Source organism: Bombus pascuorum, chromosome 2 (genome assembly GCF_905332965.1).
Source record: "Bombus pascuorum chromosome 2, iyBomPasc1.1, whole genome shotgun sequence".
Lineage (NCBI taxonomy): Eukaryota > Metazoa > Arthropoda > Insecta > Hymenoptera > Apidae > Bombus > Bombus pascuorum.
The window spans coordinates 6420174-6564352 of record NC_083489.1 but is presented as its reverse complement, the minus strand read 5'-3'; the positions used below and the strand labels follow the sequence as shown (position 1 = coordinate 6564352).

Here is a 144179-nt window from a genome sequence, read left to right as displayed (position 1 = left end):
AACAAATCTCGTAGATACGAACAAATTTTGTAAAATTTAAAATATCATATTACTTCAATTTGGCTTGATTTAATTACATTTCATGTAGAAACGTGTACATCGCTTCAATGAATCTAATATGCCTACATATTACATAATCACTGTTTTCTTTTCTCATCTTCGGCAGCTCAGTTGATAGAGCGGTGCGCTATAGCTGTTAACAAGCTGGCTTGTTAAGGTTACTATCTTCTCCTTAATTTTCTCTGTAATACATTCATAGCGAAAAATCTTTCATGGAAGATATATATAAAATAATTAACGATGTTAATTTCTGCAGAACTTCTTAATATGAATTTAATTAATTTTGTAATTATGTTCTGAAGTATGCCTATATATGTAACTAATTTTTATTAATTACAAGAAATGTATAATATATAATTATAAAATATTCCCATTTCTCTAGGAAATTTAATCATTTTGTGATCTCTAAATTAGTTTCTCTTTTTAATGTATTTAATATCACTTACCTATAATCATTGTTATTTTTCCTCATCTATAAATCTTCATCATTAGCTCGTAAAATATATTTTCGAAACGTGCGACTGAGTGACGTTCTTATATCATCATATGTTGTTAATGCGGGAATAGCGAGATTTTTTATTAACTTACGAAATCAGGATATCAAATCGTTGATTCTATTAAAATGTAACGCGAAATATTGACATTCTCATCAAATAGCAATTTTCTATGAAACTGAGGTTTTAAAATAAAAGGTAAATTATCATCGCGAAACATAATTTAAAATTAAGAACGTTTTAGAAAACATTTACATGATATTATCGTGCATTAGAAAATTAATTATCAGAAGATTATTAAATAACAAGAGCTAAAAGAACATTTTTAACGACGGTACATAGATACACGAGATTAATATAGAATTTCTATTTGTAGAGTTTTAATCTTAATATATCGAATTGATAGACATTTGTAACATGCAAATCATAAAAATCCAATGAATAAAAGCTCCAACACAAAAAATGACAATTCATGTTCGCTACATAAAAATTCAAGAACTGTGTTATCCATTAATTTCTTGAATTTATCTATGTATGTTAAATGACATGAATATTAATACTCCCTTTGCCCAAAGGACACTGTACGCCAATTCCTAAATTAATTGCTGTTAGGGTAATTACAAATGTCAGTCAGAGTATTTTCGGAGAATTCGAATTACGCGCTAGTCTTCCATAATTAGGAATTTAATTTGTCCTAGTGGAAATTATGTAACATCGATATCCAGCTACTAAATTGATGTTAAAATATATCGCGATAGAGGTAGTAGTAGATCATATAAAAGTGGCAACTAGATTGAATATAAATTTTCAAAATTTGAAACTTTCTAATAACTTGAAATTTTCTCTCATGAATCCAGAGATTTTTAGTCCTGGAAACAAAATTTCCATTTACGCAATTAGTTTTATATAATATAGTTTTGCATATTGTAATTAGTTTTAGCACTATTATTTATTATTATTTATTATCTACTAATAATTTTGTTAATATAACAGGCTAGAAATGGAAAAAACCTATCGGATCTATAGATACAGTCAAGACAAACGATAATTTAACGTTGTGATAAGCAATATTTTTAAAACTACAAATAGGACAAAAAATCTCTATATACAATGTGTCGATAAAATTAGAAACATAGATAAACATCTAATTGCAAGTCAAAGTCGTAAATGAATTAATTCATTTTTCAAATAAATATGAAGCCATTCAAGCAAGATAATACAACACACGTTAACACACCGCGTTTGTATGATGTTCGAAGATATAGAAACTGCAATTGAACGTCGTGTCAGTATCGAAATTATTTCAAAGCAGTGGACGGCAACTACAAGCGGAATCTCTGTCATTAACTCGATACATCGCCGTCGCACGAATGTTGTCTGATTTTCGCGTTCCTCTATTACACCAATCCTGCGAGTTCCATGTTCCAGTCGTGTAACCAGGAGCTGGTCTGCGGCTCTGCCGCTTCTCTGCGACTGATTCCAAAACGTCGATCACCGTTGATCGAATCAAATGTATTTTTGCGGCTTTATAGCCGCGCTTCGCCGGCTCGTTCGCGCGTGCCGTTCAGACCAACCATCGATTTTCCCTCCCGTTTTCAATTTGCCTGCTTCGCTGGAAACAGGACTTCATCTCGTTCCCAAACCGCAGGCCAACTTAATATCGTGTCAACCAAGTTTTCAGAACCTGATATTGGCCAGCTTGCGAAGTTAAGAAATACGCGTTTCAATCCAGAGTTGAAACGAGGAAAGATCAATGGATACATAGTTTGAAATTTCCAACTTTGATATTTTGAAATAGTTTGAAATTACGTTGGATTTCGATCGTGCTTGGATTTTTTGATAATAATAGAAGCTGAGTGGACTTAAAATATGGCGTGAAAGAATACGGTGGAGTGTTGATTATTCAAACTAATCGTGGCGCGTACTTGGATAATTTTTCCGATGATTGTATATAATTTTGTTTCTTATGAAATATTTATTACTCACTTTTTTCTAACTATTTTATTAATATTAATATTGAACGGAAATATAAATTGTTTAATAAAAGAGTGACAGTCTGTTTCAGTCTCTATTCTTGTTTCTTAATCTTCCTTAGAATAGATTATTTACAAATTTCCTTGAAAGAAATAATTTGTATCGTTAATAGATCTGTGATAATTGAAGTTTTAATATATTAGGTTAAACAACGAACTCTCTCGCCAGATTTTGTTTTTACAGTTACAACATTATGTGGGGTTCCACAAATTGCGGTTTATTAATATACACGAATATTCAAACCGATGGAACACGGATGATAAAGAAACAACGTAATATTGCTGGAAAATTATTTGTTATGGAAAATTTTATCTATAAATTATTCTATAATAAAGTATATCATAGACGGTAAATTTTGTACGAGTTACAGATAACAAAAATTTACGACGAAGGTAGCTTTCACAGCCTTTTATAAATATGTAGGTTGATAGATTATTTAGATCTTTATAAAGTTTTTTGATAGAAGAAATATTAAATATTGTGATTTCAGAAATGTAATTATAGAAGGCTTGGAAGAATATTTTAATAACAAAAACGAAAGATTCAATAGCGACGAAGTGAACGAATATAATCGTCAAATGGATACAAGAGAAAAACGAATATTGTATCGAGGACTAATTAATAGAAATTTTAATTAAAATGATTTTTTGCGGTGAGACTATTCCTATTTTCTCTTTTAGATTATAATTGCGTAGTTAATTCAGAATGGTTTAAATTGGTCAAGTACATTTCCAAATATTTGCTCAATCTCTAAAAATTGAAGGATAAAAAATAGTAAAAATATGTGTGGAAGGTTATTCAAATTGTACGTGGATCAATTCCCACGTATTGTCTTTATGGCTGGCATTCGTCTGACACTTTCACAAAACCTCTATTTCCATGCCGAAACAAACAAAGTGCGCAGCACAAATAAGCTATCCAATGCAGCCAGTAACTAACAATGTGAAAATAAAATAACTACTCGTTTCACGATATTCACAATATGCGTATTTACAGAACGCGATTAAAGTCATTACTAGCACTCGCTAAAATATCGGATTGTTCGAAAAGGTAATATACTTTTATAGAATTTTATAAAATAACATACGCACCGCTTTTTTTTTTTAGTAACGTAGTACCGTTTATTAAGTGACTTCATAGCCACGTTTGAAGTTGTTTCTGTAGATTTCTTGAATATTTGTTTCTTTCTTGCTGTAAAAAAAAGTTTAATAAAGATCAGGAAATAAATGATAGAGATCAATCAAAGAACTGTATATATTTAGGGAATAGGATGAATTAGACTACAACTATTCTAATTTTATAGCACCGCTCCTGGTTATGTGAAAGCTATTATTTAATTTTCTTCTCACTGACAAAACGTGAACAAGGAAAAATTGTCTACTTTATGAATAAAAACTTGCAAATTTTAATCTTTTCTTTTTCGATCTAGAATTTTTGATTTTAACGTACTTGCTGTTCAACTAGCAACGTTTACTCAAATTCAACATTTGACAAAAATTGTTAATAAATAATTCTCTTCTACATCCATCAAATGCACAAAACTGAATATCGACATATTGAAACCTTACACTGTCCAAACAACTCGATAAATCAAACTCGCTAAGGCAAATCGAACTATAATAAATTAAACTCAGTAAACAGTAATACAATGTTATATAACTCACTGTTAGTAATTACAGGTTTCTTCTGTTCACGAATCATCGACGACTAGTTCTACGCATCAACAGCGACGACGAACTAAAAGATATTCCATGACTGTGCACTCGCTGTAACAACAACGCGACCATTTCAATCGATGGAAGAAGCAAGACAAATTTTCCACTTTCTCCCCACCCAGCCAATCAATCGACCGATCAAATCCCGCCAAAAATTCTCGGCGTATCCATGCACGAGACGAACACAGCTTCTGTATCAGTGTCACATTTGTTGGCCCATTTCGATTCGCAAATGAACCGATCGTTCAACCGCAACCCACCAGCCGCCCGTAAAAGCGAAGCCCAGCAAAGTTCCCGACCAATCTGATTCCGAGTCGAATTTCGATTTCGCCACAGACTGACCGTCCCATTCGATTGTACGCTTTGCCACTGCTCTCTTATGGCAAACACTGGAACACATCGTCCTTCTGACAACCGGGTAAATCGGAAACCAACGTGTCTGCAGGTCTCTGTCGACATCGAGTCGGAAGCTTTGCTGACGCTTTTAATCGTTCCTTCCAAAGGAACTCGTTATGAATGCTAATGAGTCCAAGACTGTTCCTTCAAAATTACCTCCTCTCTTCTCAAATTTCTTTTTCCTCTTTTTTTATATGTGTGCGTGGAGCATGAGGATTTGGAAAGGTTCTGAATCCAGCAGCGACTCGATTGTTAAATTTTAGCAAGGTCATATGGCAATTTCATGAATGTGAAATTTGATAGACTATAGAAATTCACAATTTTACCTAACATTATAAGATAATTCAGAAAGTAATAGAATTGAGATAGTATAAAATCATAGTATTATTGTAAGTACTACGTTTGTTATAATATTCATCTTTTGATCGAACTAAAAAGGACGTTCAGCCAATTTCTTTAATGAAAATGTGAAAATTTACGGATTCGTATAATATGGCATATAAGGATTGTACGATATTTGGCACAAAAGAGGACGAGACTAGACAAACTCACTCCATATCCATTAAATATTAACACACAATTAGATTGATATATAAAATACAAATTATAAACTTTCCATATCATTATCCTACATATTATTTCTCTTTCGTCTTCATTTACACTCCTACTGTTTTCTCTCCGTACGCTTCACATCTTCTATACATCCTCCTTTCCCACTTTAAACAGTTTTAAACCTACTACAATCTTTGAATCTTTTTCACAATCGTTCCCTCCTCACAAGCATAAGGAACATAACTTACAATGATCGACATCCGTAATAAGTAACGTAAATGATTAATAGAATGTCAATATTTATATGCAAATTTGCACGTTTACGAATAAGACACAAGAAATCGAATCTAAATAAGGATTTCTTTCAGCCCTTAAAGCTTACAAACGACACTTTAATTCGTACTTTAATGATACTTTAATAAGTAAAGAATTTTGAGTAGAAAATCTGGTGTTTCTCAAGAAATCACACGAAGGGATTCTTATTAATTTATCAAAGTTCTGTACCTGAAATTCAAAGTTCTTATAAATGGAGAATGCGATCTGACAGGGAAAAAATCCAAAGATCTCGCCAGTTACACGTAACTGGAACTCGCCACCTTCGCTTTATTAACACTTTGTCATTAGTGACCGGAGCGCTTGAACTTCATTTTGAATATAACCGATAAACAGAAGATACTTTGAAATAAAAAGCGCCCCATTGAAGAATTAAACATTTTTATTAGAACATCAATAAAAAAAAATCTAACAGTGCACTCTGTTTTCATCCATATCTTTGAGGGGTAATCTACGAATATTATTATAAACACACCTTAGAAAATAATCGTAAATGCTGCTTTATAATCATATAACTGAAGTTAGAAGTGCGAACATACCTTACTATTACATATAGAATGAGCAAATACTGTTTACTAATATCTTCTACACGTTTCAACAATATATTCTGCATGTTTTGCTTACGACGAAATAACAAATGCGAATGGTTAGTCGAAATAAACGAAGCCTTGTTATAATATGTCGTTGTCAATTGTTACCAAGGCGCCACGGTGGTCACCCGTGACCACTAATAAGATAAATGGTCCATTGGGGAAGAATGTTGTCTTACATCATCAATTTATTATTATTTTGCCATTATATGCTTTGAATAATAAAAATACTCTCGTGGCGAAATACTCTCCTGAGCGAAACATGTTATTTCGGCGTAGCAGTCAAAGTATTAAGAGGTACGAAAGTTTACGAGCAGTTCGCTAGCGTTAATCGACGAGCATTCCTTTCCCATGAAACGTATCAACCAGAAGAGAAGAATCTAATAGAGAATCGAGAGGGTCGATCATCCCCTAGAATTCCTCTCTAATTCGTTAAACGCGGCAATGCTGTTGCGTGATACGTGTCCCGGTTGCGGGATACTTGATATGTAGCTAGTTGCGTGCGTATCGAGAGAGCAACACCAGGTTCTCGTATACTCTTCTCAATGGTATCCGAAACGGTAAATGGTGAAGTATTATTGAAATGCACCGATTTACGAGATTTTCAAAACCCGAATTGTAGATTAATAGAGGAAAAATGAGACGAGTTATTCGTTGGTTTTTATTTGGAAAATTACTATCGAAAATTTCCTGTTGTTTCGTACATACGAGTATCGTTGGCTTCCTGGAAGAGTCCTGTGACTGCTGGAAACAGATTTTTCAGGAAATCAATTTGCAGTAGAAAGTTGTTAATTGCTCGATCGTTTAGCGATAACACGTCTCTTCTTTTATTTAAAAAGTAACTTTTTGGAATTTTCTCTTGTTATCTAAATTAAGAAATCTTTGTTTCGATTTCCAAGTTTAGACTCCTAATCGACAAGCCTTTGGATTTTAATGATCTGTAATAAAATGATGTTTCTGTATTATATGTTGCTTACCATCACGAAAAGAATTGAAATAGTATTTGTAAGATTTTTCTTGTTGCATAGTGCAATTTTTTTGGATGACAGTCTCATAGAAAATAATTCGATTTGCACTCCATTCGTGCTGAAATTTTTAAATTGACAATTTTTTTGAGTGTGTCAGTTTTTTTAGCAAACGAACGATATATATGTATTATATTTTTAAATGGATGTGATATTAGATTTAGTTATTTATGTTGCAACTGGTAGTACGTATTCTATTTTATTTCGATCGAAATGGAAGTGAATTAAGGAATTGATATTAAATCGAGGAAATTCGATTCACCAGACAATATGTTCAGTTTTATATCCATATCCTTAATTGGAAGATTAAATCCTCTTAGTGTCCTGACAAAAGTAGTAGCAGATTAAACGTGATTATCGTTCTTACTCATCTACTAATGCACATTATTTATGTATGTTTATCGTAAAAATGTTCATGAGAAATTTAGTGAAACTCACATAAATAATTTACTAAGTACCAAAGTCAGTAATAATTTTTATTATTGTCTTAGTGAAGAATATATACTCCAATTTCTCATAACTGTAACTATAAAATCTGTAAATATCCGAAATTAGATACGTGTAATTACGAGACACACACAGTGGATTTTAACTTAAAATATTTCATATTTACATGTAATACAAATTCCATAAAAAGACCACGAGTCATTCAGATTTGCAGTCGCTTAAAATGCAGCACCACGCTGTTAACTTCAAAAACAAATTGCATAAAAAGCTCGAAATATCAATATTTAAAATATCACAGTATGTCAGTCGAATCTAATACTAGTGCAAACCATATTTTCCCCCTAAAATACGTACACCATGTAGTAAAAATAAAAGAAAAAACGGGGACTCTGCATCTGTTACTGGCCACAGCACTGCTAGAATGCTTGGGGTAGGTCAGTATCGCGCATGTGCGAGTGAAAAGTTGCGAAGGTTCGACTATGCGAAGAGGAGGATAACGAAGTGTCGAGAATTAGGTTCCGCTTTGATCGATGATGTCTCGACAACGGGAAGGTATATCGAGCTCAAACGAAGTTGATATTAGAAGGAAAGATTAACTATCTTTTAGTATACTAATTGTATCGCATAAAATTTCCCTTTGTAGCGATGATAGTATATTTAGAATGATTTATTAAGATCTTACATGATACGATTGAGTTATAGTCGACGACACTTTAGATTAAATTTGAAATCAGATTCTTTTAGGCAATAAATAGAACTTAAATGAAGATTAATTTCATCTATCATAATGCATATCCTTCGCTTCAAATATTTTACACGTTTGCTGCAGGTGCTGTATATTTTATACACTTTTGTATTAAATTTTACATAAATGTATAAATATTCGCAATCTGCTAATCAGCTTCCCTCGACAAAACTACCATCCGTGTTTAAAAAGTCACAAATATCGCCACACGCCTTACACTTAAAAACGAAACAACAAAAATATAATAAATATTTCATTCGAATCGAACGCCGTAAATCTTCCAATCTCGATACCGAGCGTAACCCAAATTCGAGGCATCATAGATCACGGAACAGCACAGCCCCGTACAACAAATTCCGCCGTCAGTCAGGGAGTCTTTTTTATCTCCCCGCGCCTCTTATCGTCTCTCGTTTCGAATATCATCGAGAAGAAAAAGATCATGGGGGTTCGAGAGGAGTCGCGGGGAACTTTCTCGATAGGGTGGTATCGCGAGAAGGAAACTTTGCGAATTTATCAGGAACCGAAACGTACCGCGATGAGTTATCGTTCCTACAACGTACAATCGTACGCAGGAATAATATTTATGTCGACGTTTGGAAGCGAGCCGTCGCGATATAAGTCCGAAGAATCGTTCGACGAATAAATGCTCGAATTTCGACTAGTGTACCATGCATGGTTTTAGTTCTTTTTTTCTTTTGTCAGTCTTTTTTTCTGCTACTTTTCTTCTTTTTGTTTTCTGCTTTTATTTCTATATTTCTTCTGAGAACTCTTTCATTTCTTGGGGAAATATCACAAAACGCACGGATCTCAATTTTTCGATATTTTTGTATTGAAATTTATTGAAAAATTTGGGATTTATACACTTGTTGACCGTAGTATTTTGTTGCCTCTATGTATACAAGTTCTCAGGTAATCTAAGCCCTTAATATTCACCATGACGGGAATAGTCAGTGGTTCATACAACGTGCAATACCTCACGAAAGTATTCGAGTACTTACAGAAACTTTTCACGAATATGTCAAATGTTTGTTAGACGAAACATTTTGAAATTTCATTAGCATGGGATTCGACACAATAGTCATAATTATATTAAAAGAAGTAAAAATCAAGTTTGAAACAAGTCTAAAAATGTACATAAAAGTTATAAGATATCTAACGCAAATATATATGTATTTCATCGAAGATTTAAAAAGTCAACTATCCATTGTATTAAGAAGCTTCAATGTTCAATGGAACCATCTTTGACACTTACTATACAATATATGTTTACGATGGCTGTTCACGCTGTGGCTGTATTAATTTTCTACCAAATATATACACGTATATTTTTTCAATAAATTTTTTTTGTAAATTCTATTCATATGTTACATTATCAAATTACTTTCAAATTTTTGTACAATCACGATAGCCATGTCTCTCTACAGTATCTGTTAACAGTATTTAATGAAATTTCAAAATGTTTTATGATATGTGTAACACACAGAATATATATGTAAAATTTTCCAAATACTTTCTTAGATTTATTTAGATTTTGTGTAGGCTGATGGATCTTGAATTTTTCCGTTCCTCATTCCAGTTACTTTTTGCTCTTGCGGTTCGTCGATCGCAAACAGGGGAAAGGATGCACGCGAGACAAGCACACGATCGAATCCGCGCGTCTCCACGATTAATGCTAGTTATTTGCATGAGAAATTGAAATAGGAGGTGATTTTTGCGAGATTACTTCCGACGATGCAGCTCGCCACTCTGTCGCGGCGTCGCGACGATAAATTACGCGAAACGAGCAGATATTTCTGGGAATCTCGGATGGAGTTTTGAAATACCGCGCGGATTAGGAATTAGGGTGGATTTGTTTCAAGAAATGCGCGACGAACGAAGATTGTGAAGAACGTGAAATAGATTAAAGATTCCAGAGAAATGGACCAGATGTGGAGAAATATTTAATGGCTGGTGATTAGTACTTGGTAAGTTTGAACGATTCAGACAGTGATGAACTGTTGAGATTTGGAGAGGCTCCTCGGCCTTTTTATTGTTACAACCGATCACTAGTTTTCGTGAAAAAAAATTATGAAATTATTATTAGAATGCTATGTGTCCATAGGATGGTTCATATTTTATAAATCTTTTTTTAAATTATTTTAGTGATCTTTCTTATCGTGAATTTGACAAAGTTTCATACAAAACATTCTCCTGTGTATCTACATTAATCCTTCGTAGACAAACTGGATTATTTCCAATCCAAGTGAAGTGCAATCTTTGCTATTAATTCTTATCTTTATCGAAAAAGAAATTCCAAATATTCCACTTAACGAATAATCGTATGATACAATATTAGATACATTGATAAATATCTCAAAAATCTCCCAGAGTTTTTAATTGCTGGAATAGTATAAAAATTGAATGTACTTCAGAACAGGTACACACTCCGATTTCAATAAAAGTCATATTCCTGTGGGTCCAAATTATATCGGATTGTATGAACTGAAAGTATAGAAATGATGGAAACCAGGAATATCTTCTACCTTTGTAAACTTGTTAGCTTGATTTGTGCAAAGTTTGTTTCCAGCAATTACTTTCTCTAATTATTAATGCGCTAAACATAGTTATTAATGGAGAATATCTTGCCATTACAGGAACATAAAAGGTACATTCAGACACGACCAATATTATTGTCAATATTATTCTCAATATTCAGGGTTCTCGGCCTTGTATTGACAATATACGTAGTATATATATTGATTGTCTAGAGTCTGGAGGGTCTCTTACGTACGATAATGTTGAGAAAGCTGAATATTGGCAATAATATTGATCGTCTGAACGCTTCTTAACATTCAAGGTGAAGTTAATAAATAGCGTGTAAAATTGTTTGTAATAAATCTCCTAATTTTATTATATCATTCTACGTCCATTTTCGTCCTTTTGTATTCCCAGCATGAATTCCTACCACTCATCTATCCTCGAATCGTTTTATTCCGCGTTTTATGAACCACGTTGGTCGCGATAAAGCGCAGAAACACTACTCCATCGCGTCGACGGAGCCACGCTCGCCGAACGACCACTTACAGCCATAGTTCTTCCAAATTGTCGAAATGGACGTTAAAGATAAGTAGTAATAAACAGTCAGCCAGCTTCCAACAACTGTCCCAGGGTCAAATGGGCAAATTTAATAGACCGTGCGAGATTTAGTCTCTTCGTCAACATATGATCATAATTTATAAAAGTCGATACATACTTTGGTTTTACACGTTATACAATGTATGGTTGGAAAGCACATAAATTATTTTATCACGCGCTCTTTCTCTCTTTAATCTTCAAATAATATTCTTACATTATAAACGACTTATAATGCATATTACATCATTGAAACTTAGGGTGTTTAATTCTATTGCTGGATAATTTTAAGAAAAACTGGTCATCTTTCTAAAAGGATGCTGAATTTCGTGAACATTACGGTAAAAATCCCAAAACCTATAGTAGAAATTTTTAACTTCTGTTGTTCCTTTTCTGAAAATATGTCATCTAAAAGTGTCAAGAAATAATGTTTCTGTAATTCGTGATTTACCTTGTGACGTTGAATATACATATAATGTATCTATTATGAAATAATATCTCTATACGGCTTCGATGAAAAGATAATTAAATTAAATACATGACGTGCAATCATGTTTTTAGAAAGAGGAATAAAAGAAGTAAGAAAAATATTTGTATTTTTTACGTGTTATAGAATTTTATGATTAATATGAGCGGAATGTGTTCAAATGCTGTATTAATTAAGTTTATGGACAATATAAATGCTATTAAAAAATAATAATTTAACAAAGTAACAGTAAACATTGCACTGAATGACATATAATAAAATTAACAATTCAAGAAGTTTGGTATATTTCTGCGAATGGTAGAATTTAATGAAGAATGCTTCTGTAAATCAGTGAAATATTGATGATTAAATTTCTGTTGCGTAGCATGCATTAAAAATTACTTTCAGTCTGGCACATTCCATTATAAATGAATCTTTTTAATCAGTTTCGTTGTTTATTTGAATTTATGCAGCAGTTTCCCATTTTTCTCAATTTTTTATTCTTATACGACTGCATTTGGAATGTTCATTGTAATTAAATGTGTAAACAAATTTTCTCATGTTTCGACAATTCAAGGAATATTGTTTATTGGATTATGTAATTTTCTGTTTCCATAAAGTAAACTTAATCAAAATTTTTAATAACTTTTGTATTCAGAAACATTTTCACAATGGGTAGAGGCGTAATGGAAAAACCGAATAAGATTTCATTTACGAACTTAATATGCTCTTCGAAACAGTAGAATTGCATTTGTCTGTTGAAAGTTTCAAAACGAGTAACAAATCAAAAATCATTTCTTTTACATTACATAAAAAATAAGTATACACTATCATGCTTTAAACGTCTTTATATTAAAACGATATGTCCTCGGAATTTTGTCGAAAAATTATTTGCTGTACATACATTTCAATCGATAGATATTGAGATACGTAATTAATATAAATCTGTCCATTTGTTCCCAATTTTCCTTATTCTTCTTTATTCAGTCCTATCTTTTGTATTCAAAAATATCATGAAATATCACAATGCATATTCTTGTTACGTGCAACAGAAGTTCATCGTTGGCACCAAAGTGTCATGTTCTCCATATCTTTACATACATACGTAACACATTCTCTAATTCTTAATCGATAGCTTAAGCATAACCAGTCCCTTTGTTTTAACTGCTGTAGAGATGTTTTAAATATTGGATTTATTTTATTTAATTGAAATACAATTCCTTATGTTAATTATTAGATTGTCCGAAAAGTTTCTTTCATTTTATGAGGAAATAATAGACGCACAACGTTTTTTGTTTTATATTATTTTGTCGAATTACGTACGATTCATTTTGTTCTGTTGAGATAAACACCGCGACATTTCACAGACTTGGTTTCACATTTGTATGAAGGTGCAGTGTTGTAAAAAACATGTTTGCGAAAGAACATTTTTTGAACAACCTAATATATACTTGTGTATTGTCTTTACTATGACAAGTCCAATTATTTCGTATGGCTAATTATTTTCCTTAGAATTAGTTACCTTTGCCCTACCAAAATTTTTCGACACGCTATCCTCTTTAATTTTTCGCTTCGTTTTAGTAATCCTGCTTCACATTTGTCGCAAATCCGCAGAGAAAACAATCTCTTCTTTAACAAATTTTTACACCTCAGTTAACTAACATTATTCACTACAATTATATTTGTAATCCTGTAGAATTCATTCCAACTAAAGCAACCGTGTTTTCTAAATTATTTGTCCCTTTTTGCCACTCGTATACGTATATAAAGGTGTATATAAAGGTGTATGCATGGCGATGAATTCTGGTCCATGTTCGGACTTTGTTTAAAACACACCTTGTGTCTTTCCTTATTCCTAATCTTGGGAAAAGGGTTCTTAATCTAAGGCTCTTGCTTAACATTTTCACTTTCACTGATGCATACGTTGCACCCATTACCTAATTGTAGGTAAGTAACTCTACTCACACATCTGTTGCAATTTTTCCTTTTCGATGTATCGAGAGTAGAAAAACATAAGAGATAATGAATTATGCGTAAGTAAATCGAGCCCCCTCCCACACTTTCATTTAGTAAATAATAATATTAATGAATCGACAAGTTACGAATTATACATTATAAACTTCTATCGTACAATTTTGCGGCTTAACGTGGAAATAAGATAATCAGCTGACTTTTAATTTATCGGTTTCATTTATCACATTACAAAATTTGGTGCTGTTGTATAAGAAACTTGACTAACGTTAATGGTTTGTAATTTATGACTTTTACTAATGGGACGTTGATAATATAAAACCTATATTTAGAAGTGAGGTGACAACGTTTTTTCTTTTTAATGTTTTAGTAACCGTGTTGAAAGTTTTAACGAAGAAAAGAAGTCGCTGTGAAAATAAATGATCTTGACAACAAAGATCGTTACCACGACCGTTACGATCGATCGACGAAATGATAAAATCTCAATAGACCATCTATGCAAATTCTATCTTTCCTATAGATCTGTAGTCAACATTGATGGATGAACCGAATAGTCATTAAGCTAACTATGTATCAATAAGTTGATAATGAACACCAGACATCAAAGTATTAAGGCGAAAATTTAAAAAACTCGTTAGAGTTGATACTAAGGATAACGCTGGTTAAAGAACAGACTAAGAATAGTGATTCAGTTTTTCAGAGAAGATACCGAGCAAGATTGGAAAATTACAGTCATTGGAAAAGGAATTCTATTTGCAACACCGAAACCACATCGATCCTCTTAAGCTGTATGAACTTAAGTTCGACTACATGGCTGAAAAAGTATGTATACGACAAATATCATATGGATAATAGGACAACGAGTCAATAATGGAAAAATTAGGTTACAGATATGCGCCAATCTTCAATTACAGTCATTGGAAAAGAAATTCTATTTGCAACACCGAAACCACATCGATCCTCTTCAGCTGTATGAACTTAAGTTCGACTACATGGCTAAAAAAGTATGTCTTCGACAAATATCATATGGATAATAGGACAACGAGTCAATAATGGAGAAATTAGGTTACGGATATGCGCCATTTTTCATCCTCGAGTGTGTACGAGCTTAAATCGATATCCATTTTTATTTCTTCTTCCTTTTTTTCTCGTTGTTTCAGGACGCCTGTTATTACAGGCCGAAACAGAATTCTCGTAAGGGAACGTTGAACTGGTTTAACTAGCTGGAAATAATACGGTTATTAATTTATTACCAGACGTTAATAGGCTGAAAAGCATTTAAAGCGGCTAATCTTTTATGCCACCTTTTCTCTCCCTGCCATTCTTTCGCTCCGTTCAAACAAGCAAATTTATAGTTACGTATTTTCTCATCACTTTGCAACTTTATCGACAGCTGTCGACATTTTTACGCAGCATCTTCTTTCATTTCAATCTCGCAATACGTTTCGTAACAATATCAGTACGTCGCGAGTTGCGTATAGCAGAAATGTTTCGGAAAAAGGATGGTTGTATTCCTGAAGAACTATTGTTTCGTTCGATTGTCAGGCTTTTTTGGATAACCAATTGCTTTCCCCTTGGCTGAGAGTTTGGTCTATTGAAATTTTCTTTAAGGCAGATTTATACAAAAATTAAAAAACTTAATCACTTGTGAAAGTTTCTTAAGACACAAGCAGTTGAATAAATTATATGAGATTAATTAAGTGTACACGTGCATTTATTTTTATATGATTTTTTTTTTAATTAAATGTTGAAATTAAATGTTGAAATTTTACTTTCCTTTTTTTTTGCCAAAAATTAAGCACGAATTCATAATTACATGATCCTTAAGAAAGTTTGTTATTTTGACGAAACGTAGCCTCTGGTTGCTTATATCATAATTCCAGCTTGAAGATGAATTATATTGCGACAGTTCTTTTATACAAACTAAAAAAAGACCAAAGAAATATTATAATAATAATTCTATGAGTATTGAGCCAGATATATGTATATATGCAAAATAAATAAAAATGATTTAATGTTATGTTTTGATGGAAAATACACTAATTAAAGTAATTTACTAGTAACTACAATAAATCCCCCTTCTTTCCTTTATGCTCAACATCAATTTTTATAAAACTAGGAGAAAGCCGCTATTATTATAGCTAGATCAATTGCAACATAAATTGTCTATAAATTAACAAATGCAGCTCTGCCTGTAATTGTTGAAATATTGTAATAAAGTATGAAGAGAGAAGTAGAAATAATATAACAATTAATTAGTTCCAGAAAAGGCACACGATTTATTTCTGCGAAAGCCAAAAATAATTCTCATCAAACTACATGATGAATACTTGCAAAAATCTACATTTGCTACATAATGTGTAAAACGTTTTATTCACATAACACACTTTCCAGTTTGACGTAGCGTTCTAAACGTTGCCTTTTAAACTATGTTTCGTGCTATTATGAAGATATATTCACTACCGTAATAAATTCGATCCCCGAGTCTACTGTTGCGATACCAACGAAAGGATATAAACTATTTCCTTCTTCTTTTTTACCGCTGATTCAAATCCCATAAAAATTGGGTACTTCTTTAAGAATATTCTTCGGATATTCGAGATATAACTTAGATTTCAAGAGATAAATTCATAGTAAAGTTACATGAATCCTGTTCTTGAATAGCTATAGCTTCTTTCCGCTGTCAGACTTTGGATGATACAGGAACGAATAAATACGCAAGATGCAGTGTAATAGAAAGCTAAAAGGAATTGTATTCTCGTTGAGCTGCTTCTGCTGAAAACTGTGTATATTCGTATTCCAGACTCAACTTTTATTCTTCTGTTTTCTTTTTATTGCCGTACGTTCTGCTCGAAGAATCGAGAAAAGAACATCGGGACAAATTACTCGACGTCTTCCATAATAGAGAATCGTCCAGAAGAAAAGCGATCTTCAGATTATACGAACCGAAGATAAACAAAATTACAGGTTAAAAATAGTTACAATGGCTAAAATCTATTTTATAATACCGTGAATCAGAAACGAGAGCGAATGAATTGCGTTAGGTTACACTGATAAATCGTGGAGAAAGGATTAGGACAATGATAGGAATGAAGTACGACAAATTGTAAAAACTTCGACAGTGAGTTATATGATGATGAAAGATATACTGCGTCTGCCAAATCAAAAATTTGGAAGAAACGTATAGAATGTCACTAGTTTTGGTGAATAATGTTATGTAAGAGAGAAAAATAATACAGAGACGTTTTTGTGTGGTATATTTTAAAAGAGGGGTTAAAATGTTTATTTCTTCATTCTATCATTAGTAACTATAATAGATCCCTAGTAATTATTATATTTCAAATTATAATTTGAGTTTCATAATTTTTGGGAAAATTATGAGGGTTGATCCGTTTCAAAAATTTAAACAGTTGTGATGTTTAATTAAAACTTTTTTCTACAAGAGGAATTGATATTAAATTTTACGATTTAGTAGCAGAAAATTTATTACAGTTTAGGATGGGATAGTCCATAGTATTTTTTGTATTACATATAGTATTAAATATGTTTTATTAATATCAGTAATTATTTTATTCATCATAACCATGTAGCAATAAAGTAATATAAAAATCATATTACTATATAAATTTTGTTATAATTAAATAACGTTCAATTTAATCAATTATTGTGCAAATATCCAAATTTATTTAAATACAAAAGTATGTAATTAATTTCTAACTTTTTAAAAATATTATAATTTTTATTGTGTATTAATTTTATTTTGCAATATTGTAATTTTTGAATTTTAGATCAGAAATATACATGCAAAATGCAGCTACATCTTAATGAAATATGATGATGAAATAAATACTGAATGGATACTTCTAACTTGGCTAGGAGGCAAGTTTTAGTGCCGTAATCTTCTTATGCTTGTCTGCCATAAGAGATAACAGCGACTTTAGAGTATTAAAATCCATTACAATTATATGCATTGCTGCAGCAACATGAAACATATATGAAGATTAAGATTTTCATGTTCTATCAGTCATATGAAAGCATTACGAGAGAAAGAAAAATCTAGAACTAAACAGGTGGTGATGTCACAGGTTGTTAACTCGTTTTATTACCGAGAATAATGTGATACTATAAAAAACAAATGTTGTTATGCGAGAAGATAATGATAGCTTTGGAATTATTTTAAATAGTTTAAGAGATCATCACCAAATGTATCTACTGAAACTACATAAATCGTACTTTTAACTACTTTTAGTAGCAGAGAAAAAGTGAGACACCCGATATAACTAATAATTTCTATGTAGACATTTTACAAAAGTCTGTAAAAATTGAAATTGAACAATCAGTGTTGTTCCTTTTTATATATCAAAATATTCGCAGTAAAAATAAAGAATAGCAATGGTAGTAAACAACCTTGATGTATATAGTAACTGAAGGTGTGATGAAATATATTGAAATATATTCCAATTTGACTGTGAAGTTAGAAACAACCCTATGGGAATTTTAGAAGGAAAAGACGATACACTACATGGATTCAGACTTGACCAAAGAAGATTGAAAACTTTCACGAATACTTTAATTCTATATAAATATTGCAATGTGTGATACTTTATAACAATATTTTACTTACAAAGATTTCATAAATTAACTATGGAAAAGTTATTTTCTAAATGGGTGAAAAAAGATGAGGGAGAGAGAGAGAGTGTGTGTGTGTGCGTATATTGATGATCCAACCGACAATGCTTCTCTGTAATATCATATCAAACCGGTGATAACAAGACGTGACAAAATTTATGCGATAAACTAACATAGTTTAACAAATTTAATAAATTTAATTTCCAACGATATTGAATCAAATTTTCTTTCCACCGCTCAAGGCTATTAAACCTAAATCACTATATCCGTATTAAATTTCCTCTTATCTCAACACTTCTACTGATTACATCAATAATTACCTCCACTCTGACTGAACAACCCGGGGCTTTCGTAATCTAATCAATTCTGTTTCCCAAAGGACCTGCACCCTTTAAATTCCGATCTGTTAAACCTTTAGCCAACGCGTATGTAAGACTATCGCCTAATTCAACTCGAAATTCCGCAACCGAGTATAAACTGCAGAGCAACATTTCACAAGCATCTCGAAGGTTGCCTGGTGCCCAAGAGCCGCCATAGGGCCGTACAGACTAACGATAAACACTCGGACCCGGGCCTTGGCGTTGCAGTCGTACGGGAATTAGATTGTCACACATGACCGACGCTTTATACGCTCGTTCCCCTGCACACGCGCGACTCGATCAAACTACACAACCACGAGTCTGCTTGACAACTTGAAATTATTCATGAATACTCTAATTTTATACTATGGTATCTATGCGTCTCTTGTAGAACGAAAATTCTTTGACGTAAAATCCTATCATCGAAAATTTTTAATTAGTAATGGTTATTTCGGAGAATTTCCATTTTATGAGAGATTTTTTATGGATATTAGAAATTTTCGATTAGATTCAAAATTGTGAACCTTTAGATTGAAAATTGTGAAGTGTGGAAAAATTTTTAGTTCTTTAGTCGGTTAAGAAAATCTTAAGATGTTTTACAGTCAGCAAACGATTATGCATACTGTTATGTATTATTGATTAATGGAATAATATCGTCGTCCATTCTCTGTTGGTTAAAAGACTCTTTTAAGAGAAGATAAACATTCTTTCGTTTCTTTTCTTTTCGTTTTAATATTAACAATTAAAGCTGGGATGAAACCAGTGCGAGACTTTAATAAAATATTGGTACCATTACATTCATAGCAAATTCGAAGGAGGAAATATCGATTATTCGAAATGACAAACATGCAATTTCACATCGTCCATTATTCAGGTCAACAGTTTAACAATTCAATCGTCATTCCGTTCGCTTGCTTTCCAATCAACTACTTGTTAAATTAATTTTGCGGACAACCACACACAGTAAAGTTGTGTGTATTTTGCATCTTGTGTCTTCTTACTCGCGACCATGAAAAAATTGATTCAATTTCATTGATCCATCACCTTGTTTAATACACACGGATAAGAATATTTTATTTATTTAACGATGAGATAAATTTATATGTTTTTAAAAACATAAAACGTTAATTATTTTATTTTCATTCTTCGATAGTTAAGTATAGTTCAATATTAAAAACAACGAAGAAGAACATTAAATCATGTGTAAATCATAGATCATAGCTCGATAGACTCATGGTAAAAGATATAATTTATTGTGAATGTTGTATATATTAAAAATTAATAATTTTATTTACTACAGTACAAATTAAATTTCTTGTACATTTTCAATCTTCATCTTATTTTTCATCCATAAGACCTTCCAGTTATGCGAAACTCGATGCATAATGGCATAACAATCATACTTTACACATTCTTGAATTTTTCCTAACCTGGATCAACAAAATGCTATTTTTTTCGTTCCTTTACATCGAATTAATGTTCCTTGGAATTAAATGTTCCAAAAAGAATAGAAAGGGAATATACACTGTTTCATAGAAAACTATCGAAGAAAAAACCAAAACCAACCTATACGTCTTAGAATATCATAAAACCAAGAGACTCCGATAAATCTTCAAACCTGTAATTTTGTATCAAAATCTAAAAAATTCATATAAACCCAAATAAGCTCATTCGTACACGTATAATTTACTGAACTTTCATAAACAATTTTCTATAATTCAGAACATCTTAACATAACTTAGAACATCAGACAAATAGTAATTAATTAAAATAGAGTTTGTGAAAGAATTACCGACGATTAACTATTTCGCCACGTAATTCTCCTGAAATCACGAGACTCGACAATAATGCAATAATTGAACGCTTCGCCAGATTGGACGAATCATCCAGTACGCATGATCTACGTAAAGTGGGTTATGCGGTAGTTACTAACGTGGAGGGCGGACTATAAAGGGGAACGTTCTCCATTTGGCGCTATTCCTAGACCAAACATACGTCTCTCGATGCTGAGTACCAAAATTCCTCTAGAAAGAGCCACCTTGTCCCGTCGTTCGTTCCTTGGAAGATCCACTCCATGAAACGTGCTACAAGTTGTCGATGCCGATATGGTCGACCTTCGCTACTTCTGGCAAGCATCCCTTGCGGATTATTATCGAACATCCTGCTGCTACTGGACAATTGCAACGTTACTTTTATAGATATTTTATACGTTCTAGATACGATTTCTCGTATTCTTTCGACTGAAATTTTGACCATTCTGTTTTCTTCTTGAATACCACTGTCGCAAAACTTCTGTTCTTTTAAACAGCTGTTTGAGAAATTTTGTTCACACGATGCAATAGTTTTCTTATACAATAGAATACTTCCTTCATATATTTTCGTAAATAAGGGAACATGTTGGATGTTGAACATTTACAGTGATTAAAAAATCGAAAGTAAGAAATACAAAGAATTTAATTCTCTAAACATGTACGAGAACTTAAAAAATTGTAGGTAGTAGACGGTTTCTTAATATTTCTTTATATTTATTTATATTTATAATGCAATAATATGAGTTATATTGGATAGTGAGCGATCTGAGTATCCAACCAGACTAAGTTACGAAACAGTTAATTATTCACAAAAGGGTGACAAGAACTGCGAAATCTTGAACGAGTTGGCTGTATGTGCATTCGATGCTTTAGGTTAATCGATACCAAGTATCGTACAGTAAGAGATGCGAATTATCATATAATTTTAAGTCACAACAAATTTCGATAATTTTCAGTTAAGTGTAATTTTCACTAAGCATTATCTCCTATTTTCTCTTTAAAAAAAATAGTTTTTAGAAAAAAAAACACTGAGTTTGGAGTAGTATCTAAAACACGGTATCGACAAATTTAATTTCTTTGGAAGAGCCGTATTCACGATTAGTATTTTAATTTCACATTGCCAATTCAGGTTCCTTATAAGGGTCGTACAATGATTGCAAGTAACGAACAGGATTTTTCAACCTGTTTTGCCATTTCATTAAGGCTATATACTGAAGTGGCCACGATCTCGCTGGAAGAGGGCAGATATTTGAGTTTCTAATAGGGAGGGAAGTGCACCGATACCTGGTACGTAAACTCAGTTACAATCTAACTCTACTTTGATCACCAGCCAAATTAATATTGACCAGTCAGCTCAAATAAGATAGAGTTCGCGAGATTGAAGATACACTGTCGAACGTAAATAAGAATACTCGCACCGTTTGTATTGATAATTAAGCTGGATCAGCCGTAAAATATATAGGTAAAAACTGTTCTTCAAAAATACTATGATATATTTTTTATTTATTCCTTTTTTACACGTTCAAAATATATAGTTTAACTCGCTAAATTATCTTTGATTAAAATTTTTTTTTATATTTATATTTCTGTATATTGTGTACATATCTGATTTTTGTTTCATCATCATTATCTTAGTATTATTTTATTTTATTGGTTAGAATATTGATTATAATTAAAATAAATTTCTGTGTTTACTATAATATACAATATGTGTATAACATCTTCATTTATCTCCGAACAATATATGAAACTCATGAAATGTTACCCTCGTATTTTAAAATTACGTAGTATGAAATATATAATATGTAGGTATATTATTTAAAAATCAGGAACATAGTATATGGAGCTATATTAAAAAATGATTTTCTACTCTGTGTAACTTTTCGTGTTAATAACGTTAAAACTTGATAGTATAAGAGATATCGATAATGAATGGAATATAGAGCTCTTACACTGTTCAACCTATTTTCAATCTTCAATCAATTTATTATCTAAATTTTTCATATCCAACTTGGTAAGTTCTAAATTTTATTAAAAGTCAATATTCATTTTGCCAAAGGACATTTGTATATTTCTAGTAATAGGTAAAATAATCTATATTTATAAAAATAATAAAACATATACAAATATAAATAAATAATAGTCATCCAGGAAGAGCTCCTAAGTTATAGAGTCCAAAAAGCTAATTTATTGAATTTTTGCCTGTCTATTTGTCTATATTCACATCACGTAAAGACTATTGAACTGGGTTTGATGGAGGTTTCTTTGTTGTATAGCTTAGTATCCGGGAAAGAAAATAGGGTATGTTTCATCTCGATCCATTTTGTAGAGGTCGAGGAATAGCTTCACATCTGAGTTATGCCTATTCCCATGTTTGGTTCAAGTCAAGCCAGGACGGTTATCATATACGTCGTGTTTTTTCCGAAATCCAACTTTTTTATAATTTAATATTTTCCATTACTAACCCTAAATCTAACTGTTAGTATAAAAATTATGTAGGTATTTAATTCATAAAATTTGCTGCCCCATCAGTCGAAGATTAACTTAAACGCTATCATGTGTGAAAGCTTCTTAAAGTAAAGAAATTAATAAAACTAAACAAGTGGAGTTAAATGTTTTACTGTTATCCAATATTGGATGAAAAGTAGAAAAGTTATTGTTTGCAGTGATTATAAATAATAACATTGCGATCGTATCATCACGGGAGAATATTAAAATAAAATTCACAAACATACATACACACACGCACATATATATATAGAGTGAAATTTCCTCAACAATAATGTTTAAGGGTTAACATCATCTCCACAAAAATGAACGACCATGTAAAGTAGCACAAATTTCCCTCATGGCATCCAAAAGATCGCCAATTAGCTTCCTAAAAAATACATAAAATGAGAAAATTTTTCCCTCGTATTTAATTAATCGTGCCGGTTTATTACAAGCGACTGCTTTATCATTAAACTTTCAAGCTTAAAACGATATGTGAATGAATTTAACGGTAGTGGCACAGCCTTCCGAAATCGTGAACGAGGAAACACGATGAGTTGGATAGGATCGAGTCGTTTAACTTTTCGAAATGATCTGATTAAATATAATCTGGCGCTACTCGTGAAATTAAAGGGCTCGGCGAATCGTGCGCGGGACAGAACGCGCTCATGCGGTTAATTGACTCTGAAATTACGAACAGGGGTGGTTTATCAATAGGTAAATAGTCCGACCAGTGTCCCTTTGACGGTTTCAATTGCCATAGGAAGAAAGTACCACTCGTTACGCGGACGACTGCCGCGTTTGAAAGCGCGTATAACGCAAAGTACGTATTCGAAGCTTTGAGTATCTGCCGGAACAGATGACGTACAAATCCCGAGATTTAGATGATTTTGTTGAAAGGAATCAGCTGTTGACGAAACGGTTTATGATGCAGCTATGGTAAGAGCTTATTTTGAAGTTCGGGGCTTCCGAATGGTGATAGAATTCTATTGGAAGATTAGTTGTATGTATTTTGACCAATTTGTAATAATTTAAGCTTAATTTGTTATATATTTCTTCAGGGGTTACATCCGCGATTTTTATTGGAGTTTTTACGTATAATATTTCTCTTTGTAAAGCGGGTATAACATAAAAAATCCTCATTTTTATTTCGAATACTAGAATTTTCTCAACTTTTTATTTTTTATTTTTATTTTTTTTCTTTTTTTCAGAACAAATATAACGTCTAAGCGAAATATTTATGCTTGTGATTGCATGCGATGTCTTATATATAATAAGAAGAATAGAGGAATAAAAATGTTTGTCTCATTTAAGGCTGTCTTCTTATATTTTAAGAAAGATTAATTCTATATTATGGATACAATTTTGAAGAGAAATTCATAGGTAGCATAGGTGCATAGCAAAACTTTTAAAGCTATTGTTCAATAAACCAGAGTAGATCTTTAAATCAGAGTTTAGAGCTTAGAATTTTAAGAAATTTGCTTTTCTGCTGTTTTATAGGTTGTGAATATATATGTTAAAAAATATGTTATTATTGAACTTCCGTTAACTTAACGCTTTGACCACAGCAATTTACTCGGAATATTTAAAAGGCTATCTCATAATGTTTTCAAAGATCAATTATAACGATCGTAGGAGTAAATTATATAATAATGGGTTATAATTTCAAGTTGTGGCTTATTATATTTTTCCATATTTTCTTCTTTCACAAATATCCTAAGGATTTTAAATATTCCATGTTAAAAAAAGTTATTTGCTGAATCAGTATGTTGGAACAGCAAACATTTATCTATATAATATGAACGAGTTAAATAAAGTTATATATGTTAACGAAGTTCTTGAGAGATTATTGGAAATTGCATAGCAAAATTGATTATAACATAATTCAATTAAAATTCAAATTCATCAAATTGTGTCGATAGCTTACTTTTATTTATTCAATCTTTTTACTCTTTATTTTTATATTTTTTACTTTACATGATGATTTCGAATTTTTTATTTGATTCTAACATATTAATATCTTTCTTCTCAAATAATTGTTACTGCATAAAAACTCTTGCTACGTATATTACATGTTACGCTATTTTAACTTGATACGATGTAATAAAGATATCATCAATAAACAAGAAAATTAATTAATTTTAATATCAATAAATTTATGAATTATGTACTTATGTATATTCAATTTAATATTTTATCACTTTACTTGGTAATTGCATATCACTTATTACATCTCGACTGCATGGAAACTCTCAAATTTATTCACCAAGAACTTTAAAATTAGTTTGATTGCTTAAACTCGCATTTCTCCAATTAATGTTACCATTTGCAGTCAGATTGAAACCCATTTCTACTTTGTTGATTTTGTACGCGGTATGCAGACTGATTTTCAAAGAAGAGAAATTTGATTAGCAAATTGATTTAAAGGTTCATTAAAATAGAACAATCGATTGATCTATTTGTGACTAAATAAAACATTGATAGTAGCCAGAAGTTGAATTTCATAATAACTGAAAATCCTACGAAATATCTAACATTTATTGTACGAAAGTTTTCTCAAAAATTGAACTGAGACATTTTACGAAAGGTAAGAACATGTGCAAAAGAAATATAAAAGGACACGCCTCCCAAACTGATTCTACGTAAGTCAGCACAAAAAATATGTTTCAGTATCAACCACGTCATAAAAGATATAGGTCCCTAAAAATTTAATTGTGATCTTTCCAAGTCTCTTACAAATGTTTCATCCCTTCTGACATTCCATTACAGCTTTTACATGAAACATTTACCTATATTCTCTATATTTTTCGAAATATTAAATAAAGTACACACATTGTATATTCAAACAGAAAAGCACACAGTATATCCTTCATCCATTTTTCACATTAATTTTCAATAACTCATCTTTTACTATGTAACCATTTTCGCATTCAATTAAATTTTACGCAATTTTAAATACTACACAAAATATCAACTTTACACAAAAATGCACACAATACTCGAAAATACGCGAAGTATTACAGCTAATGCTCTTATTATAATATTAAAAAAAAACAAGTAAATCGCTATTTATGTTCGACATTTTCAATTGCATTCGGAGAAGTATGAATTTTCATAAACGCAAGCAATCCTCTTCTTCGTTTCAACTTCTCCACAAGCATAAAAAAAAAAAAAAAAAAAGGAGAAGAAATAGAATCATTCTCCCGTTACCGTTTCTATCCTTCGTTCCCTTCATCCCTCAGTACTGAAACTTCTTACATCGTCCTATATCATTCTGGTCGAGGAAAAAAGAGGGTGCACTTCTGGAAGATTACCAGCTCTCGCAGAACAGCCGCGTGCATCATAGCCGGTGGCCGTTCTACACGGAAACGTGATCCTCCTTCGGAAATAGCTAAAACGGCGGGAAATTCTTCCGAAAGTGGCGAACACCAGATGCACCCTGTCGAATATTCGTACGTACGTCATCGAGGAACTTTATTTATGACGCGTCCCTCGAGTACAGACCATGCTGCTCTGGCTCGTATTAAATCATGCTCGTTCGATTTTTAATCCGCGCTGGACGCGCAGCTATTAATTTTCATTAGGCATCGGCAAAATTAGGATTGTTCGCGGACCAAGCTTTTCTCGGCTTTTTGGCCATAGCAAAACAATCTGGACGAGACAGCGAACAAGGTAGATGTACGTGAACGATTTTATCCGCATCGATTCCCTTCCCTGTTTTACATGGCAATCGTGGCCGTGTAATTTCGAAATATCATCGCGATTGGCTTTGGTGAATCATTTGTTTCATGATTATTCGATTCGAGATACTGCAATGAAAAATAGATTTGTAGTATTTAATTCATATAGGCTGGTCCATGCAAGTGTGTCAAGCTAACAGTTTCAGATAATAGATGGAAAAAGATTTTATTCGATGAAGTTAAATATTTTCGAATGATACATGATCTGGAGTATTCGTCACTGCTGGGAATAGTGGCGTTCCGGAGATTCGAAGTTCATTTCAATTTTTTTAAATGGAACCATCAATCTTTTTCCGCGCTTCAAAAAATGATCGATTTAAAAAATACTTCAACTTTAGTTTTGTAAATCTCATCGTATCGGAGATAAGGAAAAACGTAACGTACTACTCTTGCGTTTATTTTGTGGCAATACTTTGTATGTAATTTTACTCTTAATCGTGTAAGAAATAGGAACTTTGAACTATGGTCCATTGCTGATTATAAGCGACTGTCTGTTTAATTAATGACGAAATCTCGTACAATTTTTGATATATATCAAAAGAATATAGAACTCTCAAAATTGGAAAAAAAGTTGTTATTGACAATCGTTATTTCTATCAAAAATTGTCAGCAAACTCGAGAGATGAGAATTTTTACGATTTCATCTATCAAAATATTTTTCAATAACATTGTATAATAATAAAAATTCCTATACAATAGTTCTAACGGATATTTTATCATATATATAGGATAGTAAGGACCACAGGACCCCACAGAAATGTTCAGAAATCTACTTATAACTCTAATTTAAAAAAATAGAAAAAGAAGTAAGATTAAGAACAAGAAAAAGTATAAGTCAGCTGTATACTCCAAGAGATAAAATTAGAGAAATATTTGTAAAGCATAGAAAATTGTTCTCGTTATATAATATATTATCATATTTGGTAAATTTATAACATAATTCGCAAGTATTAAAAGCCCGCATTAAATGCTCACCAATTAAATTAATCCCGTATTCACGGATCGTTTCGTTATAATTGAATAATACTTGACTTTGAAATAGACGTTCCATTTTATACTTCAAAGCATGACCATACTTAATCATTTTAAATCGTTACGAAATAATAATAATAATCACTATATATTTTGGCTGAATCGAGTTAAAAATTAAGCTATTGATTAATTACGTATAATAGAATCATAATTGTGCCAGGTAATTTTCTGATATTCTTAATTTACGAATTTACCAAATCATAAGTATTACGATAATACCTAACACAATAACTCTCATTATCGGTATAGCAGTACATTCGCGTGTACAAAAATTATCTACCAAAAATAATTACAGTCACCGATAAAATTTATGTATATACATAAGAGGACCATTTTTGTCTAAATAAAGCGTATAACATATCTATTTGTAATATATAAAGTAATAATAGAACAACTTTTAGTCGTCTTTGCATATGACACACTAACTCTACAGTAAAATTTTGTAGCAATTAATTTTAATAAAAATGGTCCTTCTGTAGGAAAACATAACTTTTGTAAACGACCGTGTATGAAATTATTATATCTTTCTAAAAAGACAAAGAAGAAAAAGCTCGAGAAATTAAGTGAATTATAAAAATTATACTCTAGTCCTTCTTCCAATCCTTCTAAGGAATTAATCATCGTCATTCACCTAATAAACACTCTTTTTATTTTTATTTTGAATCAACAAGGCAGTTTAAATTCACGGATGTAAAATCAACAATTTTCACTGTATTTCCAAGCTTGAGTTATCGTTGAAAATAACAACAATATTTTTCCAAAAACATTAGCACAAGGAATGACCGAAGATATCACTACTATTTACATTTATTTTCGATTACATCGAACGCCGTTATTCCGCGTATAATAAAAAGGTAGTACAGAACAAAAGATCAGCTATAGTTATTTTCCAATTCTTTTCACGCGTTATTGTTCCGATGTTCCTTTTCCATTGAAACATATTCAGCGTTGTCGCGGCTTTCGCGTGAGAAACCCGATCGAAAAAACGAGAAACGAAAAGAATCCTTTTGGATTTCCAGTTAACGAACAATTTTCACCAGCGAACGAGCTCCGTGTTCGATATATCGCGCCACGAGAAATTGGTGCAGCGAATTGTTAGCGAATTGTTAAAGCGCAAGGACGAACGTCGTAATGTCGATACTAATATCGGTGAACAAAGAGTGAAACTGCTGGTATCGCGAACACGTAACGATTTTCCTTCGGGAATAATCTGAAAAACAGGAGATTCGCCCGTGATACGCACGAATATGCTTGTTTGAATTATGTGTCGGAAATATTACGTTCGCAAATGTTTCGCAAAATCAACATACTCATTTGAAGATTGCCATTTAGAACTCATAAATTAGAATATTAAATCCCATTAGAGGCTAATTGTAGAATTAGAAGTGAGTTTTATGCTGTTTGAAGTGGTACAAGTCAATTCATTAGTAGTTTTAATAAGATAACATTCTGCTTTTATTATTAGGAAAAATGAATCCTACTTTCTCAAGCCATGAAAATGTATCGCGACAAAAAGTAAAGTTACAACTTAAGTAGTTATAAAACTAAAGGAATTATACTTCAAAGAGTAGAGGTATGGTAAGCAAATTGGAATTCTCAATATCTTGACATACACCACTATGATTTTCAACCCATTATTATAAAGTTTTGTAAGTCAGAGTGTTTACGTTGTCAGTTTGTTAAAAGAACGACAGTACTTGGAAAAACAAGTTTCTCGGATAATCGTTCGAGACAGATAGTTCAGAGTAGAAAATTATTAATAAATCGATCATTCAGAGGTGAAAAAGTTTGATTTCTTTTATAATAATATAATAATTTTGATGTTAAGCTTTGACTTTTGGAATTTTTGATAAACAATTGTCTACCATGACATATTATACATCATTGCTTACAATTTAAAAGAATATCAAAACAAATTTTTAATTTTGACTTTCTTTTGTTATTTGGTATAATTTCATTGGATAACGAATGAAGCAACAAGAAACAAATAAACATTTTATTGAAATTTACCTATTAAAATTCCATTGTATTCTGTTTTATCGAACTACTATCAATAATCCCATCTTTATAATGTACAATATTTAAGGTATTATATATTTTACTAAAATTATCCATATTTTTGCACAACATTGCTCTACAATTTTTCACGAATATTAAAAATCCACGAATTTTCGAAATTCTATAATAACCGAAGTAACAGCTATCCAACTATTATATAGCACTAATAATTTAGCTTTAGTTGTTCGCAGAGCGCGTATATCATTAGAATCTCATAGCCCATGAAAATGCACGAAAACATATTTCAAACCGGCCGGTGTGTAAACGTTAAATCAAAATTTAATGCGGCACGTGTGCAAGCCACAATAAATTGTCCATTAAAATCAAACAATACGATATACGTTGCGGTCACACGAACTCGTTACACATCGCCAGTCTCGATTAACCATCGAAATCACCGCCGATTAATAATCGCGAATTAGCACAAAGGAATGCTGCAACCTCAATCGTAAAATTTCAATTTTCATTTGCAAGATTCATCGCCGTCCTCGAGTTTCTATCGATTTATGAGACTCAACGTTAATTATATTTATGGGAATTAGACATTTCGGCGATTATTTATCACAAGCGAGTGAACATGGAATTCTAGAAATTTCACCGAATGGAAATACAAATGTTTGTGACTAAGTTATGATAGAAACATATTTCACTATCCAGTGTCTAGGGAGTTTGGACAAGGTCAAATTAATCAAATGTATCTCGAGAATGTCTGTATGTATTGAAGTGAATGAAGGAAATAATGAAATGGAAAAATCGAGGAAGAGAGAATCGGAAGAAGACATCAGAAATCCGAATTAAGGATTTATGCTAATTAATTATTTATGAAAATCCTAAAGTGAAAAAATACAAAGAATGCACACAGTATAAAAAAATATACAAAATATGTAAAGTACACTATCTTTTGTAATATCTATTAGGTAAAACGATTTTCTACCCAAGTGCATCTTTTTAATTATGTTTATAAAAATATGAATTTGTAACTCTCCGTGGCGATTAAAAACTAGATGTTTGAAAAATTGTAGATTCTCTTAAAGTTTAGAATCGGATATTTGAAATCTTCTAGAATTGGAACATTCTGAAGTCAGGCGGCCTTCGAACTCCCAAATGGCTTTCGTCCATCACAGTATCATCTTCTTTTAGCCTCTTGTCTCACAATCCCTTTATTCCCACAGTATTTGTATATTTATCTGGTATCGCTGTGACATTTCGTTGTTGGAATGGGGATTCACGATTTTCCTCGATCTTTTCATTGTTTCGCCGATATCAAAATAAAAATTCCTACTTTGTGAATATGAATAAAAGGATAACGTGTCTATGCATGTTATTCAAGTCGATAAAGTTATTTAAATTCAATTTATGTAAATAATTCATCTTAGATGAAGCTAGAAGGTGACAGCTAGAATGTCACTAATAAATAAAAATTGTGATTATTAACTAATAAAAATTGTGATCGAATGGATGACAGTTTTAAAAGCCAGTATTTTTTAAATAAAGGAAAGGTTCAATATGAAGAAGCAGATAAATTGTCAGAAGTCGTTTTGTTGCATCGAACACTCTGTCAAAAAACTTAGCTGTATATATGAAGCTGTATATTACAAATTGCTTTTGGAAGCAAAATCAATTTGTAATATCACGAGACACCCCGTATATAAATATCTTAATACCCTTTAGAGGATGAAAAGTTGCATCAATTAGGAATAGAACGCCAGTAATGGAATCCTATAATTTAATTTAAAAAATAGACGCAGTTGCGTTCAGATGCGCTGAAAATAACGTGTCGGAAACGAATAAAATTAATCGCGGAATATTTTTCATTCCATATCATTTCATTTTGTTTTATGAAAGTTTTAATGATACAGCTTGTCCTACTTGCGTAGGATAGATATTCTGTGTACACTCGTGATTTGCGATTTACGAGTTCGGTTCTGGCTTACGTGAGTAATGTATTCGTTGATAATTCGCTGAAAAAACGATTTCACCTGCGACTACCTCATAAAATGGGTAAACTTATAATGGCACGGGTTTTCCATCGAATATAGGTTAAATCTGAGAAATTCGAACCTTTTAAAGATGCAATAGCAACGGATATCGATTTTCGTCCCCTTCGGAGATTATGACGAGGTTGAAAATAGTAAGCGGTGAAATAGCTGATCGTGATGTTTCCGCTGAATAAATATGAATATAAATAGCGTTTTTGAAGAATTAATAACGTAAACATCTAAAATGATTTGTGATGTACCTACATTTTCTGTGGAATTCGATCTTTCATCTTTAGAAAAATGAAAACCGTTTTGTTGTATTTTTATTTTCGATATAAAAGCGACGATAGCGTCCTTAAATTTGTACTTTTAGGTTTAACATAGAATTATCGTATTCTACATTCCAGAGCATTTTATATCTAAACTTCAAATTTCTTTCTTCACGTCACGATTTATTATTCGAGTATTATATCTAAAATCAATATACTTGAACACTCCACATACTTTTATACATCGGTTAGAAAGCTTCTAATTATTAAAACATAATCAAACTATTAATATCACGAGGAATTTAGAAAGAAAGTTCATTCAACGTATTTGTAAGTCTTCTGGTTTCAAATTTCTATAAATTTACACGTAACATGATGCCTCTAGTATAAGTAAACTTTCAAAAACTTCGAAAACTAAAAACAATAAAGAAGAACTGAGGTTAAACAGAAAAATTAAAATTGACTGATTTAATTTGCAAATAAAAATCATTCGAAATAAAATTATAAGTTTCTTACGAGAAAAAACGAATGGTCAACGATTAAGAGCAGTTTAACGCCTGTCTCGTATTCGAAACAGTAATCTGAGTTAAATTGCTCGCTAATTTGACTGGAGCTCAAGCAATTTAGACGTTAACTGACTATTGCTGGATGCCTAATTGCTTCTAAGACTAATTAATTTAAGCCAACTAATGCCAAAAGCTTGACTGCTTCCTAACTGTTTCAAGCTTTACTGATGACTTAACATCCTAAAATTTAACCAGCCACACCATCGAATTACTGTCACACCATCAAATTATCTATAACAACACCAAACATATCCTTCACGAAAGCCAACAAACATTATAATTGAAATATTACCAATTAATATATCTTAAGTATTGTGTTTGCATCATTTAAATAATTAGTTTATCCTCTAAACTAATTATTAGTGAACCATTTTTTAGACGTGAATTTTTACTATGGTAGTTACTTTTGTAATTATACAATATCAGAATTAGATCTTATACAATTAAAATCTAAAATGAAAATATGATACGAAATATAATAAAGATAATAAAATACGAGAAACTAAAACATGAACAGCATGATAACTGCTCCGAAAATGAAACCGATAAAAAAAGATTAGAGCAACCTCAAACTGGTGGAGAAACAACCGAAAGTATACAAAATAATTGAAAAGCTATAATTGCATATTAATTATACATACGTCAATAATAAGCCTGTACATATCGAATACCAAAATAGCAATGAAAAAGTGAATGCACAATATCTGTTTTGGCAAAGATCAAAGTATAAAAATCGAATATCGTAGTAAACTCAATTTCATACAGAAATATAGAAATAACAAACAATAAATAATTAAAGACACGAAAGTAAATCGAATATCTGATACAGAAATACACGAATGACCAAAAATAAGGAGGAAAAACAAATAATCAAAGAAACATCAACAGAACCGCAAATATTATTTATAAACATAATAAAGAAACACAATATCCAGTTCAACAATCCAAGTACTCATAATGACCAAAATAAGCTAAGCTTATATTAGGTTTTGATATGAATATCTCAGAAGCCAAACTGATCATCTCTGAATTTTATAAATTAATTTTTATTAATTTTTTATGATGATAATATCAAAAGTTACTTGGATCGTATGGTTTATATAGACGTAAATACTGTTTTATTTTGTTTTCATTCTAATTTTATTTGCTTCTGCTTGAAACAGTGCCCCAAGTTCTTTAATATTCTACTTTTCTTTTATGAGTTTAAGTTTAGTCATTCCGCATAAATAAGATTAATATACAGTGGATCAAAAAAGTATTTGCACACACCTTTATTTTCGAACGAGGCATTTTTTATCAAGTTTTATATTTAATTTTCATAATATTAAATTTTTCTAGTCACATGAAAGTATTATATATACATATACTACTAAATGATACGAAATTGCATTAATTACTTACTATGTAAATATGCTATAATAAATGCGATAGCGTGCAAATACTTATTGCAGCTAGTATAATTTCTAAAAGGAATACTACTGATAAACGTACTATTCATGATTGCCTTCCTAAATTTTCTTTTAACGATATCAGCCTTGGAAATAAAAACCGTAGTGGTCCTTGGAAGAGCTTTTAGAACTCAAAGCAAGAATATTTTTCAAAAATAACATCTATTAAAAATCTCCTACTCAATGACGATAGTGTGTGTTTTAAAATAATTGGAAAGCGAAGATAAAAATTCCATGAATCTCATTCAACAAAATGAACTTTTCATTCTGTAATTACGTACGAAAGAAAAAAAAAAAAAAAGAAAAAACTCCAAGCTTTATTTATTTTTATACGTCTCAATATGTACTTGGGATCATAGAAAACCCCAAGAACAAGCAAAAACGTAAAAGGTAGAAAAGGTAAGTAAACTAAAGCCTGACTGATAGAGGAATTTCTAATAACGGCAGCAACGAATTGATTAACTGTGTAGCACAAAACGATCCATCGTGGAAGGAAAAGGGGGTTAATGCCTGGAGACTCGTGCTGCATTCAATCTTACTTTTCCCGATCCCATCACGAGATTACGTTTAATCAAACGCGTCCGCATTCACGTTGGAAACCATGACCAGGCTCGTCCGCTCGTTGCGTGAATGATACCATGACCGGGTTGTATGCTCCTCCCCACGACAATCCCGGTCGGTCCATTGAATCCCGCTGCGAATAAAAGACATAGGCCCACTGCCCACGGAGCGTCGTTTCACAGAAGCGTAAGCGTAGTCTATTAAACGTGACGATACGTCTACGTCGGTGTTCGGTCTACGAAGCGTACGGTAAGACATGCTCTTTGTAACATTATTAAAATGTCGAGCGATGAGAAAGACGCTTTCATCCTATATCGCTACATTCGTTTATAGCTGCAACGTATAGCGCTTCGCTACTGACAATGTTAACGTCGGTCTTTATCACGAAAACGCGTAGCAACGAAAACGGTTCGCTGCTGTTTCGTGGACAGGTGCACATTGCTTTACAATGACCATTGCACGGAAGCGTACCGTTTACATCAACGCGTCTAACTCACGTCTATGAAGCAGCGTCATAGAATGGGCGCTCGAGTTGTAACGTAATCAACGGTGAACTAACTCCATTGAAAGTTACACGGCGTGGCATCCTCGCAATCCAAGTAACGAAATCAGCTGCGATTTCCTTTTTTGACAAACGGTCCGAAAGCTGGAAATTCCACCATTCGAGAGTACGTTAGGACGCTTTCGTAACGCTCGATTTCGGCTAATACGTGTAATGTACTCAAAAGGATGAAAGAGGAGAGAAGCTTCGGACCTGAAACAATGCGATTCAGGAACGAATTCCACGATCGATATTTTCTTTCTAGTAATCCCTGTGTGGGAATAAAAGTTTGGTGTGAAAGCTCGCAACGAGTCTGGCTAACAATAAGCGTGGTGGGATCTCGAACGTGAAAATATTTGAAGGCCAGAAAACGAAGAAAACGTGACAAGTCTATTTTCAGGTATTTTCTGCAATACGTGACCGCATTCAAATTCATTAGATTTTGACCTACGCCATTATGATTTTTCAATAAGTCATGTGCAAATGAGAAGATAGAAATATTCTAGCTATATACAATAATCGATAATGAGTTTCTGATATTTCTGAAATATTATGACTCTCTGAAATGAATCATTCACACAGTAGTTGATTGCTTATTATCTTCTTCGATAATTTTCAATCTCATGGATTGAAACTGTAGACCAAAGTAAAATTAAACTTATATTTAAACTTAAAGTTATATTTATTATAAGCCACGATGAGATCCTGGCTAGATCTCCCTCTCTCATTTTTTCCTTTTTTTCTCAATTACAATCTTTCCTACCTTGGTTCGTAGAAAGTTTGTAAAATTGAAAACTTCATATTTCGAAACAGGAAAGATAGCGACAAATGTTTTACATTATCGCATCTTGTTTATTACGTTAGAGAACTGATAAAAGAATTTTACGCGCTTCAGCAAGAAATTTAGAATAAATATTAATATACTTTGGATTAAAGTATTATAAAACATTTCTGATCTAGTTTTCAAGTAGGTTGGAAAAGTTTATATAATTAGATATGAAAATATAAGGAAGTTTTCGTATAGGCGAGAAAGTAAATTTGGAAGGAATTAACTGAAAACAAGATAAGGAAAAGAAGACCTAAGCGTAATCAGAAAATTGTGGAATCAGAAGTGAATTAAAAGTCACTTCCTTTATTTGTGTACATAAAGCTGAATTTCAAAAACGCTAAGTATTATTAACTTTCTGTATGTGTTATCTTTAATTAAAATTTTACATTTCCTCTATATAACTAGAATAAATTTGATACAGGATATTAATCTATTATGATTCTTGTAATGATACCAGTGCACTGTTAAAAAGTGAAAATTAGGGAATAATTAATTAAAGTTAATTATGGTTTCAATTATATATAAGCATTTTTCGATACAGAGATATTTCTCAAAATATATTACAATATAATATATGCCACGTCATTCGTATAAAAAATAATTTCAATATTTTTCTCAATATATTACTATACAATAAACAATATACTACTGATAAATACTACTGAATCTTTAAGCCATAACAAATGTTTCATCAAAATCCTATCCAGATTTATAGCAATAAAAATGAAAAAGAGACAATAAATTTAAAAGTCCATAAAAAACTTCCTTTAGTCGATTTAAATTAATTAATAAACGTTTGAACCACGAGCAGTAGCACAAACATCGATTTTCGTCGTATAAGTAGTATAAGCGAACGATACGTCAGACTCGTTGAAATCAACTCATTCGTATCATAAGTCGTGCAAAATTTTTTATCTAAAAGTAAAGTATTGTTCTATAACAATACCTGGGGTTTGGAAATGAAACTCCGAATTTTAGATTGGCCTAAATACGACACAATGAAAGATACAAATTGAAATAACAATTAAAAAAAAAAGGCTGTAAGTTCACTCGACTTCTGGATGCTAACTGTTGCATATAATTGCACATATAGTATATTACTAATACGCTTTTATTGTATATTAATGTACTAATAATATATACTAGTATAATATACCAATAATAAATATTACTAATAACAATATAACTAATTTTGTACCCATTATAAGATGTATATTGTTATTTAAAATTCCATATTTTGTGGTCTGTTGTGTGTGAAGAGAAATTTAAATTTTAAGAAAAATTGAAAAATAATATAATATAATATAAAAATCCAAAAGAAAAGGACTACGTAAAACAAATAACGAATGACAATAATAAATAATATTAAGTTACTACATATTTAGAATGTATAGCTTAAATAATTAACTAACTAAATAATTATTTTCTCATGGTATCACTGATAATCTTCTAATTGATAATTAAATTACCGACATTAAATTCATCGAAGAGCAACAAATCGAGAATAAGATGCAATGAAAGATCGATTAGAAGGAATTCAACAAAGGAATTCCTCTTTAACGAAAATGAAACAGGACTTTCAATTTTTATCTGTAATTTAAACCAAATTTTCAAGTGGCGGAGGGACATATAATGAAAAATGTATGACCGTATTTTGTATTGCATTGCATTCGCTGCGTTTCACGAAGTACGCTCGTGTAGATTTACTCGAGTGTCATGAAAGAAAGAAGTTCGTATTTCAACGCAGTCGCTGTTAGGAAAACGGCACAGATTGAAAACAAACAGAGCAATGAATTTTTGTCATCTGCGTAGCGTAATCCAAGCCACCGTGACTTTGAATTTCAAACAACTTAATCTGTGAGTCTAAAATTACTATTGTCTTTCACCGGGAGTTTATTCGACCTTCGGAACATATTTTTCATTGTTGACAAAAGCTGGATAAACATTGTAAAAATATTCCACAGATAAGTCATATTTGAGCATATTTTATTTAAGCTAAAAATAAAGCATAGTCTGTTGGAATAATATGGTATAAATATCTTGGAATGATAAATAAAAATTAGTAAAAATAGATAAATACACCGTTGTTTATAAATATATGCAAAATTTTGGTTGATTTGTATTCATATATGAATATCAAATACATGAATTGATAGCAAACTGATAATCGAAACTTATTATTTTCTTATAAAATCAACGTAGGTGTATCATAAATCTTTGAACTGTATATTTAAAATTCTGCGAATAGTATATTAAAATTAGATGCACGATTGATTTTTAAATTCGTTTACACGATTTATCAAAGCGTTAAACGGTTTTAAAAACACACATAATCGCAATAACCTCTCTATCGATTATATTACTATAAATAAATAAGTAATAATACTATAAATTGATGATCGAAGAGCTGAGGATACGTGCCCAATGAGTTCAAATCGATTTTATCATATTATAAAATTCTACAATTGCTTTAGTAAAGCATACATTTGTCCTGGATCTATCTATTTGTAATTTTCTAACTAAATCACGATCTATCAAGAATAAGCGATTTTTCGTATACCTTTTTAGCGGCTGTGTAGGTATATGCACAATGGACACGAAGAAACGTAATATAATACAATGTAATAGAATGAAACTTTTAGAAACTTTAATATAATGTGAAATGGTACAATGAGAACGTTAAACAGATTAAGTAAAAATAAAGGTAGCATAAGGTACAGAAAATAGAGAAACCGAAGAGTCCACTTCTCGGAAAGAACGCTCAAATAAAATAATACTACTACCACTATTGCAATCTTGAAATAATAATTGTATAAAATATGTTTCTCTAAATTCAGAGTTTTCCAGTCTTTTTATTTTCAATAACAGTCTGAGATATTATGCACTCAGAGGATCTCGCAATATAAAATAGAAGCGAGTTTTCAGCAATTCTCAGAGATAGGTGCGAGGATTCAGAGCCCGAAGGAAATTCCACCATTATTCACCAGCATCGGAAAGGTGGATGTGAAGTCCTCCAGGGATTTGGTTTTAGAATCGGAAGGTAGAATATTTTCAAAAGCATTATTGTACACTTGGGAAGTACTATAGATCGACCTCTTGAAGCAGAGATATTTATTCAAAAAAATTACGCAGACAATTCAATAACACCGGTATTCAACGAGAATTAAACGTTAAAGGAATAAGATGACTGGAACGTTTCTAAAGATTGTTAAGTATACCATCTTTCTTAAGCCAATAAGCTTAATCGAAAAGTAAGGTATTTAATAACGAGTGAAGATAATTCCTGTGTCGGGGAATCCTTCAAATTCCGATATTTAAAAAATGAACATATTGAGAAAAGTGGAGGGTATAAAAATGTCAAAAATGAATGTCGAAAGGATAAAGAAATTAAATACCCGCGGAAGCATAAAATTAATTCAAAGAGCACAAAAGAAGAGATAAACTATAAGAGAAAAATATAAGAAGGGAAATTAATATGGAGATATTGTAATTTTCAAGTAAACAAAATAAAAAATAACTCAGATCATAATTTTATTACGTTAATTTAATCGATGATCCAATAGGTGAGTGATTATATTCTCGAAATAATTTTATTTATATCTTAACAACAATAAGATAAGGTTACAAACAATAAGAGAACTGTAATCACGTAACTAAAGTTAATAAAATTGTTTCACTGCAAAGAATGATAAAACGTACCTCTAACTTATGGCAATTCTAATTATAATTTATAGTTTAGGTAATCGAAACATAAAAATAAAATTAATTGATACCTAAATCTCGATATAATAATTTACTCGGGGAAATGTTATTACGTAATAATTTTCCCTCAGGAGATACCGTACATATGATTTGTTTGTACAAGCGGACAGAATTTCTAATTAAAATTAACAGGTTTCGTGCCACCACCGATGACCCAGAATATCAAAAATGAAACATCTACTTTGCGCAAAATAAAGCTTTTTAATTATTTATCTAATGAAAAAATATATAAAACAAAGCTATATGTAAGACAATTTGTTAACCGAATAATGAAATAATTCATGGAACGATCATTTTCTTAGTAATTTAAAAGAATCATTTCGAAATAACTTCTAGCCACGTAAGACGGTATATTATCCAAATAATCATTTTTCAGATATTTTATTGAAATGATGCTCATCTTTATCAATGGGCGTTATAAGCTTACCGAATATGAGATTATTTTTTAATGTTAGATATCTACGTATTCTCAAGGATTGTCTATTAAAACTGAAAATAGTCTATCTATATTTTACCATATTACGAAATGGAAACCGGAATATTTTACGGAATATTTAAAATGGAAACCTTGAGGATCTAAGATACATTAGCATATTTTCCAATTCTAACCAATCCAATTTCTAACGTACTTTTTGAGTTCAACATTGCATCGCCTTCTGGTGAACTATCCGCAGTCTGACACGATCTAATACGAACTAATACGATCAAAACAGGGATTGTAAAATCATACGTTATAGTTAATTCAATTTTAATCGAAATGTGCTGTAGAATCCCTTATTCGGGATTTCCATATATTTAATATCAAACAATTGCTATGAATTAATAGAAAATTAAAGGTCAACGATGTAACATGCATGGGGAGAGAACTCTCTGAGAAAAGATTATTAATTTAACACTAAACGCTTTGCAGATAACATAGTAGAAACAATGATTTCCATGTTCGCTCGCTTGTACAGGTAATAAGACTCGTATTGTTAATCTAATTTAACACAGCTGAGTGTTTGTATCAATACGGTGCGTATTCAATTTCAATACACATGTTCACAGGTCGAATAATACCACCAAATTTTGTTAAATATACGAGTTATCGAACATCGAGGAATGCAAATATTGACATTATCATTTCCCAATGAATGATATCAGGTTACGGAATTCATCCTGTGTCACCTCCTGAATAGAAATCGATAATATCGCCCTGTGCAGTTAAAAAAAAAACCCACTTCTGTTAGCCTGTTATAAAGTTAAAAAATTTAACCTCCATAAAATAGCTTCTAACAAAGTAAAAGTTCGATTATATTACCCATCCCTTCGTTTAACTTCATAAAGTATAATAAAATGTAAATGATTGACATATTTATTGACAAAATTTGGATAATTCGTATATATATGAGGTAAAATAATATAAAGTACGAAATAAACGTAATTTAGGAAAAATGTGATCTATAATTAGAGATTTCTGTTCATAAGAATTCTTCAATATCTTCCTAGTTTAACGAATTAAAAATACTTCAAATGGAAGGGGTTAAACCTTTACTCCTCTATCATACTATAAATTAGAGATTACCAAAAAAATAAGCTCTACGTTTATGAAACTCATTGTACAATTCAATTCTTCTTCCTTGATTGTCCTCTCATTTCTAATAAACCAAAGTTTCACACACTATGTGACCAATTAACGATTATTTATTACCACATTTGTTCAATTAACGCAGCCTGCGAACCCTAAACTGTTAAAGAGCTAAAAAATATTTAAAATAGGTTAGCTTAAAACACTACCTCTCTCCGCATTATAAATTAGAAATCAGCAGAAAAGACGTGCTCTATTTTTATAAAATTGTTAGAAAATTCGATCTGTTTTCCTCGATCATGCTTCCATTTTCATTAACCAACGCCCTACATTCTACTCGCTCAATCAGTCAGAGGACTCCCCTCTACGCAGCCAAAAATTGAAATTTTTAGAATTCTTTAAAATGTTACCGTTCCCTACGCCATAAGTTAGCATAAGCATAGCATAGCATAGCATAAGCATAAGTTAGCATAAGTTAGAAATAGTTCTTCAATTATTCTTCCATCTCCAACAAACCAAGCCCTACGTACCAATCCTGTTCGTGTAATCAGTCAATCCATCCTACATGGTTGTTCTTCCGTATCTCATCTATTCCGTATCTAAACTATTAGAACGTTAAAAGATCCTTAACACTTCCCCTGTAACATAAACTATCAATCGACAGCAAAACAAAACAACGCAAAATACGTGCTGTACCATTATGAAACTCGTCGCACCATACAACCCTCGATCATTCTGCCATTTCTAATAAACCAACTCTCTACATTCTGCACGACCAATCAGTAGATCAAACCTACGTATTCTTCCGTATCTCCTTTACTACGTAGCTTAAGCTAATAGAGCGTTAGAAAATCCTTTTTTATCTTTCTCTATGCCCTAAGTTATCAATTAAGAAAAAGAAACAAAGTACGTGTTCTATCATTACAAAAGTACTCACACGACATAATTTTCGTTCCTCGATTATTCTTTATGATTTCCAATGAACCAAAGCCTAAATTCGCTTTCCCTCCCCACCCTGTCAATCAATCAATTCTATGTACTCTTCCATGTCTTCTCTACGGAGCCTAAACTAACAGAGCCCTAAAAAATTTTAAACACTTCCCCGTACCATAAATCATCATTTAATAACAAAAAAAAAAAAAAAAAAAAAGAAAAAGAGAAACAAAGTACGTACCATCGTAAAACTCGTCACACAATACAATCCTCGTTCCTCGATCATTCTTCCATTTCCAACAAACCATCGCTCTACATTCTACATTCCACTCGTCCAATCGGTGAATACACTATACGTCCTCTACGTACTTTCCGCTCTCGCCCCATAACCATCAGTAACGTCAGGTTTGATACGGCCTGTACGTTCCGCTGGTGGTTCTAGCCAGTTGCGGCATCCCGCGGGGGTGGCAGTTTCCGGCGATTAACTAAACTTTGGATCGATATATTTGCGCGCGTGAAAATCGCCAGGCTCGCCTTTGTCTCTCGATCGCGGATTTGTTGTAATACCTCCGGGAAACTCGTAAATTAACGGGGCCGGCCTCGACTTTCGAGCGGTGTCACGCGCGCGACAGCATAACGCCGGATAAACCGGCACGTTGCGAACGAAACGTTACCAACCCCAATGAGAGAAAAAAAGAAATAAAAGAGAGAGGCAACGAAGAGAATAGCCAGAGGGGGAAAAACCTATTCGGGGACGGATTTCGAGCGCGTCTGAAGCGTATTTTATCGGCCTGGTCGTCCAGGGTCTACTCGCTTTGTCCCGCTGTACTTTTTGCTGGTCGATATTGTTTTTTAATAACGGCACGAATAGAGACATTTATTATTTTATTTCTTCGCCCCCGTCGTCGATTTTAAGGGGCAGATTTAAATCGGACAGCGTAATCGTTGGAGAAATTATTGCGACGACAAGGGAATGTTGGCACGAGAATTTTTTCTTTTATGTATGCGTATATACTATCACCGATATATACCTTAGTATTCTGGTATTTCGATCCATAATTAACACTATGTAAATTAACGATGAATTACTAATTATTTGTAGAAACATCACTTACTACCTTTTCATGAAATTACCACGTTATAAATCTAAATGGTCTGTTAAAAAATATAGCAATAATGCTTTTACATTTTACTAGTTGGAATATGTACTAGTACATACGTTTACTATTGAAATATTAATTTGCATTGACATCGTAAATCTTCTATCAGCGTAGAAGATCCATCTTAAACTGACCTAAGATTCAGACGATAAAGAATTTGAAAATAAGGAGCTTATTGAGTAACAAGATATAAAGTTCTATAAAGTTTGACAATCGCGAACTTCAGTTTTACAATCCCATACTTACAATATTTTTAAAAATCAATTTGTCATAGTAGGATTGTATCTGTCTAATTAAATTATAAATTTGTGATCTTCTAATGATTCTAAGATCGTTAAAAATTTCTCCATGACAAAATAGAATTAGATACTTGATAATCATTTTTTCAAAGAGTGCAAGCATTTCTGGGTTAACCAAGATCGATATTGCAATAATTGGAGTCCGGATGTTTATGCATTTATATGATATTTGAACGTACAAAAATGTATAGGATGCTCGTCATATGCAAAAATATACAAAATATCGAGATGAATAATCCCTTGTAATATTAACAGAGTAAAATAAATCTCTATACAAATTCTATTTCTGTAATTGTATTCATAAATATATAAATTTGCAAAATTAGCAGTATAATTGGTGGTGATATATTATGCTTAACACATATTAAAGTTTAATTTGTTTGAAGTAAAATGTACACATTATAGTTGTTGAAATTGTACAATGGTCTACCTTTATTTGGTAAATGACGTTTAATGCGGTTGACGTTGATTATTTGTCCAATTTGTATGATCAAATATTATTTTGCTTCCGAAAATTAACTATTGATATTCTGATCATAATTTTCATTTTAATTACAACGTTTTGTTGATATGTAGCATAAAATTTGCAAAAATAATCTAATTTAGTTACAGTTGAAAATAATTATAATAGTAAGAGATTTCTTAGCAGATTCGTTCTTTGATTTTTATCCCCTTCTCAACTTTGATCGAGTGACATGAATAACTTAAAATTAATTACACGAAACTCTCAAGGTAACGGAAATTTATTAAGTAAATTTACAAAATCTCATTTATATTTAAATCACGAAGAACTTAGTTATTCGCCAGTGATTTGAAAGAATTAATTGGATCACAGATTGTTTGACATTGATCAGTTTAATATAATTTGATCTTTAACACGATATTGCTTTCTCAAAACCAACTTTTGTAACAAAAATATTAAACTAAATTTAGTTACATGTTACTTGAAACATTGTCTTTTGCTTACCACTCATTACCCTCATTCATAACCCAGTAATCCAGGGAACCAAAGTACAGAATTATTAAAAATTAAATCAAGTTCGTTGGCCATCCTCTTCTATGAATATGTTTGATAAAATATTTATGAAATAATATCTCCTCACAAATTCATAAGAAAAAAATTACCTTGCAGCGTTCGAAAATTTAAAATTTAAAATTCAAAATGTAAGTCGGTGTAACAGGTATAAAGAACGGTATCACACGATTAAAGAAAAATAATTGATTTTTATTTCGAATGTATTAAGTTATCTTACATTCCGTCCCAAACTTTCCAGTTCGTAAACGAGATTTATTTACACGGCTCTCTCTCTCTCTCTCTCTCTCTCTATCGATTATTTTACAAATAAATATTCTTTTCCATTCTCATACTGTCGTTTCTTGGACGCGCACAAACTACAATCGACTCTCGATTCTCTTTATTTGTCATGTCTGATTCTACATTTCTTCAGACGAAATACTCGCGATGCGCCACGCAGTTCATTCTTTCTTTCTCGTTTCATATGCTTGCTATTTCTCTCTCACTCTCTCTGAAAAACAACGACGACGCAAATAAAATGTACAGACTTGAAGTTCGCGAACGATAATACACTTCGGTGCTGAAAATACGAACGGCTTTAACGACGCACATGTACGATTTATCTCTTCTTTCGCTACTAGCTATCATCATTTTCCTATAAATACAGAGGACACGCTCGTACATGCTTATTATACATTCTCACGCGCGAACACTGTAAGGATACGTTCATTCGCAAAAACGAATCCGTATCGACAACGATCGTAAATATAATTGGTGCACAGTTAACGCATACGATAAATAGCTTCTATACATTGCGGAATTAAGTTCTCCGCTTATTCGAGATTTTTATGTACATTTCTCTTACTTTAGGATCTGTTGCCAGCGATCCTCCAACATTCAATAGTTGATTATTATCTCCTTTAACTCGTTCGATTCTGAAGTTCCGTAACTAACGTTTCAACTGTTATTCGTGAATAGAATATTCGTTCCTTTCACTCTCATGCATCGTATATTCGAAAATTATAGAGAAGTAGAAAAAGAAAAAGATTATGTGAAGTACACTGTGTATCGAGACAGGAAGGGAAAATCGAGTGATCTTACAAGACGATTTTTAAAGAGCCAATTAATTTTCTAATTTAATGACTACAGTCGTAGCAGACGAGCAAAATAATGCCAGGCAGGCCAGTTATCGGGGACATTCAGTAAAGAAGGAGTTCTCGTATTTAAATCAATTAACCTTTAAGGTTTGAGTAACATTCCACATTCTATCTCGATTGATTTATATCGAGTAACCTATTTTTGAAAGTTCTTTGTGACTTCAATATTATATTTTTATATCTTTGTAACCAATAGCTTTCCTACGTTGACGTATTTTTTAATTAAATAAAAGAGTTTTTTATTTAAACTAAAAATTGTTTGAAATTAAATTACAATGTCGAAGAATATTGAAAACTGCAAAGAATTGAATGAAATAAAATATGGAGTGCAGTTTAAGGGTTGATAACGTCATTCGAAAGTAAATCTTGAAATGCCTTATTTTAGCTAGCTTTGTATTTTAGGATCTTCATAAAATTATTTACCGCCAATGCGTTAATTTTAAACGAACATTTTAAATCAACACCATTAATTACATTTTTTTACACTTTCTCCTCCCACTCTTGTACGAACGTCTTTCCAATATTCAATATCGGATACAACGTTGACCTCATCAGCCTTGTGTGCGTCGATATTAACCAATTTTTATATTCGAATTTTAATTAGTCTAATCATATTTGCTAACATAGGATATTTTATCAATTAACCGAATCTAGTCACAAGATTTCACAGCCACGCACGGCTCGATTCGTTCCTTTGTTTCAGAATCGCTGTAGGACAACGTTCGATTTTTTTTTTTTTTTTTTTTTACACGTATAAATTCTCCGTCGGCAAGAAAAATTTATTCCACGATAGGCTACGACGATATTGAAAAAATTTCATGTATTTATAATAATACAAATAACGACATTCTCTGCTATCTCTCTTTACAAATCAGGTTCATCATTCTTAGACATCTATCAGACAAATAATAATTATCAATAAATGTCTACGAACGATATATCGCGATATTAACGCATTCTCCTCGATATTTTCTCTCTATTCGCATAATCCAGTGCGCTATTATATACATGTACTGAACTAGCGACGATTAAATACGAATAAGTTGGCGAGACCATAAACTCTTCGCTCGAATCCACTCTCAATTTTTCGTCCAGGGTCTATAATTCAAGTTTTGAAAATATACGCACGTATTTCCGGTTAATTGAACTTTTCAGAAATTTTACACACTCAATACCAGCCAGTCATTCAACAAATCCACCCCTATTATTCTGTATGTCGTTTCGAACTGTGCGCGTCCTTTGTTCCTTAACTTGAAAATGAATTCGATATTTCGAAAGAACGTGTGGCATATAATCCGTAATTTTTATATTTTTTTAAGATCGCAATAACATTAGAATAATGTAAAATAATGATGCAACAAATACATTTGTAGAAATCGTTTTACTACATTTTATTTTACATTGAAACTTATTTATTATTTTTCAAAACTATGCAATCGTTTTCTCTCAAAACAACCGAGTTCATTCGCATACATATTATTCACACGTAACTATAAAGATAAATACTTAACGTATGGTCCTTCGTCTTTTAATAATGAAACGTGCTGTATATGTATATACTTACGTGCAACCACCTTGTAAATGAGCATCTACAAATTTTTTTAAGGATCTGCGTACACATCCTTGGTAGACAGATGTTCATTTTATCAAGATTTACATTTTGTAAACAAAACTGAGTTTTCTCGTGGCTACATACTAGATGATTTTCAAAAATAGTCTTCCGGTTTAGTGTACACACACTGAAACGACTTTACATTTTAAGTAAACATTTTATTATACGATATATGGATGCACCTCTCGAGAATAAGTCCTCATATATTTTTTTTCCTTCGATCAAGAACGATATACAAAGTATACAAAAATACTTAAAACCGTTCAAATATTGGCATAAGCTATGGATCCACTGCAATCGCGCAACTGCTTCTTAAATGAACGAACTTATCTTCAAGAAACGAATAGAAATTTCAGTGGCGTTCTCATTAGGGAAACATATAGGTTCTGGGATAATATGTACGTAAAGAATTATGAACGTACGTGTATGTTTGTATGCGTGATAAATGATATATTAGTTTTGATGAAACACATATAATAAATATACTTGTATCTTCAAAGAAATTCTTTATTTAAATAAAAAGTAATAAATATTAGTAAATATGAAGATTGAGAGAAAAAATAAACTCCGCAATGCCAATTGATAGAAATTAATAAATATATTCCATATCAAAAATATAATTCATACTAAGCATTACGCGTGAATTAAAATAATACTCGTAGGACTCCAACCCCAAGTTTCCGAATCACAACATACACCATATGATAGGTCAGTTACAATCGATATATACAAGCGGGTTGCATTCAACCTAATCGATTACATATTATTCTTCGAACAAAAATACTTTTTCAACGTTATCAGATCAATTTACTTCAGCACAATTAACAACGATTTACTTATTATTAGTTGCTCTTCCATTCTCACGCATGTTGGTCTCGCCAACTTTTTCAACGCTACTAACTTTTCTAAGTTACAAAATTATCGAAAACATTCAACACCATTCTTCGCTTTTTTCCCGTTTTCTCCATTAATTCTAAATTATTAGAAAATTAACATATAATACCTCCTATGTACAAATCTATTAATATTAATAATATTAATAATAGTAGTAATAATAGCAATAATAATAATAATAATAATAATAATAATAATAAAAAAAATGGGTCGAGCACGACTATCATGACTAAATAATAGCGTAACTACGACCAGGACTCGTTTTATCGCGAGACGAGTATCGATCGTATCGTCCGCGATCTTATTGTTTCCTTTTTCTTCGTTTATAAAAGGGACCACGGTGACGATGGAAAGGAACGTTAAGTTTAAAAATCGACGAAGATAGTGGGAAATACATACGAGTGGCGTACAAAAGCTTTGAAGCTTCATCCTGGCCCCGGTTAATTAATCATCTTCGTCTACAATATGTACACGGTACAAAAATAATCAGAATAACTGCGATCGTTCTCGACTCGAGGAACATCCCACCTTCTTAACGCTTAAACACCCTTTCGTTATCACTACCTTGCCACTAAAGACAGTAGTCGACTAGAATTTATTTTCTTTTCGTTTGTGATAATTATCGTGCTCCATGTTTTCATTCTGCAAAAGTAGGAAACAATTTTTCTTCCTTTTGGATAATACCGAGAATCATAGTTATGTACTAATAGAGTAACATTATTCCAGATTACTTTTCTATTTCTCTTTTTAAGATTTTAAGAGCTTTTATACATAAACAATTTATATATTTTTACTAGAAATAAAGGTGGGATATTACTTCTTGGGGGCTGATTAACGCAAAGATAACTGCGATAATTATATCGAGGCAAAGGAGTGCTAATCGACACATGGAGTACGTATGTGTGTGTATATATATATTATCCGAGGCTCGAGAATTTTGAGCTATGCAAAAATCATGAATTTCACATGCTGTACCTGACACGTATGCGTGATAGCGTGGGGATCTAGGTTCTGTCACTTTTTACTCCTAACTTACAACAACCTTCTGTGAACGCGTAACACTTCTACTAGTCCCTCCAGCCGTGCTAATATTTTCGTGTCAGTCAAACACACGGTTCCACATAAAGAAGAAAGAGAGAAAGAAAAAGAAGAAATAGAAAAATAAATGTTATATTTCCACTTATGTTATGTTTTCACTCCAGAAGTACGATAATTATAACGAAATATTATTTGAATATTTTACAAGCAAATCCTAATTCTCCAATTCAGTGGCACGGTAGAATAAAAAGCAATAAATAGGCGATGAGAATAAATTAAACGAAGAAGGGTTTCTCGCGAAAAATCAATTCGTATAGGAAAAGTGCAAGGATCGTTCTTCCCGTTCGAGAAACCACGAATCGCATTATTTAAACTAGTCGTTAAAGCTTCGGATACAATTCCGTGGAAAGCTGTTTGCGCGCATTCTCTACTCGTCCAAGTTTGATACGCGAAAACAGCGAACGAAGCTCTTGGATTACTTTGTATTTCCACGCGGTTAATTGCTGACCACAGAATGTTTCGCGAAATGTATGCTTTTTCTTGTCGTTTCTTACGTATCGTTTCTTCCCTTTAGTTTGACATGTTCGCGTACGATCGATTATTGTTACCTCGTAATTGATTCGTAATTGATCGCTCCAAGTGTGTGTTAACGTTAACCTGTTAATCGAAGAATTATTTTTGCCCATAAATCACTTGCTACTTTTACATAAATTAACTCCATTAAACATTAATTATATAAAAAATGTTATTTATGCTAATTTTATATGTAGTATATTTATTAAAATAAGTGAACAATCTTTAAACATAAATAATAGTGACTACCTAATATAGATTTTATTTTTTAATTAAAACGTCCTTTTTTTCATCTTAAGGACATTAGGCGTGTGACTTATAGACAGAAATAAAAAAAATTATAATTTACCACACATTAGGTGATAATATATAATTTTGTGAAAAATGTAAAAATGATGCAACTGTTGTTATAATAATATTACAAAAAGAATGGCTATGCAAGTATGATGCAATGACAATTTAACTTATTGCTCTTGATTAACAGGTTAACGATAGGCGAATGTCTTTTCCATAAAAATAACGAAATTATGATATAATAATTAACATTGCATTGTAGTGCATTAGAAAATCATGACTCAACGAATATAGTATTACCGCTAAAATCCATATCGTGAATATATCATCTCTGTTCGATTAACACGAGAATTCGGTGGGAAATACTTAATGCCGATATTAAGCAATTCTTTATTGGATTTCAAGTCGTGAAAATATTGAAGACAGCGAGTGTCTTTACTTGTATTCCTTCGTACGTAATGATAACATTAATTATAATTTTAACTTTTTCCTCGACAATGTCTTTTTTTCTTTTTTTAATGTATCTATTATTTGTTTCGTTCATGTAAAATATGCTTGTTTCAAAATTTGAGCTTCGTGGCACGTATATTCTTTTTTAGAAATTGTAACATGTAACAATTTTTTAAAAAACGCTTTGGAATTGTAGGAACGAAAACATTTCTAATTTATTAGATTTTTAAAAGCAACTCCGCATGTACCGACCTAATAATACAACATTTTCTAAAATGATTTATACAAATCTGACAAATGCCTGACTAGCAGTTTAACATGAAAAATTTTAGCCAATAAATAAATGAAGGCACCCGATACGTTTTAATTATCGAGTAATTACTCGATAATTCTGTCGATAAACGTGATCGTTATGTTGCAAAAAATGGGAAAGCGTCCTTTTTATTCCTAGAAAAACCGAGTACTGCGAAACGAATCCACGCAGATGTAATAAATAATTTTAAATAATTTCTTCATTCGCTATATATAAATAATTTCGTATACGACGATCTTTTCCAATTAAAAAAAAAAAACCCTGTCGCAAATAGTTCTTTTTCTCGATTACCATCACCAGTAACTTAAAAACCGAATTTATTACATTTAAATTATCATGTTCAATATCGTGACTAGAATAATAGTAATTTATAGACAGACTGCAAATGTTTATACAAATTTATATTTTCTTCAACACGACCAAAGAAGTAAAAGCTACAGATTCATTTCGTTCTCTAATCGAATCTAATTATAAATTACTATATTTATAAAATAACACAAAGTATATAATACTTTATAATAGTACTTCACTTTGAATTTTCTTCATTTTTACGTATTTTAATTTCCCAATAAATGCATAAACATTTACAATCTAGTCTTGAAAAGTATAAAATTTATATACTTCTCACCTATACTATATTTTCATCCTTTTAGTCTGAACAAATCCTTTCCAAAATTCTACTACCCTAGAACAAAAGTAAAAGAAGATTACGAAATACGGATACACTTGAAACACTAATGAACAGAAGTTCGTTAAATGTTCCATGGATCGATCTAGCATCGATTATGCTAGAGAGAAGGGTTTGAACAGGTTTAATGAGGAATAACAGGGTGACCGCAAAAATGAGTCCCGATGAAACCACAGGGATTCGATGTTATGGCGCCGTTCGTATGATGAGCAGCCACGCATTGCCTGCGTCAATTAACCACCGCGGTAATTACGCTGCTATGTCCACGAATGTGGATACTAAATTACAACTCTGACTCGATGAAAGGCCAGCTGCCATGGTCTTGTCTCTCTTTGCGTTTCTACCTATTCAAGCTCGCAGGCTTTGATTTTTCCTTTCACGAAAGTTTTGCGTAAATACGATTAAATAAATAAGGACGTAAATCGAGAAACTAAATAATATTTTATAATTTCTGTTTTTAAACTAATGGCTATCGAGTGTAAATCTTATTTGATTGTTTTATACATTTCGTACGTTTAATATAATAACACCTGGTTTTAGTAGAAATGTTCTCTCTTGAATATTTTATTCGATTATTTTATATAGTTTCCTAATTTTTAATATGTAAAGGTTGAAAATTGTCAAATTAAAATAGAAATCTGACGCGATGAATAATTAATAGAAAATCGTGTACTAAAATGCCAATTTCAATATAACTTCGCATATTTCGATGAACAACGTAAAATAATTTAAAATCGGATACGCTTCTAAATTATGAATCTTTCGATATTATGCAACTTTACATCCGACTAATAATACGAAATATTCTTCGATCATTCGTACCACCCATATGTTCAATTAATATTCAGCATTTCACGTTCGTGCGGATGTTTATATTTGAAGTATCTCTTCGAAACTGGTAGCATTATTTACACATGTATACAAGGAGATTATTTACACGAAACATTTCCCCTTACTACAGTCTCCACCTCTATCTTTCTATTGACACAAACAACAAATATTGGATTCCATCTTTCTTTGCCGCGTAGCCTGGTCACAACTTTGTCACAGATGCCGAGCTGCGCGTCATTAAAAGTTAACTTTGACCTCGCAAATTCTGCAAGGATTAATGGTCTAATGGAAAACGAAACTTAAGAACAAATATAATGCAACTTTCCAAATTATAAAAATTATGGGCTACTGATACTGTGACACGAGAAACGTTTATTACAATTTTTCCGTAGAAGTTTCTTGGCTATTTCTACTCGAGTCGAATATCACCGTGGAACGGCAACGCCGTCGTTCAAGCAAAAGCGAAACTTTCACGAACTGTATAAAGGGACGATACAATTCCAGTGTGTCTCTTGATCTCAAATGAAACTAGCTTCAATGTTAAACGTCAGGATACTGTTCCCAAAAGGGTAGGATTTGCATACGGAAGCCTTAATTAAATTGTAAGAGCTTCAACTTTTTGATTCGAAATTAAGTAACAATCTCTTTCCAAATTTGGGTCAAACACATTCGCTAATAATCGCGTCAATAAACATGAACATTGTAAATATTCTCGAAATAATGCTAATTTAAGTAACCGTGGAAAAAAGATAAAGCAGTTGTCGGTAAGAATAAGAGCAAGATAAATTATTACTAATAGAGTTTCTTCGTTACTGCTCATTCTCAAAAAGCAATCAATAACAAGTCGAATTATCCTGGACGAAGGAACGAGCAAGTCGTTTATACTGACATAGCAAAGAAAGAAAACAACGTTTCGGCTGTGAACTTTCTGAAGAATTATGAAAAATTAAGTTTCATCGCAAACTATTAAATTACTACGTGTTCAACATTAAAGTGACGGATTTTTTTTTAAAGCCTGCTTGTTAACCCACGAAAGAAGTGTTCAAAATATTTTTGAGTGGAATCATATCTTCTTCATTAATCCTTTCGCTGCCAATACATACATACATGTTAAATTATCTAATTAGCCGCGAAATAATTTTTTTCTAAAAATTTTATTTACCTTAAAATCTTAATAGTTTATATTTTGCGAATAAAATATACTAAGTTTCATTCTTTAAATAGCATTGACGCATACGGACATACGTCCGTATTCTCGTCGCAATTGTTTATAGTGAATCTTATATCATTCATCGACAATGTTCATGTTCATAATTTTTAATTATTCAAAGGACTAGATAATTATATTTTGTATCGTACAATTCGAACATTTTCTATCATTTTCGATAAAAATATGAAGATCGTGCGGCGAACAACCGTGCAAGGATAGTGCTCGTAACACAAGGAAGGTCATTTCATAAAGAGCGATAATAATCCTCCATAATAGCGAAAGCTTTAAGCAAATTAGATTATGAGATATACATAAGACGTTTAACAGATATCGTACGGTTCATACTAACAGGATAAGTCGCACATAGGATTCCTGTACCAGGTTCTATCGTTACTCAATTCGTCTGAGTGACTTTGGATTTGAGTTCACGTTGAGTCGTTGGATCAACAATGTTGGCTTCAAAGGCAACGATCTATTTGTCACGCGTTGCAAGATACGTCACAAGGCTTACCGTGATGGAAGCATGCATAAATTACACGCATCAGCTATGTCTCTGCGAGATGCGAGTGACGGAACCTGGAATCCGGTTTCTATCGAATTCAATTCGTGTAACCAGTGTCACGGAAATGTGAACGTTGAGAGTGTCACAGGTGAAATTCGACTGATTATGCGATAAGATAGTAAATTCCAAGCGCCTTATCACGAGTGACCGTCTGGGTAGCATTCGGTCATTCTACCCATTCTCAGAAATATATGATAAGTACGACCAAAGTCACTTACTACTCCAACGAATAAAGAATATAAATACTCCTGTCAAAATCATCTGAATAAGTCCGAACCAGCCTGAATATTAAAAGTCTATCGTTGCGAACCGCAAATACTATAAAGGGTTTACCATTTAATTATTGTATAAATTGAGTGGAAATAAAGAACTCGATCTCCTGTTTGGAGATCGACAATTTTGTTTTTTTTTTTCACTTGTTGAATTCTTACACGACAAGAGCACAGTTGCCAACAATGATAGTAAGTTGATTTTATTTTTCATTTTTTCCGCTTATATTCAAAAATTGTGCACGACAACTAGAAAAATATCAGGAATAGTTTATAAAATTATCATATGTGAAGCAAAGAACCATTATTGACAGAATTATTTCGACCGAGGTTGATGACTCCGTAGAAAATTTGTAGAGGGGAGCACGAGGCGGGATGAAGCGGGAGCAGTAGTCGAGGGGGGAAAACATCATCATCATCCCCGCCCGCGTCCAGGGCACTTGGGGTCTCTTTCTTGCGCGTCAAGCAGCCACGTGGTGGTTTTAGTCGGTAACTAAGAGTCCGACACTACCCGGTTTCTCGCTTGCGGGGGCCGGGTGTCCATGAGAATTTCCCCACGTTAAAAAAAAAAAAAAAAAAAAAAAAAAAAAAAATTTGTAGAATGATTTTAATCAATATAACGAACTACCTTTACTTTCTAATATTGAAATAGAAGAAATCTTGAACACCATAATTATACGTATAGGGTTAGTCTTGTTCCGTAAACTGTCTTAACTGGTCTCTTTTGTAAGTCAAAATAAATCCACCAGTTTAGCTGAATAATTAAAAAACTTCCAGAGAATGGATAACTTCTACCTTGTGTTAATCCAGTATAGACTTTCTTAGATCATGGATGATTACAAAAATTCTTTTTTTTATCTTACTTTCATTTAAATTGCTTCTGTGTTAAATTCAATTAGACAATTTGACATATAAAGCCATTAATAATAATTATAGCCGTCAGACACGTATAAATTTCGACTGTGGAAAGGATTTGTCAAACAATTTTATCACTTGTTTACTTCGAATGTAAATATCAGTTTGCATAATTAATTATCTACGCCACGATATATGTCCCATACCTTTCATTCTATGTTCTGAATCTGATAAAAAATTAATCATCGGTTGTTTTCAGAAATTAATTCGAATTAATTCTCAATATATAGAAAAAACGATTGCGAAATAAAAATTTCAGAAAGGATCAATTTCCCCATTTTATACTACGGAACCTTTCCATGAATAGGTTGCTCTAAACGATTATCGAAATAATACTCGATCGATATTTCGTTCGAAATAGGCAAGAAATCGTCTGGTATAATACACGTACACGGTTATCTATCGTGAACGTTTCCCAAACTGTAACCACGTTCCCGGTTTAAGACCCGTTTAAGATAGAAACGACACGTAGCAAAAGAGCGGAATTCTCGTTCGTCCGTGATTTTTCCGTGGACTTGGTCACGTGTCGCGTGCGACGATGAAAGTGATTTTTCTCGAGTCCGCGTTTCGCTTGCTATTTAGAGCGCGTTTCGAGTCGAACCAGGGAATGGTACGTGCACGAAAATCAGACCTGGTCGAAGCAGCTGACACCCGATCCATTTCTTCTCCTCTTTTCCATTACACCACGTTCGTGTCCGGCCTTTCCCAATCATTCAGAACATTCTGCGTACATACTATATATTCGCTGCTTCCTCATCGTTGACGAGGAAATTTGCAGAAGAGTGATAATTTTCCTTCTCGAATCGGCCAGATCTCGTTTCTCTCTTTGCCGCTTGCATTAATTTCCACGGATCGCTGCAGCGTATAATTTTGAACGATTCCATCGCTTTTTCTCTTCTTCCGCGTTTTAGATTTAAAACATCGTATGATTGATACAGAACAGAGCTACGTGTCTTCTCTGCGTTGAAGTTTCAGACAGTAGAAGACGCGTTATTCGAAATTGAGTTAAACAATTCTCTCGAGAAACGTATTCTCTGTGTTTTACGATCATACGACTCGTTCTCGAAAGAGGACCGTTTTAAACGGATCTTTAATGTGGAAAGACAATGTCATACAGTTGTCCGATACACCTGCGCCGCCTCTTTCAACCATCTATTTTTCATCGAAGCCATATAATATCGCTCGATACAGCGAAATCGATCTGATCATTTATTGCTCCCCTACTTCTCGCCTATCTTGTCAACCGTTTCTCTCTCTCTTTCTTGCCAGGGAGGAATATGGCGAGTGACAAAGTGGCTTTAAAGCAACTGACCCACAATCCGCTCTGTAAGAAACGGTTCAGTTCGGTTCTTCCTTTTCTTCTCTTCTTCTTCTTCTTCTTTTTCTTCTTAAGCTGCCGTAGTGGCAGATATAAAAGAATTGCAAGAAGTAACAACAATTTATTGTACAATATGCGGACATTAATCACGTTTTTTGCTTTTTCGATTGGCTTCGTTTTCTTCTTATGATTCGTCTATTTTGCTGGATTATCTTGGATTCAATGTGGGCAGTGATCGTAGCATTACGTAAATTCTTCTACAATTGAAAACTTTTAAAGCGGCAGTGAGTAGAATTTGATGTACTTGAGAATCAGTCACAGGCTCGGTAATATTGTTAACCTTTCTGAACAGAGATTCAATGTATAGGCCCGTGTTATATTCAAACGCGTAACTTATATTGTTATAAGTCACAATGTTGGTTTTCCACTGCTCTTTTTCTTCTTCTTCCTTGACACAACAGCAAATTATACTTGTAAGTACCCATGAATTGTGATTGTCTATGTTTAATCGATTCTTAATACAAAAGAAGCATCTTTTCATTTCGGATCTCCCGGTTACCATATTGTCGTAACGATACCTTTTAATAAAAATCAGCGCCACTAAGTGATCAAAGCAGTGATTTTCCACAATATTGAATTATTAATACACAACTTGTTAGCACATAAACATCGAATTATAAATTCTCCAATAATTAATTCCTCCTTCACACACACACAGTGTTCTCTAGAACGAAATATAGTTAGCAGTAAAAAATACGGTCAGTAGGTAGGCAAAAGCTCGTCAAGTCGATTCGAACACTCTAAGATCCCCCGGTGAGACTTGTGCTGAACCACCACGTTGGAAGTAATTCCCTTTCAGCACGAGAATCGACCCCTCGAACAGTTGGCTCGCTATCTACCCCTGTTTACAGCGATAGCCGAAGCACGTAGCGGAAGAACAGCGTCCTCTTCCAGCCACTGAAAGGCTTCGTCGCTCCTTTCTTCCTCTTCTTTCCACTTCACTTACGACCCACGATACACTACTCGATCGGGTGCATAGGGAATAACGATAGTTCGTATCGACACAACAGTCCTTCAAGATATTTTCCGTACCAACTATAAAATCAGAGGCGTCCGAGAGGAACATGGATGATAACTATCTTCCAGTAAGGCAAAATAATGCCAATTTATTATGATGCATTTTCTTCGTCTTGAAGTTAAACAGATTCTACAAACGGCACTAACAGGTCGAATGATTTTATAAAAACAACGGCAATAATACGATCTTGTCAATTGTTCATGGAGTGTCCGATATCTTTACTGTCTTTTGCTGGTCGATCTTGAAGCATCAAAAGAATATGCGAAGAACAAGCGTTTAAGCGGATCTTAAAAATCGTCTGATGAAAGACAAGAATCAGTAACCTCAAAGTGGGAATAATCAAAAGGAGGTGAGGATCTGCCGAAATGCAACTACTTCTTCGGAGGTTTCATATTAATAGCAGCTGGTATTTCTACTGATATTTCTAGGACGCTAGGTTCTCCTTGGAAATCTATCCGGAATATCTCCATAGAAATAGTTCCGCACGCAATTGCAGACTATCAGTTCCTTGTCACTTTCCGCCTTTCGATTACGCCACCCGCGGCGTGTCGACTGCATAAGCAATCGAGCAACTAGAGAACGTTCTGCATCTGAAACAGCACAGTTCCGCCAGCATTTCGCCGAGGTCGCACCGATGAAAAATGTCGCATCGTCTGCAGCCGAGATACCAGACAGTGTGATCGCCGCTGTCACGTTCAGCCATTCGAAGCTGCTTCTAACTATTCGAAATCGCGTTTCTAGAACCAAAACGAGTCACATTTTCATCAGCTCACGATTCGTCGCCTCTTTTCTTCCTGTCCTCCTTCAATCTCTTTTCACAAGCTGCTGCGCTATTTTTCGTCTTTCTGTACGCTGAACGAAGACACGCTTTCCTCCCTCCTCTCTCCTCCATCTTCCTTTTCACTTTTCTTCATTTTCGTCATCCCTTTCAATGACCAACAATTCACCTCGTTTCTCGAACGTTTGCTTAGCACTGTACACGAAACGCTCGTTGCAACAAGGGCTCCTCGCGAGACAAGACGAAGCGCCCGTTGTAACGATACCAGCTTCGTTTGTCGATTTTCTCCGACGCCTCTGTGTCCCATGGCAGCCGACCCGAACGCAGGGACAAGGATGCTATTTCTCGAATACTTGTTCCTCGTTTCGCTGCAACGACGCTCCCAGTAAATCCAACAGCGAGAGTAGGTATTGTATTATTATCTGCTATTCGCGACGAAAGTACCGTGGGTTTTAATCTCGGAGATGTTTGAACCCATAGAAACCGGTGATTTCACTCTCTCGAGTCTATTTATTCTTGATGTAAAGTTGAACGTTTGTTGGTAAAATTTCTAGCGTAATTTACTCTCGTATCTGTATCGATTAACGATTCATTGAAATATAGGTAAATGAATGCGAGATTCTTCGAATCATATTTTACAATGAAAATGAACGATAGGAAAAATTAATTAATTGGATACACCTTTCGAATTATCAGATTTCAAAGAAACGTTAGATCCGAATGACTATACCGATCTTTCGATGGACCGAAGGACCACACTTCTTTTGCTCGAACATTTCTGCTTGATTTCCCACAGCTTCATCAAGCTGCTCGTGAAATTGCAGTTCTTCTGAGGTATCCGATCCTCGGTGCGAATCTTCAACCCGTTCTTACTCGAAGCAATCACATCTAGTATTCGTTAGAAAGATCTAGGATATACTCGTTTCTTTCAAGAGGCGTGTGCTTCGAAAGCAGATATGGCAAATGTTGACTAGTCGGAGTTACGTTTATCGCCAACAGATGCGTTCCACGTCTGATTCCCCTTTTCTTCATACAGTTCGTCGCTATACGTCGCTATGAGAAAATGGTTTCATTTTTAGTTCTAAAGGCTTATCCGCGCCAAGCAGGCGAGTATCAGCGCTTTTACGTGTCGTCCATCTATGATTAAACACTCGATGACCACATTTTCAAAGAATCGAGTCTGTCGTGTGTCACGGTTGTAATTTTCATTTCCTCCTTCCCACTGCTGTTCCATAGCAAAGCTCGAAATAGAATTCAACGTGTCATATCGACATCTTCTAATGTTCTCTCGTAAATTTCATTCGTTTTCATCTATATTCCCCTATTAAATCACGTCACCTCGCTTTCTGTTCTCTCCTTTAGTACGACACGCGAGGCAATACTCGAGTAGAGCAGCTATTTGACAAATAAAAACTTAAAACGTAATCAAGATATGGCGCGTTTATATTCAGCATCCGATCTTGAACCGATCCAGCTCGTGTATTCGATTCTCGAGCATCGAAGCACTACGAATAGTAGAGCAGTGATGACAGCACGATGGAACACGTTCACCTTGGCGCACGTGCCTTCTGATTGCATGATTAAGCCCGTCGCAGTGTCCGAAAGCACGTTCTCTTCTTTGTTTTCCACGAGCGTTTCCCGTCAAAGAGAAACGGTTGCCGCACGAGCGCGGCGAGGAAGTTCGCGTGCGGAGAACGTGGCGAGAGAACTTTCTTCCTGCCTCTCTTTGATCGTGTCCAGCCGGTTTATTCCCTTTCCTTAACTTTTTCTCGTCCTACGTCTCCTTCCTTTTTCCTTTCTCTACATCCTTCCCTTTGTCTTTGTTACCTTTTTCCTTTTTCTCCTTCGCGCTGCCTCTCTTAATACTCTCGACCCACTCGTTGCTCGCGTGCGCGTGCCTCCTTTTTTTTCCTCTTCTTGGTTGCTCGTCGGAAAATAAAAAAATATTCTGGCGAATCTGAAGCGGAGAACGAACGGGGGCCCCGGTTTCAGCACGACGCTCGTGATGCACGGAAATCGTCCCCTTTTTCTGGCTACGAGTGCCGCCTAATCGCTTACGTGAAGTACCTTGCTAGCACCGCCAAAACGACCACCACTAGTGTTTGCACTTTGTACACGCTAGTAGCGCCGCTACCAATCCAGCATTCCTTCTCCGTATACGGCGCACAATGTTCCTGAAATCATCCGAAAATCGCGTACAGGTTAATAGCGTTATGGAAAGATCGCTAGTGGATTGGAAACGTCAACCGGTTGACATGTGACGATGACCATTGGTAACTCACGTTACTAGATAAATTGCATGGACTAAAAAAACTGTTGAATTTGACGCAATACGATAGTTTACACAATATGTAAATGTATATCTTAGAAAACGATATAAACGTGAAATATTTGTACTTGCACGAGGACTGATTCAGCTTACACCGTTTAAGGATTGATTTAATATGTCTGTATTGGATCATGCAATTTTTTAACATCGTTGACGAAGTAAACATTGGCAATAAGAGACACTGACATGAGAGAAATGTGGCAAATTAAAAATTGATATTGATGGATAAATAAGGAATTGATTGCAAGTACGTGTGTACGAAAATAAATTATTTTATTTCACCACCTTCGATAAGGAAAAGCCACCCGATTTGTTTTATCAGAAGATTTAATGGAAAATTTATGCATCGATTTTCATACTCTATTCTATTCTGCCGTTTTTAATTCTCTTCGAGTATCAAACAAAAGGTTGATAATATCAATGTAATAGCCAAAAAATATATTCATTGATCTTGTTGGTGAATTGTAGATCCAATTATATTGTACACGACATGCAAACAAAATTTTAAAAAGGCGATAAAAATCTTAAAGAATAATGAAATTAAAAAATTCCTTCATATCTTCGATGAATGTAAAATTTTCATCGGGATATAACATCGTCTCCCAACGATATACAGGTCCGTGTAAGTACTTTGCACTGTATATTAAGTCAGTAGATACATATTTTAAGTAACTTCGCGGAAGCTGCAGCTTTACACGACCGGACGTGCCTCGTTGTGGCGACAACAGTTTCTCCCGAGGCAAAGTGGCAAATATTTACCTTGAGAAGTGAGGTCGACATTCTGTCGAGGAACCCCTTTGCAAATTGAGCTGTGTCATAGCCACATTGCCGACGAATCGTATGATGCGAGCATTCCAAAAATTCCCTGAAGCCACTGCAACAGACGTATCCCATTTTTAGTCCTGTCGATTATCCACAACTTCGTAGTTCTACTTTTCACTCGATGCTTTTACGCTTTTACGTTAAAGCCTGCAAAGCTGAAACGTTTATTCGCAAGAAGGATCTCTCGAAACTTTCCACGCTAAAACACGAATACATCTTTACATAAATTTTTACTTTGCAGATAACTGTCGCGAATTTGTTTGAAGATAAGTTTCGTCAGTAGCAATTCTCTTTAAGATTATCGTTTGATTTAGTTGTTAATCTTGTAGTTGATTTACGATGTCCACGTGTATGCTCTTGAACGTTCCAGTTTTAATTGATAATTACGGATTAGATCGCAAGATTTCGCTGGAAATCTTCAAAAATGAAGCAATTTAATCGTTCCTATAATGTTAATTTTACATTGTTATGAAGACCGACACGAAATTCAATATCAATTCTCTATCTTGAGACGAATGAACGTTTCGTCTGATCAATAGTTAACTTTATCTTATGAAAATACCAGTTTGAAAGCAACAAGGCAAAAGAGTTATGTAATCATAGATAAAAATATGATTTTTAAGGTCAAATCAAACGGCGAACTAGTGAAATTTATAACGAAAAATTAATTAATAATCTAATTCTATATAAAGTTAATTGGAAATTATTACACTATCCGTTCCATTCTTTAAACTTCATATCATTCATATAGATTTTCATTTGTTTTAATCGATACAATTATAGTACAATAATAAAAAATTATTACAATAGAGAACGTCAAAGTAGTAGTGGAATATTTTGCGTTAAAATCTGAACAGGTTTTCAATCTAGAAAATAGCACATACGTTATTCGTTGGAAACTAAGGCGATCAGTTTATATATAAAGATTTGTTAACGTTTTGAAATTATCTACGTATGTAAAACACAGCACCGTAATGTTACGATTTCACGGTTTAAAAATAGTTCAAGGAAGATAACATACTATCTATTCAATTTGTAATACAGGAGTTTCAAATTGTCAACAACCTATCGAGACATTAACAGCTGGGATAATTTTATGAAGCACGCATTTGGCAAATTACATCCTCGCTTCTAAGCGGCAAGCTCTAAAGATAAGATACACGCGAGCGTTCCGGATATTAAAACTCGAAAGGCGAAGCGTGGATCGAGAGATCTCTCGACGTCGGAGTTTCTTTGACACCCGTCTCTTTCCTGTCAACGCAGCCAATCTTGTTTTTCTTTCAATTTCCCGGCGCAACGGCTGAAAAAGCGCAACGAAATGCAAATTATATTACATCCTGCGACGAATGCGCCTCGATTGAAACGTATCGTGGTTACGATTCTTGACGATAAAACAAATTGCACGCGTCTGCTCTATTTCCAAAGCCAAATTAACTTTTGTCATTTGAAAATTTCGTTCTACAAAATTTGTTTCAGAAATGTTCCTATAATTAGTAACAAAATTAGATATTAACTGGTAAATATTGTATTATACTAACTTATAATACAGTCTATATTAGCTTATAAAGCGGACTCAAGAAAAGTAATCTTTTACTTTAGGTTTTTAAATTAAAAATTATAACCACATGTTCTTTATTTTCCATTCGATTGTGTTTTTTTATTGTTGAACGACTTCTTACGAGCGAGGCCAATGCGAAAGAATGTTCGTCAATCCGCGTGATTTCTTGCTTCAAATTCTACATTAAAATTTTCTCGATACGCTACAAATTTATGTTTACCGAAACGCGAGCGAAATTGGAACATAAATATTCAGAGTTAACCTAACTGCATGTCGTAGACTATAATTGAATTTAACATTGAAATCATGTTGAATTTCACTCAAATAAAATTGTGCTAGTAACGTAGGATTCATATGCTGAGTGATACGATTCAAGAGCAGGAATTTATTTTCCTACTTTGTAAATTTTAATAAATTAACGTAATTTCATATACCATATTTTAGTGCTGTATACATTTAGTAGCGTGTGGAATACATTATTCTGTATTTATTGGATCTATGGAATATTTGGTTGACATCAGAACTATTATTGGATTGATCTATTTTTATTCCTGCTAGAGCAATTAAGAATATACATTGCTATAAAATGCTATGATATTTATAAGAAATCACGAATTGGCCATTATAATTTCTTTGACAATCCTTTCCTTTTTTTATTTTTTTTTTTTTTTTTTGAGTCACGTGAAAAATCAATAGACGCTTCAAAATTATAGTAACATAATTTTTCCTTTCTTCTTAATTGGATTTAAAAATTTCATTTCGCCTGATATCAATAGCAAGTATCCAGAACAACGCTTTGTATCCATAACGTTGCATAGCACAAATCTGCAGTATAATATTTCATACATAAAAGTAGTTGCATTGATTGTCAAGAACTAGAGGCAAAGGAGCTAACGATTCCAATGCAAAAACAGAATGAATATGAAACAACTAATGTGATATGTATCTATCTACGTACATTTCTTTCGAAAACTATGAATATAAAAACAACTAATGTAATATGTATGTATGTTCAAACACATTGACAGCATCAATTTAATAGGTACGTAGTTTCTTAAAGCTAAATACATTTCATATTTAACGATTTACTGGCACAATATTGCAAATGGAGATTAATTCATAGACTCGCACCTCAGGCATTTCTCTAAGAAACACTCTGAATCAATTTCTTTGAAATTAAAACTATTCATTAAAAATCTATCGTATCTCCGTGTAATATCGAAGAAACACAGTCTGCCAATTTTTCACAGTACGAGAGTATCGGTGCGTGAAGCCCATAATGCGGTGGAAAATATCTCATGTGAAAATATCATCGGCGGAAAAATCCATGGAAGCGTATCCGGGATTTTAATTAAACGTATTTATACGATTTCAACTATAGGTTCGCCGAAATTTTTTTCCTCGTATTTCAACGACGACGTTCAAACCCCCTTGCTTCCCTACAGAACATCGATGAAACTGCGCAAAATCTGGCGTTTTCGCAAAAGAACATTAATTGTGGAGTACTATGTATCCTATTGTATATGTTGTCGCTATTGTACATTATGAAAAAGGTACGGAAAATTGGGCGAGTCGTTATTTATGATTTCAATACAGAATGTCTAACTTTGTATTGAAATTCGAGACTAAAGGGGAAAAAGTTTCGGCAAATGACAAAGAATAGACTGATTCGAAGATGGATTTACGCGCTGTTAGTACAATACATCAGTTGTCCGCGGTGCCATAAATCGACGTCAAAATGAGACACGCGTAATTCCACCATCTTTTGGAATAAAACTTCCTATCAGAGTTCCGGAATACTAGCCGTCTGTCGTTAATCAAAACAACAACAGATTGAACAGCTTGTGAATTCCATTGTTCAAAAATACTATATGAAACAAAGTTTCACGGAGGAATTATTTCTGAGACTTAGCTCTTACTTTTGTTGATAAATTTTTCTATAGAAAATATTTCTTACTTGTAAATTCTTTTAGTATCGTTACGTACGTATATTGCGGACATTAAAAAAAAAGTATAGCAATATACGCACACTGTTTAAAAAATCGAATCGACTGTATCCATTGAAGAAATTTTAAATAACTCGTGCATTTTAACGAATTTAAATATCGCGGGATTATCGAAATAACTGGTTTCAATATACGTACAGATGAGATACACAGTTATTGCATAAAGTTATTTCGAACGCGTCTAATCGATTTACATAAAAAAAAAAGAATTCAAAAAAGGAAAGAAAAAAGCTCGCGCATATACGCACTTTAGTTCGACGAGATTAAAGCTTTAATCTAGAGAAGCGCTGGTTCGCAATATACGAAAAATATAAAATATTCAAAATCGCATCTCTCTGTTCCATGTTAATAACAAAAATTTCTTAGTCTTCTGTTCGGATAGAGAACAGTTGCCATTATACATATTATACATTCAATTTTATGAAATACCTGTTTCTTCTTCATCGTCGATGATAAGAAAATATCTAGCATAGTACAAGAGAAAAATTGAAAGCATTAAAAAAATGGAAGATATTACCTATAGAAAAGTTAGATAAAAATTATCTTATTATCAGTAACAATTTTTTCGTATTTTCTTCGTACTTAAACAATTTTCTAGCGATAGAAAATACAATTCGATTGAAAATAACTTGAAAAATGCAGAAAAGTTAATAATTGAACAGCGATTTAAAATATTTTTCCTGTTGTTATTCGGAATAACCGCAATGAAAAACGCAGGAATATCAAGAGATGTAAAAAAAAAAAAAGAGAGAGAGAAAAACACGGAAGAAAATAATGCGCAACGTTCGATACGTATTCGCATTGTAGTTACGCGTTCGCTACTAGCTTTTCATCGCGTTTGTACTTTTTCCTCTCTTTTTTTTTTCGACGAAGCCGTGTAAACATGACGCGAGGGAGGAAGCTTTTCACGCTGATGCCTGTATATAGAACGTAATGTCATTAGCTTATCTACGCCACGGTCTGTTGCAGCTTTTGAAATTGTGCATCACCCGCTCGAAGAAGTCGGAGATGGTTGACAAAAAGAGAAAGGGATAAGAAGAGCGAGAGACAGACGAGGAAAGAAAGGGAAGGGAATGGGTAAAACAGAAGGAGAAAAGGAGGGGAACAAATGAAATAGAAAATGGAACCATGAAAGGGGAAAAGTTGGATAATTAATTATAGCTTGAAGTTATACGAAGGAGAATGAAAAATTAAGAATTAAAGTGCAAATTATAAGTGAGAGAAAACTGTAATACAGAAAGAAAGAATAGTGAGGTAATAAAAAAGAACGAAACACGATTGTATAAATTAAAATAAAGGAAGAAAAAGTATCGTAAAAGTAGAAGACAGATCGTAATAATCCTAAACAAAATTGGTAAAAAGGTAAATATAGGGAAGGAAATGAAAAGGACAAAAATAGAAAGTTAAGAAAAGAGGAAAGAAACAGAATATAAAAGGAAAGAGTGTAGGAAAAAAGAACACAGTGAAATTAAATACAGGAGACTGATACCAATAAAACTGTAACTGTAAAAAAAAAAAAATCAAAAAGAATTAGCAATTCTTGTTATTTATTCGAATGAAAAGAAATGTAATTATACAGAAACGTAGGAAAACAGAAAAATATGCTCGAGCACAGGAAAGAAAAAACGTAGCAGCGAGTAAAACGACAAAGAAGGAAAGTGATACAAATTTAGGAAACAATTAGCCGCAGAAACAGTAAAATGGAAAAGATAGAAATACAGAAGCTGAATGGAAAAAAGAAGAGAAAAACAAAGTGGGAGCAAAGTGAAACGGCGGAGAAAAAAGCAAAACGATGCAGAATAGAGGAAAGAAACAAAAACCAGGGAGGAAAATGGAAGAAACAGCGGGCGTAAAGAGGAAGAGAGTGATAGGAAGAAGACCAGAAAGCGAGCCGAGCGGGAATAGAAATGGCTGAGCACACGAGAGGAAAAAAGAATTTCAAACACATCCCGCCGCATATGAACACGACGCTCCCTTAACTCTCTTATCGCGTAAATTCAATTGCACCCTTCACCGTGCAAGCTCTTTTTACATTAAATCTTTTCGTGCACGTCCTATTACGTTTAATGTGCTTAACAATATAACTCGCCCAAAGGGAATGCTTTCAAGCTATCTCTCTGTTCTACGTCTTCGACCCTTAATTTATAATACGTTCAAAAGCAACCAGTACCGTTAAAACTGCGCCAACAAAATTTCCATCCGTCAAATACTATAAATATTGAAAAACTGTATGAAATTTCGTAAATTTTGTTTAATAAGTCTTTATAACAATTTTTATCATCTTTCAAGAGTAATAATTTTCACAATACCCTTACACGGTTGCAAACGCGAAGAAATTTTAACTACATTTCTTTTTACGGAATTCTTATAAAAATTCCTTCACGGCACAAGGGGCAAACTGAATAGAATTTTCGATCAGACGCTTGCCTGACTTAGCTCGGGAGCAAAATTTTAATTAAATTTTTTACGTACAAGAGTATTCATGTTTCTGAGGTTATACATGATGCTCGTGGTGTTGATAGCGTAGTATCGACTATGCTCTAAGTTGTGCTTCGTCATTCGCAACAGAAATACGAGAATGAAAAGCAAACGTCTGTTCATTTCCTGATCCGTAAAAACGTGAAAACGACGAATAATGTTTGTAAATTAATGCTCGTTTCATTGCATTTTTCAAATATGAAAAGTCACATATTCTACGATATCAAAGACAAACAGAATAATAGAATCACGTTTATACGTGAAATGACAATAAAAACTGCGATTTCATTTTAAAATATTTCCTTTTATATCATCCCTATTTACTATAAATAATTTTAAAAAGGCACGGTTATGGTATAGTTAAAAAGAAAAACGTATTATATAATTTTATATAACCTTTTTGACGGTAACGGTCTGATACGTAGATTCAGCAGATTCACGTGAAAGCGTAACGGATACAGTCGATACATTGACAAAAGTCAAGGCTGGTCCGTAATTTTATTCCAACGGTTACATATGTACATATGGAAATACAGTAATACCAAATGCGATGTGCATAAAACTACTGCAACGCTGCTTACGCGATAGAAAGCATTTTTTGTTTTATTTATCGGTAAATCATGCAATTCTTAGATCAATATAATTTCTATTTGCTCAAATTTTTTTAACTACGTGTAATTTAAATACCAATAAGCGGTGTTGTCTGGCGCATTGTACGGCTTTCAACACCCAACAAATACGTAAAAAAAAACACCTTTGAATTGAATTCTAAAAGAGGTATTATGACATGTAGATGAGATCATAATATTGATATGTTTTTGAGACTAAAGATATTTATGATACCTAGTGAAAGAGAAAAAAAGAATAAAAACGTACATTTGTGCGTCAACAGAAATTCCAATGGAGATTATAAAGGTCTTACATGATACGTTACGTTATTTTGGACACGTGTCAGGAAAAAATTAATTCGAGCTGTCCGAAAACACCATTTTTAGTTCGTTTTTATCCAGTCTAATGAAATCTTATATATTTTATGCATTAGGAAGCGGTGAAAGAAAAATCACCAAGATTATACTATTTTCATATTTACTACTATTTATATTATTTATATTTTTAAATTTCTCTTCTTTTTTTCAGATTCGTTAGAATTCCTTCATTTGTTATCATTATTTTATTCTCCATTATTTTACTACTGTATCTTTTTTCCATCGTAGAAGCACAGGCAAAATCGTTTTTCTATGACGTGTCTTTAAAACAACCGTGAGTCTTTAAACTTATACATTTTTAAAAACGAAGTCCTCTTTTAGGTGAAGGTCTTCGTCCATTAACTCCATCTCATTTCGTATCTCGAGTGAAATTAAATTAAATCGTTTATATACACTTAACACGAGATTCTTCGGGTCTTGTATTTTTAATGTATCCGCGTAGGGAGATGTTAACTTGTGAACTATCCGCTTAATAGGTTAAAGGGAACCTCTTGAGAGATTATAATTTTCACTTACCAGCACAAAGGCTTGAGGGGCTCATTCGGGTTCGCAACTTGATTTCCACTTTCGATATCCTGAGTGATTCTTTGGTACTTCTTGTAACAGGACTCGTATTGCGGCTGCACCTTTTGCATGCACGGCGCATGTCGTAGGAATTCTGAAACAAGGAAACAAGAAGAACAGTCGAATTAATTTACTGTTCCGTGAACTCGAAAATTCGTAAATGACGACATCGTAGCATGCAATCAGAGTATTGTTAATAGAGTACACTTTTGCAAAATTGTTTGTCTCTAATTTACTTATGATTAATGACTTAGCTTTCTCACGCATATTCAACTATGGTTCTAATTTAATTTTCATCGCTAACAGCTTGTAGAACGATAGTTCCTTAATCAAACTATTTTGAAACGACAATGTTAGCCCAAACACGAATTTTTCTTTTATCATGCTTTTCGAAATAATCTCATTTATTCGCTATTTAGCGCCTTGCTACATGTCCAATGTGTATATGTCGAATATTAGTTTACATTTTTATTACCTGTTAATATTCGTTTGCTATTCTGAAGGTCCAAACAAAATTATAATATTTAAATACGAGACACGAAGAAGATAAGAATATAGATTTTTCCAAAAATGATAAAATAAAGTTAGTTAGTCTAGATTAATTTTGGAAATAGTTCTAACACAGACGAGTTAGTCGATGGTTTCACGAAGATCTAAAATTAATAATTGTTATCAACTAACATCAGAGCGAATATTTACATCGCCAGAAATCGGTATTAGAAAAACAATCGAGATTCAATAATAATCGTTCGAACGCAAACTGCGGTGGATATATCCAAACACATACATACGCAAGAATGATTACGACCATATAGATATACACATATACATATATGTAATGAAGTCTCTTTATCTTCAATGTTGCTTCGACAAACAACCATCGTTCATACATCGACATGTTATTAATTTTCCAACGGCACGTTGTATATTTCCGTCAGTTTCCTGCGGTACATCGAGCGAAAACTTGAATAAACATAATAACATTAATTACAGAACCAGCATCACAGGTAAATCGAACGAACGGTCCACCATTTCTGAAGTCGATTATCAATATTGACGTACGGGGAAACGTGGAAAACTGCATACATACTTCTCGTGTCGTCGCATCGATTTTGGTCAGTTTTCCTTTTTTCATCTCTTTCGATAGCCAATTCACCTCTTAAGTTGCTAATGCTAACTATACACATGCATTATCGAGCATTAATTACGTTTAGATCGATTGTGATTAATTTTCTGGTAATGAAATTTTCGTAGTAACGAAATCTGATTATTATAATTACGTAATATCTGTACATATATTTTTATGATTAGCGTACATCATCCTAACGTATACACAATGTACACACGTAGAATATCCATTCCTGTTCTGTAAATATTTTATCCCACAGAGCAATAATATTAATTTAAAAATCAAATCAGTACGAAGGCAATATATTATTATGAAAATCTATATATAATGGTCCATTATTGTACGCGAGTTATGAAAAGAAAATATTGATGGAACAAGATATAAAAAGAGCCGCTGTAAGTACGGTAAATGTTGATATGCATTGAACAAGATAATATACTTATTTATTGTTGAAAATGACAACGCGAGTTTGTGCTCGCCCTCCATACGCAGAAGCGCCAGTTACAAAAAACAATAACTAGAAGATTGTTCTAGATACAATCGATAGACTCAATCGATAGTTTTAAGATGTTCTTTTGCTTCTTTTTCCCTAGTCCATGTAAGTATATGCAATAAAGGTTTTTCGGCTCAGAACGGTGTGATAGATTTATTCACACAATATAATAATAACTATTGCGATCCTACCTCTGAATATAAAAATAACAACATTTATATATTTTTATAAATAATAATTTATAAAAAGAATTTAATAATATACTTATTTTTACTGAATATCTAATAATTCATTCTAATCCTTTCTTTTACAATATTCATCACGTTCGTATATACAGGCTAGAATCTCTTCACATAAATTATGAATAGTTTAGGAATTCTTATGCATTTATAAGAAAGTCGAAGGAAAAAGATGCGCGTGATATACAAAAAATATATAAAATATTCAACAAGTATGCATGCTGCTCGTTGCAGTACATTTCATAGGTAAAACAGCATTCTATACGCGTATATCTAGCTTCCGCTTTTCGTTATTTTTATAGAAAATACGAGTTTGTACAAATATCCGGAATTTAATCGTCAGAATCTACGATAACAATTGAAAAATTTGTAAAATTTCTAAAATAACGATTACGTCGTAAAAAATGATTTTCTCTAATGAGGAAGACGGGGTTTCTAATGACAGGGGTTTAAAATTTGAAATGATGCGAAACACGTGATAAGTAAGTACAGGGATGGTATCTAATTACGTCAAGCGACGAGGACAGCTCGAACACGGGACTGTCGAATAAACTCGATCGTTCGACGTCGATAATCGGGCTCGTTACGAGTCGCGTACCGTGGTATTGCTCTTAACGAGGCGCTAATCGCGTAACCGATTTCGAGATAGCACTATAGACCGACCAGCCACACGGGACCAACGCAGCTCAATGACCACTCGACTCAATAACGCGTTCCATGCCCTGGGGACTGGAATAGTGTTTAGCGTGTTTCAATTCGTGTATCGTCCGCGAACAACAGCGGCCAGTGAATCCGTTTCCTTTGCTTTTGCTTCGAGAACGGATCCACGTGTGTATATACGTTACCAAATAGTCGATTGCAGGCTAATGGTCGAAACCTAGTTTGACGTTTCGACAGACAAGAGAGATAATCTAAATCTTGATAACAAGAAAAATTTTGTTCTTTTTTTTCTTTTTTTTTAACATAACATGTACATAGGTTGTTTAACCTGTTCACCGGATAGTACAGAATTTAACAGAAAGTTCTGTAATTATGGAATTGGAAGGTAACAACGGCAAATTGATTTTCTATAGTTCTTGGTGTTGGTTCGTGGTGTTGTTGTAAATGGAAATATCGTATACATAATTTATTTTTAAGAGCGATGACAAGGGATGAAAAATAATATTAATATATGTGTGTAAAAATATATAGTTCTAGGTCGATCTACGTATTTCTAATAACTCATTGCTACAAAATTTCTATAAAAATTATGAATTAGATATATTGACTATCCCAGTAGTTTTGCTGTTAAATGAATATACCATATATATATAAAAACTTTGTCACATTGAATTAATGAATACATGGTGAACTGCTCCTTTATGATTTAGTAAAATTTTAGTTAATTTTGAAAATGACGATAAGTCGACATCAAAAGAGACATACCATGAATCGTGAAATAAATGAATAATATTCTGTGCTTTTCGCTAAATGAAAATTAATGTGAAGGTATTATATATTATACAAAATATTAACATTGTGATGGTAATACATATTCGATTCATTTCAGCGTAAGAAATGAAATTTATAAGAATTTATACTATGTTCCACCCTTATCTCAGATTCCAAGTCTGTCTTCTGAACCGGATAAAAAGTTGCTCTGTGTACATAGTTAAAAAGCTAATTAACTTAGTCCTCTAAATCCTTCGTATAATATGCGGTCTCGAGCAATAAGAACTGACTTTATGAATTTAATACAGTAGGAGAAATCTTGCGTTCATTAATTTCTTTTCTTCTTTCTTTCTCAGTCTGTATACAGAATGATCCACAAAAAAATCTCAGAACATATAAGAACTACGTAACATAGCTAAGAAATGTAAAAAAGGTTCCACTTACTTCAGAATTAAAATTTAACGCTTTGCATTAATTAAAAAAGACGTATTAATATAACTACAAATAGTTTAAACAAGCAACAGAGTTTAAACAAATAATATTTTAATAGAATTTATTCAGAGCTTTTAAGAACTTTATTGACTGTACGTAACATTAAAAACGAAAATCTATTCTTCTATCGAAAGTCGTCAAAAGTTTGTTTCTATCAAGTTCATCGAGTTTTATCAAATCTAATCAATTTTATAGAGCGAATCTAGTTAAGAAAGAACACGTAGCAAAATTCAATGGATCACAACGTAGATTGTATCTGCATGTTATCGTTGTAATCCTGGATGAAACAACAGACAACACATCTATATGCGCAAACAATAAAAAAAACTAATGTTCTTTTTTTTTTTTTTTTTTCCGAAAATAATACATCAAATAAATCGTATAAAAGGAAACGACATAAATTCAGTACTTTGGTCGTGGACGTAACTTTTTATTTGCACAGTTCTAATACCGAAAACGGATAGATATCGAGTGCTCGATATCACGGTGTTCTGTATCGAGCAGAGTTCTGTGTTAAAAATAAATGTTGGAAATATCATGCTTGGAAATTCCAATTTAAATTCTATGTAAATAATTGCACTAACTATAATAGTTAATATGGTAGGGTCAATCATACTTTGGTAAAATTCTATTTCATTGTATTAATGTTACTAATATTACAAAATGCATAAAGAAAACCGCTACAGGACAAAAATTCCATAAAACGTGTCACTATAATAAATAGTGATCGTTATAATAATATAAAAATATTTATACAACTTTCTACGAATTAACGTTACAGAGCAACGTAAAAGAAATGAAACAAAAGGGAAAAAAGAAAAAATTTATTTGACCAACGGGAGGAAACATAACACGACACATTTATAGACGTAAATATTACTTTTAATAAATTATAATATTCAACGTTTAATGAAACATTGTACGGTTAAAACTCGGTTTATTTATGAGAAAAAGAATTATAGTTAATTACGGTGTATTAGATGGAATTGAAAACTAACACCTCTTTTAGATAGATTACTTGATTCCTATGTAATGAAACAATTATAAAATATCTAGTAAAAATAATCAATTTTTCATTTAATAAAAAAATTGAATAACGCCATTACCAAAATCTTCGGACCATGTAACACAAATAAAAATAAATAAATAGCCTCAAACTACCTACATATTTTTGCAAATATTCCACAATTCGAACCAATATCAGCATAATTGAACAGATATGCAGATTCCAATAGCAAAAATATATTATTCTTTGATAGCAAGAGCTCTTCACGAGGTTGAAATTGGAAAAATGCCACCAGAAAGCGATAAAAAATGAAACTTATGCAAAATTGACGAAGAATAGAACGATCAGCATATAATTCGCGATAATATTATGTAAATTGGAATCTTGAAGTCCCACGAAAGACGCATTCTGCGATGATTATCACAGGATGCATTTCACGACAAAACTATGGAACCGTGTATAATATGTGCGAGCAATTCGAATCTATTGGCTATTGGAGTCAATAATGTATTCGGTACTCTGGAGATTACCCGAATATCGACAGCATGCTCGATCGTGGCATCCAAAAACGATTGGTAATATCTCTTAGTATAACAAACGCAATGTAAAATCCATCAGATATTACGTGTACCTACTTACATACACGTGTGTGAATAAACGTTTGCGGAGAAATTAATCATATATTATAGATTGACGAAAAAATTGTAGAAGAGAATTAAATGACCAAAGAGTTGTATGAAGTGAGAGGAGCTACATACGTAGGAAAAGGCAATTTTTTTTTTTTTTTTTTTTTTTTTTTTTTTAGCATAAGATACTTAATGAACGATACTATTTGTATTTTTTATCGTAAATAAAATCATAACATTTGGTGATTTAAACGTATTATAGATACCCTGTTTGAGAATGTTGTAAAATTTATCTGTATGTCATTTTATAAAAAAATTGATTAAGCAACTTATATAACTATTAACTAAAAATAGTTACCCTTTTGGCAAGCTGATTAATGTTCGAGGGTAAATTACAAGTTATGTTGGTATGAAACCAAATATTGCTATGATACATATAAATAAAAAACAGTGTAAATGGAACCAGGAATGAAAACAGATCAAAATGGAAGACAAAAGTGTACTACAAAAAATTACAAGAATTATATACAATCTAAAAACAAGTAATAAATAGTATAATAGTGGTATAAGAATATGGTAAAACTATTAAACTTATACGTGCTAACTTATAATGATGTTCTACTATTAGCTTCAATCTCAAATTTCGACTTATAATTCAAAGATGTTTATCTTTGGTAAGAGAATTGGATAAGAGAAATTGCTCTTCGGAAAGAGATCGACAGATTAAAAAATGTAGATCAATTGTGAGATACTCGTCTTAATAATTTTGTATTCAATCTGAATAGAAGTCGACTCGAGATATTTCCACATGCCGAAGTGCCAACCAAATATATCTTCAGAATTAAGATCTTAGGTTGCTACAAAATTTATAATTCGACATCGACCCATTTCTATTATAAGAACAACATCGAATCAAGGAATGGCAAACACAGAAAAAGAATAGATTTTATAAAAAGTAACAGCTTTGTACCACGTGCCATTTTTCATTTGTTCAAGTACATCATTTATAGACTTTGCACCAAAAGACTTATGAAAGGAAAGAAAAATTTAATTAATTGTGTAGCTACGAATAGATATTGCTGATAGCTGGTAATATTGGTCAACTCTTTTAATGAAATGCTATTATCCAGAATTACAGAAATATCAACTATAAATATAATAATCCAACCCATTGCTCTAAAGTATATAATATTAAATATAATATACCTGAAAATGAGATAAACTAGATTTGACGTTTTAGCATCATAATATTTTAACTCGATAAGTATTAACGGTAATAATATGGTCCTCTATTACGATATTCAATCTCAACTAACATAGGGTCTACAGAAAGCTTTGTTATTCGATTCTACACCTCATTTTCAAGTTTAGTAGTAATAATAATAGCAGCAAATTTTTCTAGCCATATAAAAATGTTAGCAAATAGTACAAACTTTGTTTCAATTTAACTAATTTATCAATAATTAATTAATTAATTAATATATCCTGCAATACATCAATTACAAGAGAATAGTAATGTACTCTATTAACAGTACACTGTACCAAATATCAGGTTACCAGATTCAATTCACTCTTCGAGATCAACCAGACAAGAACCACCCTATAATTGCATGGGGGTAATGGCAACAACGTAGTTATTCAACTTACCGTCCTGATAAGGGCCATCTTGACACAGCTCCATGACCACCTTGTTGGTGCCCGCGTACAATGAGTTGAAGTGTTCCCTTTGTTTCTCCTGCAGACAATCCAACGTGTACGTCTGGATGCACTTCATGCCAGCCTCGAAATCTCTGCAAGAAATAAGAAAGAAACTTTGATGATGCGACCATAAGAGTATAATGGTAATAAGGATCTGGAGAAGAAGTAGTACTTTCGATAGGATTTAACGTAATGTCGGACGAAAATGTACCAGCGAATTCGTTTCAGCGAACTCCGTAATAAGAGCAATAGAAATTGTTTTGTGCACTGACGTCGGCAACGACGACGTTGAATACGCAAGAATATTTTGAGTCGACGAAAGCAATTTTAGTAATTATCTCGGTGAAAGAATATCTCGTGGAAAGTTTCGTCCACGACTTTCGGAGTTGTGACGATAACTAATTATAGTGAAGTACATAGTTAAGAATTTTTTCAACTTGCTATTTGGGCAATCGTGATACAAGGGCCAATTTGGAGAAATTTGTGAAGAGCAAAAACTAGGTTAATAAGGCCATATACTCTACTAGGCTTATAGCGATTATATTGATAGTTTTTAACTTTGATTTCTTAAGATAATTAATATTTCAACGAAATATCGCGAAGATCAATTTCTCTCGCGTTATGAAAAGAACTAAAACGGAATGATAGATAATTTGAATATTATTAGATATAATCGAACACCATAAATAGAAGATCAATATGAAGATATTCGAGAAAAAGTCTAGTTCTGAGTTGATATATTAAAAAACTAATTAAGTCAACCAAAATAAACTATCAATCAAGTTGATTTCTAAAAAAGAAAAATAAGTTTCTTATTCAACAAAATAATTTACTATCTAATCTAATTATCTTAATCTAATTACTAGCTATCTATCTAACAGCCTTGTTGTTATCTTTTTTAACCACAATAATAAATAATTCGCAATAATAAATCTTGTCGCTTTTCTTCAAGCCCTCTTAAATAACACGATATTTTGAAAAAATTGAACACGATTAAGTTAATTATGTTTCAGAACTCGCTGTTCATAAATTCATAACGCGACGAGAGAACAAAACTTATTTAATAAGAATAAATTTAATAAGATAGAGGGAGACTTGAAGAGAAGTAACGCAGGGTTTCTAAGAGGATTTTCTTAATACGAAAAGTACTTTTTCCTATTCTTAATTAAGGGAAGATCTTGGAGGGAGAGCGGAAAGGCTCTTTAATAACGATCAACACTATCAGCCTTAGTTCTCATCGAAATAGAATGTTGTATACCATACTAGCTGCGAACTATAAACTGCATGTTTCTGTTTCGTCAATACGATTTCGAGTGTAGATTAAACGAAATTTTTCTAATTATTTGGATAATGAAGTAATTATAAATAAAATAAATTTAAAAAATTAAAAAGAGAAATATGAACTTGTAACTTTATTTCTTTAATTAAAGAACAATTAAAGCCTTGTAAATATTTAACGAGATATAGTTTCTCATGAAAGTATTTGAACACTTGCCATCACTTGTATATCTATATCGTACGTATTATATAAAATATTTAGAAAATCTCATTGTCACTGAAATACGGTTGGTATAACTATATTGGTAAAGTTTGAAACCATATGAGAAAATATCCCATAAGAGTTACAAGATATTTATTGCAAATATTGGTTTATTGTAGTAGAAAATTAATGTACCGCGCGAATAGTTATCCAAAAGATATAGAAAGTGTCAAAAATAATCGCACTGCGGATTGAGATTTAATGATATAATAGATAATTGACTATAGTTACTACTTAAGCTACTTAAGACTACTAAGATTTTAAAATGTTTCGTATAAGGCACATAACATATTCTTAAAAGCTGTTTAAAAGTGTTCGAATACTTCGGTGAGGTACTGCAAATGGAGAAACAAATTAAGCAATGTTAAACATTGGTAAATAATAAGAAAGGAATCGATAATAAGAAAATATTTCAATAATCGTGAGAAATAATTGGAAACGATCTACTCGAAGATCGAGTTTCTCCGCAACGTGACAATTCCATTACCATCGATACCAGGAGCAATGAAAGAAGAACAAAAGGGAACCGGGGGGGAAAGGAGGAAGAATTCCAATAACGGAAATCGGGACGTCTTTACTCGCCAGCGGAGTAATTATCTTGCTGTTGCTTATTGGAGTGATCCCGACAGTTTCCCTTTTTATTTCCTTTAACCTTCCTCGACACTCGTCGAATATCAGCCTCCGGCTTCATCGGGGCGGTGCATTTAAATTTCAGATTTCAATTTCAATTTCAATTTCACAAACCGGGGGAAATCGAAGAAAGCGTGGATGGGCAACGTGTACACGAATCGATACTTGTAAAATTTAAGATTATCGTTCAGATTATCACCCCCTAGCAAAGGACCAGATTGAGCATCCAAGGGATTGATATCTAACCTCAGACGCCTTTCTAACTGTCCACATGAAATAGCAGCAGTGTAGTTCACAAAATTTTGATTTCACTTTCTGTCTTTTAAAAATTATTTTATTATTAACACATTTCTCGTCTTTGGCGGAGGAGCGATTTTAAAATTCAATATGTTGTCAAATTTAAATATATATTGAACTACTAAATGTATATTTTTGTATAAAATATATGTATTAGTAATGTTGAAGTGACGATCACTTCAACACCCTCCCTAAAACTCTACATCCGCATATACAATTATCTCTTTGTAAATATTTGAAGCTTAATTTCGTCAATGCCTTTCTCTTTATTATTCAAATTAATTTATTACTAAAAAATACTACAAGAAGACTTAACAGATCATGTAGAGCTTTTCTTTTTCTTTTTCTTTTTTTTTTTTTTTTTTTTTTTTTTTTTTTTTTTTACAAGTAATAACCACTTCGATACCCTCTCTAAAAACTCTACATCTTTACAAAAATTACCTCTTAATATCTCTTTTATTTTTCAAACCTAATTTGGTGGAGTGTATGGGACGTTAACCGTGTGCCTAATTCCCTGACTTCTTAAAAATTCTTTAACCTCTTTATTTTTGAATTCTTTCCCTCCATCACTATGAATTTCTTTGATCTTACTATTGAATTGGTTTTCGACTTCTAAACAAAAAGTTTTTAGCTTTTCGATTACTTCTGACTTATGTCGTAAGAAGTAAATCTTCGTGAATTTCGAAAAATCGTCTTTAAATATCAGAAAACTGATTGCCTTTCGATTATTTCTTTGTCTTCTCGGGGAAACGACCCCCACTACGCTCGGGGCACGCCACCGTTCGCGCCTATGATCACCTATGCCACCTTCTTTGCGTGGATGAAATAACGGACTGAAATCGACGTTTCTAGAGCTCGACGCTTAATGACAAATATGCGCTTGTCGCTACATTGTATATTTTCCCTTGGGCACATAAGACGATCTGTCTGCGACACTATAGGGCCGCGAGCGGTGGTTAGAAATACGGCCTATACTAAGCCTCGTGGCGTAACAATTATGTAGGCTGATATCAATGAAATTAACGTAGCAATTATCAATAATTATTCAAACGTAGAAGGTTATACACTATTTTTTATATTTTTGCATAAAATATCGAAATACTTTATTTTAGTTAGCAAGTAGCAGGAAAGTCAGGAAATCAATAAAGAAAAGCGCTATATTACCATGTAGTTCTCGTTTAAATTTCGCAGACGTCTATAAAATATTCTTTTGCGCAACAAGTTTGGTAATGAAATAAATAAAGTGGTATACATAAATTTTATAAATTACAACTTAACTGAGCGTCTTATTAATTATACAATGTTTATATTCTGTAACTTGCAGCTTGTCAATTCATTGAGTGCTAAATTATTATGCAAACATGGTTATTGCCTATACGATATTTATTAATGTGGATAAGTGTCACTTATTTTTAAAGGAATAACATGAATGACAAATAGTATTTATGAAGAAGTATTAAAATGTGAAATTTTGATCGAAAATGTAGACATCTTTAATTAACGTTAATTTTATAATAATTTATTTTCAAGATCGCTTTACTTCTATGTAGAATTTATCTTCTGTCAGAGTAGTTGCTTCGTATAAATTGTTAGTAAACGCGAAAAGCTGCGAAACAAATTATTGATCATACATGTAGACGTTTTACAAAAAATTTACTGGTGATTTTTTTATATTTTTTTCAAACCATGTAGTTGCTCTTTTTCTTACGTGTAATTAAAAATATTTTCTAGAAAATTGCTTCCCATTTTCTAAATACAAGCAAAATAAAAACATCTCTCAACGGAAAGTAAAACGAACAGTAATTAAAAAGAACGTAAAAGGATACAAAGTTTGTCCTATATATTATAAGACAGAAATTAAATTAAAATTTTAAACTGTGCATCTCTTCATTCCGTAATTATATTAAATTCTACCGTGAGAAATATTTCAACTTTCTCAATATGTATATCGAAATACGTTCGGCTTGCAAATGACATCTTTTGAAAAACAAAAAAAATAAAATAAAATAAAAATAAAATGCCTGGATGAAAATTAATCGGTCGGTTTTCATTTCGATCAGAATGACAGTGATTGTTGAATTTCGCGTACACGTGCCGGTAATTTCGCGGTGGCGTGAGCAAGACGAATTTAGATGATTCTCCGCAGCTCGAGTTACAATTGAAATTTGAAATTTTAATGCGGAAGCCGGGCCACTACACTTGAACTGACTGTTATCCGTACGGCTGCTCGTAAACTGGTTACGTGAATCCAGCACGCGAAATAATTCATTGCAATCGATCCGATAACAATGAACTGAAAGACATGCAACATCGTGACTAGATGATTTACGGTACAGTGTTGTCATCATCGCCAATTAAAAATGTACAAAAATCGACGCTTTCGCTGAATATACACAGACTCCTGAAAGTGTTCGTACACTTGTAAGCGGCTCTTGTGTGTATATATAAACTCGTATTATGTGTGTTATACGAAATTTCGAATTTGGAAACTCCATTAGCACCGTAATGAAACACGAATATCGTGATTACGTTGATCGAATTTGAAACTGATCTGAAAATGTATACAGAAGTTACAAGATATTTAATATAAGTATATATAATATATATTTCGCAGAGATCACAAAAATATTTCAACAATCAAACGTTCACTATATCAACAAGCCTCGATTATTTTATAGGAACATATTTAACATTTATTATGCGACTATTTACACGGTATATCAATATTTCACTAAATATATATGTTTGCAATAAATGCCTTGCAATTTCTATATACATTTTCAAATTAGTTTCAAACGAGCAATATAATCATCAGAATGCTAGTGACATTTTAAAATATTTCATATAAAACACACACATGCACACAATATAGACAAGTACATACAAAATCTGAACCAACTTTCAATGGAGCTAACGCCACCAAAATCTCACGTAATCCGCGTTACTCAAATCCAACCTCAGCCTCATTGATTATTTCCTAGAAATCTGAGAACATCATCCTCTAATCTCGTTCCTACGGAAAGAAATCGCGGCATAATTTCCTGAATTTATGATTTTGGGAAAATGGCGCGGCGCTACTTGGAAAATCACGCGCGCTCGTACGTTCGGCCGTTTTATGTACACGTGCGCGCGTTATCGTTCCGCCGGCTGATTTGGTTCGGTTACCGAAAATTCACCCCGATATTTCTCCTATCGACGTGAACGCGATTTATCCGAGCAAAAACTTGCTCGATTTGCTCTCTGAATCTCGTTTTCGCTGCCTTAGCATCAGTTATAAACGCTGGATGCCACGCGTTCGATAGCACGCTCAACTGATCCTATTCAGCAAGGACATTCCGACTGTTATCGGACGGTTTTGTACAAACTCGAATGAACAAATGACGATATTTCTATTTTCTATCATTTATCGGAATATTTATAATTAACTCGTTCATAGGGCAAAGTGGTTGTATGACTTCGCTTTTCGACATTTTTGTAATTTTAATGTCATAGCACTTAATTAGCTCTTATCTCTATTTATAAGTTGTCAAACGGCTCATTGTTGTTCGTATAAATTTTGAAAAATATCTACTGTTGTGTTTAGCTTGGTATTGTTTCAATATGTACTTTCGTTGAATTTCGAAAAAGGTTTCGGGTACACAATGGATATTGTTTACGTTAATCCTTGATTCCTTTTACATCGCATTCTATGCATTAAATGGTAATCGAACTTCAACTGTAGAAGATACGACAAAATAGAAGAAGATCTGATAAAAATACCAGATGCACTTTTATATATTGTATGTGTTTATATGTCCAGCATATATTATAAAAAATATTTTAAAAGATAAATCGTATTTATACACTAATCCAATATCCCACTTATAATATTCTATTATAATATTTGAATGCATTATATCGCAAATAAAAGTTATTCCACGTTTCAAGGTTCGTTAAATTTAAACTTTTCTATGATATTTCACAATCGTAAGATTGAAGAGATAAGTTGCGAAGAAAGGAACCATGAATTTCCTTCCACTTCTTTTCCAATGAATAAATATACGCTGAAGAGTTCAATGTCTTTCGCATATGTGTTCGGAAAAAAATATGCTTCTTTGGGAAAGTTCTAAAGTACCAAGAAGAAGTGACTCTCTCATTCTCGAGACTTACGGTTTCCCGCTAACTTGTTAGCTATTCTTTTAAGGAGTGAGTCACGTAACTGAAACACACCCCTTTACCTCCTTTTTTGGTCAAATGCCGCAAAAAGTAACAGCAGCAAGGCCGAATGGTTTAACGAGCTCTAACCTTTTGTGCTTCTACTTACTCCGCATATGCAACGGGAGCTGCACCTGCAGCTTCTAACGAACGAAACCGTATAATTTTTATCCTTGCAAATCAACTGCCCTCTTTACTCCGCGAAAAAGAATTCGCAACAATTGTAAATCTTATATGGCTTCTTTTTACACATAAAGGATTCCCCGCGGTAAGGTCAGGAATACATATTGCATTTCTGCGAATTAATTGTTTAGGGTAACGTTCAATTTATAAGCGTAACGCCTTATTTATAAAAGCAAGAGAAGTTCCACGGAAAATTAAATTTCGTAGAATTATCTAACGTTCTTTTAACCTTTTCAGTTTAAAGCTGAGAAAATGTATTAAATTATATGATATGATAATTACCTTTTGCTTGAAAAAAAAGGAAAATTATAATAATAATTCTTAAATTTTATATGAGCAGAAAATTACACAAGAATGACGGAATTTATCATAACACGCCTTCCTCGTGTTCAAAACTTTTAAAGCGTTCTAATTTCGATCTCATGGTTCACGAAGCGTTCAAAAAATAGTTGAATATTGTAATTTATTTGTTTAATATTCACACGTACGTACGTAATTGGCTGTTTTAAACGATTCGAATTTCGATGCTACGTTATTGGAGAAGCAATTTGTAAGTATCCTGCGACAGAGGAAATAGAATGCCTATCGCCAAACGCTTGATCGATCCCAGAAGGAATTTACACCATCAGACTAACAACTGACTTCAAGTGATATCAGCTTTTCGATAAAATCGTTTGAACGAAAAGGGAATTGTCCATAAACCATTATTCCAACTAGCAGAAAAATTTCACGACTTTAATTCGTATAGAAACTATACGATTATTCTAAGAAATAGAGAAGAGGCTTGAACATTTACCATAAAAACATCGTGCGTGTCATGTAGGAACAGTTTGACATTTTATTAGCATTGTAACAATTGTCATTATTATTTTGATAAAATATAAAACCAATCTCAACATATATTATACAATAAATAGAAGTAACAATTTATTTTCTGCAGACATACATTTAGTGAAGAATTAGTACATAATATAAACGACCAAAATAAAAATACATGTAATAAGTATACCTATAATAAGTGTTAACTATGAGGAGTGGTATTTATATGAAATATGTATGTGTATATTTATACTAAATATCTTGTGATGTATCTGTATCTAATGATACAGTAATTTGCAATTTTTTAACGTTTTAATATAATACATTATGGTATTAATGAATGGATTAATATAATGTATTGAAATAAGGTTCCTGCAAATTTGAATACTTTCGTGACTTACTGTATATCTTATTTTTGTATTACTTATTACCACAGAATTGATAATTTTTACATCGTTAAATAATAAAGTTTATGAACTATACCAAAGAAAAAATATAGTAAACATTGGGAAGCTGTTTCCACGCTGTTCTTTTTTTTATCGATATATATTTCGAAACGACACGAGTAAATTGCACAAATTAAAAGAGAAACCGTTGCAACGACCATTTGTGTTGGTGGGATTAAAAATCGATCGGCTGATCTTGATTTTTGAAAAAAATATCTCCGGGCGTTACTATGCTGTTATTGAATTTGTATCAAAGTATTTAACACGGTGTATCTGTCGTTGAATGTTTTCCAATTAAACGACGACGGAAAATAAAAAAAATAAATACTTATTCACATCGAAATATCGTGAATTCTGTTTACTTTTCCCCGTAAAAATTAAACGTTAAATGCGGGCAACAGTTCAGGTACTTTTCTCTGTATGAAATTCGATATTTTTAAATAACATTGAATTTATGAAAATCCTATGTCTGTGATCCTAGTATACTGTTTCTGATTGTTTTTCATGTAACGTTGAAAGTTCGACCCGTTTAAAAAAACGATTATATCTTTATTTTCTCCAACAAACCAAATAAGCGTTATCATCGCAAACATAAATTTCATATTTCTGATATAATAAAAGACGCTTAGTGTCCGAAATTCATCAAATAGCTTAAATCTCAAGTATCTTTAATGCCTCAAATTAATTCAACAAAGTCACCTCGCGAAACTGAAAAATAAAAATTAATCCGGCAAAGGGTTGATAACCAAACTTCTCAAAAATTAACTAGAAACTCTTAAGAGGCTATTTAAAACTCGGAAGAAACGTCGAGTAGCCTGTCCTTCAAACTTTGAAGCAAATTAACGGACTAGCTTATTAGAATTCTTTTTCAATGTTCGAAACTCGTTCTTTGAGTTTCTCGATCGTGAAAATAGACAACACGATCGACGAATTCGGATAAGCAGGCGTTCGGAAAATTTAAGTTGCATTAAACTTGCCTCGATTGGACTAATTATTAGCGCGATTGGACTCCCAAGTGGTTTTTCTTTCTACGTGAAAATTCGAACGACACTTGGCTAAGTAGAACTATTCCAGAACAGAGCGTTAAAACTTAAAGTGAACTTTTTTAAGGTGTTGAATAAAAAAAAATTGGCGAGAAAGTAATCGAGAAAGAGGGATTTATGGCAAACATAAACGAAAAGGTGCAAACTGACTGAAATATTCAGCCAACGCATACATTGATCTACGTAAAGTATCGATATTATGCGTCCATATTTTTTATTTCAACGGAAAACTTTTATTCCTTTTTGTATTATAATTTATTAATAGGTAAGTAATGTAATAAATGCTTCTCCAATTCAGATTTCAGCTTCCTGTTTCTGAAACTTGATAGATTAAAGACAAAGCTTCAAATCATTATCGTTCAATTTGTATCAAAAAATAATACACTGATATGTTCGAAACCATAAATATTTGGAGTTTAAAGAAACAGACGATAAATTGTTTTTATCTGTTCGATACATGTGTTGAATACAAAAATGTTAAAACATTATGTTATGAAAAAAGAATCGATAGCAAAAACGGAAGTTCTACTATAAAAATGAAAGTTACGAAAGCTTGCTTGAAAAGAATTGCTCAACTCTAACAGAATATGAAAATTACAAATAAGAAGTTCGTAAAAAAAAAAAAGAAGAACCATCGAAACGAAACTACAATCTAATCTACGGAATAATCTAATCCAAAAACTTACGGGCATAGCTGCTGAAGTTCCTCCTTTTTCACAGCGAAACTCAAATCGTTCCTGTTGATTCTCTCGAGTGGTCTTCCGCACTTCACCAACCTTTCGTGTCCGCACTCTTCGCCCCGACAACTGCCAAGCACTGAAACGGAAACAACGATAATGTAGAACGAAGAAAGATAAGAAAAACTTTAGTGCGCTAGCGATAAATTACGATATTTCCACGAGTGAACAATTAATAGCGATAACGATCTGGCTGTCGTTTTAAAATATTGTAAGACGAATTTATGCCTCGGATGGCGTTCCATTTTATGATTTATCGGCTGCCACGCGAACAGAGAAGTGGCACATTTATTCGCTACATTAACCTTCGTTTAACCTTCTCGCAACTACGCTCGCCAATTGTGTCATTGTACTAAATGCGAACATAAACACATCAGAAAATTACTTAAAGATATCTAATATTCTTATGACAATATTATTAAAGTATCAATGAAATATTGTAGGTTCCTATGGAATAAAAAATCCTTAAGTAAATTAATGATAAGAGTTAATTCATGTCGAATCTAAGAGCTAAATAAAAAACTTACTTTACACGAGCTCTACTCAAAAGAGATATAATTTATCATATTTCAACAGAATTCTGAAATACGTTAACCACAGGAATTGGAAGAATAAATAATGACGAAACGATAAATCAATATTATATCAGTAACTAAAAGACAGAATTGTAAATTTGTATTTTTTATACACTCTCTTTTTTAATCAATATATATCACATTTCAAGAATAATACCTCAAGGTTTCATATTAACCGTTAATTAACCATAAAAGTTAATATATAAATATAAGATTTATAGTAATTAGTTTCTAGAAAATATACGAAAATAATTAGAAATTCTTCTAGAAAGAAAGAAAACGATATACAATAAATAAAATAGTAAATTTCTTATGATTAAAGTTTATACGTCCACGATGCTATTTTGCTTTCAATCTACCTATTAAGAAAGCAATTCGAAAATATCAAAATCTCCAACGACAAAGTCTCTTATTTCTTCGTACAATTTTGACAAAGACTTGCTGTGAATCTTTAACAATTGCTTCCAGCTCTATCTAATTTACTGGACGAAAATTTAGTGGGCCTAATATCACGAATGCACACAGTTTAGAACTTCAGTTTGTTTCACGATGATTTAATTGAACGTTGTTAACACCGAATTAATCTAATACATTTCAAGCTTCTTTCTATCAGCATAAACGAAGTACGCGATTTTTCGTTTTATTCGCAAGAATAAATACAACACTGAGAAGAACATACATTTTATCAGAAACATGATAATTTGTAAACTAACTTCTTCTGCGTCGAACTTCTGCGTTTATATCAAATCGTGAACAAGTTTATAAAGAGAAACGAGTTAATAAAAATAATCGAAGGATGGTAAAAACGGGATAAAGTCTCAGCGAATAGCCTTCGGACGATTTCCGTTTGGTCTCGAGCGCGTCACTTCCGGCTAATCTTCCCTCGCCGTTTACCTTGCAGCTTATAGTTACTCTTCGAAAAACATGCTTACGGAAGAAAAGTTGGTCTTGACCTCGCTCAAACTCTCGACACAAGTTATACGCGTTGCCTTTGATCGGGTCGAATACGTGCAGCGATTGTAAAGAGAGAGAAATTCATTTTTCACCTAAAACTCGCTCAACACGTGAAACGTTAATAACGATAGAAGCGTGTGCTTCTAATTTCGCTACGAAATAAAACGTAAGCAAATACTATCGTGCTTCACTTTGTCGATCATTTCAGCTTTAACCGATTAGTTTAGAAACGAACAATAATGATACAGATTCGATTAAAGTCTCACTCGATAAAGAAAAACTTGTAATGCAAAAGATAACAACAGACATAAGCTGATGTTTTAATTGTTTCTGACAAAACGTTTTTCTTGTGGTTATGTAAAATGTAAACCAGTTCCTTGTAAGTAAATAATACAATAATGTATATGCAGCACAAAAACTATATACAGGGTGCGCCGTTAGAATCCGGACAAAAGAAGTTTTGTGCAGAAAGTTGTTTATTTAAGTCAATACACAAAAACACATGAAAATGTTGTTATATCTCATTTAAAGGGTCCTTGCTGAGAACTTTTATTCTATGTAACCACCCTCTGCCTCTATGACCTGCTCTATTCTTGCTCTAAAGCGCGAGCACGCTGACTTCAACTGGTCGCGTTTAATTGTCGCGAATTCTGACTCGATAGCAGCTCGTAGGGAGTTGACGTTGGGGTGCCTGCATTTATTAGTTTGTCTCTCGATAACGCCCCACACGTAATAGTCCAATGGGTTTAGGTCGGGACTGTTAGGAGGCCAGAAATCTTTCGACCAAAACATGTCCACATTGTCAGAGAGCCAATTTTGAACAAGATGACTTGTGTGAGCAGGTGCGCCATCTTGTTGAAATAAATACGGCCTTCCAGAAGCCGTAATTTCCATCCACGGCTTTATTACTGTCTTCAGGACCTCCAAATAAACCTCCTTTGTGATTCTTTCGCCTTTTTGGAAGAAGTGCGGAGGCATGACGTCGCCCTCACTTGAGACAACGCTCAAAACGTGAACACTTGCTGGAAATTTGGTTTTGCCCACAACAGGAATGTCGTATACCGTCGATCTTGGGTAGCTAAAGAATTTTATAATTTCGACCGGCGTTCTCCCGGCGCGAAGACTTTCTATAATCGCCGCTCTTCTATCGTATTCCGGGTTTTGCTTAACGAGTTCTGTCATTTTGAGGTTATAGAAGACTTATTGACATATTTAACTAACTTCAGAGTCAATCAGCACAAACATCTGAATTCTAATATGGTGGGAACTACAAATTGAATTCTGTCCGAATTCTAACGGCGCACCCTGTAATACTTATAATCGCGTCTGAACAAGACGTATGCGGAAATTGAAAACCTTTTGTTACGTAATCTTTAGAATTTATCACGTGAAATACGGTGCAAGACGGATAGAACCTATTTACATTTCTAACTATATGTATATTATATAAAGTATATAAATATATATAAATAAAGAAGAAGAAGTTCAATAGAATTATTATGTTAGTAATCTTAGCTTGCAAATGAAACTGTCGAATATCTTATATAAGCATAGAACTACTCGTCAACTTACGAATAATTAAAGATCATTGTTTCGTGATATAACATAAATCCATAATTCCAATTGTTAGTTACATCGATAAAACCAATATTAGTATGGTATTGATTAAAATCGCTGTATTCGTCAACTCGATGTGAGATATTATATTTTCGTCAAAGTTCTAGCAAATCCAGAATCCCTCGTCCCCACGTTAGATATCAATTACCAATCTGTATGTCAACTAAATGACACAGCAGTTTAACGTATTGAATAAAACGTGAAACACGATGTCACGTCACAAACTGGGACGATAAATATAGCCACGTTAGCCCGTACATCGAGTCGTCGACTAACGGCACTGCTGCGGATATACTACTGCGCGTCCGAGCAATGCTAGGTTGATCCACTTGAGCCTTGGCTCGTCTTTTTGCAAGGATTAAAGCGGATTACGCGTGGCCGACACGGCCGCCAGGGTAACGAGAATTTAGCTAACATTGCGCAGACTGCACCCATGCACACCTGTCCGAATGCTTACATGCGTGTAACATACTCGTGAGAGCATGTAACGCGTCTGACGAGAGGTCCTTTAACGCTGTAACTTATCGGTGGTATATCGTATGTTTAGGAAACCATTTGTATCGAAGTGAAATGAATTTCATGTTAATAAATACGAGAAGATACGAAATATTTTTTATTGCTGATTTAGAAAATAATTTCAAAGTTCCGTTTGATTAATATTATTGTTATTTAAAGTGATGAGTTGATTATGTGCAGGCAAGTAAAGTTATCAAGTCTTCCTTGTTGTTAGTTAAAATAATATTTTTGGCGATTTCTATCGTTTTATTTTTTTAACTTTGTTATTCTTTTCAGATGTGTGGCGTGAACTGGAATGGATGTTATATCTCAATAGATATTATTTAAATGGATATAAAAATATTTAAAAATTTGTCTTTGACGTTCAATATGATTTTACTATCTTTTGCACATCGCAGGCTTTTTATGAATAAAGTAATCTGAGAAAAGAGGATGTCCGAAGAGACGCAAACGTGAAAAAAATGTCAAGATAACAGCACTGTCGACTATTTCAAGTTTCCACTTTTATTTTCTTTTGAAGTATCGCAACGTTTTATGATTTTCGACTGTTTTTTGATGATTATATATGCGTATAGTGGATAATTTTTAACGTAGTTGATGATGTTAATTTGTACAGTAACGTGCACTTATACGTTTGCAACTAAATTTGAAATTGTTGTTCGCGAGATAATTTGCAGTCGGATAAATTTTAGCGGAACATTCATCGGGCCGCTTTATGGCAATTAAATAACATTCCGTTTGTAGGATATGACCCATTTAATAGAAACGTGTTAGCGATGCGAACGGTGCTAAAGAAACTAAAATTTTTTTTGCTTTCATTTATAATTAAAAGATCAAGGACTATTTAAGATATTCTTTCTACGAATTTTATGATTAATTTGAAGTAATAGTAAAATCAATTTATGACAAACCTCGAATACATCAGCCTCTTTTTAAAGCCATCTTTAGCACAACTGTTCGTTTTACGGAAAACTATAATCAAATATTTTCCCCATGAAAGATATGAAAATAATTAGGAAGTAAAAACACGACTGAATTTCTGTTCGTTTACTAATTTGAATTGCGAAGCTACGAAAAAGCTACGATACCAAGGCAAAACCAACAAAAACTGAAAATCAGCTGTAAAATTTGGCCTGATTCTGTTCGAGCTTGATGTTGTGATTCAAAACATGTTTTTAAAAGGGAAAGAATGCAACACAAAAGAGAAAAGGAAATTGTGAAAAAACACGAGAAAGAGACGTATCGCCTGTTTCCACCAGCTAAACAAAAGACCATTAAATCCGAATCAACTTCTTAATTTGAACGAATGGTTTTTGCCCGCTGGTTGGTTCGCGAACTACCCCATGATAATAACCACGCTCGTTCGTCATCATTAGGCACACCGGAAATGCGTTTCCTGTGTTTCGTATCTAGGACCACTGAATTTTTCCCTTGATGCCCTAGTTACAAACAGTTAGGGAAACGTTTACCAGCCCATCTTCGATCGACGATCAAAGATTGATGATTGATGTAGCAGGAATTCTGAACGTTCGTCACGAGCTTTTAAAATTATATTTGTTTCGATTGTGCAGAGAAAAATTTTACAAATCTTATCCACTTCGTGAAGAGTGGTTAAAAAAGATTCTATTAATACTCAGAAAACTGTGTTAAAAATAAATACAAAATATTTCTATTAACATCAATTAAGAATTACATCTATAGCACCTAAGCTGAGATACAAAGATCAAAGATACAAAGAGGATGAATAAAACAGTACTTTTCAAAAATCTTACCAACACTCCGCTAAAGTAGCGCATAAAATAATTACAGCGACAAAAACAAATTCTCATTATAAATTTAATCAAATGTACATTTCGATATAACTCGAATACAAAGTGTAATTAAAAAAATACGCTATACTCATAAAACAAGTATACACAAAAATGTCAACCTTACGGATTATGAAATTACGTTTGCGCGTAAATTAACGAGTGACGCAGTCCCGAGAAACATCGCTCGCAGCTCCAACAGAAAAAAGGAATTACGCTCGCGAGAGCATGTCACCGACCAACAGATTCAACATAATTTCCGGCGGGGAGCGTAGTTCATCGCGAGGGGCAACCGTTTGTTGCAGTTATTTGCCGTTTCGTGTTCGTAACAAAAACCGGTCTGGTGGCAAAGTTCCATTTGTAGCGCAGAACAATAAGAACAGCGGAGGCCAACGCAGAAGCCTGGAAGAGCTGAACATTTTCGAGAAGCGGAGAAAAACTATGTCCACACATAGAAGAAATACAATCCCGTGGAAAGTAAATTTCGTTTTACCGTATGATATACCGCCTGATATACGAGAAGTTTCCCGAACGGGTCCTTGGAAAAATGTGCGCGCGTGTACGTGTAATCGAGGTATAATTTTCGATCAGCCCAGAAACGAAGCCGAATTTGAATGTAAATTTCGTGTCGTCCCTATTTTCCGCGAGATTGACTGTTATCAAATAACGCGCGGTATATCATCGTGGAAAACAGAGCGCGACGTCGAACACCATGGTTCAATAGGGAGAATGTATCGAGCTCCATCGTTGTGTCTATGCGAATTTCTGCGCAATTTCCCTGCTCAGCCTGACTTCGTGATTTTTCATCGGCTCCATTCTACCCTTGATCCGGCTCGTTGCTCTCGCAGCGAGACAATAGAATACTATGGTATGGTATTCATAAAATGTGTCAAGATTTTATGGTATATTGTAACCTACGTAATGAATTCGAAAGGCGTTTGAACGTTTATTTCTATTTTTGTTTCTTTTACTTATTTATTTAGATTTATTCTCGAACAACGCGTTCCGTTGATTAAATTCTGCACTTTATTTTCCACGCTTTTGAACGAAAGATAGTAGTTTGGTTCTCAGTGACAAGGTAAAGTCACGCGAGATATTATCGATACTTTTGTGGCGGCAGAGGTTTTGTGACCTCCAGGAGGAACACGAACTGATGTTTATGCATGCGCGGATTACACGTGCGATCTGTGCACGCGCGGAACGAAAAATGTCACTGTGCCCTGAAGCAAAGCCACTCTTCTATCTCTGTCAACATCGTAAATACACCCTCAAATCATGATAAGAGAAAAGTCGAATATCAAACATCTAATATCGACGTCGTTGACAATCCGATAAGCTGATCGCCAAATATATCGTCAAATATATGCGATCAGCGTAGTTAAATGAAACTAGCGAATAAATTTTATTTTTATTTTCAGTTAAAAAGAAACCTGCGTGTGTATTCTATACATTACCATATCCAGTAAATTCGTTTAAATTCGATTGCTAGAAATAGTTTAGAAGAAATCTGTCTATATAGATATTCTATTACTAGCTCTGGTAAGTAGGAAGAGTGAGAAGATTGAATTAAAATAGTTTATACAAAACTCTGATCTTATTTTTCTGCACTGGTAAACAAATAGAGCAAATGAGAGACAAACTTGTTAGGAAATGTACCATGAAGACTTCGTTCGTTGTACAGAGCGCAAAAGAGAAAATTACAGAGATAGAAAGAACAAATAACAAAAAAATATCATCCATTGAGAAAAACAAGGACTTTTTATTCCTGCAAACTTGCAACGTCCTATGTAGCTGACTATGCTTTAATTTAGCTTCTTCATAACTGTTATTAATCAAATAGTAAAAAAAAGGGTGGGGGGGGGGGGAAAGAACGTAGAACAGTATGAAACACTGTTGTTTGAAATAATAACGTCAAGAGCAGAATTTCAATGGAAAGTTGGAATCTCGTGTTGCGAATCTACAGATTTCACGATTAAATATACGTTTATTGTTATTAATACTTTCGAATTTCGAATATCAATGAACGAACAATAGTTCGGAATATTCAACATACCATATAATTCTTCTGTTTAACTCTTTTCGCGCCATCTTCATTACGCGGCAATTTCAAGCGGTGCTCGTGTCAATTAAGAGAAGATTCGGCTTAAAAAAGTTAGCAGAAAGGCGGTCGTCCGCTCATTTATTCGCATCGTCCGGAATACAGTTAACTGCCCCTAATGGATTCCTCGATTGTGTTCGTTTAAGTACTTTCAACCGTTCTTCATCAAGCGCGACCAACGAAAATCGTGCATTTTCGCGCTCAAGAATTTCCTCCCTTGCTCCTTTGACAAGGAAATCAGTTAACCATGCGATTGATTATTCCAACCGGGTGTCGTCGATGTCCTTCAATACATTTGTTCATAATTACACAGCCCGCAATTTGCTCGACGTTAGAATTTGGCCGACGTTCGGGGAGAATTCGAGGTTCACCAGTTTAATAGAAATCGATATTCTGTACATCGAATTAAACGACGTCGATTCGAACAGTGGCCAACGAATAGTTTCGGCGACAGTTCGAAGGCGTATCACCCGATGGGACAGCTGACAAATTTCATTAGAAACATCGATCGTTTTAAATTTGAAAATCCACGTGAAACGATGGTAAAACGTTAATTCATCGGGAATAGGAGCGGGAAAACTGTGCCGATTAATCTACAATCGCTTAACCAATTTGAATGGTTAAACGGTTAACCATATGACATCGGCCTCCTATCATCGCGTGGCAAACGAGATTACACGCGCAAGCACTTACCAACGAGTATCGATTGAATCGGCCGCGCGACAAATTTCGGATACAATTTGAATTCAACCACGTAATCTGTTCAACAGAGTGATTGGTGTACGTTCGATGCAAGTTTGTTTGAGTAACTGCCTATGAACAATAACAGAGATATTAGACAAACTAAGAGACAAAACAGACAGAAATTCTATGTACACCTGTGTGTATTATCGAGGTTCTGAAATCTAAATCGAATAACCGTCCGTATTCGACTATTTTAATACCAGATTCGAAGATTATCAGTTGGAAAATAAAGTTATAATTTGGACAACGGTTTCTTGTTTCCATCGTTTCCTCCATTATATGTATATCATTAGAGTTCATAATTTACATTTTTAAAAAATCATTGAAAATGAAAATTCAAACGACAAACATTATATATATATTTAAACTTTTGCTTTGCTAAATTAATAAAATAAAATTATAGCGCGTAATTAAGAGCATAAATAAAGTGTATAATTTGGATTTAAAAAAAAATTATTCAAAATTAGAATGGCCAATCTCAAGTTTTTGTCTCGCGTTCACAAAGCGATGTATCATTAATTTCAAATTGCGCTTACCACACGGAAACCTTACTAAATGATATATTGGACAATGAAAGCATCGACCAACGTGCTACTCGAATTATTTTCTCACTTTTCACATTGTTCATAGAGGCGAGTATACATTATCGAGCACTTTTTCTCCAATTCATCGGACTTCAATTCCTATCGCATTTACGGTCGACGAATCACAAGCCAAATAAACGATTTCGATATTTTTTCGCGGTGCACAAAGGTCGTATCGCATTTTCAACATGGAATAACGAATTACCGATTACACTGACACTGTAAATTCGAAAGACAGATCGAGTACGATCAGCAGGAATACTTTCCTCGTCAATTGTACATCAACCGTATGATTTCGATCGGCTTAATTCGAACTCGCAAACTGTACACGAGTTACACTCTCAATTTTACAACGTATTCACGTGGCGTTATAATTCACCGAACTTTATGCACATTATGATAATACAAATGAAATTGAATTTGCTTTACGTATTGTAAAGTTAGAATGTAATTGAGAAAGTTTTAACAGTCAGATATTAAACAACTGTTATATTTTTGTCGATTCTGTATTATGAATCATAATTAATAATAATTAATAGTTTACCAGCGAGTATCTTTGCATTGGAAAGGTAAGATTGGATCATAAATATTTATTATAACATAGGCACTCTTATAAAAGCAACTTCATGAATAAATAATATCGAAATAATTATTCGATAGAAGCAAAATGAATAGCTGTTAACAAGCTAATATGTGCTATTATAACGTATCATTCTCAAGTCAAAGTTAAGAACAATTTCTAGTATAAACATATCGTTTAATAAAAAATAAAATAGTATAAAGTACAATGGTTGATAAAACTTTAAAGAATTACTATAAGTGTCCGTATGAACTATTAAAATATCGAGCGATAATATTTAAAAAAAAAACGACTTTCTAGACTCAAAAACGTATATTTTTCTGAACAACGATAACGACACAATTACGTAATAAACATAATAATCTGAAAAACAAATTTTAACCCTACATTTTCTACCCTACATTTTCTTAATAAAACGTAGATAACATCCTAGTCTCCTTTCATTCCCAAGTCCTCAAAATCACAGTATTCGAAATCTCTCTGACGAGGATCACCAGAAACTCATCGAATGAGACTCCAAATGAATCCATTCAAACGTAGTACATCAAACACCGCGAAACTCAAACTAAAACTTCAAAGGTAGCTTCGCATACGTGATAGAGATCATCGAGATCACATAGACGAGTAACGAAAGGCAGTTACATAACCAAACGTAAACACTGTCTCTCAAATTTAAAGGAAGAAACTGGCACTTTTCTTTTTTAAGAATATTGTCCACGTGGAAGAATATTCATAAGACGACTTCTCATAGCCTTTCTTTTTTTTCCCCTTTCACAAATATATTTCACAAATATACGATTCATGTATTACGTTGTCCGAAAAATTTCCTTCTTCCGCAAACGTGCTTTTTACAACAGTGTATCTTCATACAAACGTAAAACCAAGTTTGTGAAATGTCGTGGTTTTTATCTCGTCAGAAGAAAATGAATCGTACGTAATTCGACAAAATAATATAAAATAAAAAACGAAAGAATATTTCCTCATAAAACGAAAGAAACTTTCCGAACAACCTAATACAACCTTCTCTCAGAATTTAATTGATTTCAAGATCGTACAAATGTTTCTAAATAGAATCATACCTTTTGTAATGCATCGATTCTTAAATTACCCTAAAACTATCCGAAAAATTGCCTATTCTTATTATTCAATTATTATATTCTTATATACATTTCAGTTCTTCTAAACGTTACTGTCAGACATGGAATGGGAAATAAAACGCGATAAAATCTGTTTAGAAGTATGCAAAATCGAGCAATGAAACTCGTAGAGGTTATTGCTACAATTATATTCTATGAAATAGTTTTCTATCATTTATCTTCTTCCTTGTGAGCATAAACTGTCCTCGCTGTCCCAGAAAATTATATTTCTTCGTACGATTTCAGATACGTCATACTTCATAGTTTATCGGATTAACATATGAAGATACAACGCAACATATAAACGTTTGAGAGGCATAATAACCCAGTTTCTCGACTATTGTTTTTCATAAAGATGATATTCTGTGTTTAGCATAATGAAAAATTCATTTAACTTCCCGAGGTCATGAAAAACATATCGCGGCAAAGAATGAAGCTTAATTAATTACAAGATTAAATCTATGACACTCTTAAAAGTTGAAATACGTAGCCAAATCAAAATTCTCAGTCTTAGCTTAACCATTGTGATTTTCAACCTGTCGTAAATATTTCTGAAAATAAGTGATTCTTTTAGTGGTTTTATAATTATGAGACGCAGTGGCTATAGTTAGCAGAAAGCAGAAGAGAAAGTGCCAAAGAGGAAGTGCAATAATTATAAAAGCAATGTAGGTGTGTTTAATCAGATAAGAAAATATAATATAGTAGAATATTAGTACGTAAGATAGTGATAAGTGAATATGACGTAAGCCGATAGGCAAGAATTACGATTAATAATTGCAAAGAAAATAATAAGAAGAATAATTATGAGACGCAGTGTATTTTTCACAAACAACAATTCATTGCGTGATTTAATATATTCGTCCCTGTCTTTCTCAACGATCCACTGGATGAGATTAACCGAACCACCCCTTTATTACACTCCCCGTGTATATAATATCCGCGGCTCTTCTAAAACTACCCGCTTTAACGATACAAGCCAAGTTCGCTCTGCTCAAGTTTAACCCGGCTACTCTCGAGAGTGTGGCGTCCACATTCGAGGGTTGGCCTCTCTCTCGAGGATCCTTTCACTCGTTATTTTAATGATCGTGCGCCGAGGCGGTGCTTCATCCTTCGCGGCCTGTGGAATTAATGTTTGCCAGAGCCGACAGTCTCTCGACCCGAGGAGAAAAAGGAAGAAGAGAAGCAGAGAAACGAGAACGGAAGGAAGAAACGAGGAATCCAGTGGAAAATCTAGCAGAAGGTATCGAATGGGCCCAGTGATGGTATATTTGTGGAGGCACGAGCGACACGATGGAGTTCGGTTCTACCTTCCTCCCCTTTTTCCTCGGCTGCTCGATAATTTCCGATGTCTGCCGACGTCATTAATCCACCTATCTTTTTGGAAACCTCGCGTCGACAACGTACGCTCGGGGGACGAGATTGGAAGGGGTGAAATTGATTCTCGATTATCGTTCGATTATCGCTAGGGGAGGAGGAACCACGGGCTACGCCGGATCTGTATAGGAACGCCGACTCCGCACCGGGAGTAATTATCTTGGGCGTAATGCGATCGAGTTAAAATGAAGCGGCTAAAAAGATGGAAGAAGGTAGTGATTAATGTTCGTTACAAACAATCTTTAGAAACAGCGTAGCTAAATCTTTTATTCTGTTCTACTTTCGTATAGTATTCGAAACGCTGATAGATGGAGTAAAAGAAGAATCTTAGAATTTTATTATTATTAATCGTATCGTGTAATTTAGTATAAATAAATTATTAAAATACCTATTTAAGACTGCCAATGTTTCTACTAAATTCTATTCTTAGAGTTAGAAATGTCTGTTTGGAGATAAAATTAAAAGGTAGCCAGGAGTAAAAAAATATAACACATTTTATGATTTTAATATCAAGTTATCAAGTACAGCGAAAGGTAGGAACAAGTAAAAAACAGAAGAACAACTTGCTTCGAAATAAAATTAGGATGTTATTTCTAAAACACATATGGCGAAGAAAAAAAATAAAAAAGAAGATAATGGCATAATGAAAAGGTAACATTAATTAAAATCTTGATGCCTGATGCAAGGAGAATTGCACTTCAACGTAGTACGTATCCATAAAAATGTATTAACGTATGCGAGAACATGCACGTTCGAGGCAACTTCAACGTGAAAACTTTTCCCCACAACGACACTAATTACTCTATACTTCAATGATTGTAAGTTGGAATGAAATTGGACCTAACAAATTAAATCATGTCTGTCCTTAATCCAGCTTCTCTTTATTGTATCAAGGTTGATTTTGACCAATGTGCACGAGGGAAATAGGTACCAAAACTTATAATTGGGGAAAATGAACCGGTATTCCCAAGAAGAACGGACCAGAGAAGAGTAACCGCAAAATATCGAATATATGAGTATGAGCTACCTATACATTGCGTTTCGAGATGGACTTCACCGGAAATACGAGCCAATTATTTCCCTCTGGTATTCTACGAAGCTTCAACAATATTTATTTTTCAGCTTGTGTAAATCGAGAAATGAAAGTTGCGATAGATTTATGTTTTTCTTTTTTGCTACAAAACATTGTTCGTCTTCCTAGCGTTGAAACAAACATATTTCGAATAATTAAGCTATTATTAAGAAGGGCTTAACAAAGAAACGAAACCTAAGAAGAAGATTTATGGTTATTTATGGATATTTCGTATATTTTTTATTACGCTTATTACGTGAATTTACATTATTAAATTGCACCTTTAAATTTTCCATAAATATATACAAATCTACGATCTGGTAATAATTATGCTGTTCATATATTTCGTAGGTTCTTTAATTACTGTAGTAAATACGTACAACTGCAACTGTAAATGAATGTACAACTGCTATGAATTTTCAATCACAGTTCATCCAAAGAGTTTTTATATTTCTCATGCGCGAAATAAAATTATTTATTAAAATCCTGTTTTATTTCATGCTTAACAGGAATAAAACATCTTACAAACAGGTAACTACGTTCTATCTTTGTTACATAAGAACAAAAGATAGATATTATTCAATATCCATTCCCATTTAAGATCTTGATCCAATTATGAAAATCGAATGGAAATTGCTTCTGGATTACGAATAAAGTACTCTGCTTAAAATAGTAGTAGCATCGTTAATAGGATACGAAGTCAACGTGAAAAGTCAGAACTTAATTAATTTCAATTTCAACCAGCCCACTCAAATTATCCATCATTCGCCTCTCTTCTATGCAAATATCTCGCTATAAGCATCACTACCAGACGACCGTCTTCAATTTCTACGTTTTCTGTCATCTGCGTTTCAACGATAATCGACGTACATTCGTATTTCGAACAATATGAAGTGTTACAATGAACTGGTAAATCCAGAAAAATAAGTATTTTTATATATAAAAATTCCCTTTATAGTTTTATGATATAAATTTGATTTTAAACTTTCAACATTTTTTTACACGATCTCAAGGTTTTGGGAGATTTCGCGTTTCACCTTAATATTTTCCTTCTGCAAATAAGATATATATTTACTATAGGCTATCGTATTTTCACTTGTTTTATCATTTTAAAGCTACATAATTTCTACAGAAAGGCAGCTAATCTATCTTTTTAATTTAGCTCACCTTCTACTTTGCAACTAATTCTATCTCATTCTATAATTCCACATATTCTTTAGCTTTATCGGTCAATTTATTTTAACGACAAACATTATACTTCGTAAACAACATTTCGTTTTGCACGAATGAAATTCACCTAAATATTCATGCACATGTTTCTATTAAATTATATGGAAATGCAGTACCATCGCAAACACCCCTGTATTAACCTTCTCTACCCATATCTAATTAAATACTCTTCACCCCCATTAATCTTCCATCGAGGGCACATAACTGGCGTACACAACAATGCTAAACAATTACGCGTTATACAATTTACACAGCGTACGCGCAACCAGGAGACTTCCATAGTCTATATCGTGCTATTGTATATCACGAAGCAAGTCAAGCGAAATTCGGTCTGGAATAAACGAACTGAGAGCTGTCGATTCGACGTCCCGGTCAAAAATAGTCTATTTCCGGCGTAAAATCTGATCAGTCTAGCCCACAATGAAAAAGAACGAAAGCGGAAAGCGACGAAAACGAAACTGGGGAAACTTGAAAAACGAGGACGACAATCGCCGCACGTTTTGTCACCGTTCGCGCGCCACCGATCGACCGATATTCTCTGCTCTCTAGTTTCATCACGAACAACCCTCCTCTGCCATGCTTTTCCTATGCGCTGTACACGTGTACGCGTTTCGTCGACGGCCCCCATAAAGTCCAGGTTCCGTTTTAAAGCGAGCACAACGTTATAACGCTCTCAGAGAGGCGAAAATTACGAGCGCATTATGCGAGCAAGCATTAGTTAATTTCGTGACTCGGGTGGCGCGCACCCTCTGGTTAGCGTTCCAACGCACTCTCCCTTCCTCTCGCTCTTGCTCTCTGCACACAAGGTGTTAGGTTGTTTCGGGTGCGAGAATGGACATCTTTGACGTTGAAATTCCTGTAGTATCATATGAAGCACATGAAACAAGGGAGGCTTGATGTTTCGAGGATGGAAATGGCGTTCGTGCGAGAAGACAGACGAAATTGAAATATTTTGGCAGTTGAGTGTGGATGTTCATGTGTGGAAATTTATGTTTCTCTGACGCCCAGGTAAGAATCCTAAGTAGAGATTTGTTTCCTTCGCTATTGTGAGAAATAAGTATCTGTCATATTTCTAATAATTATATATATGTGTGTATGTATACGTATAACGTGTACTTTGTGCATTTTTACACCTTCGCGTTTCTCATAAGTGTATAAACATCCACGTGTATGTTCACGATGCTAATGGATTGACAGTGACCGAATGATAAGGAAGGGTTGATGTTTAAGGGGGTTGAAAATGTGTTTGCGCGAATAGCTAGAAAAATGGAATATGGATATGATTATGATGATAATGAATTAATCGAAAGCAAGTAATTTGTATGTAGCATTATACCGATTGGTCGGCGGGTCATTAAAATTCATTACGTGCTCTAATAATGGCATGTCGAACGACGTAACAGTGACATATTTGTAATAAGTAGAAACAATATATTATCGAGTATTGTCGATCGATCCATAAAGACATTTGATCTTAAAACGTGAATATATTGTGTATGTTACGAGTAATTTATTGCTTGTTTGCAAAAAAAAAGAAAAATATTTTACATACATTACGATGATAATCAGCATGTAATTGGGATTATGCATGATCTTGCGTCACCTATACGTTTTCTATCTTACAATTACATCTTACACAATATGTATAAAAAATGTTGAATAAAATTATAGTTTCAGAGCAAAATCTTTTCAAAATACACGAATAATGGATTAGAAAATGTACGTAACGATACTAATGGAAAAATAAATCAACCTAAATAATATATATGTAAATCTGTTCGCTTCGAATTATTCCAAATGATATTACTAAGAGTAATAAGAGCAATAATGATACAAAGCTTGACAATAAAAAAAAAAAAGGTAATCGTAATAATTATGATAATAATTAAGAGGAACAATACCTAGCGTCATTATTATTGCAATTCAATGACCACACGAACTAATTATGCAGTAATAAAGTGAACGCTATTTTGCAACAGGAAATTGAAAATTACGTATTACAGAATATAGATAATTTCTTTGATATTTCATACAATAATTCTACTATTATTTTAAACAATAAAATCTTGAAACACAAAATAAATATCATTCAGAACCTATTAATGTTAGTCAATGTTATGCTAATCTATTTCTGACAATTATTTCATACTCAGTTTATGTGCACATCGATAAGTATGGCTGTTTAAAATTCAAAAATATATCTTACATAATTCTTTGACATGCAATAAGTTCAATATGATTTATTAGACAAGTATTACTCTAATGAAGTATGAAACAAACTCAAAGGAACGACAAAATCAAAGTATGACAACTGCTAGAATTAAATATCTGAAGCAACGTTTAAGAGATTCTCTTTACAAATGAAATTTTATCTACGAAAATTCAACCAAGCGAAATCAGCTTTGTATTAAAGTTTGAAAGAAACTGAACTGAATCTGCTTTATAATATTTTTCATATCTTTTATAATAGTATAATTACATTATGCAGGTTTGCCTTATCGATACTAATGCTATGCTTTTCTATTACATACATGTATCTTTTTGTACCATCATAAAAGTACAGAAAGCGAAGAAGGATAAGTAAACTAACTCGATACACCTGCAATTTTTTTAATTGATTTGCATTATCAAATTGTACTTGTTCACCTTATGACCATGAAAGGAAATTTCAAGGTTTGCTTTCATATTTTTTCATCGATATTTCTTTCACTTATATTCTAGAATTTTATACAATTCAAAGAAATTAAAGTCACGATAGTCTATTTCATGACTCTTAATACGTTCAGAAGTCATTTCCTGCTTATTAATCGATTAAAAATACGATAAAATAATGTGCAACATTATTAACATTTAACCAACCGAATAGGGAGATCTCCCCTCTGTGAAGAACATCGCTGCGTGACCGGACAGGGAGATCTCCCTTTTTGACTTTAGCAACGCGTTTTCCTTTTGTTTGTTATTATTATCTATTATCGTTTACCTAGAATTATTCCCAATTAATTGCGCCACTTTTCCTGCTTTTATAAAATACAGTATATAATAAAATACACCAATTTAGCGGTGTTGAAATTGATTAAAAAGTTACACTATCAATTATGATTAAATAAAGTTATAATCGAACGATACCACACTGTAAAAAGATATTAAAATCTATTATGAATTTTTAATTCCACCTTCAAGTCGTGTTATTCATCTTTAGCCTTCATCTTTGAATATTTTTAATTTTACCTATATTTTTTATGCTTTCATTATATACTTTTAATTTGATGTTTTGTATAAATAATATATGAAATCGTTAAATAAGATCATTAGCGCGAAATATAATTAACCATTTAAATAATTTTTTGACTTCTTTGTTTCTTAAATAGTGAATATTAGTCCTCGATGCTTGGAAAAATGCGCGGTGGAGAGCGTATAGGTTGCTGTGGCGCGAGCGGTTGGCTAAGTGTTAAGAAAAACGTAAATAAAGTAAGTTACTACTTTGTTAAGGTACGGCAAACGTATTGAAATAATAGATAGAAGTCTACTACAGAAATCAAAGGCGTAACATGTTCCGTATATAATTTGAAAGCAAGTAATTTATTCTGATGGTACAAAATACTTTAATTTCTTTGAATTTTATAAAATTCTAAGATCCAGATCCAAATTCTTCGAATTCCTTTTCACAATCACAGTGTGAGTTCCGCTGATTAAAATCAACACGTGTAACATTACGTTTTCGAATTGTTATTTAACGAATTAAGGGAAACAGAAATCCAGCTACAAGTGTAATATACCAGAAATGTGCACATGCATCGCAAAGAAAATCTCCAAAAAAAAGGAGGGAAGCATTTCAATGAAATCGTAGAGTTAACGAAACAAGCAACATTTATTAAATTCCAAATGAAATTCCGCTATTATTCCAAGAAGCGAGCTCTCCGGCTAATTTCTGTAGAAAATGTAACTGTTGCATTTCTGTAAAACAGGATACACTATGTATTTGGAGACTGAGCGAGTACAGCAATTCAGGTTTGCTCCAAATACACTAACGTCGACCGTACGCGATCCGACGAACACGATTGTCTGTCTGTCTGTCTATCTGACTGTCTCAAGTTCGGCTTAGTATGTATTACGCGTCAAAGACAAAACGGATAAACCGACGACAGTAATTCCGCGCAGTGCACACACGGCTACATAGAGCACGTAAATGCATGCATACGCACGCAGAACTTCGAATTGGCACGATTTGCTTGTGACAATGTGGTATCTTGTGCTTTAAAGGCGACTGTAAACGGAGCTCTGATCATACTTGCTCAACGGAGATGGGTTGCTTTCATTTTATCCTTGAGAAATTGGGTCACAGATAGCTTTTTAATGTGTGAAATCTTCTACGAAATAATCTCTTAATTCTTCTCTCTTCTTGCATTCTTAATTCTTTTGGATTTATGAATATTATTTCGAAATACGTAGATATAAAATACAGCATATCTCATTGTCGCGAAAAAGTGAATAATGCAAGAATACTAGAATCGAGGAAAAGAATTTTGCATTGTTGTACAATTGTACAATTTATATTTTTATTTAAATTCTACTATTTCATTATTGAAGATAAGATACCAAATATCTCGTCCATAACATGTCTTTCATGGGTTTAAGAAATATCAATTTTACAAAATACCATTATCAACGAGCGTGAACAGATGAAACGCTATTTTCTTCTAGGCGAAATAGAGCAAACAGTGGAAACCAAACACACGAGATAAATCATCCATAACGTATGAACGACAGTGCAACGCGGAATATTTCGTTCGCGGGTACAAAGACGTTAACTCTTGCTTATACATGCATCCTTCACAATCAATTTAAATTTGCACGCGTACATTCCTTGTTTCTATATTCCTCTATTTTCTAATGACTTTAGTATTACTTCCTTTGGTGCGTTCATATTCTAACAAAGAGTATTCACGTATCATTTATCATTTCGCAAAATTTAGTCGGCAAAATTCTATCTCCTAGAATTCTAATTCCATTCGAAAGATGTTTAAATGAACTTTATGTTTCAGTTTATTTTAATTCGAAAAATTTTCAAATAGACGTAATATTTCGTGGTTGTTTAAAATATTGAACAACGAATTTGATATTGCACGTCGTTAGTGTCACGAGTTGTGAACTTGCCCGTAGCGTACGGATAAGATAACTACGCAGTGTGTGTTTGTCACGAATTAAAGTTACAGAACCGAGTTGTGTTTTGAATGAACGATAATTGGAAACTTCGGATGATTGTTGATTTACAGTACAAGTTACGCACGGCTAACGTGTATTTAACACAATTTCCACGCGATACTTATATACCAGTTTGAATAAATCTCTCCTTCCAACTTTCATTTTTTCAGTTTTTATACTAATTTCAAAGATGTAATTTTTAAATCATTTATCGTTATGCAAATGATACTGGGATGTGAGTTTATGACTGGCTGTGATATATGTTCTCCGAGATTTAGTATACGAGTATATGTAGATGAACATGGGTATGTACGCATATATGTATATGGGTGAAGGATAAGAAGATAGACTTGAAATTATTTATTATTTAAATATATATTTCAAAATCTCTGTTGGTCATTAGTATTCTGAATTTGATTAAATTTTGTTTAATGTTTTATTCATTATTGCTTTATGTTTATATTCTAATAACCATGCAACAAATGAAATTGCTAGGAATAATTTTTAAATCTATGTATGAAATCTTTTTAAATATGATATTGTGGCAAAAATACTTGTAACGCTATTTCTACCAACGTTTTAGAACAAAAGAGTCTCTTTAATTTACTGTTTCCCGCTTGAATTTTCGCTTTAGAAAATTTTCATTCGCCGTTTCATGTAACAAATGTCTGTTTTTTCCTCTTTCGTTTGGATCCCGGTTCTAATCACGAAAACAATTGGCTCCTATTTGCTTCCTATTATCAGTTCATTCAATTCCTATTTTCCGCGGTGTTCAACACACCATGGTAAAGTCGACATTATAACTGTTATTTTCTCCGCGACGACAGTCTATTTTGGTCGTAAACAACGATGCGCGTTTGGTGCTTCAAATGGCTTGTTTCGTCCCTTTCAAAAACAGACTGAAAACTGCAGTATTTCAAAACGGTTGAATGTTTTGTTTGTTCGAGGATAAATTTGACGTTGCCAGCCAAAAAAAAAAAAATACGCGAATCGACATATTTTCGCGTTAAGTAGCACAAAAATTCCCATATTTAAGAATTTAGATAAAAAAGAAATATACGAAAACATAATTAGAAGTAGTGGTGGTCTTAGGAGTACACGAAATTGGTTAAATAAGAAAATGCGTATAGTTTTGAAAGAATACGAAAAAACATAAATTTAAAGAAACTTGACCGAAGATCTAAACTATGATTTTTTCAAAATTATTATTATTCGTATTACATTAATGCACTAATAAATTAATATTACTCATATTATCATTACTTACGTATTATTATACTTAATATATTAAGATTGAGATCATTAAACCGATGAAATAAATACTGACAGATCAATAGCAATAGATACATTCTACATGGTATAGTATATTAATAAGAAATATATTCAACCTTGCTTGATCAACTCAATGCGACTTGCCAGAATCAAATGAACGTTAAAGCTGCATTTAATTCCGAGTGCGCGGTAGTGAAGCTCGCAGTAACTGAATTTTACGATTTGGAAAGCGTAAAAATGCAAAATACCGAATCATCTCTGTTTCCAGAAAATAACGAAATATCTCTTCATTTTAAAATAATAAATTACAGAACAATAAACATTTCTCTGCTTCATATAATGCACATTTTCCCACAGAACAAATTCTCCAAATTACACTTTTTTCGTTTTCTTTTTGTTTGATACCTACAAAGATGGTAATTCGATTCAGAGGAAGAATAGAATAATAGCAACATAGATACAGATGCTCAAAGTATGTAAAAATTAGTTGGAATAATTTTGTGATATAACAAGTCTACATTTTCTATAAAATATATTGCAACACGAAAAATACGTACAGATTTAATCTTCTTTTCCGGAAGAAACCGTTCGCATCTGTAAAATCTACAGATATCTCTCTTTGTCATTGTTCGTTACGTATAAGTAGACAAGCAGAAAATTCTGAATTCGTAAGCAGAAGAAGCATCAATGTTCGATCTGTTTCATTTGCTGAATCTATCACGCAGCCGATCAAGTTTCTTCCTTCGACGATATTGCTTACACGAAAAATGCTCGCATTATTTCTTAAAAATAAAATGACGTGTACGAACGTATCATGATGTAACCCTACTCTGTTACACAGCGGTGCTCAAATTCCAAAGCACAGATCGCTTTATCATTCTGTAAAATATACTTAGAAGATTTATATTAAACAAAAAATATATATATATATATATATATATGTTTGGGACTTAAATTTTGTTGATTATACAGTTATCAAATTTTATCAACTATTATCTGTAATTTACGACACGAGTGTCATGCTTTGTAACATTATCGTATAAAGTATTACATGTAATATATTTTGTAACTACTGTAATAGTGCTGTAACAAACTTCTAGCATGCTAAACGATGAAAAATGTATCAAGTTGAATTTCAGTAAAATTGGAGCAGTTCTGGTAACAATAAATCCTTTACGAATTGCCGAGGAATAATTTTGTTTTCTTTCAATTGATACCCACAGGAGAATTTCAATATCCTGAGAATCTTGTTAATATCTTTCATTTTAACACGAGAATATTTAGCAAACAATAAGTTAATGTCCCCAAACAATATTGTTCGAATAATCAAATGCTTGATTAAAAAATTTCCTTTAATCAATCTCTTATTGCAGCAAGAAGCTAAGAAAATGTTTAGAAAAATCGAAAAGCGATTTTACAAAAACATGCAGTTTACTCTTCGTATCTAAAATTCTGTATATTTGATACGATTACAAGGAATTATAAACAACGTTTAACTTAATGTTTAACTTCTGTCTAACAAGATTCTTAACGATTAACAAATATATTAACAAGACTACAGATAGAAGTATTTAACATCCCCTTGAAAAAACCAATATTCATATCCCTTTAAAAGAAAATACATATCTAAAATACAATCTAGTAATTAATATAAAAACTCTATTGAGAACACGATACATTAAACATCCCCTTTATTGGCTATTTTATCAACCAACCACTTTGCAATGTCTCAAAGTTCGTTTAACGTTTGCATGAACGCAATAGCTTGATTACTCAGATGAAGCGAATTTTCCACCCCAATTCTATCCTTTCTACACAGCGAATACTTGGTTCCGATGTTCCGGGGAGGAACACCGGAATAAAATCGGAGCAATCGTAACTGCTACGTGACTACGAGCTCGAAATGCAAATTTTTCCAGTCGTTTCGACGTTCGAAATCTGGCGAACGGCGGCGTCAGCTTCCCAAGCGTTAAGTCAACCGAAGAAAACCTCAAACAAGACTGCAGCCGAATTTCCCGCGCTCCGGAATAATTAGTCCGACGTTCTTCGCCGAGGGATTCGCGAAGCGATGCCAATGGAAAAGAGAACCATGATTCTCTACGATGTCCTGTTACCTTCCCACTGCATACAAATCCGTCAAGACGGCAGAGAACAAACTCAACGAGCGTAACTTCCTTCCGTCTATTCATTCGCGCGTTCGGTTTGGCGAATCCAAGAATTCCATCGAGACGTTCTAGCGCGAAAATTTCGCTAATTTCTGGTACGTACGTTCCATGGATTTGAACCAATTCTTCCTCGTTTGGAGCTGCTGTTGTCGTTCGAAGACATCTTCCAGGAATGAAAAATGTAGCTGTTACGAAGGTTAATTATGAGCAAACATCTAATGGCTTGTTTTTAAACTATGACCTCGAAACTTGTTTGTGCATTTACGTAATAGATTATGAGGAAGTCTATAAAAATATGTTTCGACGATTCTAGGATGATTCAGTTGATTCTGAGATTTAGTACTTTCTGCCTTGTATTTACTCATCTTACTCATAGATATATCGAATTAAATTGTATGATCTAATTTAGGTTTTAATTTTTACATGGGAAATAATGGTTTGCATTGTCACGACTCGATTTAATAACTTGGAAAACGATAAGATAGAATCTATTTAATAAATATTAAGTTAATTTTAATATGCTAATATGTTTTATAAATATGTTATCTAATATGATGGAATGAAGAATTTAATCTTTGACAATTTGGTGAAAGAACACGCTAAAACTATTTCATAGAAATAATTGCTAAACTCCATCACAGATAATACCCTGGAATGATAACGGTTAATCGGCTTGGCGTTTTTATTTGCACAGATGGTCTGTAACGTAAATAGAAATAATAAATGTCCCGGAAGAAAATAGAGGTACCAAATCGTAATGAAAGCCTAGGAAGTCAACCAAACACTGGATTAACTTCGAGAACACTGGTTTAGTAAGAAAGTCTTTAATAGCTTGTTTGAACTAAGAAAGTTTGAAACTCGATCAAATCTTATCAAGTACAGGAACAAGATTGAAACTGATGTATAACTTGAAACTAACTCGTACAAATTGAAGAGCTTAATATTTAACAGGCATTGAATTCAACAAAAAGTCGATAAAATATTCGAATAAAGATTCAACCAATCATGGAACAACTCTTAACTAATAGTCGTGAGGTGCTCAAAGTGCTATGCATTAATAAAAAACACGAGTAAAATCCGAAAAACCATAGAAACGTGTCATCTAACAATCATCGTGCTGGTTTAAGATCTAAAACTGCTAATTTACGTTCAAGTTTGGAAAATTTATCTATACATTCGATTCATAGAAAGTAACAAATATATGAAAATAAATTTCAAATTTCTATAAGTTTACACCGCAAGTAGAATTTTAACTGTCTAATCAAATGACTGAAGTAAATTTCGCAACTTTCTAAATCCACTTACGATCAACTCCCTCGACTCACTGTACGGCGAATAATTAAATAGGAAATTAAATATGAGAAACGAAACGAAAACGTTAATCCGTATACACAAACGCACCGTGCGCAAACTGCATCGTCGATGAGAATCGAGTAACCGCGATTAAAACGCCAATTGCAAACGAGTCGCTCTAACGACCTCCCTCGATAAAAACCTGAATCATAGGTGGTCATTCGCCAAACCGGTCATTTATTAAATATCTACCTATTGTTTCCACCTACGTTTTATTAAACGTTGGTTCTTCAAACAAGAACGCATTCGCTCCAATATTTTCCGATTCAATTGGCTGTGGCCCGTAATTATTAGAATCATCGAAGATCGCGACATTAATTAAATTTCATTAGTTTAAATAAATATGTCGAAAATTCGTTTTAGAAAAGAATCTATTATATAAGGTGCCATTTTTAAATTGAACATTTAAATTATCTTCAATACTATTGAGGGGAAGAAAAAATGATTAAGGATTTATGATTTTGAGGATTTAAAGACATGAATATGGTGGTGATAGAAAGAAAGTTCTGTGGCGGTCGTCTAGACAGTTTCTTCGAGTAAAAATACTTATTTTGCAAGATGTTTAAACTCTAATTTTGTTGAAACTTATCTACGAAAAACAAGGGAAACATAAACGCAGGAATACCGTTTCGCGCCTTTCCTTGACTTTCATACGATAGATCTAATAAAATTAAAGTAGAAAGATAAATAGTTGCACACTAGTCATTTTTTTCTTACCTTCGACAGTAGCGGAAATAAGTTAGATATTTGATTTAAAATTAACATGCTCTATAGTACACATTGAACGAGATTTCACTATGTTTTATACGTAGGTAGGTACTTATCTCTTCATAAATGTAGAGATTTTAAAGAATCATAATTTCAGGAGTAAATGTTATTTTATGATTTCATGTTGCTTCGTGCTAATATATTTTATGTATTAAATATTCCTAGCAATTGAAGGCAGAGGAATTTACAGATAAGTACTTACATTGATACAACATAATTTTAGAGATTTTACGACAATTTTCTAAAATTATTACTACATTCGAGCATATTACTATGCTAAATATTTTCAGAAATAATTAGCAATAGACACCTATACTTATAGAAACTATCTAATTTATTTGTCCAATTTTTTTTAGCTTCCCTTCCCTATGGAGTCACAAGACCTTTTCTTTACATCTTAACCTTAAGACATAGCTCCGTATAAAACACATCAGAATTATCAAACCTGTCAATTACCTTTTGCATCAACTACACGATTATTAGCGAAAATATGGGAGATCATGTTATACGCGAATCATCATATTACACCAATGTATCCACTAATTTGATTTTCTTGATAAATATTAGCAAATCATAAATTTTACTGTCTTGCAAATTTGTTGAATTTTTTTTTTTTTTTTGAAACTGAAAGATTTTAGTTTATACTTTGCATAGAATTATTGACACGAAAACATAAATATATATACATACTCATTTCCGTCAAATTATCTTAATAACGACTATTTGCATTTAGTATATTAAATGCTGCAGTAAAATCAAATACAGTGGCAATGCAAAAACATAAATGCGACAAAGAACATACAAATAAAGCGGATGAATTCATAATACATACATCTTCCGCGCGTAACATACTACATCAGCAAGCTCGACGCATTTTAAAGGTAATTTACGCATCTCGTAGTGAAACTTCGATCTTTTAAAGCATGTTTCGAGTTTGCGCCTGTGTTCGCGCGAGAATTATTCGACAACTTATAATTCACCGTGAAACTTTTACCTTTCTGTACCTTGCAGGCTACACCATCCAGAACGCGAACATCGCGAAACGTGTCCTTTGAGACGACTGTCGAGACAAATGCGATAGTGAAACACCGCATATAATCATCGACACTAAATACATACACGTATGTGTCGACCTCATATGTTTTCAATCAAGCTCGAGGACATGATATTGACAAGTTGACATACGAGGATAATAAAAGGTACAAAAAAGGATTTGAATATCATTGCTTTTCAATGTATTAATTAAACAAATATCAAGATCGCATTAACAGGACGCAATCGTCACTTATTTACGATCTGCTGCAGATAATTTGCATTATCGAATACTGAATGAACATAGTAAGTAATACAAAGAAGTGTGTATCTGATTTCTGTTAAGCAAATACCTATTTCTCTATTCCATTTATCGTTTAATAAAATAATATGTAAGTTACTTTATTTCAAAATACACGAAATTTTCCTGTGTTATTCCACTACTTGTTTCTTAAGTAAAGGTTAAAAAATAAATACATATGATAAATTTTTTAATATTCTAGACTCGTAATAATTTTGTGTGATTAACTATAGGTGTTGAAAATTTTACAAAGATTACCAAAAATAGAAAAATGGAAGATTAGCCTAATTTTTAAAAAATTATATATACTACAGCAGATTTGGCTATATTTCATATTTTTATTTAAAGCAGTTGCATAAAATTATTTCATTCAAATACAACGTAAGATCTACAGAATTGCCTACTCATCAAACATGATAGATAAATGTGATCTATGCAATGAAAGCTATACTGTATCAAGAACTTTCTAATCGTAAGAATATGCTATTGGTGCAACCTGGGTTACATAGAAGGAAAAGGGATCTCAATTTGGTCACGTAATAGTGGAACTTCTGCATTTGGTCACTCACTCACGTATCGTGAATTCAAAAATTCTCTGTGAATGGCCAGCAACATAATCAACAATTTCATCATCGATCTTGATTAAAGCAACGCGTTACACAAAATATATCCATGGAATTTGAATAACATGTATAAATAAGTTCATAAAAGCGTACAAAAGCTTCTATTTAAATTCTATTAGAGTTGCTTCTTAGAAACTAAATATTACTTTCCACAAAATTGGAATTACCAAGAATTGAGATCCTATCTCCTATTTCAACATTCCAATATCAATCCAATAATATAGATAGATAATTCTATATCTCTGCGATATAATTCTCTAATTCCTATTCGAGTAGATAATTATTTGCTTCGACTAATTAAAATCTAATAAAAGTCTTAAAAGGATCTCCAACATTCTACATTTGAATTTATACAAATCTGAAAAGAAACACATAATGTTTATATAATGTTGAAAACTGTTACATACATTGTTATAAAAAATATTTAATTTCGATATAATGTCAGGGTAATAGAATACATTCGTGCAACAATAAGTAACCAAAATAAAATTAAAAAGGATGATTTAAGTATGATGATTTAAATATACATATATATACAGACATACATATATACATATTTCCAAATCGCATAGCAATACATATAGAAGTTTAAAATCAACAAGCAACACATCACCTTATTTTCTTCCAATAGTAACTCAACCATTCTATAATTTCAATTTCGAATATTTATAACCGACTTATTTGCTACCCCATTCTTACTCATATTTGTATCGAATTGAAATTGAGAGCGAAGAAACGAACGTAAATTGCCTGTAAAAGTGGGGTGTATTTAATCAACGTACAACTCGATTACAGACTTTTTCGAGAGCAACGACGAATCATACGACTTCAGCAAGTTTCACTTACAGAAGTAAGAAAATGTTAATGATCGTCATTCTTCGGCGCATGTACACGGTATATCAGAAAGTTGGAGCAAAAATATGCGTATACTCATAACCTCAATGTGCCAAAGCAAAATATATGATATATCCTGTAAATACATCTTTATTTTAGTTTGTTGATACAGGTAGAAGCATATTTTAATCGATGTTACGGATTTATATCATATATGCAAATATCATATAATAATATAATCCTGGTGTCTTTGAATCAGTTCCATAATCTATGTCAGGACAGGTGTTCGAAAGAATTTTGACATCATATCTTGCAATTAACCCAGATACATAGGTCCAATTCACATCTAATACTTTGTCGAGATTTTTCGAAACATCCTATACCTGTATATATATGTATTTCAAAAAATTAAAAACTTGACCAAAGAACGATGTTTCAGTTCACGGTATAAAAAGTTAACGACCATTAATTTTCTGATTGCGTGACAAAAAAGCTCATTATACAACCAGATCCTGCTACGAGTCAACGTTAACGTTCTACGCAGTCATTCAACAATTCTCATCGCATTCTCATTCCCGAAGCTCTCAGATGTCACCGTGCCCCACTGATGAATACCGATCATCCACCCACCCTTCCCATTTCCCAGAAGTCAATCCCATGTAGTAACCAATCCATCCTCGTTCAAACAAGACCTTGCTACCCCTAACCCAAAGCTCTTAGTCCAAAAAAGGGGGTCGAGGAGGTTCGAACGCCTTTGGAACACACACGACGTGCGGGCACTTACACACATGCATCGGAAACAAACTTAGACGGGCAAGGAATGCTTTCTATGGCGTCACTGAATTACAGTCGCACGCTTGTGCGTGTACACGGTGAAACAGTCCGCAAGGCCAGACCACGAGATGCCTCGCGATTGGTCGTGCCGGCATCGTACGATGGTCTCGTCTCGTTATAAATAAGATCCGTTCCCTCGCCCCTCGTGACAGCCAGCCTGCTGGTCCGTATCGCTGCGTCAGCGCGTACGTTAACTAGAATACGTACGTAAGTACTTATACACATAGAGTCGTGTGCGCGCGAACGTGAGAGTACGGGGCCTGTGCACCACTATTGCACACTCGAAACAGAGACGCCGAGGTGAACGTGGCAAGAGGCGCCTCGGTGCGTGCGCGACGCCAGCGCTGGCCACGTTGCGGCCCAGACGATAACACCGAGAAAGTGTATCGGGTTAATGAAACTTTCTAGCCGACGCGGTCCTTCGCCGCACCGCCACGGGTCCTTTAATCACAGCTTACGCTCGCGTGGGTGGCAACGCGCGTACCAAAGGAACGGTGTGAAACAAAACTCGTGATAGGGATATATAATTGGCAAGGATGCAAGGTAGTGGGTTTCGAGCGGTAGGATTTGATAGAACGCGTCGTTGTCGTTTTTCGTTGTAATCGTGACCTAGTGGGAGAGATATGCAGAGGTTTTATTCGAACTTTTGAACCACTATGGTCGGAGGCTATCGTAGTAGGTCGTTATACGTATTTGATTGTAAGTTCGTGTGTACTTAGTTTATTAGATACTTCTTAGGATGAACGTTATTTAGATAACAATGCAGTAACCGGGAAATTACACACTTGTAAAAATCACGAATTTATCTGGATTTTTATTTTTATCATACGATGTTGGAAGTTTTATCTTAATTATTTGGTTAATGATCGGTAGTAGAAAATAACAATTCTTTTTTTTTTTTTTTTTTTTTTTTTTTTTTTTTTTTTTTTTTTTTTGACGTAAAAGTAAGCAATATCTAGAAACACGCGTTTCGTGAAAATTATTTTAGAAAATATTCCACGGTTAAATGGAGTAGCAACAAGCAGGGAAGCTCTGAAAATTTTAGGGCAGCTTTGAAAATTTTAGGGAAGCTCTGAAAATGTCCTTGGTCTCTCGCGTCGTCAATTTTTTACACGGAGCGAGTTGCAGGTACTCTCTCTTGGCCTTCGAGTATATGTATTCAGACAGTAATACCCACGAAAAAATGATTTCAATAAAAGGATAAACAATCAAATTTCCATATTTTTGTTCGGAAATTTCCTCTGTCCACATAAGAGTTACGACTAAAACTTCTGAACGACTATCGCAAACGATTTCGCCACAATAAGAGACACTAACAAAAGTTTCCTTTATTTTATGGAAATAAATTGGCTTGCAATAAAATTGTAGACTTACGCTTTCTGCAAAATTAAATTTCAATGTTCATCAGATAATATTTGTTATATAATAATATGATAAAACTGGAAAGCTACATATATACTTACTGTCAAGATAGTAAAAGACTGACAAGTTGTTTAATTTAATTCCCTAATATACTATTTTTTGAACTTTTTCATCAAAACTTACTATGACAAGTACGTTATATGCAACAATTTAGTGCACATATAATTAAAGCAACTTAGTTGAGAGGCATTATACTTCGAGTCATGAGTTGCTCTACGATAATGTTTGTCAAACTTTCCTAATTGTAACTTTCTATGGAAAGTATATTTTATGTCATGACTTGATATATTTTTGATAAAACAAAGATAGTGAAATTTATACAATAATGTATTTACTTATTCCATTTTGTTTGAGTTACAGTAATCTTTATTTGTTATGTTGACTTCATGATCGCTTAATAAATTATAAATTACAATTTAATAAACGTTAATAGTGTAAAATGGGAATACAAACTATTTATTTCTGAATTCAATTTAAAATGTAAAATTGAAAATTATGGAAGTACTTTAACAAATTATATTCTTGAAAAAATTCTCTCTTGAAACATAACTTTTGGATTCCCTTTGTATACAGCAAAACAGCTATGTTAAACATAACATCTATTGCTGCAGGATCTAAAATTCTATGAGTTTTAAATTTACTTTCGCTCTTTTTATTAAATTCATCCTATATGGCGGATCGATAAAATTCAAATTTCGTGTTTACGATATCCAGTATCCACATCTCATACCATATAGTTTATATCTTACATATAACACGTGTTTTGTTACTTTTCCATCTTTCAGCTTATTACTAGAAATACCGAAAATAGACTGAGTAATAAAACAAATATATAAAAAAAGTAACAACTGAATAATTCATTTGATTTCGCTGGAAAATTTGAAAACATTTTGAATTAAAGTAAAAGATGATAACGGAAGAAATGTATAATATTTTGTGTTATATCTATATTATGTTAATAACATTAAGTAAATTTTTATTTGATAAATTTAAGTAATAATTTAATAATAACACCTTAGTTAAACATTTTACTGATTAATTAATCTTTCTTCCTCTTTATAATTTATTTAACCAAAAATTAATTAATTACATTTTTACAAAATTTTCGCCATCATTAAGATTCGATCTTGCAATATTTCATCAAAATAAAATCTTAGCAGAAAAATTTCAACGAATGCTGAAGTAAAAACTTGCAATTTACAGCTGAACGCAATTTGCAGTTAGACGAAATTTGTTTCTACTGCACGTACATACTATTTTCATTCGAACCATATGACTTTACAATTATAATACATAGTGCCTCGAAACGTAATTTGCAAATGAGCGAATTGCGTGCACATTTGTAAGCAACGGAACATAAATTAATGGAATTTTATTATCATCGAATCTACAGACCACACATACTTTGCTCCTTATCAGATCACGCGTTATACGAAACATATTTTGCAAATAATACATACAAACATTTTGAACAATTTTGAAAATCGCTAAAAGAAGATAAGACATATAAAATTTTGTCTAAATTAACATACATTTATCATGGCCAAAACGTGTCCAAGCAATAGCAGTGGTAGTAGTAGTACTAGCAGTAATAGACAAGCATATTTTGATATTATACATATAAATATGTAACCATTACAAAATGGCACTCATTATAATTTATTAATATAAGGAAGAAAAACAGGAAGACAGCAGGATTATTATTATCTTTTTTTTTTTTTTTTTTTTGCATTTACATACGTTGCTTTGACATACACTGTTGATCATAAGCATTAGAACATTTACTGATACGAATTGAATGTTTTTCACTATTTCTATTTTTTAGTAAGTAATTTTATAATAAACCTGTTATCGTACTCGTGGCATTGTTGCGTTATCGTGTAAAATGTTAAATACAATTTTAGAACTCGTTAATTATAAGACATAAATATGTATGTTCAAGAAACAAAATTTTTGAAAAGGAAGTTTTATCTAAAATATTATGTAAGGTAAAATACAAAGCTCGTGAGAGTCGCCCAATAAATGTAATATAAGGAATAGTATCCTAATACTTATGACCAACAGTGCATATCTTGTTTTGTGCAAACCGTCGGCAGAAACTGATGTGTTGCTTGACGTTATGCTTATCACTAGATACTTTACATCTCGTCTAGCCAGTACGTCATATATCTTATTTCGTTTGTTATTAGCAACATATACATTCATATGTTCATATGTATATATGCAACGATATAATATATTAATGAGCCTTTTCGTAATCTAATTTTTTATGACTTCGACTAGAATGACGGCTGAAACTCGCGATTTGTAGGCGAAATTACTCTCGGCTAACGATAACAGCAAAAAATCAACAGCATGATATCCGCTTAATTCGCAAACAGAACGCGCGATAACACCGTGGAAACGTGTCAGAGAAATGAAATCATTTGCGTCACAATGGATGTTCCTTATCACTCAAGCTCCTTTTCTGCAGACTAAACATAGACGACCATATCCGGAGATACGTAATCCGCGTTACGTACGAGAGTCGTTATCTATTTTGTTGGTGCATCAATACTTCCGATGCTACGGTATATTTCTTATTCGCGGATTAGGAACTGCTAATGAGAATACACGAACGCGAATGAACTTACAATGAATGGAATTTGTCACCTCTGTAGTATGGTAAATGAATTTTTGTTACAATATTTAACTCTTTCACGCGGGGTATAATGAAGTAATCCGGACTTAGAACGGACAGTAGAAGATTTAGCAAATAAGGGATGAAAATAATTATTGAGAAGAAGAGAATAAGTATAGCAATAATTTTTGTTTCGTATAATATTATTATTTTAGAAAATTATTTTCTATAGAATAATAATTACTTCTCCAACGTCAGGATTTCTTGCATTCCTAACGTCAGACATACAAAATATATAATTCCGATTTTTCATTTAAGGTAGGAAACATCTAGCATATATTATACTACAAGGTTTAATGTGAGGACTTTTGTGTTGCAGTATGAAAGGATTAAGTGGAATATATTTTTTTATCGTTAACGGTCTTTACTTTTATACTTTATCGTACAGCTAAATAAAAATTCAAGATTCCTGGTCGTAAATTAATATCAAAACGATAAAAGTGTACAATACAAACTATGTAGTTACAAACGAGTTACGATTTAGCTTCTCAGAAATCAAATTGATCGATTTAATGATATGTTAATTTCGTTATCCGAATACGTAATTACTGTTAAACTTTTCAAGAAAGTGAATTATTCACTTCCATAAAATTATTTATTATGAAAAATTGCATAAACTGAAATCGAAGGTTTGTTTACATTTCAATAAATAAAATTAATCAATATGACTTCTTAGCACTTCAATTTACAATAGAATTTCATTTATTTGAATGAAATTTTAATCACTGCTCGATTAAATGAATTTCTACTTATCAAATCTACTTACCTAGAAGGCTAAATCTACTTATTCGAGTGAATGAATTTATTCTATGATTGACTAAATCTACTTATCTGAACGTGAATTTCTATTATATGAATGAAAAATCACGAGCAGTAGGAAAACCCAGTAAGTCGTACTTTATGAACTCCAGTTCTATAAACCGCTTCTCTCAACAGGTTTGTATAAACAGAGTATTACTGACGATCTAAAATTAAATAGGAACGAAACGAAAACTAAATTCATAGTGAAACTATCGGCAATACCGATACCAGGAAAAATGTTAATTTACCGTGAGGTTTCGTAAACACTGCGCATGTAGTTGCCAAAATCAACAATTTTTTCTACGCTACAGAAAATCATAATTTTATTGATATTTATGCATCGATACATATTTTTACGAAACGCTTTATACCAAATCCATTAGCAAACATATTCAGTTTGAACAAAAAGTACATACATCAGCAAACAAATTTGACTAAAATCATGGAGTATATATACATACATACGTCCCAGTTATGAAATCATAACGTAATAATAATAACTTCGGCTGCATGCGAGTCTTGTATAGTCGATTACAAGTCTAATATAATTGATCAACACGAGGATGCATTAGGTTAATTAAATTCGTTAATAATCTGATAACGATACACAAGAGGCTGTAGATATCGTGTTACGGTCATCAAGAATACAGATGATACCAAAACACTCTTGAGATTGGTAATTCGATGACAATCTTAGAATGAAATATGTACCTGCATAAATAGTATTTACATCATCATTCTGGTAATTCTTATTAAGGATTACTCATTTCCTTCTGTACCCGTTTTCCCCAACATCAATAATATTTATTAATGACAGTTATTTTACAAAATAATTTTATAAATACGACATATATATTTTGTAATTTACGTAATTATGCGCGAAAGGGGGCTCAACTCAAGTTTTGTTGGATTTCAGATATCTTGTAGAAGGCAGGATTCTGAGTAATATGCACTTTAACCGAGATGTAGGGCGATCATGGTTCGAAACTTATGACAAAAAGAAAATGATACTTGTTAGATTTACTCGAATATAAGTGGTTAAAAGTGAAATTGCATATATATTTGCATAGGAATCCTAATAATGGTAAGATATGGTTAGGTTAGATTACATTGGCTTCAAGGCGTAGCCCATCAGACCTCCCAAAAGAATTAATCTAATTTTTGAACCATGATCGTCCCACGCCTCTACCGAAGTACCTGTTACTCTGAAATTTCCTCTCTACAACATATCTCAAGCTTAAGGTCATTGAAATTGGGATCCCTCTTTTACGATAATTACCGTAATTTATAATTCCTCTAATTGCAATTTTCACAAATATCATAATCAGCTATATTATATTATATTATAGCTCTATTATTTACGACAAAATTAACTTCTCAAAATATATAAAGCTTAAAATTCTAAAAATAATAAAGAAATTACTAAAATTCTCGATTTCGGTGTCAGACACTGAAATTTCACGATTCCGTATCCCAGGATTTACGTACGACCTGTATCAAAATATCTGTACAGCTATTCGAAATGCCAAAATTCCTCCAAGTTTGTACGGATTACTAGCCAAAATAGTAGCCGACCTAACGGCACAACAATGGACTGGCGAAATGAAATTTAAATACCTATCGAGGGGAATGCGAATTAATTAAAATATTCGATACGATCGACATGTTTATTAGATGAAACTTGTGGCATGAAAATTCCGTGGAATGTTCTCATCCAATTATGAAACGAACAATATCACGCTGTTTTGTACTAAGACGAGCACTAATCACACGTCATGAACCATTTTCGTTCTCTCTTTACGTAACGATCGAACGATCGACGATGGCAAGGCGACGCGACTAATTTATTGGAAGAATGTCGTAACTGACTGCAAACAAAACTATTGACGTTTGCTCCAGGAAATTGCATCTGGCGATGTAATTTTAAACTAGAAATCAGAGTGGACGTTCCCGTGAATTTATTCGACCGTTTTCATCCACCTCCGAAATGTTGCAACATTTGCGAGCTTTCGAAACCAACTTTCCTGCATTTATATCTCGCCAGCCACGTTTAAACGGTAAAAATAAACAGAATGTCGAGCAAGATATCATGATTGAAAATGTAATAGTTTCATTCCGCATAATCATGATGACTTCTTGCGTTTTTAACGCACCCCGTTAATACAGGTAAAATAATAAACCAATATAATTTCCGCGAATCAAATTGTAGCTACGAAATCGTTAGTATTAAATAATACATTAATGGGATTCTGCGGATATCAAATATTCAGGAGCATGTATTTCTTTATTCGAAAGATATTGAAAAGTTTCAAAGTAAAAGAATCAATCGACATTTCGAAAGATACTAAAAAATGAACCATAATAATAATGAACGCAATTGAGATTTACTAAAAAATTACGAAATTAGATCGGTTAGAAAATTACAGAGATAAAATCTGGTACAAAATAATTCAACTACAAAAGTAAAAAAATACTTGTATGAAAAGTTCATGTCCCATTACATAATTGGACTCGAAAATATTCATTTGGAGAAAGAAATGCAATGAATATATTACTGCCTTATTATAGTAACATAAGTATGCTATGAATTAATAATTTTATTTCTCAAAAGTGAGCACATTTTCTATGCAGAAATTATTATGAGAACTATCATCTAGTATTTACTGCAATTTATCTTTCAAGACTCTGACATCTCCTTACAGTTACATCCTTCCAAATATTCACGAGTAATAATCATCAAAAATCCATTTTTTAGTATTAAATTAAATTTCCATAAGCACTTAAGGTTCAACAGAAAAAGGAAAATTCAGATTCAAAGAAAGAGAAAGAATTATTATTAAATATATGTCTAAAATTTTATCTTCGAGTTTTAAAAATTATACATGTTTAAATATTTTTTAAAACGATTTCCGTGATATTAAGAAATCTACTTGATCAACTCTAAATTTTATGTACATCTTTAAAGCATGTATTGTTGTAAACGTTGCTAGAATTAATTCAAAATCTTTTACTTTTTCATTTCTCCAATAGACAAAAAATACAAAAGGATAAAGCTTATCATTTTAGTTAAACTCCAAAATGTTGTCACGTTTTTAATTAACGACTTTCTCCTTTCATTCTGCTAGTTATTATAACCGAACTCATGCTAATTAAAAATCTGCTTTTCTCTATCTTAACTAAGCAGAAATTATGGAAACTATGAAAAGACATTTCCCTTTCGCGCTTCGACAAATTATTAATTAACTAAACGATGAAAAAACTGATCTCAAATCCTAGACAATTGTATTTTCTTTACAAAAACGTTAGGCAAAATACATGGCTATTGTTAATTCATTCGTCATTATTTACAATTACCAATTAAACAAAGTTCAGTTTTAAAAATGTATAAATATGTAAGTATATTCCAGACTTTACTCTTCAAATTTGAATATTTCATTCAAGAAAATTTATGAATATTATGAAGACATAGATAAATATATAATAAATATGTGCAAAATTTCAATAAACAGAAATTGTATACCAAAACACCACAGCTTCCAGCAGAAGAACGTCTTAATCGAGTACGTTAGTTAAAATCACTGATCACATTAATTAAATACTGTAACGACGATCAGTAATTTTAATGTCCAGATCAGCAACAATATCCGGCGTGCAACCGACACACAACGTCTATTATCTTTGACATAGTAGACAAAACAATGATGATAACGTTGTCATCTCCCGCATCAGAATCGGATACTCTTTGACCTGACGTCGCCTCTGGCATGTATTTAACAACAATAACAACAATAACGAAGATAACGTTGTACGGGCTCGAACAAGTCGAGTACGGATAACCTTTCCATCAGGGTAAATTACAAACCGGCCGTGAGAGATAATGGTCCAGCAAGCATTTTCGTTTTCGAGCAAAAATCGAAATGGAGGAAAAAATTCGGAAAATCAGACACAACGATGGAACACATGTATCAACGGCATTAAATTAAGCTTTCAAAGGGCGATTCTGTAAAATGGAGCGACAAATTGTTTCCGCTACTACCATCGTTACAAAACGCGATTGCTTTTAATTAAAATTAAAAGCATTCGTCACGTATCTCTACAATCGTGAATTCGCCTTTCTTTCACTGACTCTGGAATTTTTTACGTTGGCATTTTTCATCTTGTTACCTTTTCGCTTCCACCAACCCTGAATCGCTTGAAATATGACAAATACACTTTCATCGCTTTACAACTGATTTAGAATGGTTCATTTTACGAAGTTTAGTGATACATGAATGGAAATAAAATATGCAACAATTTTTTATTCTTCAATTTTTATAATACGAAAGCACGTTCCGTCAGTAACTTTGAAATAATTACAATCAGTGTGACGTTTGTCTTTTAGAAGGCAAATCTCTTAATAACGAAAGATTAGCAGACTTTTTTTAAACAAACAGGCTATTTTTAGAAGCAGATCGTGAGATATGTAAAAATCAATAATCCTCGATAACATCTAACGGATGCAGGTATCAGTTTCGAAACTCACTTGTTATCAGATTTCCAGCTTCAACGAGTTAATATTTCGCTGGAATAAAGCGCAACATTTTTACAAATCACGGTAAAAGTAGTTTCGCTTATTACAATAAATTACTAAAATTACTAAAACTACTAGAAATTATTCATTTCTAATACTCTGAAAGTTATTGCACTTCTGTAAAGTTTATCACAAAGAACTACTCCACGGACCTTAAAATGTCGAAAACCAATATATTCTGACTATGTTCAAGAATCTAAATCAACCATTGTAGCGTTTCCCTGTAATCCTCTCTATATAGCGAGCTACGATCCACTAAAGATAAAAGAGAAAAATCACTTATTGAATCGAATAATCTCAAATGATAGTATCTTATCACTGAGGAAATGTTTTCTTTTTATCGAAGATTCACGGATCAATAACCGCTAAATGATTTATTGTACGCGATAATTAAATTACAATTAATTAAATTAAATTTCTCGTCTGTCGCACTTAAAATGACCGACATACGAACGAGTCTTCTTGCAGTTCTTGGCTCTGCTCGACACCTCGACAAAACAGATGGATGACCCTGCCAACAAACGACCCTGCTTTTTGGCTGCCAAAAACTTTCCTCGTCTTGCGACTTCCTTCTCAAAATGATCGGGTTGCATGTACGACCTCACGTTAATTATGAGCCTCGGTATCGAACCGAAGCGCCTTCCTACAATTCATCGCAAATCAACGTAAAACAACTGCTTTTTACGAGCAGTCTTTAGACCCAATACTTTGTTTCGATAGTTAAACGATGAAACGATCTTAGACTATATTCATGAATCGTATTTGTTATTAAATTATGAATTATTAATTCCAAACTTGGATAAAGCTTCGAAAATGTTTACCCTTTATATATTACCAAACAATGATCTTGTTAGCAAAGAGAATAAGAGAAGCGTAAAATTTGTAATGTTAGAAAATTTAGAAAATTTGTAAAGATAAATTGGATTAATTGTTACTTCAATTACAATTCATGTAGAAAAATCAAATACCATTGAGGTTCGTGAAACTTTAATTGTATTGATAAATCAATTACTTCGGAGATACTGAATTGTCGCTTTTATTACTTAAAATGCAATTGGAATTAATAACGGTGTACGACTATAAAACGATTTAATTTTATTGATATTCAATTGCATTCAGAGTCTACGACCGAAGGAATATTTCAATTTACTTTAGCTCCGATTTAATTGTCATCCAATCAATTGGTCACTCCTATCGGAATTAATAATTATAATATAGAGTGAACCTTCGAAAGTATTGAATTAAACGCGATTCAAATCACACAGATAGAATTTAAATATTCCCGAGTACTTGTTACTTAAATCATATGGAATTTTAATTAATCGAATAAACATTTACACCAAATTTAAACAGTCTCGCAAAATTTCATAGCAATAACAAAATGTTAACAGTACACCAAAATCAATTTCATAGATATCTCTATTTACAAAACGTTAACGAACTACCATCGAAATTTTTAATCAAATTTATCGCGTTTCGATTAAATTAAAAAAAAAATGAACAAAATAGCATTTTAAAAAAAGAGAGAGAAAAATGAATCAAGTAACATCCAATTAATAGATAAAACTGTATGATCCAATAATTTTTTATACCAATAACGAATTTTTAACGGTACTCAAACATTAATTTCATAAATACTTTAGCTTACAAAACGTTTACAAACTACCATCGAAACGCAAATCAAATCTATCGCGTCTCGATTAAATTTGAGAAAAAAGAAAAAAAAAAGGAACGAACAAACTACAGTGCTAAAAAAGGGGGAGTCCTGAATGAACTAACATTCGATAAATAGATAACAACTGGATCGTCCCAACGGAATCGCAGCTCGAGTTTCTGGTCAATCAAAAAAGCAGATGAACAGGGCCGATACAATCGACGCCCGTTTAAAATCAACAGATCGAGACCAGTGCCGCGTACTTCCGAGTACATTGTTTTCCATATTCACCAGAGAATTCTCGCGCGTTGATTGCGGTACAAAAGGTAAACGAAAAGTAAAAGTCGACGAATGAAATTGCACGAAACGAAAGGGAGAGAGAAAACGCAAGCGAATGAAACAAGGCTAGCAAAAAAGAAAGAAACGCGGGTTCTGGGCCAGTAAGCCGACCGATGGTGGTTGTTGTGTCGTTATTTACGGCTATAATTGAAGGGACCAAGTTTCGATACTACGCGAGAACTCCTCGACTTTGGATTAAGGTATAAAGTCAGCTAACAGTGGTCGAATCGTGAAAGATCCAGAGACTACGGAAACTATACCGATACCTTGCTCCTCCCTAATGAACAGTGTGCGAAGGAATCCTCTTAATGTGATTAAACTACACGTATTCTACCTTATCCTAGCCATAATCGTAATCTGAATTTAAAGCGATGTCTCTATAAGACTTGAATTTCGTAAATACGCGTGCTCATTGGTTCTTTATACGCTGGTTTTCTTTCGAATGAACTTTGGGCCTGGTAAACTCTTTTCGACTGAAAGGTTCGGTAATTAATCGTAGCGAAAACGATTTGAATCTAAATCTAAACGAACAGGCTAAAGTTGAAACGCGAACAGGATCAAAGTAGATGATGAGCCTTCGTAGATGTTAACTCCGTTACGAAGGACAGGTATGTCTCTTTGAGCGTTGATCGATAACGCAAAGAATGAATAGCCTGAATGGTTACTTGCATCATCATTCGTGCTCATCTGTACCGCTTTTGAATCGCCAGTGTGCTGTGATACTTCACGCGATCCTTAAAAATCGTTGCGAATTGCTAAGTAGGGACGATTATATGATGTTCTTGGGTGAAGTCTTTAAAACGTATAATGGCTACGTTGCGTTCGTTTATTGAAATTTAAAAGAACTGCTCGCTAGTTGAGAGCTGTAACATTTGTAAAACCACTATATCATGCAAAGTTTCATAGTAATGAATAGAGCTTCTGGAGTATGTGAAGAGCATACGACGACTAACACGCAATCTTCGATATTGTTATTCTTATGGTATTCGATCGTCAATAATTCGAATACAATCCTATTGAAAAAACTGTGTAGCAGTTAAAATAGAATTAATCTTTAGAAATAGCTGATAATATGAGATAATTTAATGTAAGATATTTTGCTAGAAATATAATTGAAATGTAGAATTTATTACTTTTCAACTTGGAATATGTGTTATGTCACTCTGTATACATTTTTGCTAGCTTAAACTTGATGATCTAGTAATATCGATATTTATTTTTAAGTCCAATAAATAGCTCGAATACAGTTCTCATACTAGTGCATCGCCGAGAATGTTATTCAAACTACATTATAAGTAGATACATAGAGACCTAATGAATATCTATTAATAGCTTAAACAGGGTCTATTGTAACCAAAATATCGAGAATGTCATTACCAACATTAGAACTGTTTATAGGACATGGATCATATTCAAATGCTCGCTCTACTGAACGGAATTTTAAAATTTAAAATCGGACCATATGCTATATATACGTCATCTTAAGAGCAACGAATGCTTTAATTTTCTATTTGGTTAAACATTGCGTTCAATAGGAATATATAAAAAAACAAAATGATTATAAAACAATTTTAAGCGTCTAAATACAGCTAAGAATTATTTTTATGAATGCAATTAAGAACAAACGTAAACTGCGTGCTCGAAATTCTACGTTTCTAAAATGAATTAAAGGGTAGCTTTTATTTGAAATGAGGTTTTATCTAAAAATTTTCATTGGAAAAGGTAATACCGTATCAACGAAATAGAAATCGAGTTACCTCGATCGCTATCACTTTCTTCTATATTGCGTGTTCAGCATTTGATAATACTTTCAATGCACAGATTATGCAAGTAAGAAATTACAAGAATTGCTTCTCATAAAAGACATAAAAAAGTAATTCGGTTTTCAAGAGCTCGTTAATTTAAACTATTGTGAATCAGTAACTCGAAAATCTTTATCCTCTTGCCGCTTAACGAGACTAATTAATTAACTCATGAAATTGAATCTTAGATTTTCAGTTATCTGATAATAGAATCACTTTAGCCGAATTTAATATCTACTATTATAGCGATTTCCTCCAACAACTATTCTCGTATCTTCTAAATCACATCTACAAAAAATTGACAGAAGAAACAAAAATTACTTTCCAATAATTCTTTTAAAAGATCGTTGACATATTCACTGCATATACCACGACTATTATTTATTACGATTATTTATTAAAGGGCTTATACTACAATTAAATACATGATTCATGTATGTACATAATCGGAAATTTTAGATTTACTCCTTCAATTAATATCAAATATTTAATAGACAAATACTTTAGGAACTAAACAAACATTAATTACTATTGAGCGATAGTGATAGAAGTTAACGTGTATTATAAATAAAAAAATTACGAAATTTTTAAAAATTCATAATTATATCTGAAAAATGATTTCTTACTATTTACCATAGATAACGAGGAAATTTGATTAGTAGCGAAGATTTATAATACCTTTAACAGTACTATCCCATACGTTTATTATTACGCTACCTTTCCTTCGTCATAATATCATTGTACTGCTACACGACTTGTTTCTAAGAGTTATTACTTCCTACTCCCATCAGAACGAAGAATTGTAATTTCTTTTCTTCGCAAACAATGAAAAATTCGATTACAGAGGGTTAACGATATAAAAGCAGCAGCATGGAAATGCATTTCAACGGTAGCGGGAGTGAAAATAACGTGATGCCATTTCGCATTCCGCGAATAGCGAGTTCTCGCGGAAGAAGAGAGATACTGATGACCGGACATCCGTCTATCTTGGGTGCACAGGTAGACCTACGCGGCTGGTTACGAAAGAACTTAAACTCGATGGAATGTATAGCGAGAAACCGGCTCTCCTCGTGTGAGAGAACGGCCTGCGAAGAAAAAGGGGCTGAGAATGATTTTGACATTCCAATGCGACCCTTTTCTGCATGGATTCGAGAAAACCTTGACACGCGGTTTTGTCGCTGTGTAAATGGAATAGCGATGGAATCGATCAGAACAATTGTCATCGTTGACCTCTTGTATTAAGGTGGAGAATCAGCACCTGCCATTCGGGTCATTGTTCTCTTCATACATTAATTAATTTTTTTGATTCCGCGTAACTGTCACGTAGTATTATGTAAACAAATTGGAACAAAAAAAAAAAAAGAATGCGGCGCCAAGCGTATATTGAATACCTAATTTCAGAACATATTAAATATTTAATTAAGATTAGGTATAATATCTTCATTCACAAATGTGTAGTTCTTTTCTGCTCTTATACGAAATGTGATATTTGATTATCAAGGAAATCAAGGAATGTTTAATGTATTAAAATTTTGTATTCATGTAAAAGGATTCATTTTGTATTCAGAAATTTACAAAAATTATTTACAATAATTATAACAAAATTATGAATGAAAAATTATGCGTCGACCTGCACAATGTTCTAATTTAAATCACTCTATTGAAGTAATTTTCAATAAGATAAAAAGCTTTGAGAAGTATACTTGAAATATGAATGTGACTTAAAATAACAAATATTGTAGAAAACATAATACACACAAATGCCAAACGTGATTAAAGCGATGATCGAAAAACGCGATGGATATACATGCTAGGTATAAAACGTACAAAAAAAATATCTAATTTTAGTCTACATAATTGAAGTTTTTATTACAATATTTAACAAAAGAGTCCTGTAACAACTAAAATTATGAACAAAATAATACATCTTAATAATCTTAATAATTAACCTTTTCTAACTTATTTCTGTCTTTGTTCTGTGCGTATATTTTTAGATTTTAACAAAATGAGGAAATGATGTAAAATAGAAAATACATATACAGGAAGTATAATTTAACCCTGAGCATCTGCTCATGATCTTACTTTATAGTTAATGCTAAAAATAGCCTAAGAACTCCTGTGCAGCATAATACATACTGACGGTTTTAAGTTGTCTACAGTAGCAGTGACTTTTGATAAATATATAGACTTACGCAAGTAATAATCGTGGGGTAAGTTGTTCTTTATGATACAAAATGATAGGTAATGATAATGAAAGGTAATTTCATTACCGAAATTTAATTTCGACTGACTAAATTCATTTGAATTCAAGTAGCAAAAATTCTAATTCTCAAGTGTAAGTGTCTTATTCTATGTACATATTGCTAAACAGGAAGTGCATCTATGTCATTCTGAAGGAAGATAATTTGCTATATCAATGATTTAAAGCCATAATTTCCAGAATCAAATCTTGTATGAATCAAACATTATCATCCTATGAATGATTCATTAAACATGCACCTTAATTATCATCTGGTTTTCAGAACAAGTTTCAAAGCAATATGTGAAAAACACTACGATCTTCTTCGGTTTATGTAATTACTGTGGAAAACGTTTGAAAACCGGCTTGTTCAAAAATTCCAAGGACTGAGTCAGTCCCATCGCTATACGCTGCTAAGGTAAGGCCAGGCGCACGCCCATCCGGTCGTCCAATCAGCGACTGCGACGTCATCTCGTACGATGTAACGGAGAGACTCACCCACGTGGTAAGAGCATCGTGTTATTTTAGTATCGCACCACGAGAAAATCTAATTGCACGATCGTGTTCTCAAACGATCATTCTAGAATTTCACGCCGTGCGTGTTTCACTCTTTATGCGATCGTAAATACCATTTCCGGATGAAATTAAATAGTTTTTTATTTCATATTAAATTTACTCATAAAAATCAAACCATTGACGTTAATAAAATACGAACGCATCGCGACTGCGCGTCACAACATATGCTGTTGATTTTCAATTCGCTACAGCTATATTTCGTTTAATTGGCCAATTAGGCATCAGAGAAAAAAAGAACATACATCATCTTTTTTCTCTCTTAATATCATTCATCGATATTATTATTTCGATTTACAATTGATCTTATGATTATTTTTAATAAGGAAGTTCAATCCTTTAAATAACGGAAAAATTTGTGAATGAAATACATGGATATCGTTATAAAGAGATAATAAAATTGTCCTCGATGATGAAATCGTAAATTGGACTATTTACGCGATTGATAAGTTACGCAGGCATATGTGTCTGATTGAATGAAATCAAGGACACAGTGAACGCTGTGTAGGTCAGTTAATGGTTTAGTCACCAGATGCAGCGTGTGTAAACAAATTTACAAATTCACGCGCAGTAGCTCGTACGAGATCTCACAGGCGGCTATTATAATTACACTCGCAAAACACGTCAGAAATAGAGCGAAAATATCTAAAAATAGAACACTAACGCCGCCTTCAATGTACCCGTCTAACGTTTCCAATCTACGTACTCGATCATCGAATTTCGATCAGTAAAATGTTTCCTTGAATACGAAAATTATGCCACCATTACTTTCAATATACCACGCTAGGTCGACTGTTGCGAAAAATCAAATTCTTCAAACATAAATATACACACACCTTTCCCTCGAAATACCACCATTATTGTATTCAACACCGCGAATGGTGGTTGACTGTTCGATCGAGATTTCGTTGACAGCAAATGAGATAATCTCGTTGTCCGCGAGACCATACGTAAAGAGTATTTCAGAGTCTCTGCTGAGAAAACACACGAAAGATACGTAAAAGTTACTCACGAGAGTAGAACGCAGTGACGAGTAAGGCAAGCCAAGACAGCTGTTTCTCCATAAGTTTTCTCATTTCTAGACTTCTTCGACGACAGTTTGTTTCACAGATTCTGTTTCACTCAGACGAGGTCGTAGCGAAAAACGCGAATGTAATTGACTCGCACACGAGAGTAAAAGTGTTTTCGAAACGCTGACACACGATAGTCTAGAACGAGCGTGTTTCCTCGAAAGGTTAAATAGAATGCAAAGAACGTGTCACACGTACGTTTCAATTTCTCCGATACCGTAAAGCGTTATTCTTAACTCACGAATACCAGTTAATGAACACGTAATCACAATACGACCCGTACTTCGCAACCGGTAGTGCACAACTGACTCTGGGAATGCATTTTGGCGGCAGCAAGCTTTAAAGGCGCTCGCCGAGTGCGCGTGCGCGCATCGCTCACGCCACCGGCTTGTTTGGTGGGGTATCGAGACTACTTCTTTCTCTTTCGCTATAGCTCTGCGATGTTTTGCCAAACTATGTATGTTAATGCCGGTGTCGTTACTCATTGCAGCTTACAGCTTTCGTAGCAGGCTGTGCAAGCTCATTAATCGAAAGCCTTTTCAGAACAACGACAAAGCAGGACCTTGTGTTCTACCGAGAATGGAATTTAATTAAGAACATGCTTTCATTGTCGATGGACAATAGTGATGGGTAATTAGCGGATTTAGGTGGAATACCAACACGTCTGGGTGTTCACGTATGCAACGGGTGTCCCTGATAATCGTGATGATACAATACGCATCAGATGAAACGTTACGACCATGGGTATCGATCGCGATAAAGTCCGAATTAATAATTGTTTAATTATAATGGAAAATTGTACGAAATATATAGTTTTATATAATTAACCACGTTGTTTCCTTATTTGTCAAATAAGATTGTTGTCATATTATATAACGTAGTGTATAGCATCTATAATTTATTTTTCTGTATTAATTGGACCAATTATTTCACGATACTTATGCTTTATATTTTTGCTATTATGATACTCCGTCAAAAAATCATTTATTAAAGAATTATCCATAATTGTCTTTTTAATACTTCGCTTTTACATGTACAAAAAAAATCTTTTCACATAACGCATGGTTATAATTACTATTACTATTACTATATTACTAAATGAGTAAATAGGAGCTGAAAACTGATTGTTTTTAATTGTTACATACACGTGAATTATACATACACGTATGCAAATAAATAACTTTGAGTAGAATAGTTTCATTTTTACAAAATGCAATATCGTTTCGTTTCTTGCATCATTTAAAAATAAGAACATCTTCGCGCCTCGTTAATGTATTACGCCAAATTCGTTTTTAATGACAATATCTCTCTCTTTGTTGTCAATTCCTTTAAAAATAAATTCTTTAGTGTTTTCAATCGCCTGACATTGGGTTATAAGTCACACAACGCTTTGCGTTAATAATATCTAATTTAGTCTTTATTCTATATCTTTAATCATAAATATTGATGGTCTGTGCCATAACGTAAAAATACAAATTAGGACGAAATGTATACACTAAAATTATTTAAAAATATCTTAAAATATCTTAAAAGTAACTTAGACTAAACTATTGCGAGTCATTCACGATTTAACGATAATAATTGAGAATTAATCAGTCTTCGATAGAAATACTACCTACTAATTGTAAATCATCACCGATAAAGACCTATTTATATTTTGATTAATTGTATTGATGAAATTAAATTTCAAAATGCAAATTGGTTTGTTCATGAAATCAATTAAATTTCATATAATTAAATATTTACCACCACACAAAATATTCCTGAAAAGTAAATTAACTTTCATATTATTTTAGGACAACGAATTATAAAATATGACCGATATTAAGATTATAATAAACTCAGAATAGTATTTAATCTTTATCAATAGAACTCAGGTCTTCGTGGATTTATGAAGTTATTCCACGATTTATTCTAAACCTGTTGAATTATTCGTTTATAAACAAGTGATTAAAATCATTATCTTAGAACATAAGTTTATTACCATTTTAACTTCGATATATTCAAGCACTTTACAACTACTAGACGTCATAAATAAACAGAAAATCAACAATAATAGACTTTGACAATAGTGAACCTCGTATGACGGTTCAAAGACCATAGTTTTAAATGCATCATCTTGTCAAGTATCGTAAGAGTTTCATAATTTATTAAATTATAGCCTTATTATTCTTCATAACAGGATTTTATGGCTCTACAAAATATAATTACATTTATATAATAATAAACCTAGAACACGTGATCCTCAGGCCTGCGTAATAGTCGTGTGTCAAGGATTTGTTGGATTTATTACAGACATATCTGTATCGCGTCATTATTATGATAACACTAACTCTGATTGGGGACCAATCACATTAATCACACTATCGATTGTTCGACTACCGATTATCTAAATTATCATCTACAGTCTACATTAAGAGATTTCCATTATTTGCATTTGGAAAGTACGTGTAGCAAAATCAGTAAGTGAATCAATGCATTGTGGCGAATACGTTACTAGATCCGATAGGACAAACAGAGATTCCTAACAATTACGCGATAACAGGATTTTCCCTATAAGTAGATTATGCTTGCGATGAAAACGAGAGTATATTGTATTGGTTTCCGTACAACAGTTCATACACAGTGTCGAAAAAAAATCCATTTCATTTTCCATTAGAAACTCTGATTATGTAATTCTTTCGTATGACAAGAAAGTTGAATGAATGAATATTTTCAATGATAGAGAAATATTTTTCCTATAAAATTAAAAAAATCCCGAAAAAGAAATAACTGCTAGCTGATATAATTTTTATGTCTGCGGCGCTCTTGTTTTGGAAAGTGACAATTTTATATAAATATTCATGTGTGTTATAAACAAATTTCGTTTTGAGATTATCGCATGACATGTATGTATGTACGTAACATGACATTATTGATGATGATCAGACGACTCATATGATAAATAGTACGAAGAAAAAGATGGAAATATATATAATAATATAAATGAAATCATAAATATGACATGACGTTTAATGATATGTCAAGATAATCCAAATTTCAGATTGTAATACCTAATTTTTAAATAAATGATTTTTAAAGCATGAACTTCAATGTTTGTTCATACAGGATGAGAAGATACGTCAAAAATGCAATCAAAAGTATAAAACGTAATTGCATGTCTTAAACAAACCGCTTAATTTTGTTTCATAATACATTTTTCTATTTATAATCACTTCAAAGTTATTTTAGTCCCAGTTGCAGGATATACCTTATATAAATGCAAGCATGTGAAGTAAATTTTCAAAAGCAATTTGATGCATATATATCAGGCGAAAAAATTGTATTTTATGCTTTCGATATATTTCAAAGAATCACTCCCTATCTTTTTGAATAGAACATTCAGCAACATACTGTGTCCTATATAATATTATGATGTATGATTGATACGCTTGGTTTGAATAAAGAAGTAGTTAGACTTTAGATAGTTATCCATTATAATCTATAATAAAAGCATGTTCGAAATTGATAAATGTGATCAAATAATGATTATATTCTTCCACATCAGAGAAATCCATACATCAGCATACACTTGAAAATTTTCTATTGCTTATTCAATATGTCAATTTGGAGTAATTGATTAGCCAACCAAATTTCATTCCTATTTAGGTCGCACAAATGATACTTCTATAGATGCATTAAAAGTGATAGTGAAATGCCTTCGTTCCAATGAAACTAGATTGGAGATTAAGATGTGTATGTTTTAGAAAAGGTAAACGTACCGTCGTTTGATTTGCGTGAGAGGTTTATAAAATTGACAATGGTGAATGGATAGAGTTATCCTCCGATAAATGTCTTAAAACGTATTATGAAATGTAAATGATTACTTAATTATTATTTTTGAAGGAATAATCTAGTTTTTGTGTGTAAATGTTATAAGTCAATCTTGAACATACATATGAGAAGTAATCAGATTTATTTGAACAACTAAAAACGGAAACATTTATTTAAACGATGCTTCTTTTATTAATTAATTTCCCTTTTTAACAGATTATGTTTTAACAAATGAATTTCAGGAAAGGATTTATGAATTAATGAATTAAGCTATATAAAATGATACTTTTGATGTTATTATGTTACGTTATGTAGATGTTACAAGAGCTAGCTAATGACGAGATCACGAAACATACACATGTTCAGGTCTGTTTCATTTGTACTTTTTGTGCCATTACGGCAAAGTACCGGAAAATTTACGATTTTCAGCAGTGAAAATAATCCTGTGCAACCATTTGTTCGAAATAACATAAATAACGACGAGAGAAAACACGTTGCAAAAATACTTATTTCAGAAATGCTTTTATATTTTTTCGTTTTATAAAAATACAATTTTCATTATCATAAAAACTTTTATTGTCCTTCGTGTAACAAGGATATTTTACTTTTACAAGGTACAACAATACTGTACCTTTTAACGTAAGAAAATATTATGGAAGAAATTTTCTAAAATAATTTCCATTAAATCTTTTATCTTTATCGATAGAATACCGATATTTCTTCATTTCTTGTTTTTCTCGTCGATCCTTTCAAAATAATACGTTTTCATTAAACAGATTACGAACGGTTGCGGCTAACGATACAAAAAAGGAATGTTAACACTCAATCTACAATTCAAGTCGCACAGGGTCGAGGACATTTAAACACCGGAAAGAATAAAAAAAAATACAGTAAATGACGTTATAGCAAATTATGGAATTATAGAAAAAAGAAAGTCTTTTTAGTCTCAACTTTAATCTCAAATGCAGTTGCTGGCGCTACTGGCATGTCAATTATCAGGTTGTAACATAATATTCGTCTCACTCTTCATCGGTTGAATGTGTGAGATCCACTTTTTAATTCTTTAGAAATTTCACATCCACATATGTTACATATATTGCTTTAAAAGTTATGTTTCAACGGCCATTCTAATAATAAAAACTTAACTGATGCATTAATAATAAAAGTTTTAATTTTAATTCTAACGATACAAATTTTTACTGTGATATGGTATTTTTTTGTGACATTTTGAGCATGTTAGAAGAAAAAGAAAATTTTCGTCGTATTACGCTTTCCTAAAGCTAAAACTATGTCGCGAGTATTATTCAGAAATGTAAAACAAATGTAGATACAGGCCATATAAAAAGTGAAAAATACTATACCTATTATAATGTAACAAATAAATCAGCCCGAATAATAACTTAGTCATGTGGCGATCAGTCGACATAATGAAACCAGATTGTAAATTATTGAAAGTGTCTTGTCATGATTTTGCGTGATTACTAATTATAAGTATTTGTCACAACTGAAAATAACCTGGACAATTTATACGTAGACGCGTGAACTATATGCTTTTGCAAAGAAACAAAGAATATTAGCGAAGTAGTGAACCGAGTATTCTATCCTTTGTAATGAACGATAATTAATGCAAGCACTTTATTAAAAGTGTTAGAAAATTCTATTGTTTACAAATGTTTCCATTAGACGTATATTACGAGGATTTTGATTGGCTATACGATTTTTTCATCATTTCAACAATTTTGTTATAATCGGTAAATAAAATAATTTAATAAACAACCAATAATATCTTAATATTAAAATATGAAGAGCGTGGAGGAAAATATGACAAATTATATTTTTTGTTTATTACAGGAAAGTAATTTTATAATCTAAAATTTTGTCAATTAATACTATATAAAAAAATTCTGTTCCCATCTGATCTTGGGGTGAAATTTTCGACACGTAAAGCGTATAACTGACATAAATCTACGAAATGCGTTTTCTTTTTATTCAATTTTTATTACACAGACTCGATTGTAAAAAGTGACCTTTACTATTTTCTTCACGATTCCGACCAATTGCAATTTCAAAATATTTTTACATGTCATCTAGCAAACTAATTCGTCGTTCTTCTAATTCGTCTTCTCACGTCATTCCAATTCTAAAAAAGTTATTCTACTTTAAAGGGTGCTTAAATATTTCTGTGAGCCTACTATATATGATTCGCTGTTATCATAGCGAAAAGAAACGCAGTATTTGTGAGTAGAAAGTTTCTTTTTATTTTCGATGCAATAGATGTTTCCAACTATAATTAAATAATAAATTCAGATAATAATAACCTAATATCACTGAATTCATACTGAGTATTTATTATATTTGTTATGTTCGAATCAAAATCTGCGTGATATAAAATAAATTGATATTTAAACTACTAGAAATATTAATTTTGGATAACGGCAAATAGTTATAAAAGTCTATGATCTGTCTACGCTTCTTCCGTCCCATTTATAGGCAAAGTATCCATTTTTTGCGGTATATTTTGAAAATAATAGAAATATCTAATTTTTTACATCAAAGGCTGGATAAAAATGATTTTCCCTCTTTAGTCGCTCTACCTCTGAGCAGTGTTCCGTGTGCTCTCTTAATTGAGCATAGAAATGCTCGTGGATACACGATGAACCCACTTCGCTCGTACGTTCGCGTTCTCATGAAACTTCAACGTTCACTGTTTTTCTAGTTCGCCGAATTTGCATTATGCAAATTTCCAATTTGATTACATCGAGCCGGTGACCAAGGCGGAGTTTAACCGCGAGTTCTGTTCACAGGGGAACAGAATAATTTCGGGAAATAATCCGGGTAAATCGTAACTTAGGCGACAGATTAATTTCTGTTTCTCGACCACGGGACCAGGATTTCTTCAACTACGTTATACGATTAGTGAAAAGGGCATTTCACCGATATAAAAAGAACCTTACTTAAATATCTATAAAACCATGGTTTTCAAATTTTAGTTTATCATCGTCATTTACAAAATTAGATTTTCCAATATATATATATTTTATATTTAATCATACCTTTAATAATAATAAGTTTAAGTTTAATAATAGAAAAAGAGCGAATTTATGATATGAAAACATTCATATTTTAACCTACTTTATTTTATTGGAAAGGTGATCCAGTGACCAAAATTTTCTATTTGAAGATCACAGGAGAAACTCATGGCAAGTAGGTTTTTTTCGTCTACTTTTTTATTTTAACGTCACTATATGATTAAACAGAAGGATTTTGATATTAAATTATTGAAAATGAAGGTAACTTGTTACATTCGAAGATATAAATCTTTTAAAAATGTCCGATAAATTGGCCAACTTTTACGAAAGCCAGACGTATAATTATTAAAACATTCAATGTTTCAGTATCTTCAACACAGTGATATTATGACGAGCAATGTTTTTAGAATTTTGTAGAGGATGTAAAAATATATGTTTAACTGCAAAATCAAGTACGAAGATAATTTCGATGAGATGGGATTCATTGGCAACATAATGAACATCTTGAAACTACTTCCTTATAAAAAAATAGGAAATATGATTTATCGTTCGTATCCTTCCATGTATCTTTCATTCGTGCTATTCTTTGGAAACAACGAAATGATAAATTATGTATAAACCAACAGTTATCCCCAAAATTAAGACAATTTTATAATCTATCATCTATAAACCTTGAAAAAGTTTACAGCTTTTATCCCTTCGCAAAAAGCTCTTTCTTTTCTATTCTCTTATAACATAATTTATATAATTTATACGGTTTCAAACCATTTTTTCAAGCCTTTTTTTCATTCGAATGTTAAGAACTTATCTTACTGTTACAAATACTTCACAAGCCCGCTTCGCTATCGCTTAGTAAAAAAGTAGAAATACGGAATATTTTGCTCCTCCGTTTTTGAATATTGGGTTAGACCCTGAAAAGACTCAACGAATGATATATATATATATAATCGTGTAACGTATCGGTCCGACAACTTGGAAAATTTGCAAAATTCAAACAGAATATTGGGGAATATGCTGTGGCATACACGTTTATCGTTCAGGCTAATGAAGAATTAAATAAAACAAATAAGGGTAAACGGAGTGCGCTGAGAATGGTGAGGTTTTCACATCAGAAAGCGGTCGCTACTAAGTGCGAGCTGAATCAAGAAGAAAACGAAACTCGTAAAGTTTTACGATCCGACACGAGTTTTGCCCCGTTCGCGAAAAAAGAGAAAGCTTTAGTAGCAAGAAATGTATAAAGTCACAATTTCTAGAGAAAGGAGCTGAAAATATCGAAGCTCAGGAGGAGAAGATAATTTGATCCTTTTAAGAGCTGTTCCTCTTGGTGAATACCAAGCTGGTCTGGACGTCGTGTATGAGACAAAAGACGAAGATAAAATAATGGACTACGACTAGAAAGCAGTAAAAAGATAGCTATTAAGATAAAGTATTTAAATCTACAGATATATTTGATGCTGATTAAAAATTTTCTTTTCCAATTTAAACTTGAATGTTATATCGACATGCTTAATATGTAATGGTAGTTAAGACAAAGTTCCTTTTTCCTACAAGAGAGCTTTTAATAAAATTAAATAATTTTACAATTATTATTACATCTGCGTGAATTTGAAAAAAGAGTATGTATCGTTAAAATTAATTTTCATTTAAAAGAGATTTTGCATCTTGCATTAGCAAGTTTGTACAAAAATCAAATAATATTCATACAAATATTTTTAAATATTTATACATCATTGTTATTTAAAATAATGTTGATTTATTGCTCTGTTTCTATTTATCTTTGCGTAAGCATCATTATGAAGGATAGTGAAACCAGAATTAATTTACATTAGTTTTACTCGATTTTCTCTGGTAGTTATATTGAAAACGTGTATCGAATCATGGAATGTGTTTGCCTTTGAAGTATGTAGTACTATACACATAATTATAAAATCACTTTAAATTCCCATGTAACCAATCTCGACAGGTACACAAACCTTCACCTTTACGTACACAAGCTTATTTATTGGATACCAATACACTTTCGTGTTACTGTAAAATTTGCTCTGATACCTTGTAATCTAATTGATATTACAATTTACAGATAATCGATTATAATATTCGTAACGTTGTTTAACTTTATAATTTCACTTTTTCCTGGAAAATTAGGAATTCATTTGTTTTCTTTTTTTTTATTTCAAGTATTAAATATCTTCGTCGTTTCTATAACTATGAGAAATTCGCAAAACTGACAGAAATGCTCATTTACATAACATTTAATATTAATTTCTTTGAAGAGAAACTTATTTCGTATATATCTTTTGTATCAATACGACCAAAATCTACTTAAATATATTATTGGCATAACGTTTGATAATTTCATTGCAAAATAATTGTTAAATAATGGCATTCAACTTTTACCGGAGAACTAATCGAACAAAGATACTATTCTAAGCCGATAGACATAAATCAAAAGGATTTGTTTTAAGTCGACAAAATTGAATCCTACGTTAGACATGAAAATATAAAATCCTATACAGTTTTACGAGCTATGACGGCAAAATGTCTATAAGGAATTTAGAAATTCAGAGAATGATGGATGAATAAGATGGAAATGACGATTGTATCTTCAACCAAGCAATCTTTTCTTGCATCTTGAATTTGATTTTCCGGAAAATTGATTTAAACAAATTCATTTCATGTTCTAGTATGGATTTTGTCGGAGGATAATTCACTGAACGAAGTGCAATATGTTATATTTCTTATTTCATTTAAAATATATAAAATCTAACGTGAAATTATTAGAAGATATACCGAGTGGTTCATTTAAATATTATGTTACGCAAAACATTTTATAGATAACTTGGATGTTTAAAGGCAATAATATCATAAAAAAACATTTGTTTCCGAAGGTTACTTCTTTTAATTTAACAAGTTATCGATCTTTTTTTGTGTTCATTATCATCGTTTTTCTTCTTTTTATTACTGCAGTTAATGGTAAAACTCGTTTAGATACACACACATATATGAAAGCATGGCACTAAATGATTGCGAAATTAAAGTTAAAGGTGAATATCTATAGAAATCGCAGGTTTTGACAAAAAATAAAAATAAAATTCCGCGATAAGCGGAAGGTTATGAATATGGAAATATGTTTATTATCGCACTTCAGAGCCTTGAGAGTCATCTGATCATTTTCAACACTAACAGTGTGTCGATATACTGTCCTTAATAAATTATTCAAAAGATGGTATGATAGTCATTTATGTAACTCGAAAAGTAAGCAGTTTAAAGGTAGCAATTCAAATGTATACACATGAAATGATTTCCAAAAGTAATATCCTAAAGCTAATTGTCACATTACATTGTACATACATAAGCAAAGAGTCCTGTTTTGCGGCCAAGTTTCAGGACAGAAATACAACACAAGCAAGAATACACAGAAGCTCCGCTCCCCTGCGACTTAAATCCAAAAAACAAAAATAAAAAAAAAATAAACACAAAAACCGTAAAACCACGACACATAATATAGCATGGCTACGTCGTACCGTCGCGTATCGGTACTTTTGCCTAACACACTTTACTCAAATTCATTGTTTATTGTGAATTTCAAAAATGTATCAAAAAAAAAAGAATCTTGGCAAAATAAACGATTTAAAAGAAAAAAAAAAATACATAAGCAAAGGTAGTGAAGAATGTTCGTAAAATTGGTAGTATCGTGAAGAAATGTACGAGTATCAAAACTGTTAGAAACGAAAGAAATAGAAAAATTATTAGAAATAATTCGAATTTGTAAGTGGTATTCCCGGAACAAGCGTAATACGAATGCTTTGCGAAGAAAAGTTTCAATCGCATCATTTATTTCGTTTATTTGTTCATTTCGCTATTTGGATCTCCACGAGGTAGGTTTTGAAAATCACGTACAGTTTTCTTAATCGGCTCCACGACAATATGAAAATGATTGATCATTTTTTAAAAATGTTTTGTTCATTGACGAGACATCTTTCATCAATCATGTTCGTTTAAATTTGAGAAATATGCGTCACTGATCAATTGAAAATCTGAAAACCCACGATGATTGAAATTTGCGTACAAACTAAGGCTGTGGAACGTAATTGTTTGACGCGGCATCTTAAATTACTAAATAAGTGGACCTCACTTTATGAATGGTACACTAAACGGATAAAAGAATGCAGCATTCAAAAATATGCAAAATGATGCATCTTTAAATCTTGGTCGAAGAATGTGGATACTAGTACGAGGATCGTCGAGTTTATCGTACGTCTTATAAGACAAATTTTAAATATGAACTTTGCAAATTATTGGATTGGACGTAATGGAGTTATAACATGGCCATCGCGTGCATCGAACCTCGCACCAATTTTGATCCTTTTTGTGGGGAAAGTTAAAACGAATCGTTTATAACGAAGAACGAACTACAATACACCAGAGGATATAAAAAATAGAATAGTTCGAGCTTGCGGTGCTATTCATCCTGAAACAATCGAAATCACGTTACAGACTGTTATTGTTCGTCTCAGACAATGTATCACCGTAAAAGAATAACATTTTGAATACCTATGAAGACGGTGACTTAAAAGAAGGTAAGCGATAAACGTCTTACGAATTTTATGATCAAGTCTTCTATATATTCCTAATTCGATAGAAAAATTACAATTCGATATTTAGGTAAATATGCAATTAATATGCAATTAACCTAATGCAATAAACCTAAGCCCAATAATGCAATAAACTTATTTACCTAAATGAACAATCCTGTATGAAGAGACATAAAAGAACGTTATGTAATAGCAATAATATTCCTT

The 144179-nt window shown here is 32.7% G+C and overlaps 1 protein-coding gene across 2 annotated transcripts; it reads right to left on the bottom strand.

Annotated features, from left to right (window-relative positions):
- Nucleotides 1-45176: 45176 nt before the first annotated feature.
- On the bottom strand, nucleotides 45177-132848 carry LOC132916294 (uncharacterized). 2 transcript variants are annotated; one of them, XM_060976173.1, is made up of 6 exons: nucleotides 132478-132848; nucleotides 86663-86792; nucleotides 76774-76916; nucleotides 69663-69804; nucleotides 62056-62170; nucleotides 45177-61141 (listed from the first exon to the last, which is right to left on the bottom strand). In XM_060976173.1, exons 1-6 carry the CDS (start codon nucleotides 132539-132541, stop codon nucleotides 61022-61024), a joined length of 714 nt encoding a protein of 237 aa, XP_060832156.1. In that variant the 5' UTR covers nucleotides 132542-132848; the 3' UTR covers nucleotides 45177-61021. The 2 variants fall into 2 exon arrangements, with proteins under 2 accessions (XP_060832156.1, XP_060832157.1); XM_060976174.1 differs by lacking the exon at nucleotides 132478-132848 and adding an exon at nucleotides 115336-115360.
- Nucleotides 132849-144179: the final 11331 nt, after the last annotated feature.

What these genes read in the sequence shown, in the direction of transcription:
- LOC132916294 (XM_060976173.1), bottom strand. Translation starts at nt 132,541, where the DNA reads ATGAGAAAACTTATGGAGAAACAGCTGTCTTGGCTTGCCTTACTCGTC. An exon ending in GAACTTCAGCAGCTATGCCC is followed by an intron (nt 76,917 to 86,662) that starts GTAAGTTTTTGG and finishes TATTTCTTGCAG; the next exon opens with AGATTTCGAGGCTGGCATGA. An exon ending in TGTCGACCTCACTTCTCAAG is followed by an intron (nt 61,142 to 62,055) that starts GTAAATATTTGC and finishes GGATGATTTCAG; the next exon opens with GAACATTGTGCGCCGTATAC.